General features: G+C 37.3%; 12 protein-coding genes and 1 pseudogene across 14 annotated transcripts; 9 read left to right on the top strand and 4 right to left on the bottom strand.

Annotated features, from left to right (window-relative positions):
* The first annotated feature begins 12335 nt into the window (after window positions 1-12335).
* On the top strand, window positions 12336-14300 carry LOC121794061 (DELLA protein GAIP-like). The gene is made up of 2 exons (XM_042192062.1): window positions 12336-12370; window positions 12558-14300. The coding sequence occupies exon 2, from the start codon at window positions 12563-12565 to the stop codon at window positions 14087-14089; it is 1527 nt and encodes a 508-aa protein (XP_042047996.1). The 5' UTR covers window positions 12336-12370; window positions 12558-12562; the 3' UTR covers window positions 14090-14300.
* Window positions 14301-14984: 684 nt separating this feature from the next.
* On the top strand, window positions 14985-15412 carry LOC121795700 (calvin cycle protein CP12-1, chloroplastic-like). The gene is made up of 2 exons (XM_042194278.1): window positions 14985-14995; window positions 15037-15412. The coding sequence occupies exons 1-2, from the start codon at window positions 14985-14987 to the stop codon at window positions 15410-15412; spliced, it is 387 nt and encodes a 128-aa protein (XP_042050212.1).
* Window positions 15413-15830: 418 nt separating this feature from the next.
* LOC121797382 (bZIP transcription factor 53-like) lies at window positions 15831-17227 on the bottom strand. The gene is made up of 2 exons (XM_042196136.1): window positions 17016-17227; window positions 15831-16846 (listed from the first exon to the last, which is right to left on the bottom strand). The coding sequence occupies exon 2, from the start codon at window positions 16491-16493 to the stop codon at window positions 16077-16079; it is 417 nt and encodes a 138-aa protein (XP_042052070.1). The 5' UTR covers window positions 16494-16846; window positions 17016-17227; the 3' UTR covers window positions 15831-16076.
* Window positions 17228-18955: 1728 nt separating this feature from the next.
* LOC121794470 (DNA replication licensing factor MCM7-like) lies at window positions 18956-24336 on the top strand. Its single transcript, XM_042192644.1, has 15 exons — window positions 18956-19053; window positions 19135-19202; window positions 19296-19355; window positions 19453-19676; window positions 20006-20183; window positions 20272-20394; window positions 20474-20563; window positions 21062-21204; window positions 21785-21962; window positions 22138-22329; window positions 22409-22581; window positions 22748-22951; window positions 23183-23348; window positions 23576-23797; window positions 24048-24336. Exons 1-15 carry the CDS (start codon window positions 19023-19025, stop codon window positions 24150-24152), a joined length of 2157 nt encoding a protein of 718 aa, XP_042048578.1. The 5' UTR covers window positions 18956-19022; the 3' UTR covers window positions 24153-24336.
* A 270-nt stretch (window positions 24337-24606) lies between these two features.
* On the bottom strand, window positions 24607-26509 carry LOC121794471. The gene is made up of 7 exons (XM_042192645.1): window positions 26187-26509; window positions 26046-26117; window positions 25609-25679; window positions 25297-25414; window positions 25156-25236; window positions 24975-25079; window positions 24607-24900 (listed from the first exon to the last, which is right to left on the bottom strand). The coding sequence occupies exons 1-7, from the start codon at window positions 26304-26306 to the stop codon at window positions 24820-24822; spliced, it is 648 nt and encodes a 215-aa protein (XP_042048579.1). The 5' UTR covers window positions 26307-26509; the 3' UTR covers window positions 24607-24819.
* Window positions 26510-28308: 1799 nt separating this feature from the next.
* On the top strand, window positions 28309-30334 carry LOC121797127 (GTP-binding protein SAR1A-like). The gene is made up of 3 exons (XM_042195857.1): window positions 28309-28520; window positions 28625-28756; window positions 29746-30334. The coding sequence occupies exons 1-3, from the start codon at window positions 28392-28394 to the stop codon at window positions 30064-30066; spliced, it is 582 nt and encodes a 193-aa protein (XP_042051791.1). The 5' UTR covers window positions 28309-28391; the 3' UTR covers window positions 30067-30334.
* Window positions 30335-38517: 8183 nt separating this feature from the next.
* LOC121794469 (probable beta-D-xylosidase 2) lies at window positions 38518-43208 on the top strand. Of its 2 annotated transcripts, none has more exons than XM_042192643.1 (7): window positions 38518-38985; window positions 40740-41021; window positions 41098-41255; window positions 41335-41432; window positions 41531-41881; window positions 41966-42379; window positions 42449-43208. In XM_042192643.1, the coding sequence occupies exons 1-7, from the start codon at window positions 38581-38583 to the stop codon at window positions 43030-43032; spliced, it is 2292 nt and encodes a 763-aa protein (XP_042048577.1). In that variant the 5' UTR covers window positions 38518-38580; the 3' UTR covers window positions 43033-43208. The 2 variants fall into 2 exon arrangements, with proteins under 2 accessions (XP_042048577.1, XP_042048576.1); XM_042192642.1 differs by having other exon boundaries at window positions 41086-41255.
* Window positions 43209-59279: 16071 nt separating this feature from the next.
* On the top strand, window positions 59280-61826 carry LOC121797126. The gene is made up of 3 exons (XM_042195856.1): window positions 59280-59720; window positions 59781-60184; window positions 60412-61826. Exons 1-3 carry the CDS (start codon window positions 59649-59651, stop codon window positions 61541-61543), a joined length of 1608 nt encoding a protein of 535 aa, XP_042051790.1. The 5' UTR covers window positions 59280-59648; the 3' UTR covers window positions 61544-61826.
* Window positions 61827-76458: 14632 nt separating this feature from the next.
* On the bottom strand, window positions 76459-77330 carry LOC121795691 (annotated as a pseudogene).
* Window positions 77331-78878: 1548 nt separating this feature from the next.
* LOC121794254 (pollen receptor-like kinase 4) lies at window positions 78879-81308 on the bottom strand. Its single transcript, XM_042192336.1, has 2 exons — window positions 80534-81308; window positions 78879-80184 (listed from the first exon to the last, which is right to left on the bottom strand). Exons 1-2 carry the CDS (start codon window positions 81216-81218, stop codon window positions 78959-78961), a joined length of 1911 nt encoding a protein of 636 aa, XP_042048270.1. The 5' UTR covers window positions 81219-81308; the 3' UTR covers window positions 78879-78958.
* Window positions 81309-82625: 1317 nt separating this feature from the next.
* LOC121794467 (lon protease homolog, mitochondrial-like) lies at window positions 82626-91728 on the top strand. 2 transcript variants are annotated; one of them, XM_042192639.1, is made up of 20 exons: window positions 82626-83025; window positions 83115-83180; window positions 83667-83843; window positions 83932-83997; window positions 84233-84274; window positions 84353-84475; window positions 85037-85135; window positions 85506-85571; window positions 85663-85749; window positions 85893-85932; window positions 86096-86267; window positions 86534-86658; window positions 87335-87465; window positions 87553-87657; window positions 87808-87921; window positions 89348-89515; window positions 90187-90288; window positions 90440-90616; window positions 90746-91267; window positions 91346-91728. In XM_042192639.1, the coding sequence occupies exons 1-20, from the start codon at window positions 82735-82737 to the stop codon at window positions 91517-91519; spliced, it is 2847 nt and encodes a 948-aa protein (XP_042048573.1). In that variant the 5' UTR covers window positions 82626-82734; the 3' UTR covers window positions 91520-91728. The 2 variants fall into 2 exon arrangements, with proteins under 2 accessions (XP_042048573.1, XP_042048574.1); XM_042192640.1 differs by having other exon boundaries at window positions 82953-83025; window positions 83115-83170.
* Window positions 91729-96958: 5230 nt separating this feature from the next.
* Window positions 96959-98630, top strand: LOC121795005. The gene is made up of 4 exons (XM_042193424.1): window positions 96959-96985; window positions 97215-97277; window positions 97376-97737; window positions 97841-98630. Exons 1-4 carry the CDS (start codon window positions 96979-96981, stop codon window positions 98441-98443), a joined length of 1035 nt encoding a protein of 344 aa, XP_042049358.1. The 5' UTR covers window positions 96959-96978; the 3' UTR covers window positions 98444-98630.
* A 3190-nt stretch (window positions 98631-101820) lies between these two features.
* Window positions 101821-103707, top strand: LOC121793867 (myb-related protein P-like). The gene is made up of 4 exons (XM_042191894.1): window positions 101821-102168; window positions 102260-102430; window positions 102506-102635; window positions 102998-103707. The coding sequence occupies exons 2-4, from the start codon at window positions 102298-102300 to the stop codon at window positions 103488-103490; spliced, it is 756 nt and encodes a 251-aa protein (XP_042047828.1). The 5' UTR covers window positions 101821-102168; window positions 102260-102297; the 3' UTR covers window positions 103491-103707.
* Window positions 103708-106208: the final 2501 nt, after the last annotated feature.

Raw genomic sequence — 106208 nt, 5'->3', positions numbered from 1 at the left:
GAGTTATCTCTTGTTCAAGTTTAATTCGAAAAGAACGCATTTAATATTCTTTTAATATTACCATACATGTTTGTATTTTTTCTTAAGTAATACGCGTGGAAAATTTCAAAAACACTCATGGTTGATTATTTTTTTCTAGAGGACTGATATTTGCTTGTCACCATGATTAAATTTCAGCTATGTAGTTGCTTTTGTTGTCAATTCACCCTTTCATATGATAAAATGACTATTTTTATTATGTCTTGTTGAATTTTGGGAGAGAGAAACTGTATCTACATATATTTGAGATTACTTTAACCAGATGTTCAAGGCAATGCACAAGTGAAAATCTTTAAGTCAACTTTTTCACAATCTTATAAATAATTATTTTAGTGATGTAATGTTTCCAAAATTACGAATAATTTTCGTCGCGAAAATTTCAACAATTCCCAAAACTAAGATAACTTTATAAAGAAAAAGCAAGACACTTTAAGAGACTTGAAGTAATGCAATGTATCATGCATGACTATTCTTTTATGTAATATGATGGCTGGGCGAATTTTTGATGGTAGTAAATGCAGGTAATAAATATAGATCACGACACAAGGAATTACGTGGTTCGATTTACTGAGGTAAATCTACGTCCACGGGAAGAAAGGAGGGCAAGATTGTATTGCTTGATCTGGTTTACCAGCTTACAAATACAGACTTGCTATATGATATTTTGTGTCTAGAGCCCTTCTCTATCTGATCTAAGTTCTATTTATACATTGAACTAAGATCGTGGCTTGCATCACCACTAACTAGGTCGTGGCTTACATCACCACTAACTAGGTCGTGGCTTACATCACCACTAACTAGGTCGTGGCTTACATCACCACTAAGTAGGTCGTGGCTTACATCATCAGTAATTATGTCGTGGATGTCGTGGAGGTCATGAGATCCTGCATGGGTCCACTATCTCTTTGTTTGGTCCGCTATCCTGCATGAGATCCTGCATGAGTTGACACCACTATCTCCCAGTTCGGTCGAATAATGAGACCGAACTGCTGAACTATTGCCGAGCAGCTTTTGCCAATCTGAGAGTAGAGCTTGATTGGTCGGCTTTTACCGAGCTGTAGGCTGGGGCCGAACTCTTTGGTAATGCCGAACTGATACTCTTCCTTGGGGACCGAACTGCTGAGCTATTGCCGAGCAGCTTTTGCCAATCTGAGAGTAGAGCTTGATTGGTCGGCTTTTACCGAGCTGTAGGCTGGGGCCGAACTCTTTGGTAATGCCGAACTGATACTCTTCCTTGGGCTTTGGGCTGATGGGCCGTCACTGCTATTGGGCTTGTTTAGTACGTACCCCATCACTACCCCCCCCGAAAAGCGAAGTGAATCACTTCGGCGAAGCGAGTCACTTCGGCATTCTGGATAAAGGTACGGGGAAGGCTGACGTCAGGGGACGTGCCTTGCGCGTGACTGCATTAAATGCGACAGTAAATCCGGCCGTTGAATCCTGAAAAGGTGGGATTCGAAACGGTGCGATGATTTTGAAATCTTCTCCGAATCTGATAAATACGTCCTTTCTTCATCATTTGAACACTTTTGCTATTGCTTCTTCTGCATTCTCTCTCTTTCGCGTAAAAATTTCCTTCCGCTTTCAAGAATTTCTTTAGAATTTCTTCAGACTTTCAAAGAGTAAGAACTATGTCTTCTTCTTCTTCTTCTGAGTCAGGTAGCGGTAGGAAAGGGGATAAGGGGTCTTCTAGCCGGAAAGAATCCGGGGAGAAGACCGTAGAGTATTTTCACAGCATCTTGAGTAAGGATACTGTGATATCCCTACACGAAAAATATTTTTTTCCTGGGGGGAAGGTTGCGATTCCCGACGACCTTCATAGGGCTGACTCGCCGCCGGAGGGTTACGCCACCGTTTATGAAGCCGGCTTGGAATGCGGGCTTCGTTTCCCTCTTCCCCCTGCCTTTGTAGAGCTGCTTGATTTTTTTCAACTCCCTTTAGGTCAGGTGACTCCGAACTCTTGGAGGCACTTATCGGCCTTTGCTGCCGAACTGCGTAGGTTAGATAAGGATCTGTCTCTGAGGGCAATCCTTAATTTCTTCCAGTTTAAGAGAAAAGGATCTTGGTTTTACTTGATCCCTTTACAGCCTTTTAGGGCCTTCTGCAAAACCAAGTGGCCAAAGTGGCAACATCGCTTCTTTTTTTATAATAGGACAGCGGCTCCGGGCTTTCCCTGGAGAGGGCCGAAGTCCGTGATTCCTCATCCTCGGTTAGAACCGTTGGACGAGCTCGAGGGCGAGCTCAATAAGATTCCTATGATTAGGAAGCAGTACCTGGAGTCTGAGCTCGTCAAGGGCGACTTCGTGTTCGACTCCTCGTCTTCGGACGAAGAGACCGAGGGTGAGGAATTCTTTTTTGTGCCTTACTGCTTTTGTGGCGAAAACTAACCTTGCTTTCTTGCTTTTTGGCAGTGAACATGCTAAATAAGATTAGCCGCAAATCCTCCGAGCTTAAGGAGCCGGAGAAACAGAAGGCTACCAGCTCGGCGCCTGATGCCGAGAAGAATCCGAAGAGGCAGAAGACCTCTTCTTCGGATCCAAAAGAGCCGGAGTCCACTTCGGCAAAGAGGAAGGGGAAGACCCAGAAGCCCCCAAGAGCGCCGGAGAGAGACATCGTCTTGGCGCCCCCTTCGGAGCATGTCTGTGAGCCTTTTGCATGGCCAACGGACTTTGCCGAGGTAACTTCTCTTCTTGATTCTTTGGCTTTGCTTCTTTCCTATGTTTTTTTTGGTGGCCCCCCTGTTGACTCTTTCCTTTTTCCATTTTCAGAGGAATAGCATGCTCAGCAAGCTCGTCGCGGTCGAACTCTCTAAAGCGTCCAGCGACTATGCTGAGATGCAGAGGAAGTTGGCGGCTGCTCGTCACCAGGCCGAACAGGCTAAGGCAGACTTTGAGAAGGCCAGAGCTGCAAGGATCTCGGCCCAGGATGAAGCCCAGTTTGCCAAAAACCAGCTCGTCATACAGCGAGAGCAGACGAAACGGAGGGATGCTGCCGCCGTGGTTGCCCAAGGGGAGGTTCTCCGTGCTTTCGCGGAGAAACTCTTTCTGAGCAATCAATTTTCGGCCTTTGTCGGTGATCTGCTGAAACTGATGACCGATAATGCCGAGCAGGGGCCCGAAGTCGTCCTGCCGCTGTACGGCCGAGAGATAGCAGCTCGTCTCCAGAGTCTGCCGCTCCTTGAGGAGCTTGCTTCGTCCTCGGTCTTGCTTTCTGCTGACCGAGTTCGTAGTTGCCGAGCTGACCGGGACGAGAATATGGAGGCTATCTTTGCCTCCTTAGGGCCAGTTTCACCCGCTCCAATTTTCCACGGAGAGGGTGAGACCGAGCAGCTTGATCAGCAGACCGGAGACAGGCAGGCCGAGCAAGAGGTGCTGCTGATCGGTGATGGGGGCACCGAGCAGGCTGGGGGGAGCAGGGAGGCCGAGGCTGAAGCTGAGGCAGACAAGGAGAAGGAAGCTGAACCTCACCGAGGAGCCGGAGACGAAGCTGGCGGAGTATGATTTCGTCTCCCTTCTCTTAGTTTAGTTTCTTCCTTCTTGTAAAATGGCCTTGAAGCCCTCCTTGTGTAAAAAAATTTTTTTTCTTATGAATGAAAAAATTCTTCTTTCTACACTTGTGTCTTCGTATAGCTTTTCGTACTCTCTTTTACTCCTGTTGTGGTTTACTACCTGCTCGGTAAAATGAAATGCCGAACTGACATAGCATCTTTGTATTCTTAACTCTTAAGGAGCTGGAGGTACTTCACTGGAAGCGGCTGTACTCTTCCGCTTTAGACGAAGCTGAGAAAAAAGCCATAGCTGACCAGATGAAGAATGACGAACTCTTGGCTTGTTTAGTGAAGCTGGAGGCCGACAATAAGGACTTAGAGTCCGAAAAGAAAGATCTGGAGGCCGAGCTGAATACTGCCGTCGCTGAGAGGACTGCGTATGAGGATTTCATCTGCGGACGCGGGGGAATGAGCATATCTGAAGTTCAGAATCAAGTTGACGAACTGTGGGAGGAGCTTCATGTACTCCGGAGGAACAATGCGCTGGAGAGCTCGGCTTGCCAACAAGTTGTGAAATCATTGCGGCGCTGGGCTTCTCGGTACGACATCGTTCTTTCCCGGCGTCCTTCAATCGAGAGATTCCTTAGGCATTTCCCGCCAACAGATGCTCGCACTCCAGCTCAAACCTCTGATTCACTTGCTCAAAATCCTACTCCAAATCAGCAACGAACTCAGGAGCAACCGGAAACGTCAAGACGAGAACGGACTCAGGAGCAACCGGAAACGTCAAGACGAGGACGGACTGAAGTTCGTAGAGGAGCTGTGATTATGAGTGAGCAAGATCAACAAATGCTTCGTGAAGAGACTCTTCGCCGCCGAGGTGCCAGAGCTTCCCGGGCTCAGGGAAGAGGCGGTAGGTCGATTAGAGCATCTCGTCGACCTGCTTATTCTTCAGCTGCCCGGAATGACCGAACTCGGCTTCACGAGGATTTTGTGAATAGATGGCTCAACTTTAGCAACCAGGGACAGTAGAATAGTCCTTTGTAATGGCGTAACGCCTTCTTGTAGGGCAGCAGAATTATATGCCGAACAAGATTTAATAAATGAAATTTTCATTTCGCTTCTATCACTGCGTATTTACAGCTCAGCGAAAAAATTTCATCGTGCTCGTCCTCGGTCTTATGAAGTAAACTTCTTTGACCGGACTTGGTCCTCGGTCTTATGAAATAAACTTCTTTGACCGGACTCGTCTTTGGTCTTATGAAGTAAACTTCTTTGACCGGACTCGTCTTTGGTCTTATGAAGTAAATTTCTTTGACCGGACTAAGCTTGTGTCCTAATTTGGCGAGTTTTATCGCTCGGATCGGACTTTCCCTTGTCCTAATTTGGGGATCGGACTTTCCCTTGTCCTAATTCGGCGAGTTTTATCGCGTGGATCGGACTTTCCCTTGTCCTAATTCGGCGAGTTTTATCGCGTGGATCGGACTTTCCCTTTGTTGCAGTTCGTTTCAGACGAACTGCTTATTTCTTAAGCTGAATTGTGGTCTTGTATCCTCCTTAGAAGCTTGGACTCACAATCGTTGGCTTATACATGTTCTAAAAAGGGGATCAGCCTTCGAAGAACAAGATACCTCAGTAACATTTGTAAGAGACGACACGCACATAGACAGACAAAACGCACATAGACAAATAAAAAGGACGAACAAGATTTTAAACTTTTATAAAACAAGCACAAAGAACAAGTAAAAAAAACAAAGAAAGCACATACCTCTAGGACCGAACTAGACACAAGACTGACTGACCGGACTGTCTCTTACAAATGGAACTTCTTAAGGTTGGAAACGTGCCATGTTCGGGGTACTTGTTCTCCTGACACGTGAGTCAATTTGTAAGACCCTTTGCCGAGGACTTCTGACACCCGATATGGACCTTCCCATGTGGGTTCGAGTTTGCCCAGCTTTTCTGCTCGGCTTACTTCGTTGTTTCTCAAGACGAGATCTCCCACTTGAAATTGCAGCTTTTTCACCCTTTGGTTATAATACCGGGCTACTTGCTCCTTGTACTTGGCTGCTTTTATGCAGGCCAATTCTCTTCTTTCTTCGGCCAGATCTAGTTCGGCTCTCAGTCCGTCATCATTCATTTCTGAGGAGAAATTTAGAGTTCGGGGACTGGGTACGCCGATCTCAACCGGAATCACGGCTTCAGTGCCGTACACCAGACTGTACGGAGTTTCACCGTTGGAGGTTTTGGGTGTAGTTCGGTAGGACCATAGGACTTGAGGGAGATTTTCTACCCATTGTCCTTTGGCTTGTTCTAACCGAGCTTTTAACCCTTTCACCAAGATACGGTTTGTTACCTCCGTTTGTCCGTTTGCTTGTGGGTGGGAGACCGAAGTGAACCGCTGTTGAATATTCAGCTCTTGGCACCAATTCTTGAATGTCTTGTCGGTGAACTGAGTCCCATTATCCGAAATGAGGATGTGGGGTATGCCAAATCGGCACACTATGTTCTTCCAGACGAAATCCAATGCCTTCGAGCTCGTTATCGTAGCTAATGGTTCAGCCTCCACCCACTTCGTGAAGTAATCCACGGCAACGATAAGGAATTTCATTTGCCGAGGAGCTTGTGGTAGTGGTCCTACTATGTCTATGCCCCATTGCATAAAAGGCCAAGGGCTTTGCATAGCACATAGATCGGTCTGCGGCATCCTTGGGATATTTGCATGGATTTGGCACTTCGTACATGTCTTGACGAGCTGCACTGCTTCTTGTACCAAAGTTGGCCAATAATATCCCCATCTCAGAACTTTTTTAGCTAGAGCTCTAGCTCCGATGTGGCTACCGCAAGATCCTTCATGAACTTCTCTAAGGATGTAGTCCGTCTCTTCTGGTCCTACACATCGCAATAACGGTTGAAGGTAGGACTTTCTGTATAGGACTCCTTCATGAAGTTCATACCGAAGTGCTCGGCATGTGATTTTCCGAGCTTCTCTCTTATCCTCGGGCAGTTGTCCTTGATCTAGATACTGTAAGATCGGCGTCATCCAGTTTGGCGAGCTGGTTACTGAATGTACCTCAGCTTCATCAATGCTTCGGTGTAGTAATTCCTCCACCTTTGAGCTCGGATATGAGGCCAACTTACTTAAAGTATCTGCTCGGCTGTTTTCCGCTCTGGGAATGCGGATTATCCGAAAATAAGAGAAACTTCGGCTAATGCTTTGCGCTTTGTCCAAGTATTTTTTCATCCTCTCATCTCGGGCTTCACTTGTACCCAGCATGTGATTCACTATGACTTGTGAATCACAATGGATTTTGAGAGATTTGACAAATAGACTTTGCGCTAAGTGAAGTCCGGCAAGGAGGGCTTCGTATTCGGCTTCGTTATTAGTAGTTGGGAATAAGAACCGAAGTGAATAAGTTACCTCGTGTCCGTCGGGAGCGATAAGTAGAATACCAGCTCCACTTCCCGTTTTATTCGAAGCTCCATCTACGAATCCGCTCCAGCAATCCGGCGGCTCTACTTCGGATTCCAGGGGCTGTGCTAGTTCGGTATTGGCAGAATTTTTCTGTTCGGCAATGACAGGGATTACTTGATCGAACTTTGCCTCTGTAAGAAAATCTGCCAAGGCTTGTCCCTTGATGGCTTTCCGAGGTAGGTATTCGATTGAGTGTTCTCCCAACTCTATGGCCCATTTGGCGATTCTGCCTGATGCTTCTGGCTTGGTCAAAACTTGCCGAAGTGGCAGATCGGTTAAGACGCATACCTTGTGAGCATAGAAGTATGGCCGCAGTCTCCTTGCTGCATTTACTAATGCCAGAGCAATTTTTTCCAGAGGTTGATACCTTGTTTCTGGACCTCTTAATGCTCGGCTTGTAAAGTAGATGGGAAGCTGCTTTAGGCCTTCTTCTCGTACAAGCACCGCGCTAATGGTTTGATCTGATGCCGCTAAGTATAAGAATATCACTTCGGCATCGGTTGGGGCAGAGAGAATTGGAAGCTTGGCTAAATAACTTTTGAGCTCGTCAAAAGCCTTTTTCTGCTCGGCTCCCCACTCAAACTTTGGTGCCTTTTTCAACACTTTGAAGAACGGCAGTTGCTTTTCGGCTGCTTGGGAAAGGAATCTATTCAGTGCGGCTAGACATCCAGTTAGCCTTTGCACATCATGTATGGACTTCGGCATCGCCATGTTCTGAACAACTTGAACTTTTGAGGGATTTGCCTTGAGTCCGTCCTTTGAAACCCAACAACCCAGAAACTTTCCCGAATCTACCAAAAAGGTACATTTTTGGGGATTGAGTTTGAGGTTGGCTTTTTTGAGCACGTCGAGGGTGGATTTGAGGTTGTCTTCGTACTCCGAAGTGCTTCTGCTTTTGACGACTATGTCGTCAACATACACTTCAACCTCTTTTCCTATCAAATGCCGAAAAAGCTTATCTACCATCCTTTGATATGTGGCTCCGGCATTCTTTAAACCGAATGGCATCTTTTTATAAGCAAAGATGCCGAAGTCAGTAATGAAAGCCGTTTTTGAAGCATCATTCTCATCCATTAAAACTTGGTGGTAGCCTTTGTATAAATCAAGAAAACAGAAAATTTCGAAGCCGATCAAAGCTTCTACTTTTTTATCTATGTTCGGAAGGGGATAGCAATCTTTAGGACAGTGCTTGTTTAGATCGGTAAAATCTATGCACATCCGCCATCCTCCTTCTTTTTTCTTGATCATCACAGGATTGGCCACCCAAGAAGGATATTTCACCTCGAATAATACATCCGCTTTCAATAATTGGCGGACTTCGTCATGGATGACTTGATTTCTTTCTGCCGCAAAGAGTCTTTGCTTCTGTTTTATAGGCCGGACTGAAGGATCAATATTTAACCGATGAGTGATTACCTCAGGGGGCACTCCGGTCATGTCCAACGGAGACCATGCAAAGACATCTTTGTACTCCTTGAGGAGCTGGATGGTCTTTTCCCGGAGTAGAGGCGTTCCCGCGAAACCGATCTTGACCGTTCTGGATGGATCATCTTCGTATAACTGAACGGTCATTGAGTTCGACTCTGGTGTGACTTCGGTCATTTCGCTTGCCTCAGACTCCGACTGCTGTGATTGCTATGCTTGATGATGCCGATCTGATTGCTCGGCACTTTTAAGCGCAATCTGCAGACACTCTTTTGCTCTCTTTTGATCACCTCGGATGACCGCTATCCCACCTTTAGTGGGAATCTTGATGGTGAGGTGATAAGTAGAGCAAACGGCCCGAACTGCGTTGAGCCAGTCTCTTCCCAAGATGATGTTGTACGGGGACCGAGCTTTTACCACAAAGAACTCGATCATCGTACTGGAGCTTGTAGGCGCTTTTCCCACCGTGATCGGAAGGCTGATAATACCTTCAGGGCGCGTGTCCTCCTGGGCGAAACTTTTCAGAGGAAGTGGAGCCGGACTGAGCCGAGCTGGATCCACTTCTAGTTTATCGAAACATTCTTTAAAAAGAATGCTGACTGACGCTCCGGTATCCACAAACACTCTGTGGATCAGTTTGTTTGCCACTCCGGCTTGGATGACAATAGCGTCTTGATGAGGAGAGATGGCCGGGACGGGATCTGCATCTGAAAATGTAATCACTTCGTCCTGCTTCAGCCTTTTATGCGTTGGCTCCTCTCGATTGAAGCCTCTGCGCTCTGACTTCAGGGACGATTTAGTCTTCCCGGCAGGGAGAGCATCAATAGTCAGGATTACTCCATCATATTGCAGCTCGTCATCGTCTTCGGGGTCCTGTTGCTTTTTCAGATCCTGAGGAGCGCAGTTTGCACCTCTCTGCTTTTTGTTCTTTTTCGGCTGCTTGCTTTGGTATTTTTTTAACGTCCCTGCTTTCACAAGAGCATCAATACCTGCAGCCAAATGTCGGCACTCCTCGGTATCGTGACCGTGGTCTTGATGGAAGGAGCAATATTGATCCTGAGGTCGACGCGCGGCCGATTTCGTCATCCGCTTTGGTTTTTCGAACATATCGGAATGCAGTTCGAAAATTTCCGCTCTCGACTTGTTCAATGGTACGAACTGAGCGGGCGGCTTCTCGGGATTGAGACGTGGCCCCAATCGGTCTTGCACCGGAGTCCTTTGAATCCTTTCAAAAGGAGTTCGGCGAGGATGTCCCTGATCGCCAAAAGGAGTTCGGCGAGGATGTCCCTGATCGCTATGATCGGGCTTCCTCCTGTCTCCTCGGGATGAGCTGTCTAAAGACCGTTTGCGACGGTCTGCCTCATCGGCACGGGAGAACTGGTCCGCAATGTCCCACATCTCTTGAGCTGTTTGCGGACTGCATTCCACGAGCTTTCTGTAGAGAGCTCCGGGCAGGATTCCATTTTGGAATGCCGAAATGACAAGTAGATCATTGAGATCATCTACTTGTAGGCATTCCTTGTGGAATCTCGTCATAAAGTCGCTGATCTTTTCGTCGCGACTTTGACGTATAGAAAGCAGCTGAGCCGAAGTGATTCGGGCTTCCGCTTTCTGAAAGAACCTCCTGTGGAAAGCATCCATTAGATCTCGGTAAGATCTAATGCTGCCTTGGGGGAGGCTATCGAACCACCTTCTTGCGTTCCCGATAAGCAGCTCGGGAAACAGCTTGCACATATGGACCTCATTGAGACCTTGGTTCGCCATGTTATACTGATAGCGTCCCAGGAAGTCATGAGGATTCACTAACCCGTCATAAGTCATCGACGGAGTTCGGTAGTTCTGTGGCAAGGGAGTTCGGGTGATATCGTCCGAGAACGGAGTCTTCAATGCTCCGTACATGGCGAACCCGACATCTCTTCGGTATGGAGGAGATGGAGTTCTCCTGTGATTCCGGTACCGAGGAGGAACAGGAACATGTCGGGGTTGAGGATTCTTCTTCCTGGAAGACACGGCACTACTGCGGTAGTGACTTTCATGTCTGGATGAGGAGGGAGAATCCACCGTTTTCGTCTCCGGCTTTTGGCCCTTTTGCAGGAAAATTAAGAACTCTTCCTGCTTCTCGGCCAAAAACAACTTGACAGCCTCGTTCAAATCGGGCTGCTGGGAAGACTCGGGGCGATGAGTCTTTGAGCGGCTTGTTCCTTCTCCGTGAGAACTGGAAGTAGATTTCTCCCGAGGCTGTTTTCCAGACCTGCGGGCTGGACTAGCTTCCTCAGGGTTATCACGAACGGTATTATGGGTGTTATGTGATCTGGTATGCATTTTTTTTTTTTTTTTTTGGGGTGGAAAAAGGGTCAAAAATTCGCTTTATCACAAATTTGGTTCTCTGTTTCCCACAGACGGCGCCAGTGATGGCTGGGCGAATTTTTGATGGTAGTAAATGCAGGTAATAAATATAGATCACGACACAAGGAATTACGTGGTTCGATTTACTGAGGTAAATCTACGTCCACGGGAAGAAAGGAGGGCAAGATTGTATTGCTTGATCTGGTTTACCAGCTTACAAATACAGACTTGCTATATGATATTTTGTGTCTAGAGCCCTTCTCTATCTGATCTAAGTTCTATTTATACATTGAACTAAGATCGTGGCTTGCATCACCACTAACTAGGTCGTGGCTTACATCACCACTAACTAGGTCGTGGCTTACATCACCACTAACTAGGTCGTGGCTTACATCACCACTAAGTAGGTCGTGGCTTACATCATCAGTAATTATGTCGTGGATGTCGTGGAGGTCATGAGATCCTGCATGGGTCCACTATCTCTTTGTTTGGTCCGCTATCCTGCATGAGATCCTGCATGAGTTGACACCACTATCTCCCAGTTCGGTCGAATAATGAGACCGAACTGCTGAACTATTGCCGAGCAGCTTTTGCCAATCTGAGAGTAGAGCTTGATTGGTCGGCTTTTACCGAGCTGTAGGCTGGGGCCGAACTCTTTGGTAATGCCGAACTGATACTCTTCCTTGGGGACCGAACTGCTGAGCTATTGCCGAGCAGCTTTTGCCAATCTGAGAGTAGAGCTTGATTGGTCGGCTTTTACCGAGCTGTAGGCTGGGGCCGAACTCTTTGGTAATGCCGAACTGATACTCTTCCTTGGGCTTTGGGCTGATGGGCCGTCACTGCTATTGGGCTTGTTTAGTACGTACCCCATCATAATACTTAAAATTCTCCCAAAAGAGTTGCAAACTTGCAAACAAAAACTAGAGTCCAAACATCTTCAAGTTACTTGCATATTTCATTTCATAATACATGTACATTATATACACTTTTTCAATATTTTGATCGCTGCCAACAAGACTCACCTCGGTATATATATGCAGTAAAAATCAATAAATTGTTATACAAAAGGTACAATGATGAGAGTTCAACTTAAATCCAACTAGAATAATTATGGTATTGTGAATTTGAAGTCACATACCAACTTTGAGTTCAACTATATATGGAGTAACATATTTCATTTTATTAATACATAGTATATCATACTAGTATATTCTTGGCATGTGAATGAGTACAAAGAGGAGAGTTCAAGAAGTGTGCTTTTGTCTGTCCCTTATCATCATTTCCATTACTACTGTCATTCAGCGTTATTATCAATTACACAACCTTGTCTTTTCATGGTATATGTGTTTCCATTTCTGCAATTTTAAATTTGAGGTTGATTGTGAAATATATGTAGCCATCACTGTACACCAAGCATAGAGAAATCTGCAGGCTCTAGACGGATGGATTGCACGTTACGTGCATTCAATATCATACTACGATATTGGTTGACTTTACAGATATAGACACAATATATCGTGTATAGTCACATAGTGCATAATGTTTTAGCCAAGAGACATTCTACAAGATCATTTTCACATTCTTGGCTTCATTTCCTTGTAAGCTTCTGTTTGTCCTTTTCATGTGTCAAATTCTTTAATATGATCCAATAATTAAACAGTGCTACTATATTATATGCTTATCATCCTAAGCTGGCCTAATTAGTTTCTGTATTTCTTTGTTCTTTTTATAAAGTTTTGCAACAAAATATCAAATCTTGTTATTTCCTTGATTTCTTTCCTCAAGGGCTGATGTCAAACGCCGTGTTCCAACTGAACGAGAGCGATCATGATCACGATGCAATATGGAGGATCAAACAATACATGGATGAGACCGCGTTCATGGACTTGTTTTCCTCCATTTTTGGACAAGAAAGCTCTTCTTGTGATACGGTGCAGAAGATGAACATGGTTGGTTTGGAGCCACCAAGATCAGAATTCAGCAAAGATGTGAAGGAAAAGCAGAGATTGAGGAAGCCTAGAGAAGGAGATTCAAAGATGAAAAACAGTTTTGATCAGAGATTGTCAATGGAGGAGATCTTGATGGTTGCTGGGGAGAAATTCATCCAATTTTCCACCAACAGAATTGATGGCATGTCTATGCTGTTCCACCCTTATGGCTCTTCAATCTCAGGCCTTTGTTCCGATGATGAGAGAGATGTGGAGATCATGCACACCCTTCTCTCTGCAGCAGATAATGTGGGGATGAAGCAGTTTGATGAAGCAGCTAGGCCGCTGGCTCGTTGCCAGGTGATGGCGTCTGAATCAGGCACCCCCGTGCAGCGCCTTGCCTGCTACTTCTCTGCAGCCCTGGAGCAAAAGATCAGCAGAGAATGTGGCATGGTGATCACCACGAGGAAAACAGACGGTGGTGGTCATCATGTAGGGCATGCATTAGGCACAGACAACGCGTTCTTGGCCTCGTACCAGCAGCTGCCCTTTGGCCAAGTAATGCAGTTTGTTGGAATGCAGGCCATCATAGAGCAAGTGAGAGGTGGTGGGAAGGTCCACCTGATTGATCTCCAGATCAGGAGTGGGATCCAATGGACGGCTGTGATGCAAGGGCTGTCAGACTCGCAGGTGCAACGTCTCAGAATAACTGCAGTAGGCCCAGCCGATCAAACATACATGGAGAAAACCGGCAGCAGGCTACAGAGCTTTGCTCAGTCTATGAACCTTCCCTTCTTGTTTGAGGTTGTCTACTTGCACGAGATGGATGCATTCAGCGAGGACCTCTTCAGCATCGAACCTGATGAGACCGTTGCAGTCTACTCCTTCTTGATGCTGAGGTCCATGATATCAAAGCCCAAGTCGTTAGAGACTGTGATGAAAGCGTTGGCGAGAATTAGGCCAGCTGTGATGGTGGTGAGTGAGGTCGAGGCAAACCACAACTCCCCGTCGTTCATAGACCGTTTCATGGAGGCCCTACTGTTCTACAGCGCGTATTTTGACTGCTTGGAGGAATGCATGGAGAGGGGCAATGAGTATAGGGCGATTCTTGAGGGGCGTTTCTTTGGGGAAGGGATCATGAACATAGTGGGAGCAGATGAGGAGGAGAGGGTGACGAGGAATGTGAAGCTGAGTGTTTGGAGGAAGTTTTTAACGAGGTTTGGGATGGTGGAGATCGCGTTGAGTGATTCGTCAAAGTATCAGGCAAGTCTTGTGGTGGAGCAGTTTGGGAAAGGGAGGTGTTGTGATCTTGAGTTTGATGGGAAGGGGTTGATTGTGGGGTGGAAAGGGACACCAATACAGTCTGTTACAGCTTGGAAGTTTTCATAGATTGGTGTGTGATGGAAATGTGTTTATTAAGAGTAGATTGTTTGTCTCATTCTTTAATGAAGAAAAGAGTGGTTCAAAGATCTGTGGCTGTATATATAGGTTTAATCCATTTCTTTCAACTGAAAAAACATCTCCCTTTTGTTGTTGTTGTTGATTTTGTCACAAGCTAGCTGTTCATTCAATTTGAGTAGTTGAATTAAGTGTATTAATTAAATATGCCTCTAAATAAATGTTTTTTTGGACTTGTAAAGAAAAATAATGTATGTTTCTCATTTCATATTTTGATACAATATACAATAACACGAGGGCAGATGATACATTTGAATCAAAAGGATTATATATACTTTAGTTATAGCGATATTCTTGACAAAGTTCGAATTGATGTGAATTCAACACTTAGATCCCTAAAATCAAAGTAGAAGTATGATGAAGAGAAACAAACATATGATATGAAAGCCAAAGCCCACACATGAAATTAGAACAAATCATAAATTGGAGACCGACATCGTCACATATAAGTTACAACCATTAGTAGAAAAGAAATATTAATGATGATTCTAGAACGAGTTGGAATAGAAAAATACGACCATTAAATAAAAATGATATTGTTCATGTCTTGAATCGTTTCAATACTTGTTTTAAAAATAGAGTTGTAAGCAATCGCGTTCTACCCCATTTTGCAACGATTTTCAGTTTTAGTAGTGGTGATAAAATAAAATAAAAAAGTGATTTGTTGCATTTGATGTATACTCCAAAACCAAATTCAAATTACTCCATAATTTGAATTATCACGCTGCGGTGGGCAATTGGAATGCATATTTTCATATTACAAAGCTCAAAGCAATAATTTCACCGGATATATGCTATAGATTTAATTATTAATCTAAAAGCAAAAATGATAAGGGTGTGATTTATAAACTTCAAATCACCCATTTGTCACCATCTAGAAAAATCTCTAGAGTGAGCATCACACCCACCCCAAAAAACTTCTCCAAACCAACAGATTCATCAAACTCTCACCTCATCAACCTTTCATTACCAACCACCCCATGGAGGAGGTGCACCGCCCGCCGAATAAACATCCGGCCAGCAGCAGCCGTCCCTGACGAGCTGTCGGGAAAGGTCGAGGAGAGTATCAAGCATGCACAGGAGGCTTGCTCGGAGGACCCTGTCAGTGGAGAGTGCAAGGCTGCATGGGACGAAGTGGAGGAGCTGAGTGCGGCAGCCAGTCATGCTAGGGACAGGCAGAAGGAAGCCGATCCATTGGAGAACTACTGCAAGGATAATCCTGAAACAGATGAGTGCAGAACTTATGATGACTAATACTGTGTTTCTTGATCACGGATTTTAGTTAAAGCCTTTCAATGAAACAAGGATCATGATTTGGGATTTATCAATGCTACATCGAAAGAATCAACCCCATAGATACATTATTTTATCTATCAGGTCTCAAAGTGTACATAGGCAACACACCTGCTGCTGCTGCATCTGAATAATAACATTGCTATCATCAAAACTCTAGATTTAACTTTTATACATATTCTTTTTATAACACATTCTCACGACGAGAGAATCAAGCATCATAAGCACAAACATATCTATAGCAGGTTAGCAACATTGCTGCTAGAGTACTAGCTAGCATAAAAAACACGAAAGAGAAGTGCATCTATGCAACAAAATTGCAGCTATCCGAATACTACTACTTGTGGATCTTTCAACTTCACAAAGATCAATCAATCAGTAGCATAAAGAAGAGGAACTTAATTCAATAGATTCCATGAGAATAGTGCAAATGATCATATCCAACAACAGCCTAATCTTTGCTGAGATAACAATTGTAGGACCAAAACATAAGACTTCGGCTCATTAGACCAAAACATGAGACCAAAACAATTGTAGGATCAAATCCAACAACAACCTAATAGTAAGAGGGAGAGGGAAAGTACAACATCAGCATGGATCATTGGAAACTTCCTTCACAACCATTTCAGCATTGGAACATATCAACAGAAGCAGGGGTAGACTGAATCGGGCAAGGCAGCTGCCACGGCTCGAGCAATGTATCCGGGATGTCCGGAATATCAATCACGAGGCCGCTCACCTCAGACGCAATCTGAAGTACACAATTGAGCGACCTGAGGCGGTCAGTGAGTTCAGAAATCCGAGCCCTCAGCACATTATTGTTGGACGCAACGTCTAAGTGCAGATTAGTAGTGGCGTCAATCATCTGACTCAGCTTCTTGTTCTCCTCCTTTATACGGCCCTCCTCTCCAATCAGCTCATCCAAGCGTTGCTGCTTCTTCATCCGAGATCTACGTGCTGATTCGCGATTAGACAGCTTGCGCTTCCTTTTTCTTTCATCACAATCAGAGCCCGGGATCGTTGGCAATTTTTTTGAAGCCATTCCTCGAATGTTATTTACAATCAAATAATTTTCACTAACCCCTAATCCCCTATAGCAGTTTTCACTCGGTCTGATCCGCTAATATCGGGAATTGAATGATTGAAGAAAGCAATAAAAAAATGAAATGAAAGTGATACAGTAGAACAAAATTAGGGCTTAGCGTGCAAATTCATAGAACCAATAGAGGAAAACTACCGAAAACGAGTGAAGAATTCTAATCTTATGCATCAGCATAGCCAATGTTAGATTAAAACCCTCATAACCTTATCGAAAAGAGCTCAAATTCAAGGCCAATTAAAAAAAGTCAATAAAATCTCTAAATCACAAATCAGACGCTCCGATGAGAAACCAATCTGCAGATGAAATGAGAAACAAAAATTACACACCGATCATAGAATCAAAACCAGTTTTCAATAATTCAATTAGGCACATGAATAAAGATAAAACGCCCAGAAACTCAACATTAAAGCAAACAAACAAACAAACAAGAGAAAGAAATAAGAAAGGGGAAATGAGACTAACCTTACTACGGCGAGTTGCAAAAGCTGGCGAAAGAAGTTTAGCCGGGTAGAGGAGTGTGGTATTTATAGGTAAAGGCGATCTGATTCTGGGGTTTTTAAAAATTAAATAAAAAAAATGAAAATCTAGAAGAGTTGAATTTGGATTTATTTTTGATGGAGAAAGAGTGGCGTCGGTGTGCGTGGGGCGTGGCGTCGTACATACGTACTCTGAAACAGACAGCTAATAAATGACGGAATCTTCGCTCTAAAATATGCAAATTTCGCACACCACATTTTTCACAGTAGCGTCTCACTATATCCATCCTCCTCGAAAAATAAAACATTTGAAATAGTACTGGAATTAATCTTAAAATAAACATAATTATTAAAAAAAAATTGATTAGGGCATAAGATATTTTTTTAATTTCTCAAATTCAACTACAAAAAATTACAAATTTTTATTAGGATGCCAGGAAATGGAATTAAGGTTTGACGATTTCAGATCTAAGGTTGGCGTGGATGGATTACACCAGACGACGAGAACGATGATGGCTACGTACGAGACAAAGTAAGCAATGATGATCAATTGGAGCAGCGAGGACTGATGGTTCGAGTAGTGTTGATTGCAGTGGTGATCTAGTTATAACAAATGGTGCTTGGGTTAGGTAGGCCACAAGTATTAGAAAACATATAGCAACGGTGGGTAGAATGCAGTGATGACGGATGAAAATGTAATTTTGCATCTTGATCCATAAAATAATACTCAATTTGTCTCCTAAAAATAGAAAATTTAAAAACAATGCAAATTTTAACACAAAATTGGTAAATAAAAGATAGACAAAAAGAAGCATTGATTGAATTATTATTAGCGAATAATGAAGCTCAAGTAATTATAAATAAAAAGTTAAAAAAATAAAAGTTGATTAATTTTGGCGGCCGGACGGCAAAATGAATTTTTTTAGGAATGAAGGGAGTAATTTATCTGTTCACAATTAATAGTAATGTTTTTTTCATTTTGGCATATCTACAAAAGAATTAGTCTCCTTCAATTTTGATAACATGACACACCACTTTCTTTTTCTCTTGCTCTTTCAGCTATTTATCTTTTACTTCTATTTAATTTTACATTATAAACTGTGTAGTTTATTAACAAAATATTAATATTTGACAAATGAAATGAGTAATACTCCCTCCGTCCTAGGATATTTGATTGATTTCTTTTTTTGCACTCGTTTTGAAAAAATTACAATAAATAGTTAGAGTCAATAAATAGTAATGTAAAAGTAAGAATAATGTAGATGGAGTTTTCTCTACATTATTCTCGCTTTTACATTACTATTTATCCAATCTAACTTTTTATTGCAATTTTTTCAAAACGAGTGCAAAAAAGAAGTCAATCAAATATCTTGGGATGGAGGGAGTATAATTTATCAATTCTTTTATTTAAATTTGTATTCTCATTTGCCAAATAAAAAACCAATACTAACATTATTTTATTTTATTTTGATTTTATCTTCTAGGCAACGATATCAATAGAGAGCCTTAAACATCTTAGTTTGCACTTTAATTAAAATAGTTAGAAACGCTGAAAGTGGAAGAGAAATATAATTTGATACATTTACTCATACATCTCTTACAAAACAAATATAATTTAATAGTACATTTAGTCATACTTCTCTTACTAATAAATGAATTATAAGTCATCACCAAATGTATTAAGTAGAGACTTCCAAATCTACGGGTGTAGATACGTAATGCCTATAATTTTTTTTTAATTAGATTTAATTCACACAAATTGCACCGAACTATAATTTCCAGAAATCCAAGGGCTTCGCAATGCAATTATAGAAAATGATAATATGGGGACCTAACTGCAATTTGTTTACCTCTCTCTTCCCGCCAAAACCTCCACCCTATATTACTCTACCTTCTGCCGCTCGTCATTTTGCCGCCAATATCCAACTGCTGCTCATCGCTCCACCACTCTCTCTCTCACACGCACAATCGAGCAAACGCGGACGCTGCCGTCATGAACGAACTTGACTTCAAGCAAGATAGAGGCAAGCCAACCGCCCCCCGTCTTAGCATTTTCGTGCGTCTATTTGTTTTGTTTGAAATTTACATCTTATTCTGAACTGCAGAAATTGCGAAGGATTTCCTTACTAACTTCGTTGATGCGAACGGCGAATCCAAATATATTGACATCCTTGTGAGACTTCACTGCTTCTTCACCTCATTAATAAATTGAAGTTCACCCCTCCCCCCTTCTTTAATGACAGTTTCGTTTTAATCTCTTTCCCAGCAAGATGTAGCTAATCGGAAAACTAAGGTCGTTCAGATTGAGCTCGAAGATCTAGTCAATGTAAAAACTTTATGCTCATCGTATGCTAGTCTCATTAATTTGGGTGTAGTAGCTCGCTCTGACTTAGGGTTTTGTTTTCTGTGATGAAAAAAAACAGTATAAGGATTTGGATGAGGAATTTCTGAGGCGCGTCACTGAAAACACGCGGAGATATATTGGGATATTTGCCGATGCAATTGATGAGCTGCTTCCGGAACCAACTGAGGTGCTTCCGGATGACGAAGATGATGTTTTTATGACTCAGAGGGTTGTGGAAGGAAATGACTCCGCTGGAGCTTCTGACCCCCAAAAGAAGATGCCTCCTGAAATTAAAAGATTTTAGTAAGTTTTGCTGATTACGTTTGCTTTAATTTAATTAATTTTTAATTTGTTAGCGCTGCTGATTTGTAGTTAATGTAAAAAAATACTATGACAGCAGAAAATGGTTTGTTCTATGCAGTAATTGGGAAATTTTTGAGAATGCTATGTTAGGGCAAATTTACTTTCATGCGTGTTTTTATAGTGTTTTGGTGGTGTCTAGTATCGTCACCAGTTGTTAGTCTAGTTGGTAGACTGGTAGTTATGGAGTCCAAAAAAGAAAAATGGAGACTTTTACTTGTCTGCTAATTTGCAAGGATGGTGGAAGTAACATTTTGCCTTTGTTATATCAGCGAAGTATATGTTAAGGCATCTCCAAAAGGGAGGCCTTTCACGATCAGGGAGGTTAAAGCTTCAAATATTGGCCAGCTTGTAAGGATATCCGGCATTGTAACACGATGCTCGGATGTCAAACCGCTAATGCAGGTTGCTGTCTACACGTGTGAGGAGTGTGGATTTGAAATCTATCAGGTTTTATTTTCGGTTCCCAATTTATTCTGAATTCTGGTACCCCTACGACTTCATTAAGTTGATGAGCGAATTTTTACATGTGACACAGGAAGTTACCGCTCGAGTATTTATGCCTCTATTCGATTGTGTTTCTGAACAATGCAAAACAAACCATGCGAAAGGGAAGCTCATCCCCCAACTCAGAGCATCAAAGTTTTTGAAGTTTCAGGAGGTCTGCATTTCATTGTGGTTTATGATCATTACTACTCTGAAGGGATTTCTTCCCCTAAATGTTCTAATATACTTTTCAGGCCAAAATTCAAGAGCTAGCTGAACATGTTCCAAAAGGTCACATTCCCCGATCAATGACTATACATTTTAGAGGAGAGCTTACCAGAAAGGTCAGCAAGTGAAGCTTAAACGCTATTTATATCAGACGTGCATTGTAATAGACTAATAGTAGTAAGCCTGATTTGCGCACATAGTGTACAAGGTTTATCTATGTGTGCCATATGTTTCTTGGGATTTTATATGACAGCTGTCACAGATATGAGTGCCTAGGTTATTTGAATTCCACATTTTGCATGTAAACTTGGGAAAATATCACAGCTCATGTTCGTTGATATCTTCTAAAGTGTTACAGAGTGCATATTTCATTCTGTGGCATCTTTATTTATGAAATGAAAGACATTAGACAAGAGTTTAAAAGCACAACTGTTTAGTTCAAGCCTAACCATAAACTTGACCCATTTCTCAATTTGATAGATTTGGCTGTACAACATCCTTCTTGTCTGTTTTTCTATATTATCCTTCTCTTTAGCTTTACTTTTGTTTCAGCTGTGTATTGTTTTTCACCATCTTATTAATCTTTATACTCTATAATATCTGTAATACTTCAGGTTTCTCCTGGTGATGTTGTAGAGTTATCAGGAATATTTCTTCCGATTCCATATGTTGGGTTTAGGGCAATGCGAGCTGGCTTAATTGCTGATACTTACTTGGAAGCAATGTCCGTCACCCACTTTAAGAAAAAATATGAAGAGTAAGTTTTTGTAGTTTTGCATCAATTCCATAAATTTTCATGTCCTAGTCCAATGTTTTTGTACAGAGTAATTCGCTTGCATGCATGTGCACTGAACGCATTAAAATAAAAATTACTACACTTCTTATAGCTTAAGGTTAATAGCTAATAATTTATTTTTATTTGCACGGATAGGTAGTAGGTACAGCTAATGCACTCTAATTACAGATTTTTTAAAATTCGAGTTTTTTTTAAAATAAAATTATGGTTAGTAATATCCCAAATGGACATTGAAAGGAATAGGTAGCCATTATTGAACAGAGATCCTTGTCATGCCACCTTCATTCCTTGTCCATGAAATGAGTAACTAGAGCAATTCAATATTCTTTGTATTAATTTTTTCCCTCGACTCACTCTAGATTCTGGGTTGAATAAGAAACTTGAGGTATCATCTAATCTAATTAAAAGCAACTGCCTTACCAGATACTTTCTTACCAGTTTGTTCAGAGGAATATTGTGAATTTCCATTTGTCAGTTAAATATCTAGTGAGCACAATAAATAACATGAAAATCTAACGTTGATTTTAATCTTTAAATGCAGCTATGATCTTAGAGGGGAGGAGGAGGAGCAAATTGCTCGATTAGCTGAGGATGGTGATATCTATAACAAACTGTCACGATCATTAGCCCCTGAAATTTTTGGACATGAAGATATTAAGAAGGCACTTCTTCTTCTCCTAGTTGGTGCTCCTCATCGAAAATTAAAAGATGGGATGAAGGTATTACCTGTGTAGATGCACTTTGCACCTACTAAATTCCATTATGTTTTAATTATCCAAGTGGATGTATGAATCTTCTTGTCCCGATCAAAATTTATATAATGTCTGCATATTTTAATGTTATTTTTACTTTATCATGCTTTAGTAAAATGAAATTCCCTCATTTATAATGCAGATTAGAGGAGACCTACACCTATGTTTGATGGGTGATCCTGGTGTTGCAAAGAGTCAGCTTCTGAAACACATAATCAATGTTGCACCAAGAGGTGTGTATACAACTGGCAAGGGAAGTAGTGGAGTTGGTCTGACTGCAGCTGTTCAGAAGGATCCAGTGACAAATGAAATGGTTTTGGAAGGCGGAGCTCTGGTGAGTGCTTTTTCATTGAAACCATTAGGTTATCTCTTTCTTTCATTGTACAGTTATACCTAACCACCATATCTATCAGGTACTGGCAGATATGGGTATTTGTGCCATTGATGAGTTTGACAAAATGGAGGAATCTGATCGTACAGCAATACATGAAGTAATGGAACAGCAAACAGTGAGCATTGCAAAAGCTGGAATCACTACATCCTTGAATGCACGGACTGCTGTTCTTGCTGCTGCTAATCCTGCCTGGTACCTGATTTGTAAACTCAATGCAGCTTGTACTCCGTATTGAATCTATTTATGTTAGTTCAATAAATGATATGGAACTAATCATCAAGTTTTTTCTAATAGTTATGTGCGAGGTATTCCAGATGTTAACTTTGATGTTTTACAACTCAACTTTCTTTTGTTGCAGGGGTAGATATGATCTAAGGAGATCACCTGCTGAGAATATTAATCTTCCTCCAGCTCTTCTGTCAAGGTTTGATCTTCTGTGGTTGATCTTAGATCGAGCAGATATGGATACTGATCTTGAAATGGCTCGGCATGTTCTCCATGTACACCAAGCAAAAGAATCTCCAGATCTTGGCTTCACTCCTCTTGAGCCATCTCTCCTTAGGTAAGTATGCTATAAACATTTACAGTAACTTCGCTGTTGGAGATGAATCTAATTTCCCCAGTCAACTTTATTGTATATATGAAAAATGAGTTGTGTTAGTTTCTCTCCTGGAGCTAAGGTCTGCTAACCATGTTATGTGTACATTAGGATGCAAGGTCATCAATGTGTCTGACTCATATCTGTTGGAAGTTATTGCTGTCATGTGTTAACCTAATGTGTTGTGATTATCAGGGCATATATTTCAGCTGCAAGAAAACTGTCTCCTACTGTACCAAGGGAATTAGAGGAATATATAGCTAGTGCATATTCAAGTATCAGGCAGGAAGAAGCAAAATCAAATGCTCCACACACGTATACAACCATCAGAACTCTTCTCAGCATTCTGAGGATATCAGCTGTAAGTTTCTTTATTGACAGCTGAAATATTGTAAGAAGGGGAATCTTTGGAATAGTTTTGCCCATGAGTCAACAATTTGTGCTGCTTTGTGGCTTAAAAAAATGAAGTTTTCAACCTTAGACAATCTTCGTTTCACTATATTTTCAATATAGACCACAAACTTAACACACTTAAATTGTACCTTAGAATAATCTCTAACATGACAGATGGTACTTTTCTATATTCAGGCTCTGGCTAGACTCCGATTCTCTAATGATGTAGCTCAGAGTGATGTGGACGAGGCTCTTAGATTAATGCAAATGTCGAAGTTCTCATTATATTCAGATGACCGCCAACGGTCTGGTCTGGATGCAATATCTGATATTTATTCGATCTTACGTGATGAGGCTGCAAGAGCTAACAAAACAGATGTAAGCTATGCCCATGCCCTCAACTGGATCTCAAGAAAGGTCAGTTTCTATAATGTAGTAACAAGTACTCTTAGACTTGCCAAATTAGAACAGCAGTAAAAATATCAGGTCCAAGTTGATCTGTGACACCTTTAGCCTGAATGTGACTTCTGTAGTACGTGAGTTGATTATAATGGGAACTAGAAATTATGCCTCTCTCTTCTTGGAACTCATACTACTCGGAATGTTTCAATTATCTGGTATTATATGCTGGATATGTATCTGATTGTTTAAATCTCGGTTTAACCAGGGATACAGCGAAGCCCAGCTCAAAGAATGTTTAGAGGAATATGCAGCCTTAAACGTGTGGCAGATCCATCCAAACACCTTTGACATTCGCTTCATTGATGCTTAGTTGAGGAGTGTGATATAGTTTGTTATGTATTGCTACCGATAACTGTCTGGCTATTGTTGGTCAGTAGTGTCAAGCTTAGCTAGATAGCTATTGTAGATGCCAGAAATTGCTGTTCTGTAGATGCTTAAATTATTTGCTGATATGTGAATCTCTACCTTTTTTTCTAAGAAGTCTGTTTTATTTTGTGGATGAGAGAGATAAGATTGAAAGAAGTGAATCAATTGAAAGATGGTTGAATAATAAATTCAGCTTTATTTCAATTAGATTATTCGAATACAGTTGAGCTATCCATAACAAGTTTAACAACTCTGATTAAATATTACCGAATTTGCTTACATTTATAAAAAATATGACAATTAACTTATTGATGATATGTAGGACCTATGTGAGTATTAATTTTGCATTCTCCATAAAAGTGAAATCACATGCAGTTTGTTGAGTGCCAGCCAGGTTGTTATAAAGAAAATCAAAAGTGTTTAGGGCTCTAATTAACTTGCATTTCAAGTCCCCTTTTTAAATTTCTGGTAGCCTTTCATTTTCCATATCTATTGCTAACCAACTGATAATAGCAATATAGCATTTTTCAATCTAAGAAAGGTAAACATATTCCTTTTTGTCTTTCTTTCTTTCCTTCCAATTTTCCTTGTATCAGTATAGCGTTTTTCGTCTATACATTATCATCCCCGTCTATATCTTGCTCATCTTCACTCACTTCATCGCTAGAGCTCAATGGATACGAGCCAGGATTCTGAAACACGGAAACAGAAGATGTCAAAAATATTTATTCGGAAAAACCATTCTGATTCTAAGATGCAGTTTTACCTGATAATAGCATTGATGGTTGATAATGGTGTTGTGGATTACTTCTGTTAACCAAAATAGCATGTACATTGGAACAATTATGCCTGTGGCCTTAACTAGAAATACCTGCACAAATACCACAATTCGTCGGTAACATGAAAACATAACAGAGAAATCGAGCTTTTATAGCGCAGGTGCTCACAGTAACGACTGAGAACTGGTAGCCTTGTGTTCCTCCACTTTTAGTATCAAACAAATTCTTCACCAGAAGCAGAATGGTGAACTGCACCAAACGAAACGGTTAAAAACACATCATAAATATGGCATAATAGCAAAGACTTACAACGAGAGCCAACGATCTACGAGAAGCAGCAAATGCTGCAACACATCTCCTGCAGTACTCAGGTTCAAATATTTCTTCAATGCTCTCCACTTCACCGTCGTTTATTGCAACAAACAAACTTCAACAATAAAAAATATTTAATGCTCAACAATATTATTGTTATATATGTAACACTAAATAGGACATAACTGTAAAAGGGGGGAGAGGGAATATTAAAGGCGGGCCTTTAAATTCAGGACCTGACTATAAATAAAATAAAAGGTCTATCAAACTGCATTAATGAAATAATGGATGAAATTGAATTGATTGTACCTTATGGTTTCTGCTGTGTGGATTATCTCCTGCTGCTTCTTAGCTGGAGCACTGTAACCAGGTTTAAATTTCTGGATTTTTTACCAAAAAAGCAATACTAAGGGGTTAAAAAATGGTAAATGAAAAATATAGTATGTATGCACAACAGCACAAGGCTTTAATTTCAAATTTGACAGCAAATATTGAAAAACTTATAGGAAAGCAACCTAACATGAAATGTAGATAGAAAAGCAAACTATTCATTCCACCTTTCTCTTCTTCAACTTTTGTTTAAGCTGGGAAACTCACACACACACAAAAATTCCCATTGAAAGGTGAAACATATAGAGTGAAAATAATTTTAACCCAAACTACCCAAATAAAAGAATGATCTTCGTAGGGTTGATTCCATGATGATCATGATAAATAACAAAAAAAAAACAAAGATTTTTTTTTACCTGTAAGCAAATTTCACAAGTAGTATTGCCCTTTTCATCACACCATCTCTGTATGCAATATCTGTGAGCAAACTGAAAAACACAAACTCGGTTAAATATTAAAAACACAGAGAGAAAAAAAAGACTGTTTTTAAAGAAAACCTTGAGTGTTCCAGAACAATCACAAGGCGATTCCAAGGTCTTGCAGCTTTCCACTTCTTTTTCATGGCAAATTCTACAACATTTGTAGCCATCATCTATCAATAACATAGAACCACTCATCTTTACTTTCAAAACCTTGTTTTCACACAGTGTTTGGTGTGTTGTGTACTCAGTTTAGGGGGAGAGTTGTCAACTTAAATATGCAAGCAGAGTAGTGGAGGAGTGAAAAATCCCAAAACTGCCCTTTACAAGATTCTCATTAAATCATTATTTTCAGTCAAATAATAGAAAATACAGAGTTAGTATCTTCATTTTTGAAAAAAAAACTAAATTAATGTGTAGGATTTGCATCACTGATATCATACCACCACCAATCACTGTATGAGATGCAAAAATATTTAATCATGTTTGCAATTTATATGATTGTATAATTCATTGCTTAAGAAGTTATCATATACATGTCGTGTAAAAATAAAATTTTTCCAAGTGTGTAATGTGTGCATGTGTTGTTGTTTGAATATTATGGCCCCATATGCCTCAGCAAAGGCGTGCTATTTCAAAATCTCGCCCATACTCTGCAAAAAAGCAATGATTCTCCTTAAAGATTAAGAAAAAAAAGAGATTATGCCAATAATTAATATTGGGTGAGGTATTAGTTAATTTGTAGATAAGGGCATCAATGTCACTTTTCAACCTTTCTATCTTCATTTAAACTTCGTAGTCATAGGATGGGTGGTTTTTGTGAATTTTCTTAATATCAATTTAATACGTATGAATTGGGAATTAGAGAGCGATTTCAGTAAGAACTTTTTTTAAACGAGAACTTCGAAACTGGAAATCATGCGTACATTAATTTTCTTACACTAGTATCAGTAGATATCACTAGTATATAAGTTCCAGATATTCGGTGAATAACTGATATTCATGAATCATCGAATTAATATTGAGTTAGATACCCTCTCCGTTCCACAAGAATATGCACTCTTTCTTTTTTAGTTCGTCCCACAAGAATATGCATTTTCTAATTTTGGAAAGTCTTTTCTCTCTAATGAGGTGAGACTCATTCTCCACTAACAATACTTTAATTACTTTTTCTCTCTACATCACTCTCATTTTACCAATTTTACATTAAAATCAGTGCCGAACCCAAAGTGCATATTCTTTGAGGACAAATGAAATATGTTTTTACGATGTCAACTGATATAAATATTTACGAACTGGCATAGTTATGTGTTCTGACTTTAAGAAACGTTCTGAAATCGAACTTGGATGATCTAATCACGTTACATTTGTTCCAAACTAGACTATCTAAAGAAACTAATCAAAATTTTTGTATATTCGTGAAAGAAAAATTATCAGAAAAATCACGAATTTTGGTCAAATGTTTATTCGTCTTGCAATTTTGAAATTCATACGTAAAAAATTTGAATTTTAGTAATATTTTTCTCAATTTTTCCGTTACGAAAATCTTATTTTTCTATTTGTAATATGTTGTTGATTTGACATACATACATTTGAAATTGATAATATGATTAAGTTATTTACTAAGTATATTGTGAAATGATTAAAATTAATTTTTGTAGAACTTTTTTTTGGATGCAACATTAGATACAATCACTCAAAATAGATTCATGGAGAATTTTGAGAAAAGTGCTAAAATTCATTATTTTTACAAATTATTTTTAAAATAATAAACCAGAAGTTAACAAAAATTGTTAAATAAACCAGAACTTTAACCAAAAATCACGATTTTCATGGTAATTTTTCTTTCATAAACTATCAAATTATAAAACTCACAAACCAATAAGTATAATTGTAAAACTCACATGTAATGTGAATTAAATATTTTGGTTAAAAATATAGGTGTCAATTGATTAGTAATGGAGACCGTTATAATGAAGCCATTGTAGAGGTATTAACAATGCATGTGGTTTATGTAAAAAAGAAAATTAAAATGGGAAATATTGGATTCAAAACGATTAAATACTCCATTTTGGTGAAAACAACCCGACCCGACCAAGCGATCCAACCAATGAAAGGGACACGTCACACGTGAACCACGTAATTCATAGTATTTATTTAATTAATTAGTTATTTTTATTCATTTCCCCCAAATTGTGAGTCGAGATTACTACCACTACGGCAGTACCTCCGCCACCATCAATTTCTCCGCCTCAATCAAACGAGATCTTCCGCTGATCATCCATGTTTCTGTTGGACTGGTTTTACGGCGTTTTGGCTTCGCTCGGTTTATGGCAGAAGGAAGCTAAGATCTTGTTCCTCGGCCTCGATAATGCCGGCAAAACCACGCTCCTTCACATGCTCAAGGATGAGGTCTTCTTCCTTCCTCCTTTTTTGATTCATTCTTTTTCTCTTTCTATTTTTAGGTTTTTTGGTTCGATTAATTATCTTTATGGTGGAATTGTGCTTTGATTCAGAGATTAGTGCAGCATCAGCCGACGCAATATCCGACCTCGGAGGAGCTCAGTATTGGCAAAATTAAGTTCAAAGCTTTCGATTTAGGAGGTCATCAGATCGCTCGTAGAGTCTGGAAGGACTATTATGCTAAGGTCTAGTTGATTCAGTCTGTTTTGCTTATTGTGCTTTTGATGCTAAAATAGACGGGGTTCGCCATCTTCCAATCAATGAGTTAACGAATTTTTTTTAATGGCTTTGCTAGAAATTAGAAGGGATTGTTCCTAAGGTTTCATCTGTGTTTCCTGGAATTCGTCAAGTCATATTTTGATTAAGATGTACTTATTGTTTCCATGGTGTGAAGGATCCTAATTTTGAAGCTACTAGTGTTTGCTGGATATTTGAGCTTTGTATTGCGAAATAAGTTCTCTACTTTCAGTTACCTGAAACTGTCTATCCCTTGCTTGCTAGTGGAGTTGATCAGTTGATTATCCCTGATTAAAGATATCTCTGGTATTGGAACTTCTAAGGTTAAGATATGTCTTTTTCTCATTCCCGTGTTATCACAATAATAAGCTAAAATGTTGGAAACACATAAAATGCCAGTTTAACAGTTATAAGCTGTTTGTTCTTCTTTTAGTTTATACCTTCGGGCTTTTCTATAATTTATGTAACTAAAATAAAATACACTGATGTAATTTATAGACATATACAAATTGGCTTCGTGAGATGCTTCCCGTAACACCTCAACATGTACAGTGAAAGATAGAAACCAAGACATGTACAGCGGTCGTCACACTGCTAGTGCAAAACTAGTTAATGAGATTGGACTATTCATATTTGGTACAGTGTAATCAATATTAGAAGCCTTGAGTTGTGATGGGGTTGAGGCTATATTCACTGCTTTGAAATATATTGAGTCGTTAAATGTAGCCATGGGAAACCTATGGACCTACAGTTGTAAGTGAATCTAATTTTTGTTTACTGTATAGGAAAGCACAAACCATTTGATTAGATTACCATGTAAGGAAGTGCTAAACTTCATAAAGATTGCTCTTCTCGTCAATATTTGATGATTCAAGCACTTTAAAACCCAAGGAGATCTATTAGTATATAATAACAAACATGTGTTGTGGTCCTGCAGGTTGATGCAGTAGTTTACTTAGTGGATTCCTATGACAAGGAGCGTTTTGCCGAGTCTAAGAAAGAACTAGATGCACTACTTTCTGATGAGGCCCTTGCCACTGTCCCATTTCTCATTTTAGGAAACAAGATCGACATACCGTATGCTGCGTCTGAAGATGAATTGCGTTATCACCTTGGCTTGACAGGTGTAACAACTGGTAAAGGGAAGGTTAACCTTGCAGATTCTAACGTGCGCCCTCTGGAGGTATTCATGTGCAGCATTGTGCGGAAAATGGGTTATGGTGATGGTTTCAAATGGGTTTCTCAATATATTAATTAAGTTTGCCGCCATAAATTCGTCTTTCTTGAAGAAGATGGGAAGAATTGCTCCTCTCCAAAAGGATCGAATATGAAATGGATAGAAGATTTATTTCTTTCAGGTTGGTTTGATATGATAGTTGTTAAAACTTATACAGTGTCCTTCAAATTTGTAAGGTGAAATTCCTCTGCATCTGCTCTGTACAATTCTTATCTGAAATTTGGTTGTGTATGGGGAGTTAATGCTAGATAAATGGAATATATCATATCTTTGTGTCTGTTTCTAGAAAGTAATGTTGTTTTTCTGTTTGAATCTCTTACTGATACCTCTTGGAAACAACACTCTGCTGAGCTTCCAGTGTCATTCTATTTAGCTGTTGATGGAGTAATCCATTAGTATATTAGTTGGGTGAGATGCCTCCTCCTTAGATGGTATAGCTTTTAAGAAGTGTTACTTGTCTCATTAACACTGAGTTGATGTGAATTTTGAAATTAATGGGGGTTTCAATAACTGGTTATTAAAAAAATGGGATATATTACCTCTTGCTCTTACAATTGAGTCCCTAGTGGCAGAACTGACCAATCTTCATTGAAATTGTTCTGAGGATTGTCATGTGTCTTCTTTTGGACTGATGCTTGAACGCTGAAATGGTGGTCACGAAGTTTTCATGATAATAAATGTGTGGTCATCACATATCAGAGATGAAAAGCTGAAGAAGCTTTGAAGTGCTGGCAAAGTTCACCATCTTAATTGTGTATGGTGGTGAGAAAACAGGGAAACAAGGTCGTTTCATGGTTATAACTCAGATTTTTTTGCAAGGGTAATAGACTAATAGTAGACCTGCGTAGTTGTAGAAAGGGTTTATAAGGTGATTTAGTCAGTCCTTTTTCCCCCTTAATTTTTTCAATTAAATTTGCGTTATTAGATTTTCATTTACATTTTGATAACCTATTCACATCTATATAGTATATAGTGCATGTTTTATAGTAGAAGTCTACTTTTTTTTTGGGTTTAGAAATAAAGCAGCTAGAACTAGGTATGCACACGGTTCAAAAACCGCTGGTTCCGGTTGGGTTTAGAAATAAAGCAACTAGAACTAGGAATGCACACGGTTAAAAAACCGCCGGTTCCGGTCACGGTTCAGAAATTGCTTGAACCTGAACCGGCCCGGATAGGTTTTTGGCGGTTCTGGTTAAAAAAACCACCAGTTCCGGCAGCCGGTTCGGCGGTTCGTTTTTTTTTTCTTTTGTCTTTTTAGTCTTTATTTATTTATTAAATGTGTGTAAATAAAATTCAAACGAAAATTGCACTTTTATTGATATAAATTTAGACAAGGCTACAAGTTACCACGATTACAATTTACGAAAGACTTTTTAATTGTGTATTTTTATCATTATTATACAAATTATAATTGTGTATTTTTATCATTATTATACAAATTATATTAAATGTTGTTTTTTTTGCACATTTTAATCAATACATTGAGAAAAATGAACAACATACCTACTGATCTATATTTTAATCCAATTATTTGAACACGTCAACATTCTATAAATATACAAATTATGAGCAACAAGCAAAATACAAATTTAATTAAACTATTCTAACTAAACTATTAGTTGATGCTATTATTATCTATAAATTTGTCTTAGAAAGAGAATTATTATGTAGTGTTGTTTTGTAAGTTAAAGAAGAGAGTAAAGTAAGAGAGAGGGAAAATTAGAGATAGAGTTATTTCTATTTTAAGAAACGTTTTATTTTTAATGGGATAACCAAAAAAGAAAAGTATTTCATACATAGGAAGTAGTATTTCTTCGTTGTGATAGTGACCTATACCTTCTATTAAACCCATGGTTTTTTCTTGACTCTGGTATTTCCGTTTTAAAATTGCACGTGGGGACACCTATTGTGCAACTGAAAGGTCGTAATCAAAATTCCACTCTTTTTTTATTATCAAGAAAAAAAAGAATTAATTTTCTTGTACTCTTTCCATAGTTTTAATTTGGATTTTATTAGTGGGCAATCCAAATTACTATTAACTTTAACAGTGGAGGTACAAATTACTACTCCCCCGTCCCGTCCCATCCCTGAAAGTTTATAACACTTTTTTTTGCATTCGTTTGGTAAAAATAATATTAATAAATAGTTAAAGTGAAGATAGTATAAAGTAAGAGAGAATAATTTAGTTAAGACTTTTCCTTACATTATTCTCTCTCTTACTTTACCCTCTCTTTACTTTAACTATTTATTACTATTATTTATACAAAACGAGTGCAGAAAAAAAGTGTGACAAACTTTCAGGGATGAGGGGAGTATTAACTTTAATAGTGGGGGTACAAATTACCACTCTCTCCGTTTCATCGAAGATGACTCACTTTCCTTTTTGGTTTGTTTCAACTAAGATGACCCATTACTAAAAATAAAAGCACCTTTTATCTCTATTTTCTCTTTTTTTTTCTTACTTTATTCTCCCCACTTAACAGACAAAATAAAGTTACATAAAATCTCGTGTTACTCAAAGAATGGATCATCTTTCTTGGGGCGAATGAGTATTAAAAAGTGTTTCACTTACAGTGGAACAAAGAGACTAATAAAATGAATCCTTTTTCAAAATGTTACTCCATTTGTCCCATGTTACTTGAGTCACTTCTTTTTCACACTCGTTTTAAAAAAATAAAAATATATAATTAAAAAGAAATATGAGCTTTTATAGCGCTCATATTAAAAATGTTAATTTTGAATAGAATGAGTTTTCAGACCTCACAAAATATTATGCAGAACATTTCTCTCTTTTAAAAACTAAAATAACTAATGTATAATTTTTTAATTTAAATTATTTTTAAAGTATATAGATAATTTTATGAAAATTCTAATGAAATTATAATTGCATGATATTATACCAAATGTTGAAAAAATAATATTGTGACACAAAAAATGTTAGTTGGTTTTCTATGATGATATTATCGTGTATTTAATTAAATGATATGTTGATGAAGGGAAAAGGATGTTGGTATTCAATAATAGTGGTATTATGTTTTGCGGTTGATAGAATGATTTTAGAAAATAAAATTTACTCTCATGAAATGAAAATTATGTTGGTCTTCAGAAATAAGAGCATTCCCAACGGTGAGCAGCAGCTCACCGTCCGTCCTTTCCGCTGGCAAGGACGAGCTCCGCCACTATTGCGCTCTTGCCGCTGGCAGGGCGCTGCTCTATGCATAGAGCACGTCCGTGCCAGCGGCAAGAGCACGAGGCGTGACGTGGCGGCTTCTGATTGGCCCGTTGATTTATCATTTATTATTATTATTTTTTTAAAAAAATCGAAAAAATCTGAAAAATTCAAAATTAATAAAAAAAAAATATTGTCTCACTTCCTAATAAAATATATCCATTTTTTCCACACTTTTAATTTATTTTTTCATTATTTTTACCCCAAAATTCATACTTTCATCTATAAATACTCTCATTTCAAACACAAAAAATGACACTATACTAAACAACTCTCTTAATCTCAATTTTTAGGATTTTAATTATGTAATTTTTAATTTTTAGGAGTTTAATTATGTAATTTTTAATTTTTAGGATTTTAATTATGTCGTTTTTATTTTATTTGTCATTTGTAATATTATTTAGGTTTTTTAATGAATTTTAGTATTATGGAAATGTTTTTGTTTAATTGAATTTTAAATTAATTGTGCTCGTCCTTACGGAAGAGCACAGCTGTGGGTGTTGTGCTCTTGCCAGAGAGCAGGCATGAATAGTACCGCCCGGGCCCACAACCGTGCCGCTGGCAAGAGCACGGTTGTGGATGCTCTAATGATATTGTATCGTACCAAGAAGAAGAAACTTAAGTAACTTGAGACGAATGTGGTATATTTTGAATAGTAAACAACTTATTTTTGTGGATATTGTATTGTATCTACTTAAGTATCATTTCATTATCATATTTGTCCATGACTAAAGTACATGTTTACTCTTTTTTCTTGCATGGGTTATTTTTTTTTGGAGCCCAAGACAATGTATCTTGAATCCTTTTATATAACAGTAATAAGATTTTACTATATTTCACGATTGTCTATCCCACCTCACTCAAAAATAAAATTAATCATCAACAAAATTTATTTGTTTCATAATTTATTTCATTGTAACAAACAAATAAAAGCCTACTTATCTTTCACCACAGCCCATTACAAATGACCAAAGTGGTTTAATAAGCTTTCTATATGTAACAAACAAATAAAAGTATGATTCGAACTTTGAGAATTAAGATGGGTTTGGATAATTTCGAGAGTAGGCACCAATTTGAATGGATATAAAGTAAATGTACATAAAAGCCTACTTATCTTTCACCACGGCCCACAAAATGTATATAAAGTAAATAGTTGACAAAATGATTGCATATCCCATCCCATGAGTCACCATCCATATAAGTCTTATTTAGTAGACTATTTTGCTTGAATTCTATTTTAGGGGGATTAATTGTAAATTGGAATACGAATTGCAAAGGACGTGGGTATAAAAATCGCCTTAGATAGATTGTAGTTTAAGTAATATCTACAATTACCTGTGTTATATTTTCATATACAGGGTGTAGGTCGAAGTAATTTTACAAAAAAAAATAAAAAACACTAACACCTCTAAATGAAATAAAAATTATAGAACCTCACTTGGATATATAGCTGTAAAATGCAAATGATTTGCAAACCCCATAGGTCCGTTTTGCTAATCGAATTAAAAGTTAAAACTTATTGATTTTGACATCTAATTATTGCCGTTTGGTGAAAGGGATATAATGGCATCGAATTTTTTCTATGCTAATTTCAATCGCCAATGATATTGACTTGGACAATAATTATCACCAGGTTGATATAATAGCAAAAGGTTGTTAGTTTAATAACTAACTAATCCAATTGTGAGATTTATTTACAAAGAACAAATTAAGAAAAAAAAAAGATACTATATGTGTCATACCTCAACCCTTGTGATGGATACAATTATAAAAAAATATAAGGCGTTAAATTATGTAATTCCATATCAAATACAAGACCACCCAAAAACTATATTTACAAAAGCTAAATATCTTACCCCGAAAAAATATTAGTTGTGTACACTTGTCTATAAAACTCAGCTTTTAAATCCACACCAGTATTATATCAAGCATATTCATTAACCCAACACATATGACCATATACTTTAAATATCATGTACAGTTTCATATCCATATGCATATGTCTCTCTGTTTAGTTTATTATTCTGTGATAAATCAAGTCTGGTATCTGCTCGGGATTTCCAATATACCAATATGATTGACCCGTAGGTCCCACTGTGATTTGACACGTAGGTCTCAATATGATTGACCCGTAGGTCTCAATATGATTTGACCTGAAGGTCCCAATATGTCCACTGTGATTTCAGATCCAAGGCAAGACTATCACAGATCCTCTTTAATCAAATGATTCATGCATTTTCAATATCCTATGTAAAACATATCAATTCTAGCAACTACATATCCATATTATATTCTATCAAATAATTCCGATACAATATATAAACATACCACTTACACAAATCATATATCCATATCATATTCCACTATATAATTCAAATATTCACTCCAATTTAATATATAGCAATCAGCCACGTAACACAATCAACCACGTAACACAATCAACCACATAATACTTGTAAAATTAAAAAATTAAAAGTATAATTTATACATTAAAATAGATAATATACTCAACGCCTGATTTTGCCTCGATTTTGCCTCATAATTTCAAACACTCGACCTTTCTCTTCTTCTTTATTTCCACGGCAAGTAAATGTAACCATTTTTGTTATTTTTTTTCTCCTCCCCGGATATCATCTAACCCCTTACGTATATCTCCATAATTTTGAGTCAGCTACCACAATTTTAATTTTAAAGCTTTTCTCCCCTAAAATGATTTCAAATAATATAGTAATATATATGGGTGATAACGTACCAAAAAGTTTTTGCATGAGATTAGTGGTATGCCTAAATGGTCAACACGTGTATACAACACAATTACCCTATGCATTTCATTTATTTCAATTATATTTGTATCCCTTTTCTAATTTTTCTAAATGTTATAACAACTTGTAAATAAATCCAATAAATTACAATTTACTATAAATTTCTACATCCAAAATTATACAAAAATCAAAATATACGAGAGATGCATATGTCGAGTTTCCATTAGATTCTCATTTATAAAATATCTTATAAATAGTTAAACATGTAACTCACATATATAGGGGTGTATTAGAGTCCTCACAGCTCTTTAGTGTTAAGCTTCAAACAGATCACAACCCTTGGATCATTGAATTGGATGATTGTGATCAAAATAGCCCAGCTACATTATTTGATGTAAAATCTACATTATTAGTCGGTGTATATTATTAGAATGAAAATCTACATTATTAAATGACACATGACATTAATCCGACCGTTAGATGACAAAATCGTGGGGCTGAGATTCAGTTGAATATTTGGACAATATTTACATGTTGAACTTGAATACATCCACATATATATAGGACTGTGATCAATACCAAACCACTCCTAAACCTTAAACGTCGAACAACATCATTATATGATAACCTAGAGTTCATTATAATGAACTAATAATGAACTTATAATGAACTTCAGATTTCTAAACTATGCATGATGATGTCATTGTTTTTAAATCTCAGAATTCCCTATAATGAACTACAAATAAAGTTGTAATGAACTCCGCGTTATTATAAAACAACGCGGAGTTCATTATAATTTTATTTGTAGTTCATTATAGGGAATTCAAAGATTTAAAAACAATGACATCATCATGCATAGTTTAGAAATTTGAAGTTCATTATAAGTTTGTTATTAGTTCATTATAATGAACTCCAGGTTATCATATAATGATGTTGTTCGGCGTTTAAGGTTTAGGAGTGGTTTGGTTGGTTTGGTATTGATCACAGTCCCAAATAAATTCTTGTTAAAGTTTGGCAAGATAAATAATCAAGATCTTTCCAAAACCCACAAAAGTTACAAACGATTTTAACCGGCGGAATTTATAAAATTTATTGAGTTCCAGTGGATGGCTTGAATTTTAAAATAAAATTGATAAAAATATGAATGTAGAGAAAAAAAATATTGAACTAATGATGTTTGATTCATTAAAGAAATAATTATAATGAAGAAAATAAGATTATTGACCGTGGATGAAAGTATTATTATTTGCAAAATGTTTTTGTAATAAATTAAGGAATGAAAAGTATATAATGCAATGATGAAAGATGCAAGTTGGAGAGATAATTGTATTTGTTTCCTCTCACTTGCAAGCAAAGTCATTGAAGTTATGCATTTGTGGAAAGGCATAAATATGATTTGTACTATACATGTCACTCTATCCTATTGTATCGTCTCACCAATTTACCATTTCTTGTCGAATCTCACTGTCAATTTCTAGGTTCTTAAATCAATTAAACCGATACTGATTGTCTATTTTATGAGTATATAAATGTACTGCTCACTTCGTCCGTGAAATGTTGTCCAGTTTTGCCATTTCGGTTCGTCCGTGCAATATTGTCCACTTTATTTTTTTTTTCTTCCCATTTTTGATAAATGGACTCTACTTTCAACCAACTCATTACACTCACATTCTATTATAAAACTAATATATAAATGTGGGCCTACATTCCACTAACTTTTCCACTCATTTTTTCTTCACATTTCTTAAAACCCGTGCCGAGTTAAACATGGATAGCATTTTGCGGACGGAGGGAGTATATTACTTATACTATTATTAATTCAACCTCATAACACATATAAATCCCTCTTGTGTTACAAAAGAATTGAATTCTTACATAATCTAGCAGAGTTTGAAGACTAAATTAGCAGTAATTAATATCCCATACATAATTAATTTGCATACTCCTTTAATACGATTTTGGTCGGCCCCTTAAAACGTTGTTGCATTTAAAAGGAATAACGTAGGAAATGTTCTATCAAGTTTTGATCTTTAAATTGTGGAAAAGAAATAAATAAAACAAAGCTCCTGCTTTAATCCCACATGGTAATTATAGCTTGCAAATTCAATTCTTTTTCCCTATTTAATTACCACGACTAACATTAGTTGAGAGTTATGGAAGCGAATTTAATCAAAGCATAGTTTCTTAATGCAATGGTAAATGAAATTTATTTTACTTAAAAGTCATTTAATGGGTGAACTAAATAACTCCCCATTAACTTTTAAGAAGAGGTGATAGATACTCCACTTAAATTAAAATTAGGAAACTTAACATTTAAATTACTAAGTTCTTTTAGAAAAAAAAGTTATAATTCCCATCCTTGCAAAATAATTTACCTCCCAAAAAGAAAAAAAGGTGAGACTGTCGAATTATTATATCAAAATAATCTTGCAAATCATCATTTCTCAGTAGCTATAAATTTCTATAAAAACCTATACTTCACTATCACATTCCACAACACACAAAACATTAATAATATAGTAGTAATATTGTCTCCAAAAAAATATGAGGAGATTAATATCGTCTCTTGCATTATTATTAACTTATTTTTTCATATTTAGAAATGCCGCAGCGGCAGAAACTCGAAAGGCATTCGCCTGCGATCCTTCCAATTCCGACACCAAGCACTTTCAGTTTTGCAAAACCGGTTTGTCGGCAGCGAAGAGAGCCAAGGATTTGATCGGACGGTTGACGTTGCAGGAGAAGGTGAAGCTTCTCGTGAACAATGCCGCGGCCGTGCCGAGGCTGGGGATCTCGGGGTACGAGTGGTGGTCGGAGGGGCTTCACGGTGTCTCCAATGTGGGGCCGGGGACCAAATTCGGGGGCGAATTCCCCGGCGCCACCAGCTTCCCGCAGGTCATCACCACCGTCGCCTCTTTCAATACTTCCTTGTGGGAACAGATCGGAAAGGTACACATATTTTTTATTCCTTTTCCCTCATGCAATTATTTATGTCATCTCCATTATTTATGATGTCGTTTTATCGCCTTACCAAATGAGTTGCGCTTATATCATTTTCAAAGTATAGTATTTGCATGGATTAATATAATTTGTGTACCCATTTCAAATCTAATAGTAGTGGTAGTATTTTATAGGGACTATTGTTTTAATTTTTATAGTGTACAAGTTTGTATATAATTGAACATTATTAGTCCTAATTAGATTTCTAACAGCATTCTTGGTTGACTAAGAATGAATTATAAGCGTAGATCGATATTTCTTATATGACACTTAATATTATTATTGCCAATGCCTTAACAAAAGTTGTGTAGATAAGATTGTACACACATTACAAAATTGTCATTTTATGCTTTAATCTTCTCATTGGTAAAAAGGAACACTAGCAAGTTAGTTTCGAAATAAAGAGGTTTTGGCATAAGTCAAAAGAGAGGATAAATTTAAAGGATTTTTTAATCAGTAAAGTTGATGAACTCGTGAAGCGTTTTAGATTTATGTATAGTTTGATGAGATAAAAAGAAAGATAAAATAAAGCAGCATGAGATTTCGATAAAACAGTTAAAAGTGGAAAGCACAAAACTTTATTCTGCAAGTTGCAACCAATGAGATGCGAGGAATTAATTTACTGTTTTTGAACCAAAATTATAGTCGCAACTAAATGTCTTGCATCGCCATTTTGAGAGATCAATTATTAGTCCATTTTTCATTTTTACCGTTTTTAATAAATAGATTATGCACTAATTCATTATATTTATATTTCATTATAATTTTAATATTTCCTTGTACATTATTTAAAGAGCTATTTTGCTATTTTAGTTTGTCTATGATTTATAAAATTATTTACTTTTTAATATATGGATTCCACGTTTCATTAACTTTTTTACCTTACAATCCATTATAAAATTAATATTCTCTCATCCCACCATAAGCGAGATGCTTCATGTTACCACTTGTATTGAAAAAAATGAGTATATAAAATAAATAAAATGGAGAGAATGTAAAGTACTCCCTTTGTCCGCCATTAGGAGTCCCGGTTTACCATTTTAGTATGTCTGCCATTAGGAGTTCCGGTTTACCATTTTATTAGGAGTCCTGGTTCACTTTTACTATTAAATGGTAGGTAGATCTCACATTCCACTAACTCATTCCACTCACATTTTTTTTATAAAACTAATAGTATATAAAAATGAGTCTCTCATTCCACTAACTTTTTACACTCACTTTCCTTCATATTTCTTAAAACTTGTATCGAACTCAAATGAGACACCTAATAGCAGACGGAGATATAGATAAGACTATTCTCTACAATATTCTCTCTCTTAAGTTTTATTATCTCCACTTTAACCATTTTATGTATTAATTTTTCAAAACGAGTGCAAAAATGAAGAGCCTTGCTTATGGTGGGACGGAGGGAGTACTAAAAATGGGTCTCACATCCCACTCAGTTTCTCCATTTACTTTTTTTTTGCAAAGTTAAACAATTTCTTACTCGTGCTGAGTCAAAAAGGCTCTTTAAATGGTAGACGGAGGGAATAAGTAAGACTTACATATTACTGTATTATTAATTTTTTTTATTATTTTGGTCATTATCTATTTTATAATTCGGGTTGACTCATAGTGGAATATGTATTTTATTGACTGAAGAAATAAGAATTAAATTGTGTTAACTAGGGCGAGAAATAACATAATTAAGGGCATATATGCAGGTGGTGTCGGACGAGGCCCGAGCAATGTACAACGGGGGGCAAGCGGGCCTAACGTATTGGAGCCCAAACGTAAACATATTCCGCGATCCAAGGTGGGGCCGGGGACAGGAGACTCCCGGTGAAGATCCAGTGGTTGCCGGTAAATACGCGGCCAACTATGTCAAAGGTTTACAAGGTAACAACCGCAACGACCGCTTGAAGGTTGCCGCCTCTTGCAAGCACTACACCGCCTACGATCTTGATAATTGGAACGGCGTCGATAGATTCCATTTCAACGCTTTGGTACATATCATATCTTTACAATTTAATTTACACATTTCACAAAATAAACAATGTGTGTACACAGGTGAGTGTGCAGGACATGGAAGACACATTTAACATTCCATTTAGAAGTTGTGTAAGAGAAGGCAAAGTTGCAAGTGTTATGTGTTCTTACAACCAAGTCAATGGCATTCCCGCCTGCGCTGATCCTAAGCTTCTCCGGAAAACTATTCGAGGCGCATGGGGTTTAAAGGGGTTCGCTTTTTTCAACTTATCGAACTTAATTTATCTTTCACAATCATAAAATTATATTCTTGATTTTTTTTTGGATCAGCTACATCGTTTCAGATTGTGATTCTGTTGGAGTATTCTTTAATACTCAGCATTACACAAGCACGCCAGAAGAAGCCGCCGCCGCCGCTATCAAAGCAGGTTTATTAAAAATTGAAAAAAGGAATAAAGAAAGTTGAAGATAATAATAGTAGTAGTAGTTATTCATATAAATGGGAGTATTTGTTTTGTGTGTGCAGGTTTGGATTTGGATTGTGGGCCGTTTCTTGCTACACACACGGAAAATGCGGTGGCGAAAGGACTGTTGAAAGAGGCGGATGTTGATGTTGCGCTCACCAACACCATCTCCGTTCAAATGAGGCTGGGAATGTTCGATGGCGAGTTGTCTTCGCAGCCCCACGGCAAGCTTGGCCCTAAAGATGTCTGCAGCGCGAGCCACCAAGAGCTCGCGCTGCAGGCTGCGAGACTGGGTATCGTTTTGTTGAAAAACAATGGCCCAGTCCTCCCACTCTCTCAACAACAATTGGGCTCGGTAGCTGTGATTGGACCTAACTCGAATGCGACTAGGACAATGATTGGGAATTATGCTGGTGAGATTTTCTATTTTGTTATTAAAATACCGAGGAATTGAATTTAATTATTTTGTTTGGTTTGGTTTTGTGGGTCGAACATAGGTGTTCCATGTGGATATACAAGTCCGCTGCAAGGAATACGCAAGTATACAAGGACGGTACACAATGAGGGTTGTGATGGCGTGGCATGTGACAAGGACAACTTATTTAGTGGAGCGATTGAGGCGGCCAGCAAGGCAGATGCGACTATTTTGGTGATGGGACTTGACCAATCTATAGAGGCCGAGTTTGTTGATAGAGAGGGGCTCTTGCTACCTGGGAGGCAACAAGAGCTCGTGACTAAGGTGGCCTCGGCCTCCAAGGGTCCCACCATTTTGGTGTTGCTGAGTGGCGGGCCCGTGGATGTTTCATTTGCCCAAAATGATGCGCGGATTGGGGCAATTCTATGGGCCGGCTATCCAGGGCAGGCTGGAGGTGCCGCGATTGCTGATGTTATTTTTGGGGCGCACAATCCGGGTATATGTTAGTAATTTTTTTAATTTTGGGGCAAGACATATAGTTTTATATCTAAAAGAATGCTCGTAGGTGGGAGGCTTCCGATGACATGGTACCCTCAAGAGTACCTCAACAACTTGCCTATGACAACAATGGACATGAGGGCTAACCCTTCGAAAAACTATCCGGGAAGGACTTATCGGTTCTACAAAGGACCAGTCGTCTATCCTTATGGACACGGTTTGAGCTACACGAGCTTCAAGCACACCATTGCCAAGGCACCAAAAGTGTTCTCAGTCCCAATGGGAGGCGGCCATCGAGCCAACTCCACGTTTTCGGATAAGTTAGTCCGAGTGGCTCATGCCAGTTGCAAGAGCCTAGCACTCAAGGTCCATGTGGAAGTGGAGAATGTGGGGTCTAGAGATGGGACCCACACATTGCTCATGTTTGCATCTCCACCTGGAGATGATTGGGCACCCCAGAAGCAACTCGTTGGTTTCCAAACAATGGGCATTCCAAGTGGAGGGAAGCAACGAGTTGTTATGAGTGTCGGAATTTGTAAACATCTTAGCGTGGTGGATAGTGGAGGCGTCCGTCGGATTCCCATGGGAGAGCATGGACTTTATATTGGCGATGCTACACATACCGTGTCTCTTCAGCCTCGTATAATCTAGAATTGATCAAATCGTGATTATCATTTTATTTTTATTGCTCTGTTTTAATTGCTCAATATTTTTTATTGTTTTGTGAAATCAAAGATTTGACATGTTAAAATCTGAATCAATGGTAGTATAGTTCAATGGAAAAATATTTGGAAGGCGTGAATCTTCAAGATCAATTTATTTCTACCTATCGGTCTCGCAAATTTGAGCTAGCTTGCTAGTGTTTCTTTAGGCTTGTTCTACTACCTATTGGTATTGATTCTCAGTCATTGATAAATGGCTTTACATGGTCTTGAAAGTGACTAACATATAGTATCGAATTATTATAAGAAACAATATTTCATTAATTAATGGTAACACTTAAAATGCAGTTGAATGTTTCATTTTTCTATATAAATATCTATTGTACGTAACAGGTCATTGGACTAAATATTTGGGAGTGATATTTTAAAAAGAGTTTTATGTTAGGATTTTGGGCCGTCTTATATTAAAACGAGGCAGGCCCACGTTTCCAAATATAAACATCACCCAAATGCCTAAAGGTATGTCCGTATTTAAAATACAAATCATGGAGTAATTCATTACCAACTCATCATCGTGACATTTTGTATGTCGAGACTAGGAAAGTTTTTCTTTTTAACAAATATGTACAGTTGTACACTATGTAGTATACTCTCTGTTTACAAAAAAACCACTCCATTTTCAGAAAGTTCTTCCTTTTTATAAGATCGAGACTCATTTTCCACTAACATACATTTTCTCTAGTCTATCTCTTATTTTAACAATTTTATTTAAAACATGTGCTATTTCAAAAGTTTATATTTTTAGGAAACGGATAGAGTATCATTTAATTGACAATTTTGTGATTGATTATCCCAGCTAAAAATATCTCCTAGCTAATAATTAGGCAATAATAGGAAATGTGAAATTGCGGGCAACTTTTACGAGTTGCGAGGCCATCCCAATTCCCACTGTTACTTTTCTAAAACTGGAGTAATTAACTTAAACTGCACTTCTAAATTATGAGTATACTACAATTTCCATATCAATGTGTAAAAGTCGACTTGCAAATTTAGTTTTGGGGCTCAATAAAAAAAATTCTTAATTAAACAATTACTACTTCTCCCTCAATATTTTTATTAACTTTTAAGCTTTAATTGAGCCAAACCCTACATGTTTACACTTGTGCCTTTTCAACTCTACCAAATTCACTGTGAATTTAATCTGTTTTCGCTAATCTGCAATCACTAACTATGGTGTTGATTGGTACAATGGTACTCAATGACACTTTTTTTTGTAATGTTACAAACCTATTTTTTTTTTAATTTGAGGCCTACGTATTGTCTAGATTCGTGACAGCCAAAGGGATTCAAATAATTCAATTCATCCCATAAAACAGTGTTGTTGATTTTGTGAGATAATTCCAAAAATACTATTGACTTTGCTGTCCATCTACTCATCCATTCCTTCCCACCAAAGTTTCTCCTAGTCCCTACTCATCAATTATTGATAAATCTATACACTCCCTCCAAATTTAGAAAATGCTTATACAATTCTAATTTTATGGTCCTCGAATGCTACCTTTTTCCCACTTAATTGGTCATTTACAAATGTACTTGTATCATTTGTATTGAGTGTCAAACTTTATGGTCATGAATGGTACTCCCTCCGTCCCAATAAATATGCAACATTTGATTTCCGGCACATGATTTTATGCAGTGTTGTTTTGTGAGTTAATGAAGAGAGAGTAAGTAAGAAAGAAAAAAAAGTAGAGATAGTGTTGTTTCAGCTCCACTGAGTCAATTATACATGTATTGTGTCACTAGTCAAGTAGTCATGGACTGCTCGAAATACAAATTAATATTATGTGCACAACCAGAAAAAATAACGTTACAATGTAAAAAATATAGATGTCTTGTACTAAGTTATAGTAGTATATAATTTGGCTCTAAATAATGGTTTCTGAAATGTGGCTTATTATCATGTGTATCTTGCAAATTATTGTGCATGAAGGAGTTTTACCACCAGATTAAGCTAACCTGGATTCTCCCACACATACGAAACAAAAAAAAGGAAACTAAAAAATCGTGCCAATAAAGGAAATTAATGTGCATTCTTCATTCGTACGAGTAGAATATTTTCATTTGATAATTCAAGGGAATTAATGCCATACTATTATATGAGTTTGACCCTATCTTATTTGGATCTTGTTATATATAGAGTTGAGTGTTGATAAATAATAACCCAAAATAATCATAATTAATTTGGGGAAGTACGGAGAGAAGATGGAAGTGGGGATTATTAAGCAATAGCAAGATACTCAAATAGAATATAAAACCGCATCTCCATCGACCAAGTTGGATAATATTATATTTGACGAAAAAAATGTTTATAAGAAAAAGATTAACTGAAGATCGAATTCAATGATTAAATTTTTTAAGACAAGAACAAATTGAATTACACTATGTTTCTACTATTTATATTTAAACTTGGACTCATTCACAATATAAGCTTGTACTAAAAAAATTATTGAGTGAAATATAATTTGATTTTACACAACCCAAATGAGGCTGGCATTGTTGATAATAGTGAGTTTATGGCTTGCACGATTTTGAGAACATGGACACGTGAAGTTTTAGGCAGAAGGCACGTGCGCTCCTTTCTGCAACTGAAAATGCCTCAGACTTTTTTATCAGAGAATTAGTTAGGTTGTGATGGAATTCTATGTTAGTTAGATTGCCTCATCCACACATCTCACTTATCTCATCAATTTTATCCATATCTTCTTGGTTTAATTTATTTATTTATTTTACTATTTTTTGGTTGAATATCTCAAGGCTTAGTGACGTTAATTTATCGAATAAGATTTGTCTAGTATGGTGATTGGAACTCATCCACCAATTGTGCATTGTCAATCTTCCAAAGAAAAATAGTCTATTCAATGACAAAGCTAGACATTTCACATTCACACTAACAAGTACTATATTTCATTTCTTTTTCGCTAAAGTTTCTTTGGAATAAAAAACATAAGTAAAACTCCCAACGTAATTAATTTCATTTTAAGTACTCTTAAAATCAAAACATTATCATGTTTATCCATTCTTAGTTTCTTATAGTTAACTTCACTACTGCATTGCAATATTTTAGGGATTAAAAATTGAGAAGCTTATCTTTAAGAAAATGGGAATTATCTTTAGTAGTTCACATACTCAATTGCCTCCTTGTGCACCAACATGTCTAGAGAATAGGGGCTTCCCATTACTTTATACTAATTCTGTTGTTATATTAAATTTTATTGTATTTATGTATCTTGTTATGGGAATTTTAATATAATATTGCAATTTTAAAATGGTGTGATCCCGGTTCTCCCCTAAATAAGGATCTTGTCGTAAGAGTATTAGTTGGTATTAACAATTTCAAAACTCCAATTAAATATAAATAGATATATTGCTGTTTTTTATTAGTATATAATCCCTATTTATTGAAGAGAATTTATTCCCAGCGGATGTGGAATTGATGAGTGCATGTGCAGTTTTAGCATAATTACATTAAAAAATTCTTTAATAAAAGAGAGGTTGATCTGTATACAATGCAGTTTGGGGAACTCTAAATCAGATCATTATTCAGAATTTTTAACTGTCAATACCTAATTGAACGTCTATATATTTGCTGGTGTATAATATACGCATTTACAATGTATATAGAAGGATTTACAAATGTATTTTTCAGGTTTATTTCTGAAAATAGAGTTAACAAGATCACTTAAAAGATAATAATAATAATATTATTATTATTATTATTATTATTATTATTATTATCATCATCATCATTATTATTATTATACTCAATATGAGAGGCACTACCTATCATCTCAAAATTACTATCCCTCATTGTAATTAATTAAACTTTCTAAGTAAACTACAAAGTACTTATTAAAATTCCAGAAGATATATGTCTCCTTAAATTAATGACTTCAAAATTAATGGTATGTCCAGCTGTCTGCATATTATTGGTCTTAACTAAACTTTAGCATAACAACTCTTATGCGGTATTATTAGTTAAGTATTAATATGGCCGACTTTTTGAATTAATTAACTAAAAATGCAAAAGTGTGAATATCACTTACACCTCTGGCTGAAAATAAATGCATATTCATACTTATTCATTATTCATCCAAATTTTATTTGTCATTCAATACATAACTCTTCAAGAAAATAGAGTGTAGTAACAACGGTCGTGTAGCCATCTACTATATACTACTACTAGTAGTAGTAAACCATATTCAATTACTAGGATTTAGGCCAATCCACCTAATTCATTCACTCCATCGACATGAATTGATTGTTGGATCAAATTGAAAATATAATGGAATTAATTATATTTTCTCATAAGTAACTCACAAGTAACGGCTGCATAGAAATATAACTGAAAATTAGGCAAACATTTGTGGATTCGAATACACGTTGTATTCTGAGTTAATATTTTTAGAACACCATTATAATTAAATCTTGATTATGATAAATAATTAGAATTCAAATTAATAAACCCTAAATAAAATTCTAGAAGATTACTCTTAATTATTAATTAATGAATTAATTAATTAATTTCTTTAAATATAATTGCGGACGTGCACACCAAACTTTTATTTGATCACTAGATATTATAATTTCCCAAATAAAGTGAACTTTTCCATGTTGAGTAACCCATAATTAGTTAATATACAGTAGTTTTGAGTAAAAAAGTACTCCAAATGATAACTTTTCTATAACAACCCAAATATTTGAAATGCGATCATTGGTTTGTATTCATGAATGAATCACACTTAATAAACGTGGTGAGACAAGGCATGTGTTTTTATTTCGTACCTAAACGCACTTGATGAAAAGAAATTGTCTTTTTTGATGATTCCACAATTGAATGTGTATCGATAGTTTAAATTCCTTTTATCATGTAAACTGACAGAGTATATATCTGAAAATACATTGATCAGACTAGCTGATAATTATTTTATTTTAAATTTTCTAATTTTTCAATAGAAACATACAGCTCACACTATAAGTATGCCCTTCACTATTCGTCTATCAGCTTGACCTTAGATCTTGACTCCTTTTTCATTAATATAAAAAAGGAATGTATGCATCATCATCTACTTTTTTTCTTTTATATATAAAAATCTAGATCACATATATAATTAATTAACTTATTATAAAATTAAGTTATTGAGCTTTAGAAAATTAATCTTTGTTAATCGAACTCCATACCCATTTTCGTTGGAATTTAATTAATATAGAATTTAAAAATATTATCAACGCTTGTAATACTTCACTAGCATACGCCAAACTTCCATTGGAGCTAGGCATGCACACGGTTCAAAAACCACCGATTCGGAACCGGCGGTTCACAGTTCAAGATTTCCTTGAACCTGAACCGGTCCGCCAAGGTCCCCGGCGGTTCCGGGCCGGTTCGACGGTTCGATTTTTTCCCCCCTTTTCTTCTATATTTATCTATGAAATTTGCATTAAAAAATTCAAGCAATCACGATAAAAATTACAATTTTGTTGATATAAATTTAAATGAGACTACAACTCTACAAGTTACACCTTACAATAATTACAAATTTACAATTCACTAAAGACGTAGAAGATATGAATTAGGAACACAAACAAAAAAAATGAAAAACTCAATATTATGAAATTATGAATGATTAAAATAAAATAAGAACTTACTTGCAAACGTTCAGCCTCCCATCGGGAAACCTCATCCAAAACTTCTCGACGACTAGGTCGTTGGGATCTTTGAGAACTGAGTACTTTGATCTTGGGCAATTCCTTTGCCCCGATCACCACCACGAGAAGAAGACATATTACAAAGTGAAAGTAATATAGAATATGGATTATGGAGATTATGGATGGTAACTTGGTAAGCAAGTAATAGAAAGAGAGCACAATCATAACAATAAAGTAGTAAGCAACTTGAGCAAATTAGATAATGGGGATAGAGAATAGAGAAATTGAGATTGAGAAAAGAAATGCTCGTAAACACAAGAATGAGGCAAGTAAAAATGATGGGGGAAGTGGGGTATTTATAGGAGAAAAATTGGAAGAAATAAAAAAAATCAAAATTTGAATTCGGCCGGTTTACCGCCTGAACCGGCGGTTTCGGACTGAACTGCGGTTCAGTCCACGGTTTCTGCCGAAAACCACCGGTTTCTGGCAGAATACCGGCGGTTTCTGGCAGAATACCGGCGGTTTCTGCCCGGTTTTCAGGCCTATACACTGCGACCTAGCTCCTGCCACCTGAAAAAGTACCTGAACCGTCGCAAACCGCTGAACCGTCTGCACCCTTAGCCTGAAAACCTATGACCATAGCCGGAATCTTACCGTTTGAACCGCCGGTTTGAATCGGCGAACCGGCGGTTTTGAACCGCCAGTTCTAGTTTGTGATTTTCTTGAACCTGAACCGGCCCGCTAGAACCGCCGAACCGTCTGCCAGTTCGAACCACCGCTGCCGGTTCGGTTCGGTTCGGTTCGGTGTGTGCAAGCCTAATTGGAGAAAACACTCGCCTACTTATTCGTTTGTTTTAGTTTTAAAATTCTATAAAGAATACCTGTTTAATTATTTTTCATAAAACATTAGTTGTGGTATTTTTATAATACTATGGAAAGAGGTTGGCGTAGTATTAGATCTTGCAGACTCCTTTTTCAATAAAAAAGGAATGTGTGTATATTAGAATTGGAAAATCAAAATGTATAGTTTAGGATTATTTAGTTTGTCTAGTATTTGGTTTTCCGCCTATATATAAGGAGTTTAGGATTATTTAGTTTGTCTAGTATTTGGTTTTCCGCCTATATATAAGGCATCTCATTGTATTTTGTAGTTACCAATTAATAAAAATGTAGTCATTAAAGATTTTTCTCTCTTTTCTCTTCCCTCTCACATTTAGGGTTTCAGTAAAATCTTAATCCTCCTTCAATGGAGGTTTCTCCATCTTATTCAATTCTCAATATTTTACGGTGTATTAACAAAAACTTTACGAACACAAATATAATACACGTACGGTTAAGTTGATAGACAGATTATAATAAAATTTTTTTAGAACGTCTTCATTTGTATTTTATAATTTTAACTGAGACATTAAAAATAAAATATATTTTGAAGTTTTTAATGGTATGATTAGAAATAGAATTGGCATCATTAATTGAATTAAAAATGTCTTTTTTTTTAATGTATATTATCTACCCCGATGTCACTCTGATTAAAATGGACTAATTGGTGAAGATTTGATGAGTACTAGTGCCATATTTTCCGTCTATTAAAATGGTGGAACTTTAATTCCAATTTCGAAGCGTAGGACTAAGAGCATCCACAACCGTGCTCTTGCCAGCGGCACGGTTGTGGGCCCGACCCCACTTTTTCTACCTGCTCTCTGGCAAGAGCACAACACCCACAGCTGTGCTCTTCCGCAAGGACGAGCACAATTAATTTAAAATTCAATTACACAAAAACATTTCCATAATACTAAAATTCATTAAAAAAACCACAATAAATATTACAAATTACAAATAAAATAAAAAAGACATAATTAAAATCCTAAAAATTAAAAATTACATAATTAAAATCCTAAAAATTAAAAATTACATAATTAAACTCCTAAAAATAAAAAATTACATGATTATTGGCTAATATTACCCGAGGAAGACTACGCATCCGGCGGCACCAACCCCAATTGTTTTTTGAGACCCAATATCATGTCCTCGTGCGTTTGAAGTTGCGTGGGGGTCATAGTTGACCTATCGGCCATATTGAGTTGGGCCAAAAGGGCCCTCAACGAGTTGTTCGGGGGTGGAGGTGGAACATAGGGTGCGGGTTCGGGGGCGGGGGCCGATGGAGTCGCGGAGCGCCGGCGGTCGGCCGCCGCCTTCTTCCTTCCTTGCGGTCGCCGTTGGGAACCGTTTGGTCCGGCGTCGGGGCTACCCAAGTTAACTCCGGCGAGTTGGCTAGCCACTTCTTCGGAGCCGGAGTCGGATAGGGATACCGACCTTGACCGTTTGGATGAGCCGCTAGAGGAGGATGTTACGCCTCCCATATACCTCGGGTGGAACCGCGTTTCCTGCCAAACGTTGAGGTACTTGAACGACTTACCGTTCAAGGATTGGTAGGTGCTCAGCGCGGCAGTGATGATGTCGACCTCGCTCCGGCCGCTCCCTGCATTCCGCGACTCCTGGAGGAAATAGCCATTGAACTTGCCAATTTCTTCGTTGGCTCGGCCGATGCAGTTGCGCACCATACTCTCGTTGCGCTCGATCGTTCCCGACAGCCGGTTTGCATTGTACCGGCGAGAGACGCGCCACCAAAAGTGATCGCCGGATTGGTTCGTGCCAACCGCCGCATCTTCGGAGATTTCGAAGTACGCCTTGAACAATTTATCCATCTTCGTCGGAGTGTACGGTGTGCGGACACCGGCGCGAGTAGGAGGAGTCGGAGTTTGGGAAGGGGCGGTCGACCTAGGCTCCGGTGTCCACCCGTATCGCCCTTCGGAGGCACCTTGGTCGTCGATTGGGTATGGCTGGTAGCCACCCGGAACGGCAGAATCTTGGGTGAGAGGAGGGGCCGAATATTCCGTTTCCGGACTAGGAAACGGTTGTCCCCCGAACCATTGGGGGTTCCAACCGTGAGAGGGCGGGTTGTCATCGCCTTGGCCGGACATTGTTAGGGTATGAGAGAATGAAGATGAAAATGGATATGGGAGAATGAAGATGAGAATGAATATTGGAGAATGAAGATGAGAATTGTGTAGTTTGATGTGAATTTTTGGTTGTGAAAGTGGGGGTATTTATAGATGAAAGTGTGTATTTTTGGGGGGGAAAAATAAAAATAAAACATAAAAAAGTGTAAAAAACGGTAATAAACGGTTATAATTTTTTTGGGAAGTGAATTTTTTTTTATATTTTTTATCGGTTTTTTTAATTAAAAACCGATTTTAAATAAATAAATTTTTTTTTTGAAGGCAACGGCCAATCCCGTGCCGCCACGTCAGCTGCTCGCTGGCGCGGCGCGAGCGCAGCGGCGGCGGTGCTTCGCCTTGCCAGCGGCGCGGACGGCGGTGGCGACCGTCGCCACCGCCACCGTTGCGGATGCTCTAATAATTGTACCTGGAAAGTCGGGTCACCAATGATGGAGTGCCACCTGGAAGGTTGCATTTAGGAATGTGATAATAAGAAAGCTGCAACAAAATATGAGTATATACATTTCTCAATGGAGGGTTTTACTTTCTTTTTTTTTAATTTTATTATCGGTTAAATTTCAGTATTAATTTGGAATAACAAAAGTGAAAAGAATATATGAAATAACAAATAACCTCTAGCTAGGCACAAAGATGATCTTATTTGGATGGGGCGTCAAGATTGTTTCCAAAACTATTCGATTTATCTAGGGTCTAGGCTGAAAGAAGATCTTATTAAAATAGGGAATTGTAAAATGATATTTGTAGTTGCATGTTTAAATAGAGGACAAAACTGTTTATCGGGGAAGAGGATTTCTTTTGAGAAACACTGCTTCATGAGTATATAATTCATTCTCTGAGATAGACTTGACTAAAGATATGTTGTAATAAAGGTTTGGAGTCACCAGAATTAGTGACGATCAATGTGTGTTATGTTATGTAAGGGAGAAAACCAGAATTAGTGACGATCAATGTGTGTTATGTTATGTAAGGGAGAAAACGAAAACTATTGAACATCTCTTTTTCAAGTTCAAGAGAATGATAGAATACCTCCACATGTCTTCTCAATCAACCAAACTTATGTCTTCCCGCTTGGCTCGATGCCCCCTCAGATAACTTGACAAGAGAATTTGGACCTCCATGTTTTATGTCATATCATAGGTCACAACGGACATCCATAGTAAGCATGCATTCAATAACAATAAAATCCCAATTGGGAGTTCGGAAAAAGCAACATTTTCACCGTCTCATGTCCTCGGAATTTCCTTTTTATCATGACATTGAATAAAAACTTCTACGCCATCAGGGTTTGCGTGAGCTCAATGCTTCCACAAAAGTGACAATCCAACTCACAACGTGGGTGTATTATTATTTTTTGTAGGTAACCTTTTTATTGTTCGTTGTTGGTTGTTGTTGTTGTGTTGTCCATCGCATTGTTGTTGTTTTCAATGTGGATGGCAAACTTAACTTTTGATGACAAACATAATTTCTGAGAGGTCATTTTGTCATTGTACTTTGACTTGTGGGTTGTCAGTTTGTCGTTGATTTTTTTGTCTGCATGTGAGGTATCAATTGATCGTTGGTTGTTTTTCTTTTATTGAGATTTGTTGGAGACTAAAGCATAAGGCCATCCACAACGCTGTCTCTATACCGTCTCTTAAACCGTCTCTTAACTACTATTTGAGCACTATTTGAGGGCCCCACTGTCCTTTTTTCCTCCATCTCTTAACTAAGAGACGGAGGCTGCAACGCTCCGTCTCTTAACCGTCTCTATACCGTCTCTTAATTACTATTCATTCAATTTAATTTATAATTTTTTTTAAAACCCAATTCAATTTAAACAAACACACTTTATTAAAATTAAAACAATATTACAACTTAACATTAAAAAAGCGAAGACATAATTAAAATTCTAAAAAAATAAAAATGACATAATTTAATATTCTCCGCCAAAGTTTTCCCAAATGTGCTCAATTAGATCCTCTTGGAGTTGGGTGTGGGCGCTAGAGTCGCGTGTCCTTGCCCGAATAGCCAACCGTTCTTGTATAGATGGATGCGCTCCACTTCGCGGCGGACTACTTGGATCTTCTTCGAGTGATTGTTCCATTAATTGACGCATTTGCTCAAAAGGATCCATTTGTTTGAGTTGATTGAAGATGGAAATTGGAGTGATAGAGAGGATTTGAGAGGAATAGATGTGTGTTTGTGTTTGAAATGAGTATGGAATAGAATTATTTATAGAGTAAAAAAATTAAAAATTTAAAAAATGAAAATAAATATTTAACGGTAATATTACCGTTTGAAAAAAAAAAATTTTTTTTATTAAAAATCGATTTTTTTTAAAAAAAAAATGAATTATTGCGTCATCAGTGACGACGCCCACTCGCGGGCCAGCGAGTGGGCGTCACGCACGCATGGGGACGTGCCACGTGTCTCGGGCGCGTGGCGAGACAGCTCGTCTCGTGTCTCTCCGAGACGAGCTACGCGACGAGCCGGTCGCGAGCTGGAGACGAGACGGCCGCTGCAATGCGTCTCGCGGGGGTCTCGTCTCTCCGAGACGAGACGCGAGCCCGGCGCGAGACGCGTTGTGGATGGTCTAACCTTAGAAGTTAGAACTCTTTTACTTTCTAGTACATCCCAAAAATCATGAATCTGGTAAGAAACAGTATTATCTTGCAAATTTTAATTTCACGTAAAAATATTCCATAAGAAAAAAGTTAGTTTTAGGGCAACGTTCAATTCGAATATATGCATCCAAAAGTTAACGTGCACCTGTTGATCCAATAAAAGCACAGCTGACTTAGAAGAGCATTAAAGAATGAATCTTGCAACTCACAAAAAAATAATTTAACATTAGCAAAACATAATTAATATTACAACTAATATTTATAGTATATAATTTAATTAGCGTCATCCCCATTGAGCACTCGATTTAAAAATTAATTTTGAATTTTACAGGATTGTATATTTCAATTTTCAAGTACTTGATTTTTGGGACTAAATATTTGAATAGGGTAATCGAATACCCAAAGGAATTCTGAGTTCGGGTTCATAGGTGGGACTTTTTTAGGGATCGAGTACACTATTTCTTTGAATCGATTTACCCACTAATACCCATAAATTGTCCTAAAATGCCTTTGAACTCACCAATATGCAGAATTAGTAGTGTTATATATGCATGCAGAAAATTACTAATATGTACTCTACTTTGCCAATAAAAGTTAAAAATATTCATAAATTAATAGAAGACAACGTATTCTAAACTCGACCTTGAAAAGTGAAAACCTAGTACACAACCGCTATTTATCATAATATATCTCTAACTAGATATTTATGAACATTAATTATTCATGAAAATACACTAGATATGTATGAATATTCCATTTTAACAACCGTGCCAATTAAATCCAAAATCTCTCAGAAGTCTTTTTTTGTCACTTTTAAATATAGTATAATCATCTCGTGGATGTTCTAAATATATATCAATCCATTGCTTCAAATTTGAAATAAGAAATCACTATATATGGTGGATCGTGACGATCGACTGTGGATACTATTTGTACATTTAGTGTTTATTTTTCTATTTTAGCATCTTCATGTTGTCAAAAAAATTCGATTTTAGTTTCTCTCAAAATATCATTCTAGGTCCTCCCGTGATCACAATCATAACTTGAGCAATTCAGATTCAGACTCCAATCAAATAATTTTTCTAAGTTACCCTATGATTTACTCTCCAAATTATTCCCTTATAAAGGTATACCATTAACCACATAATATGAATGCATGATATACACATAGCATTGCCAATATAATTATTATGCTACACCCAAGCATTAAAATTTGCGCACATACATAAATAATGGGCGGGTCCTAATTCTTGAAAGGTAATAATAATTGATTCAATACATTAACTTGAACCATATAATAATCAATTCTTTTACCTACGGAATCTAAATGATTCATTTTATTCGTTATTTATTACTACATTATCAAGAAGGCAAAAAAAAAGCAGAGCTACTATAAGCTAATAAATTACTGCGTGGCCGTATGATCACATAATAAATCAATGGTACAATAATTCGACATTCTTTCTTTCTATCTATCTACATTTCGATGTGGATTTTTGGATCTTTTAATGTGGTTAGAAGTTGAAGTTGAAAATTGATTAAGAATCAGGCATAATTATAGAACTAATTATTTAATTCTGAAATTTGAGGCAATGTGCTGGCAATTCAATTAATAATTGTCTGTTAATCCGCAAGATCAGGGGGTTAATTGTTGGGGATTAATCCGCAAATAACTAACTATTTATTTAATTATTTAATACAAGACGGCAGAAAATATTGCAGCAAAAAAGCGATTCCGTCGCCTTGGCGGCTCCCACATTCCGGCTCGACATCATGTGAAGGGGTTAAATCAGGGTACGCAGTAGTCCGTTAAGGGGGAGGCCTTAACCCACTTACTGCTAGAAACCCATCTCCCAAGGCCTCACACTTGTGCCTGCGAGATGGAAGCAACTACACGATAGTAGTGAAATTTGAACTCAGACTCATTGCAGCAAGATCTGCCCCTACGTTGCCAACTGCGCTACGCCCCTGCGAGAGACGGCAGAAAATATTGAGTGAATATTAAGAGGAGGGAGGGGGCTATATAAATCGAGCATGTGGGTTTCTATTTTATTTTCCTGTTTTTCTTACTATTCGTATACAAATAACCGTAATCGTGTTTACTGACTCTAATCAGTACCAAATGGATATATTTATATCATACAAAATGTCAAAATAGAGGAGAAATGTAAAACAAGAATAGAAGCCAAATCTAATACTCTCTGTTCCTTGTTTATAGAGGCATTTCTTTTCGAAACGGAGTTTAAGAATAATGTGTTAAATAGATGGTGAAAAAAGTAAAAGAGAAGAAGAGAGAATAAAGTAAAATGAGGAATTACTTTTTTTGCCAAAAACAACAATGACTCAATCAACTTAAAACTTCCTAAAATAGAAAAATTACTCTATTAACATGGAACGGACGGAGTATTAAATAGAATATATGAAGTTAATTAATACTAACATATGTTAGAATAAGAGCGTCCACTATAACACGCCCGCGGCTATAGCCGCGTTTGGGGCGGAAGCGGGGCGCCTTATAGTGGCGGAGTTGTCCGCCCCGGAGGTGGACGCGGCGAGGGGGGAGGGAGGTGGCGGACGCGGGATAGCCGCGTGCGGGGCGAGGACGCGGCGATGGAGCTATAGCCGCGCCTATAGGCGCGGCGCCTATAGTGTAACGAGGAAGAAGCCGCGGCTATTCGGCGCGATTTTTTTTTTTTTTTTTACATTTCAATTCACCTATAAATACATCCCACTCCATTCATTATTTTCACACCATTCAAACACAACATCTATACAAATTTCTCTCACTACAATTTGGGGTCGGAAATGAACAATTTGTGGAGAGACAACTGGAATGCTCTGATTCAACAGGTGCAACAGGATGTAGCGGCCCGTTTGGCGGAGGAGGCGGAGGATCCGATCCCTCGCACCATTACTCATCGGCGGACAATCCCACGAGACCACGTCGGTGCTCACCAACGTTTAATGTATGATTACTTCATGGATAACCCCCGTTATCCACCCGAGATATTCCGCCGGAGATTCAGGATGTCGCAGCGGCTGTTCAACTATATAGCGACGAATTTGGCGGAGCGTTACCGGTGCTTCACCCTCCGGCGTGATGCGTCTGGCCGGATCGGGCTGTCCACACAACAGAAGTGCACCGCTGCAATCCGACAGCTTGCCTACGCTGGACCAGCGGACATGTTCGATGAATACCTACAGATGGGTGAGACGACTAGCCTCACGGTGCTTAGGCAGTTCTGTAAGGGGATCCGAGAAATTTTCGGTGGGGAGTTTCTACGGAAGCCCAACCCGGATGAGTGTCAGCGCCTACTTGATATGCACGGGTCGGTGCACGGCTTCCCCGGAATGTTAGGAAGCATCGATTGCATGCATTGGGAGTGGAGGAACTGCCCTGTGGCATGGAAAGGCCAGTTCACTACTGGATTCAAAAGCAAACATCCAACGATGATACTGGAAGCCGTGGCAGACTACCGTCTGAAGATCTGACATGTGTATTTCGGCGTGGCAGGTTCGAACAACGACATCAATGTTCTTCAGTCGTCGCCTCTCTTCAACGAGGAGTGCCGGGGGGAGGGGCCAGAAATCAGCTTCGTAGCCAACGGTACGCAGTATAGTAGGGGCTACTATTTGGCAGATGGAATATATCCGCGGTGGCCCGTATTCGTGAAGACTGTCCGCCAACCGGTAGGACCGAAGAAACAATATTTTGCGCGCAAACAAGAGAGTGCTAGGAAGGACGTTGAGCGGGCTTTTGGTGTCCTCCAATCGCGGTGGGCTATTATACGGTGTCCGGCACGAGTTTGGCACGAAGATGATGTCGCGAATATTATGTTAGCCTGTATCATATTGCATAATATGATAATAGAAGATGAAGGATTTGCGGCAGAGCGATGGGCGCCGGAAGAGGGTGCAAGTACAAGTCACGGTGTCGCCTCCGCGCCGATCCAGATGGGCGTACCACGGAGCAATGAATATTTGATCCAACGCTTCGCTGATATGCGCAGGACCACATCACATAACACACTGCAGGCCGATTTGATTGAAGAAGTATGGGCACGTAGGGGAGGTAGTGGCGTTGTGTAAACTTGGTAGTGATTTGTACTAGATTCAATGTAGTGTGTGATTTTAATTTTAATTTAGTGTGTAATTCTAATTTTAATTTGTATTGTATTTGTATTTTTATTTTTATTTTTATTTTTATTTTTAATTCGTATAGTCGGCCTTTCTTAATCCACTAATTAGAGCCCGATAAATTTGTTAATAATTACTTGATATATTATAAAATGAAAGTTGATTATAAAATTTTGGGCTATTGGAGTTGTCCACTATAGTGGCGGAAATAGAATTTCGGGGCTATAGATAAAAAATTGAGGCTATAGACAAAAAACTGGGGCGGGGCTATTGGGCGTGTCCACCTTATAGTGGACACCCTAACACAATTGTATCCAAAAGTTGTTATTGAATAGTACTCCACTACTTATATAGCATTCTGATATATTGTGTTGAGTTGAGCTATTCTAAATTTCTACTAATTCATTATTCAATTCTAATATAAAAAGGGACAACATATCCAGAGATGATTACCACAATGATAATCTCTGTTTTATTTGAAGAAAACTACTCCTAAAATATACTCCTTCGTAGTATTTGTTTACACTAAGTCCATAAGGCATGGAGAAATATGCAGTCAGTAAATAACATAAGCTGGTAGTAATGTCAAAATTTATCTTTTCTATATATAGTATGAGGCAGAGTTTGAAATGTCTGGCAAATTTTGTGAAAATTAACAACACTGCATGGTGAGGAAATTTAATAAATCTACATTTCCACCATTCCATGCGAATTCCAAATCAGATTTACATTGTTGAGTCAAAATCATACATAGTGGCCTAACTTCAAATTAATACTACTAGATGCATATTCTCATTCTGTAATTTCCAAACATAGATCCTATTTTATAAAGGTTTAGGAATTTTCAGAGGTTATTAATATTAGTGGTCGTAGGCCGTAGAGTAGCCCCCTCTCTCTCTCTACAATTTAAAAACAGAGAGAGAGAATCTGATGCCAGCGATGAAGTAGAAGGATGAAAGCTTTCTGTGTAGCTGACATTTGTTATCCTCCTCTTCTCTCTCTTCTTCATTTCTCATCTCTCAGATTTGCAACTTCCTCCCTCTCCATATGAGGAGGGTAAATCCTCATTAAAATGCCACTACTTTTTCACCCATATATAACCCACCCACACTCACACCCAAATCCTCACCGTTAATTCACCAATGGCTGTTGCATCTCCATCTCCCGCCACCGCCGCTGCCGACAAGAAGCACTGGTGGCTCACCAATAGAAAGGTATACACATTACGTCAATTTCTCCTCTGTTACATTTTTTTTATTTCGGAAATAATGCAGATGGTGGAGAGATACGTGAGGGAAGCCAGGATGCTGGTCGCCACGCAGGACCAGAGCGAGATCGCGGCGGCGCTCCGCCTCCTCGATGCGGCGCTGGCGGTGGCGCCGCGCATGGAGATTGCGCTCGAGCTGAAGGCGCGGAGCCTGCTCTGCCTCCGCCGCTTTAAGGAGGTGGCGGACATGCTCCAGGACTACATTCCTAGCCTCAAAATGGTCATCTCCGAAGACGCATCGACCACCGGTTCGTCCGATAACTCGTCGACTCAGCTATCGAGGGAACGAGTCACGCTCCTTTCCTCCGGCGGCGCCTCCGAGCCGGCGTGTACGTGCTTCTCTGTTTCCGATTTGAAGAAGAAAGTTATTTCCGGTTTGTTTAAGAACGTGGAGGAAGCTGGCCAATGGAGGTATCAATTCATAATTGCATTTTCTATTTTTTTTATGAATAGATAATAGAAGTATAAAATAATACTACTCCGTTATCAAAGGTTTATACAGTAATACTAGCTTCTAGATCACGCGAAACCACTGGCCGCCATTAATGGAATCTCACCAAATCACAGTGATCAGATGCAATAATTTATGCAAAAACGAGTTACAGCTTGACTCAATTTTTGATGCATTTCATGAACAGGTACTCGGTGTTAGGCCAAGCATGCTGCCACCTAGGTTTAATGGAGGACGCATTGGTGCTCCTCCAGACCGGAAAACGCCTGGCCAGCGCCGCGTTCCGCAGACAGAGCATTTCCCTTTCCGACGACATCTTCTCCTCCATCAAACACCCCCTCTCCGGCGAGAATCACCAGCCGGAAAGGCCTCCGAAGACCGAATTCGAGAGCATCTCGCACCTCCTCTGCCACATCAAGCTCCTCATCCGCCGCAAGACGGCCGCGATCGCCGCCCTCGACGCAGGACTCTACTCCGAAGCCGTTAGACACTTCACAAAAATCCTCGACGGCCGCCGAGGCGCGCCGCAGGGGTTTCTGTCAGAGTGCTACGTCCACCGCGCCTCGGCCTTCCGATCGGCCGGACGAATCGCAGAGGCCATCGCCGATTGCAACAGAGCCCTAGCGCTGGACACGTCTTGCATCGAGGCGCTGGCCATTAGAGCAGCATTGTTCGAATCGATAAGGTGCTTGCCGGATAGCCTCCACGATCTGGAGCATTTGAAATTATTGTACAATTCGATTTTGCGTGACCGGAAATTGCCAGGGCCTGCTTGGAAGCGGCAGAAGGTTCAGTACAGAGAAATTCCAGGGAGATTGTGCTCGCTGGCTGCTAAAATCCAGCAGCTGAAGCAGAGGCTCGCCGGGGGAGAAAGTGGAAACGTGGATTATTACGCGTTGATGGGATTGGGGAGAGGTTGCTCGAGATCGGAATTGGAAAGAGCTCATTTGCTGCTGATGCTGAGACACAAGCCTGAGAAATCATGTAATTTCATGGAGAAATGCGAATTCGCAGATGAGAAAGATGTGGATTCAGTGAGAGATGGGGCGAAAATGTCTGCATTGCTGCTCTACAGAATGATTCAGAGGGGTTATACTAGTGTAGTGGCGGCGATTTTGGATGATGAGGCACAACGGAAGAAGGCAGCGGAACCAGTTCCGGTAGCTATAGGGGGGGAAGTTTGTGGCGGGAATAATATGGTAGCGACGACGGTGTTTCAAGGAGTGTTTTGCCGGGATTTGGCGACGGTCGGAAATCTACTTTCGCAAACCGGGTTCAGTAATTGTATCCCGGTAAAATACGAGGCACTCAGTTGTTAATTAACATGATTTGATGAATGAAGTGAGCACAGCCAAAACAGAGTTTAAAGTCTATGCCAGCACTACGTGGCAATGTGTTCGGACAACTGGATTTTTATTCGGAAGCATACGACTATGCTAGGTGATCTCATTCATGGGGGAAGTTTTGCTACTAGCTTGTACTATGTCGTTTGATCATTTATTTATTACATTTTGTGTTTGCATAACAATATACTCCTATTTTGGTGTATGTACAGATGTTATTATGTGAATGATGATAGAGGTAAGATGAGATGAATTTGTTGTTTAGGTCTAAAATTAGTTGCGTGTCATTGTCAGTGAAAATGACACGCAATTTTATAAACCTGAAAAATTGTTAGGTGGGGAATTAATGAAAGGAGTAGGGGATGGGCGAGTCATTATTACTATTGCCAAATGCCAGACTACACAATCAATCATCACTGGTTTTGCATGACAGCTTTTATTTATTACTAACAATATCTCCTCAAAAAAAATCAGATTACACCATCAACAAATTGCCAAATGCTTCAACATTGTGATATGATTTTGGTGTCTCAAATGTTTTCCAAGAATGATTTATAGTGTTAGTGTAACATAAATTATCACTTCAATCATATATTCATATGAAATCTAATATGTTTACTTAGTTCTAAAATCACAGTTAAATTCGTTACCATCAAAATTACATAATTTTGCTATTGTATTACGGAAAAGTGGACATTAATTACACAAAATTATTTTTTGGACCTTCTTGTTGTGACAAGCTAATTATATTTGTCCATATTCAAGCTAGGCAACCAACTTCATTAAAATGCTTTTCGCTTTTTTAAAAGTGAACTAGTAAAAATCTCTATAACCAAAGTCAAACTAATATGCATGTGTCCAAATTAAATTGCAACTAGATTTTTCTCTGGAATTTTATTATGAATATAACCATTTCTTAGTTTTTGGTTGTCCACTAGATTGTTAGAATAGCCAATGTGAGGTTTGGTTTCAGCAAAGCAAGTTCACCATTTGGTCATTAATTCTACTTTTTTTTTTTATCATTAATTCTACTTTTTAATGCAACATCTTCGAATATATTAATTCATCATTATTTAATTACGTAATTATTAATGTGTAAGATTCATGCACCCAACAAATATAAACAGTTGAAAGAACTCCAATATTTGTAAATTTAGGGTTTGCAAGCTTGTTATTTGGTAAGCAACTTGACATACTTGGATTTTAAATGGTTTTAGAGGGGGGTTTTGTATAAATTTGATCATATTTTTGTCTATTATTGGGCGTCTTTATATCTACTTCTCTAATATGTTAGTTTGTTAACCATTTTGTTAAGAATATGTAGAAAAAGATACAAAATATGTGGATGTGCAGTAGCCTTGGTTTGAGATAATTTTTACTGGAGATTTTCAAGTCCAATCAGCCGCTAATGCATATCAATCTCTTCGTCTTTGAAAGAGCTTCGCGTGGGTATCTCGCACGCCCCAATCGAAGTTTGGTAGAAGAAGTTATGACCGTTATAAGAATATTGTGCTGCCGGGTGAATTATTACCCTGTAAATTCACTCGGTCGGGTACGTTGATTCTGCGCTGAAAAAGGTCAGAAACTAGTCGAAAATATTCACCCGGCCGGGTGATTTTTACCCTTTATAATTCCACCCGGCCGGGTACATTGTTTTGGCTTATTCTTATGCCAAAAACGCAATTTTTTATGGGGAAAAAGGGGAAAAACGCCTAGGGTTCACATTATTCTACACCTACCGCCTCCAACACTCACACACCCCCCCAAGAACACCTTTGAGAGAAGGAATTGAAGATTGAAGACTTCCAATCGGAAGATTGAAGTTGTCATTCCATAGATTCATTCTCACAGGAGTATCTTAATCTTTTCTCCATGTATTTCATAGAATTCTTTGTTTTAAACCTAGTTTTCTCCATGAACATGAGTAGCTAAACTTTTCTTGTAGAATTCTTGGTGATGATGCACTAATTTCATGGTTTTTATCCAATTGATTTTGTTCTTACCTTGCTCTTGTAGTTATTTGATTATTCTTGGGTTTATTCCTTTCAATTGCTTGATCACCATTTGATTGTGTAGGATTAATTAGATTAATCGAGAGATTAAATAATTAATCTGGAAATAAGAATACTTCACACCTTAATACAATAGAACTCGGGAGAGTTGAGGTTTTGAGTGAGGTCTTTGACCTAATCGAGCTTTTGAGAGTTAGGGTTTAGGATTAGAAGGGGACTTCAATCCTAGCATCTAATCTACAGGTTTCTCACATCAGGAAGGGCTTAATCTATACTCGTGGTCGACTTAATAACTTTAAAGACACCAAAAGGTAAGGCTATTTGATTGGATAAGAGCTTGGAATTGTGCATCGGATCCTTGAGTTCTACATTTTTCTCCATATTATCTTCTCACTTCGTGTTTACTTGTTTTCACTTGTTTATTTGCTTTTTATATGCTTTTAGTAGTATTAGAACAAACTAAACTTTTCCCGATTGTCTAGATAGTAGTTAATATTTGTTCATGGTAGTTAAGTTGATACAAATTTGTCTCTGTGAGATACGATACTCTTACTTGCTAATTGCTACACTAGCCACATACACTTGTGGGTATCACTTGTGTTAAAATAAGTCGTGTCAGGACTCTTCAATTATTTGGTTGCATTTAATCATTTCCCATACCAAAAAATGGCCAATTACTTTTATAAAGTTCACTCCTTTTTTAATCTTGTCTTTTCTGTTTGTAACATTTTAATCTTGTCTTTTTATCTGCTCACTATCATTAATTAGATAGTAATTGAAGTAGATATCTCGACTTAAAAGACGAGAATGTGAAATCTCAATAATCTTGAGACCTTCATAAATGGAGTTATTTGGTTTTTTCTATTGAAATTTGAAAGAAGAATTAAATGCATAATGAGAGTACATGTTGAAGTGGGAAACCTGCATTAATTAAAATTGAACCAACCTGTAGCTAGATTTTTAGGTCTAAAAAAAAGCTAAGGATTTTTTTAATACAAATAAAGATACTAATTTGAATTTCTAAATATATCACCGACACCTCATTAATATTAATTCTAAGTGTCTCAACTAAAATTAGGGAACATAAATGAAAGCGTCTTAGCCGAACAAAAGATTAAGATAATTTGTTATGAACTCATGAACACTTTTTTTTCATCCTAAATAGGCAAGTAGTTGCTTCTCCATTTTATGTCCTTAAAAGATTAATTTTTTAGTGTTATCACCACTAAATTCATGAACCAATTGAAACAAAATTGTCATAACTGCTTTTGTTTTACATATACAGATATGCTTAAATTAAGTCATTACCCTTTTAGAGAGCTCGTGGATTTTTCATTATTTAGATATAGATATCTTCGTCGATTTGAATCATTATTTACCAAGTAATGAATTAGTGTAATCATTCTTTGAGTTCTATAATTAGAATTGACACTACATCATCATTTCATAATTTATTCAATACTGACAATCATATGCTATTTTTCTTCAACTTGGGCCGGGCCATCAACGAACATAATATTTATTCGAATCCACTAGAAGATCACTAAAAAATTAATCAAAATTTTATAATAAGATTAAATATAAGCTTAGAATGTTAATATTCGACCTTGATTTTAATTACACGAGTTTAGTGTCTAGAATTTGAATTTTAAAAAGTGTAAAGCGACAATTTGTGTGGTAAGTAAGCTGCTTATTCCTCTAGGTTTTGGATTTCTTTTACTATTATTGGGTTGATGATTATATTTGACTGTGGCGGAAGCACCGTAAATCAAGGTGAAAAGGAACACAAATCTTATACTATGAATTAAAAATTAAGAACCTAGTTGATTTATCCAACAACCAAGAAATTTACACGGTTCATTAACAGAGTATTAATCATTCTAAAGTAGCATAAAATCCATCTATAATCATAATTTTTGCAACAAGTTGGCACATAAATGATTTGAGATCTTAACTAATATTGCCAAGCTAAGAAATGTTTTTCGTAACTTGAGGTGAACTAAATATTCCATCATGTTTCTAGATTCATGAATATGTACTACTATACTATATTCGACTCATAGGTCGAGAATCAAGCTAAAAATAGAATCTGAATAAAGTTAGAAATTTGTGAATTTATTTTGCTGCAATTTCTCATCTTATTTATTTTATTATATAGAGACGTCTTCGTTAGTAAAATGATTTCAGATTTTAATACTAGGAGTCAGGGACGGCTTGGCCGGTGCTATCCTCCCATATTCATGCGTTTTTTTTACAGAGAACAGAGGATGAGAAAAGGGGACAGGGCAATAGAGCGATGGAGTGGAAGGTGGGTAGAGAGAAGAAAATATGATTATAGTGTTGGGATTCGAGATCAGATTATAATTCCATTTGTGATTAATAGTTTAGGCGTTTGGGTACTACTACTACTATATTAATAGCATATGTTCTTCTATTTTTAAAAGTTTTCAAGAATCCACTATTATTTATACTCTTTCCGTCTCATAAAAATAAGTGTAATGTGTACGGCATGGAAATTAAGACAAAATTGGTAAATTAAGATAGAGTGAGAAGCTGAATGATAGGGTAAAGTAAGAGTGAGAAGGATAATGGTAGATAAAATAGTGTTAGTGGATAGTAGGACCAACATTATTAAATTGATATAAATTTTTAAAAATGGAATACACATATTTTTGAGGGACGAACGAAAATAGAAAGTGCACATATTTTTATGGGACGAATGAAGTATTATTTATTGTTTTTGTTTGTATATATATTATAAATCCAGTTATGTCATTAGTGATTATTCATTTTTTATTTTCAATCTATTTACTTTATTTACCTTTCATTAATTTTGATAAATATATCTGACATATCACTAACTCATTTTATATACTATATATTTTATTATAAAATACTCACATTTCACTAACCTTTTCTGCCAATTTTTTTAAATTTTTTAAACAATTTTTTAAATTTTTTAAAATTCAAGAGAGTCAAAGTAGGACAAATAATCGCGGATGAATTGAATATTATATTTATATTTGAATTAATATTTTAACAGCTCGTGGACTTTTAGGATAGTAAGATATCAATAGTATTTTATTTGAATTCTCAAAAAAAATCATTGATACACCACTGCGGATGTATATACTAATATTTTTTTTAAAATTCTAAAATCTAAAATCTAAAATCATCGATTTACCATTGCGAACCATTAGTATCACTAGAAAATCGTTTAGTAGCATCGAGAGTCTTATAGTACTTGTCATGGATTCATCCAATTTATCACACACTATTACCACATAAATATTTAACGTCGAAATATTTGATTTTTTACAAGCTTTAAAGCAGGCTACCTCAAACTGAATCGGCTCGAAGAGTAGATTGGCCTTCCATGAAGCCAGTAACTCAGATCCCTGAAAGAAATGGAGTATAATTTTATTGATGATTTAGCAACTTAAATATATAGCAGAGAAAACATGTGTGATCATATCCTTATAGGCATAATTGTTCCACCTGTATAACAAAGAATCTTGTTGCAGTTTGATCATCATCGCAAATGAACCACTCACACAAGCATGTGAGAGTCGAGTTGAGATCATCAGCCACAGCCATAAATGAGGCCATATCATGATTCATCATATTGACACCTGCATCACATTCACTTGTATCTACCACGCAATTCTCACTCTGCTTCCATTTGGAGGATCTCAAGCTAAGAATGACCTTAGTATGAGAATGGAAATAAGAAGCAGCCGAAGCAGCAATCTGATAAGCTGCAGAAGAAACGCGGTTCCCTTCAGCCTCCGCCTCAACGCCTTCTGCTTCTCCGGTTTCATCCCTCTCGGCATCCTCTTTTGTAGGTTTTCAGCTGATTCCTTTTCTTTCTCAATCTTCAATGCCAATTCTTTCTTCTCTATGGATGAAGTCACCAGCTTTAATCCATGGTATCTCAGAAGATTCCCAGGCTGTAGCTTCATTTCGCATAGCAATTAGCCAATTAGATTAAAAAATAACATCATAATATGAGCTAAATCTACCAGGAATGCAGTTAGATTAGTGTTCTTTTTTCGTTTGTTTCTTCCTATCTCAACAAATTCCCAACAAAAGAAATGTGTAATTTTGCAAGATCGATTGCAATTCATGAAATACCCACAAATATACTATGACCTAGAATCTTAATTCGAACAACATTGCCAAATTGAAAAATGCCTAAACTGCAGTGAACCAAATTCAATCTTCTCATCGTCAACATCGCACACATCACATTCTTCATTCTCAACACAGCAAATCTCCTCCTCCTCAACATAATTTCCACTATTTTCTTCCAATTTCACCCTCGTTTCCGCCCCTTTTCTCAACGAATCGAAATGCAAAACCTTGGAAACCCAATTCTCATTGCCTCTCTCATCCACCGCTTCATCCTTTTCACCCAAAACCGCGTCGTCCACTGCAATAGCCGTCTCCCACCTGATTTTGGTCCCCGACCATAGCGATCTCAGTGGCGGCAACCGGAAAGTGAATTCCCAAGGGAAATTCTTCGACGAAACATACGGCCTATCCGCCGCCGCAATCAGCCGCAATCCGCATTCCCGGCAGCATCAATCGGCGGTGCCGTGATTCCGTGAATCCCTGCCTTCAAACACAAAGCATCCATGCCGAAAACCGAATATGATTAATGATTATATACAAATATATGTCTATATATGTTTCAGTGTGTGTGAATGTTTATATAGGTATAGACGAAGGGCGTTGTTAGATTTTAATAACGTTAAATCTCAATAAATGTTTTGAAATTTTTCAGTCTATTCTAATATATCAATTATCAATGAAGGGAGAGTGTGACTCTCCTGATTTTTTTAGCTCTTCGTCTATTTATATTATCAAAATTGTTTATTTGATGTCATTGTTGAGATATTATTTATGATACTTCTAATCATAATTGATTATTGTAAAATCTAAATATCATGTTATTACATAGCTAATAAATTTCACAAGCGGCGGTTAAGAAATTCACACAAAAATAATGTGGTTTTTTTTCAAGTTAGCAGGTGAACTACAAAAGAAAATCACACATTTTTGTTTCTTGGCTTTATTTTTGTTCAAAATATAATGCCGTAACAAAAATGAGATAATAGATATATGAAGATATGTTTGCTGTATATGTAAGGTGAGTGACTCATTGTTGTATATTGCATGAATGCCACGTCATATCTTTTTCAGATGAACTACGATTCTACAAGTGGGTATATTTGCTATATATATATATTTTTATTAATTTTGATTAAAATACTTGATATTTTTGTTTTTGAAATACAGCTTCTACCACTACTATATGTTGTAATATACTTCTAAATTCTATACAATTTTTTTTTCTTTTTTTTTCACCCTTCTAAATTCTATACATTGTTATCGAAGGTGTTTCTTTTTTTCTTTTTTCTTCAAAAATAACGAATCACTCTTTGATTTTATATTGATTATTTATACATAATCAATCATTAAAATAAAAATTATTATTAAAAATAGATTAGATGGGACAAATATTATAAAATCTGCTCACCATTCTTGAATATTGAATGCCTTCTACAGGATTCTAATGGTCAAATTTCACTACTCCCATTTTCCAACTAAAAACCGCCGATTGACTAGTAGAGTAAAATTGATAGTAATTTTTTACACGAACATATGTGCCATTTATAGAGTAGTGTCATTATTATTGTGTCAATCCCAGAAAAATAAAATGATTTCGTGTTGGATTTGGATTGAATTCATATTATTTGTTAGTGCTAATTATTTTTATTTCTTTTTTTTAGTTATTTACTACTATTTTAACAAATGAAGTCATTGTCTAATTAATCCTACAACAGCTCAACTCACACGATTTACGAGTTTATGTGGTGAAGTTCAATTACTTAATTAATTATTTACATCGAATTATTTAGCTATTTAATTAAAAAAAGAAGCTATACTATTAAATATGTAAGTCAATTTTGGCATACATGTGATGTGAGAATATATTAATCAGTTCTTGTGGACGGGGACCCCTCCCGGCTGCAAATACATAGTCGTAGGCGTAGGTAGAGTTTTTCTTTTTCGTTCGTATTCTATATGTGTTTAACAATATAAAATAGTAATAATTGATTGTGAAAATGTATAAACAAATAATATCCTACAATTGCATATCTATTTGGTTTCATCTCAGATAAAAGCTTCCAAAGTTCCAAAATGAAGGATTACGTGTTCTTTATTTTTACCATTAACACTGAAAGCATATACTCACTCCGTCCCATCATAATTGATCAACTTTTCATTTTGGGTTGTCCCACTATAATTGATCAATTTCCTATTTTAACAAAAAACAAAACGTTAACTCTCTCTTACTTTATTCTCTCCTTTTACTTTATTCTCTCTTACTTTTTCATCTCTCATACTCCCTCTATCTCATTAGAAATGAAACGTTTTCCTTTTTGGTTTGTCCCATTAAAAATGAAAAGTTTCTAAAAATGAAAACAATACTCTCTCCATTTTTCCATCTCTCTTACTTTACTCTCTCTTCATTAACTCACAAAACAACACTACATAAAATCACGTGCCGAAAAGTAAAAGTTGCATATTTAATGGGACGAAGGGAGTACTTTATTATCTTTACTTTAACTCAATACATATAATTTTCTTAAATCTCATGCCTAAAAGAAATGACGGGATCGAGGGAGTGTACAAGTGCAGTGCAGAAAGTATAATTGAATTCAAAGCAAAGTGGATTATTTATTTATTAATATGACACAGAAAAGTTATACAAAGTGCACTTGGAAATTGAGGGGAGGGGTTGGGGTTTAGATCATCCATAACAGTGATCTTGCCAGCGGCATAGTTGTGAGCTCAGCCCCACTTTTTCTGCATGCTCTCTGGCAAGAGCACAACACCCACAGCTGTGCTCTTTCGCAAGGACGAGCACAATTAATTTAAAATTCAATTAAACAATAACATTTCCATAATAATAAAATTCATTAAAAAAATCTAAATAAAATTACAAATGACAAATAAAATAAAAACGACATAATTAAAAGCCTAAAAATTAAAAATTACATAATTAAAATACTAAAAATTTAAAAAACCACTACTCGTTGCCGAATTTCGTCCACATGTGGTTGATTAGGTCTTCTTGTAACTGAATGTGGGTTCGGGTATCGCGCATTGTGTGCCTTGTCTCGATCCTCTGGCCAACCGTCGTATGTTCACCTCGGCGTGGGGGAGACCTCGCTGTTGAGCTTCCGACTTCATCCTCGTCGTAGAAGCTAGCCGCCCTCGGCCCTTCGTCGGCTATAATCATGTTGTGTAAGATAATACACGTGAACATGATGTCGGCGATATTATTCACGTATCACAGCCGAGCCGGGTCCTTCACAATGTTGAATCGGGCTTGAAGGACCCCGAAGGCTCTTTCGACGTCTTTCCGAGCGGACTCTTGACGCTGCGCAAAAAGAACCCGTCTCGGGTCGTGCAGGTTGTGGAGCGTCTTCACGAACGTCGACCACCTTGGGTAGATACAATCGGCGAGATAGTAACCCATGTGGTATGTATTTCCGTTGATGGTGAAGTCGATCGCCGGTGCTACACCATTCATCACATCATTGAAGAGTGGTGAAGAATAGAGCACGTTCAAGTCGTTGTTGGCTCCGGCAACGCCGAAATATGCATGCCAAATCCATAGGCGGTAGTCGGCGACCGCCTCAAGGATAAGCCATGGACTGATTCGTGGAGACGAAGCAACCGTTGGATATCATCGGTGCTGGGTGCCCGAAGGAATTCATCCCCGAAAGCTGAACGAACGCCCTCGCAAAAATTCTTTAGACAAAGGATTCCAGTGGACTCACCGATATGCAAATACTCATCGAAGATGTCGGCCGTTTGCCCAGTTGCGAGTTGTCGGATGGCACACGTACACTTCTGCAACGGCGTGATACTTTGCCGGCCGGCTGCATCTGGACCTGTTTGGAAGAATTCAACACGTGCGGACAATGTGTTGACAATTCGCATGAACAAGCGCTTTGACATGCGAAAACGGCGCCTGAAGTAATCTGCCGGAAACCGCGGCTGGTCGGCAAAGTAGTCGGCAACGAGCCTTTCGTGGGCTCCCTCCCGATCACGATGGATGTAGCGGCGATTTGATCTAGTTCGTTGAGGAGGAGGAGCGAGGGTATTCGCCGCGACATATGCTTCGTAAGCGGCACGATGTTGTTCGTAGTATTCTTGTTCTTCGAGCTCCGCTTCCGCCATAATATGGGTGAAATCCATTTGAGGTTTTGAGTGAGGGATGAATGTGTTGATAGTTTGTATGAGAATTATGAATGAGAGATGAATGAGAGATGATTTAATGTGATAAATGGATGATGAATGTGTGTATTTATAGATGATTTTGGGGGAAAAAAAATTTAGAAAAACGGTCAAAAAAACGGCCATATTTTTGGGATTTGGAAAATATTTTTTTTATTTTTTATCATTATTTAAAATTAATTAACGAATTTAAAAAAAAATTATTCAAAGGCAACGGCTATGCCGTTGCCCAATCGTGTGCCGCCACGTCGACTGCTCGCTGGCACGGCGCGAGCGCAGCGGCGGCGAGCCTCGTCCTCACCGCTGGCACGGACGGCGACCTTCTTCCCCACCACAGTTGCGGATGCTCTTATTTTATCAATTTATTAGATAGTCTTAATTCAAAATCGAAACTAGAAATTTATAGTAATTTTTACAAGGCTGCAGTGTAGCTATGAGGTAGAATCGCACTTTTTCTACGCGTAGTCATGTAAAAAATTCATAGCTCGTGCCATCTATAGCTAAGGATTTTGCGACCTAGATTTGTATGCATTTTCTTGTGTTAGCATCTTAAATAGACATTATACTCCTATATATGATTAGGAAATCAGAAATTTGAAAGTCCGAGTCTAGTATTAATGGTATCTCATTTACGATTATCACTAGTAGGGGTGGGTCAATACGATATATAGTATCGAAAACGTTTTATCGTGTATCGTATCGAAAATATCGGTATGAAAGAATTTCATATCGTTATCGTATCGAAAGTTTCGATATATCGAATTCGATATATCGAACTTTCGATATGGATAATATCAATATCATTACCGTATCGATATTTCGATATATCGTACCGAAATTCGATATACCGTTCAGAACGATATATCAAAGATCGATACTTCAATATTGTATCGAAATTTCAATATATTTCGATATAAACCGTATATATCGATAATTCAATATGTATTGATTTTCAATATAATTCGATATACCGAAAATATCGATAAATATCTTATATTCGATATAAAACGATATATAGCGGTATAAGGAAATTCATATCGTTATCATATCGAAAACTTATGATACGGTATTGTATCGTATCGAAAATTACGATATATTTTTCGATATTTTTCAATACGATACGAGCGATATATCATTTTTTCGGTATTTTCCCCTAGCCCTAATCACTAACCACAAATAACACTCCAACGGTTCATAATTGATCTCTCAAATTCTCCATCTTCCTCCGATTTCTCTCTACTTCTTAAATGTTATTTTTGCAAATTGCTTTAAAATTAAGAATACCTTTCAATTGCATCATAATTGTGTTTAAGGCATCCGTTGCGGTACTTATCTTCTACATTTAATTAACTTTTTTTTGCCATATCTTGCATGATAAATGTACTACCATTTTCCATAGTGAGGAAAAACTGTCACTATTTCTCCACAAATCCAGTAATTTTCTTGCTGTGTGCATGCATCAACAAACTTAATTACATAATATTTTCTTTTTATCTAAAATGCAATCGGAAGAATGTAAATCTGTAGGTTACTTTAAAAAACCTCTAAGCAGAGTATATTTGTTTATTTTTAGATCCTCATATAGTCATATTCGTTAAGAAACTTTTTTGTTAATTTTTCCAACATTCAGTTTGGTAAGATTAATCCTTGCATCTCCTAAAATCATATAAGATACAATTATTAAAATAGATTTCATGACTTGTGTTTATAAAATGTTTGTCTACTATGTGTTGATTTACCATTTGCATAAATCATGGACTTATTTACCGTCTTAGTTAAGGAGCACATTGGAGACATTAAATTATGCTCCTTCACCTGCATTTATTCATACAAATATTAGAATACAAAAATGTAAAATATCTATAAGAGCATCCACTACGACTACGCTGTCCCCCACCGTCCCTTAAACTACTATTTGAGGCCCACTGTACTTTATTCCTCCATCCCTTAACTAAGGGACGGAACCTGCAACCCTCCGTCCCTTAAATTACTATTCATTAAATTTCATTTTTATTTTTTTTCCAGCCCAATTCAATTAAAACAAACACACTTTATTAAAATTAAAACAACATTAAAATTCAAAAAAATAGAAAATGGACATAATTAAAATCCTAAAAAAATAAAAATGACATAATTTAATTTTCTCCGCCAAAGTTTTCCCAAATGTGCTCAATTAGATGAAATTGGAGTGGTTATAGAGAGGATTTGAGAGGAATAGATGTGTGTTTGTGTGTGAAATGAGTATAAAATAGTATTATTTATAGAGTAAATAAATAAAAAAATTAAAAAAAGAAAATAAAAAATTAACGGTAACATTACCGTTTAAAAAATAAATTTTTTTTATTAAAATTCGAATTAAAAAAAAAATATTGCGTCATCCGTGACGACGCCCACTCGCGGGCCAGCGAGTGGGCGTCACGCATGCATCGGGGGCGCGACACGTCGCCCGGGCGCATGACGGGACGGCGCGTCCCTTGTCTCGCTGCTACGGGCTACGGGACGGGACGAACGTTGCAACGCGTCCCGCGGCGGAACCGTCCCTCCGGGAAGGAACGCGAGCCGCGCGCGGGACGCGTAGTGGATGGGCATCCACGATAAGAATAGCTCAGCCATAGCCCAGCCACAAACTCCTCCTGCCACATCATCAGCATTAAAAATCCTCCTGTCATATTATCAAGACAAACAAATAGTCCAGCAATAGCCTAGCCACATCACTCAAAATTATATAAAACAAATAATTGACAATCACACAAAATACGGAATTAAATTTACGACACAGATACGAGAAAATTCAATAATAATATTAAAATTTTAAAAAGTACATTAATTAAAAAAACACACTTCATTAAAATTAAAATAACATTACAACATCCTTATTAATGAGTTTGTCCCACATCGAAAGTGGAACATAAAACATTCAAGGATGTCTCTATAAAAGGATGTCTCTATAAAAGAGAAACAACCAAGAACGAGTTTCATAAAAAAACATTAAATAAAAAAAATTAAAATTTTCGCTCGCCGATCAGGAGCCTGCAATAGCGGCCAGCCGATCGGCGAGCGCTCGGGAATCGGCGTGCGCTCACCGTTTTTCTCGCCGATTTGGCGCTCGCCGGCTGCAATAGTTCGGCGAGCGGACCGGCGAGCGCAAAAAATTGGCGAGCCGGTGCGCTCGCTGCTATTGGAGATGCTCTAATACAATATATGTAACTGAACAAATTAAATAATTACCTTTAGAGTGAACAACAAAAATGGTCAATGAACTATGAGTTTATCTCGCCAATAGTCACTGGACTTTAAAAATATCTAGTATATCATAGAAATAATATCAGATCTAGTATATCATTGAAATAATTTTAAAATAAGAATGAAAAAGGGAAGAAGAAGATAATTTTAAAATAATATCAGACCTAGTATATCATTGAAATAATATCAGTTTAAAAAAGTGAAAATTGTATAAAGACGAAATTACCTAGCCCCCAAAGGGCATTTTTGGGTGAAAAAAATGCAAAAAAACCGATTTTGAAATAAACCCTTAGTCCAGAGACTACTGTAGATATTTTAAAAGTCAATGGACTATTGGTGAGATAAACTCATAGTTCATGGACCATTTTTGTAGTCCACACTTACCTTTAAACATGTTGACCTTGCGGAATATGACAATTATGATTGGATTTGTTTCGTGCTTAGTTGTCTCCATTAATGTGCAGTAGATGTTCTTATGCCTAGTTGATAACAATTTAATGTTATTCTTCACTTAGTAGATGTTTGAAATATATATCAAAGCAAAAATTGTCTTACTTATCCATTATCTGCATTTCTAGGAGTTTAGAGTTTCCTTGTGTCACCACATTTCCGGCATCCACCACAACACCCATTATATTTGTGACAAAGTAAATAAATTTAAATTTGTATATATTTTTGTATAAAGCTTTAACAAAAATCACTAAATGAAAAAAAAATTCTACTACCAAATAGTGGCTCATTATAGATTTTTTTTATCACTGCCACCTTGTCGAAAGTTTTGAACTTGAAAACGTATTATGGGAATTTTAAGTCTTCCACTTCAAGAGCTTCATTTTTCGGATTCACAAACAGTCGGTTTTTGTTTTTAGTGATTATGTTTGTTAGACGATTTTTTTTCACAAAGAAATTATGAATACATAAAACTTTGAATTTTTTATTTGGTATTTGAATTTGAACACATGGAAAACTTGCGTGAATCTAAGTCCCCAGTATAAAAATAAATGAAACATGTATTACAATATTTGCATATAGATAATTAAAACTAGAGTAAGGGTCAAACGTGGTCCTAAACATAAGATGGTTTTATGATTTTGGTCATAGATATTACGTTTTGAATTATTGCATCCTACACATTTAAACTCGGGTCAGAATCAGTCCAAAATGGATGAAGCCGATAAAAACAGACGGTCAACTGATGTTTATCAAATTTGGACCAAATTAATCATTTTAATAATAATTTTTTAATTACTTCAAAAATAATATTTATTATTCTAAATAAAATAAGAAGATTAATTCCCTCTTCTCATCTCAACGCCCTCTTCTACCCCTTCCACCCAACCACCCTCTTCCTCCGCTGCCGCCCGCCCCCACCTTTGTCGCCACTCCTGGATCGCCTCCCTCTGCCCCCTGGGCTTCATTGAGCCATCCGGCACAAGACCGACGTTGAATTCCATCTCGAGAAGATACTGGCTCGGGAGAAAGAAGACTCGACGCTGCTGGGCAAGTGCGTCGAGGAGCTGAAACGGAAGGGTGTCGAGTTCGATCAGCTCACCAAGTTCGTATCAATTTAGCTGCTGCTTCTCCTGGTGTTCAATTCGCCGCCGCTCCTCCAATCCAACCATGTAATTCCTCACCTCCGCCCGAATTATCTCCTGCATCACTCAAATTCTTTCCACACTGAAAGAGCACAGAATTGAACCCCGTTTGCTGTTGCATCGGTTGAAGAGGCGGCGGCGGAAATTGGACAGAATTAGATTGAATTTTGAGGGAATGAGTTGGTGAGTCAGTGTTGTCAGTTGTGATTAACGGAGTCGATTCCGGGGAGCGAGAGGCTAAGACTGGTGGGCGGATCGGCGAGCGGATATCTGGTGTGGGTAGAATTGGAGGCGGAGGGAATGGGCAGGGAGAAATAGGTGGCGAAGGCGGATCTCGTCGTGGGAGTAGCCCGTCGTCTTCGGTGAAAGAGGAGAACTTGCGCTTGAGGGTGGAATTCTAGTGATTTTTTATGGCATTGTTGATGCGGCGGGAGAGGAGACGGGCGATGGTGGCCCATTTGTTGACGAAGCAGACGTGGGCGCGAATGATGGTGTCGTCCTCGTCGGGATGAAGGCGCAGTGATTGACCTAAGGGGAGAGCTGGTTGCACCAGCGGAGGCGGAAGTCTTGCCGGAGGGGAGGCGGAGGGAGTAACATAGTTTGTTTTGCATTTTCTGTTTTGGAGTAATTCATGTATTTTATTTTTACCATTTTGCTAATAAAAATTAAGGAGTTAATTTGGGCATGAATAATTGCACTTAATAATTTAATTGGGTCAAAATTGGCTTAAAAGACGTTGACCGTCTGTTTTTTAACAGCTCCGTCCATTTTGGACTGAGTCTGACCTGAGTTTAAATGTATGGGATGCAATAATTCAAAACGTAATGTCTAAGATCAAAATCATAAAACCGCTATATGTTTAGGACCACATTTGGCCATTACTCTTAAAACTATAAATTTGGATGACCTCCTTATCTTCAAGAACACAATCTAGTGAGCTAATATTTAACTTGTTGCTTGATCCAGAGACTTCATATATTCTAACATATCGAGCTTTGATTACCCACTTGGAAGTGTATGATTGAAGATCTTTCAATGGATTCATGTGTAATAAGCACTAGTTCTTGATATGCTCACAATTTAAAAAGTTAACTTCTGAATTAGTGATGTTCTTGGTTTTGTTGCAACTTGTTGCCTCGTTATTATTTGTCATGCAAAAGTTAGCCTTGAACTATATAAAATATGTATCAAATAGTTAAGGTATGTACATGCAACTTAAGTTAACACATTGCACTCAAATTTCTTTAGATTTATTTTAAATAAATGATACTTCCCTCGTCCCTTAAATTTTGTCACATTTTTTCATTTCCGTCGGTCCCACAAAATTTGTCACATTTCACTTTTTACCATTTTTTGTAATGAACCAATATTCCACTAATTCATTCCAACTCACATTTTATTATAAAACTAATCTATAAAAGTATGACTTACTCTCCACTAGCTTTTTTAACTCACTTTCTTAAAACTCGTGCCCGGTCAAAGTGTTACAAAATTTAAGGGACGGAGGGAGTATTAATCAATCAAAAGTAGGATTGGTTTTACTTTTTGTATCAAATTTAAATTTGTCATTGGGCACTGAGATTAAGAAGTTATTATCTTTGCACATTGTTATTATTCATTAAACAATGTGTAAAATTTAAGTTTTTATTTGTCATTGGGCACTCTGATTGTACGAGAATGTTTGCTTGGTCATTGTTGGTACTCCACTCCTTCACTTTCCTTCACTTTGTTTTCCTGTAGGGTTTGTAGTGACTTCAGTGAACGGTTAAAGGCAAAAGGTGAAGAAGATGTCCTATTTTACACGGATAAAAGAATGTGAAATATACAATGCAGATCTGTTTCATGTTATTCTAACCAAGCGAGATAATTGGTGGATATTTATTTGTTTGGTGTTAGAGAATTGGTGAATATTTATTTTTTGCTTTGAAATTATCAAATTGAAAGTTCTCATGTGATCTAACACTATCTATCTTGTCATAAAACTTCAACTTCTGGAACTAGATTTGATATAATATGTCTCATAAATTATGTAATATGATTAGCAAGAAATTTATGAAGTTTGGTGGCATAAAACTGTGGTATTATATATTGATAGATTGATGTACTAATATATTGATGGTGGCGTGTGATAGCTTATAATTTTTGTTTACATAACTTAATTGTCTCTAAATACAATTGCAAACAATTGAAGCTGATGGTTTTAGTATTGAAACACCTATTGCATATCACTCCTGCAGCTGCTCAATCCTTTTAAGTGCCTCAGCCATATCTAACCTCTTGTCCAGCTCCTCTTGGCAGCACCGTATTCCAATCTGCAAAAGCTTTTCCATCTCCGTCTCCGCCTCCGCGCTCGCCTCCATATCTTTGTCGAACACCCCCACCGCCCCTTTGGCGTTCGCTTCCTCAACGATACCTTTCACCCACCGGGCTAACTCCGCACCATACTGGCACCCCTGCCCGAGGTGCTTGTCCACGGCCTTCCCCGTGAGCGTCTCCAGTATCAAAATCCCCAAGCACCACACGTCCGATTTCTTCGACGTCTGCCCGCTCATGGCATACTCGGGGCACTTATACGCCACCAGGGCTTGACTCACCTGCGCTGGGTTCACCACTGGGCTGAGGGCGTAGTCCATGAGCAGGGCGTTGTAGTTGCTATCGAGCAGGACGTTGGAAGATTTCAAGTGGCCGTGGGGGGCGTCTAGGGCGGGCAGCTCGGCGTGGAGGTAAGCTAGCCCCCTCACCGTCCCTTTGATGGCTTTCAAGCGGCACCGCCAGTTGAGTGGCTTCGGCCACTCCTCGGGCCGTTTCCCGTCGTCGTGGAGGTGCTTCCCTAGGCTGTTGTTGGTGACGAAGTCGAAGACCAAGAGCTTCTCCTCCTTGCGGTAGAGGTAGGCTACCAAGGGTAGCAGGTTGGGGTGTTTGAGGCTGGCGAGTCTCTTCATGTGGTCGTGGAAGTCATCCTTGGTTAGATTGGTCATCTGCTTGAATCTCTTGACGACCAATGCCTCCCCATCCACTAGTACCGCCTTGTACGACGCCCCGAAGCTCCCGGACCCCAGCACCTCCGCAGAGGCTCTCATCAAATCCTGCAGGTCGAACTTCTGTCTGTCGTTACTCACGAATGATAGCTTCGTCGCTTGCTGCTGGGGCGAGGCGCCTAGCGTCATAGGGCTTCTCCTCTCGCTATAGGGTGATACCATCTCTGATCTCATCATCATCATATGCCTTGGTGACTCCACGTCATCGTCCAGGTTCCATCGGCAACATAATAGGAGAAGCAATAGGATCAGAAACAAAGCCAACAGACTGCTGAGTATAATTATGGCTATTGTCGCCGGAGATAATCCTTTACGCTTAGAGGGGAAAGCTTTGGTTGGAGTGAGAGGATGAATATTCGGCTCCATGTCTGGCGAGGGCTCACACGTTGGTCCCTCGCACAACGCTGAGTTGCCTGCAAAAACACCATTCCATCATATATCTATGGAGATGGTTCATTTTAAAAACTATTCTTAAATTTAGAACACAAAAGCATACTATCAGTTAACAACAAATGTATTAAATATCAGTTGGTATCACAAAACATTTCCCTCAATATCAATTTGTTTGATTCTTGATACTCAATATCACCAACTAATATGTTTTGTGATGCCAACTAATATTATTGTATCAACAAACTAAATAGTACTAATTTCCTGCAGTTCTCATTTTAACAAAGTTCTTAAGGGCACCACTCCCTCAGTAAATAACACACATTCTGACTTGGGGGGCTCAAACACCCCCAATAGCAAACTATATACTACCTTCGAATGAGGAGGGATCTAGCTTGCGCAGAGATGGTGGAATGGGGCCCTGCAGCTGATTTCCAGAAACATCGAAGACCATGATATTATCAGCGCTAAAAGGCGGTATACCGCCTGAGAATTGGTTGTTGTCGAGGCCGACCTCCACCATCCTAGGCGAGGCCAGGGAAGAAGGGATGGGGCCACTGAATTTGTTGTTGGACAGATAGACCTTCTTCAAAAAGTCCATGCCGTTGAAAGCATCATCAGGGATCCGACCAGAGAACTGGTTTCCAGAGAGATACAATGAGGTAAGGGTGGGGACCTTCCGCCAGTCGGGCATGGGCCCTTGGAAGTTGTTCTCAGTGAGGCTGATTGTTCGCAAGGATTGGAGGCCGGCTAGAGCGTCGACATCAATCTGGCCCTGCAAGCCCATGTTGTCGAGCTGCAAACCCCAGACGTAGCCGTTATAGCACAACACACCCTCCCAGTTGCCAGTGTTGCCCGTGCACGGCTCCGTCGATGGATTCCAGTCCGCCAGAGCTGGATCCGCATTCACTAGGGCCGTTTTGAATTTCAAGAGATCCTCCGCTGCGTTTTCTTGCCCCAACACGGGTGATGGCTCCACCACCAGCGCCACCATCGTTACCGCAACCATGCTTATTACATGTCCTCGCCTCCATAGTCCGTCTTGGGCATTATTCATGGTTTTGAGAGTAATGTCAGGTTCGTATACTTCAACCCGCAGAATAGATGGTCATTGATTGGTTTGTGTCTAGGAAAATGAGAGAGACAAGTGAAGAAGAAGCAATGAAGATAGGTGGCAGTGCCAATACAGGTGAAGTGAGATCTGATAAGTGAGACTCGAAGTTTAGGGAGATACTGTAGGTTTACCATTATTGTTCTTTACTATAATTAGTGCATCCATTTGATCAACATTTTTTATTAGTCGATTGATTGTGTTTTAGTCATTAAGTATAAGAAATTAAATGATTTAAATGGATAGACATCAACTATATTCATGGTAGGTGGTAAAAAGAAATGTGTTAGTATAACTTATAGTACGTATTTTAATTTGAATCATATAATAGTTATAGATTATTAGATTTTAGATATAATAAATTAATAAGTCACCTAGTTCCAGGAACTTTAAACAATTTTATCATATGGGATAATAAAGATAATCTAAAGTAAAAACGTCACATGGAAATGTTTTATTATAGCAGCATAAAAGCTTATCTAAACCTATTGAGTTAGCATGGTGAATGACTTTAGATGCAACTATTATTGTCTATTTTTTTAATAATTGATTCAGTATTTCAATGATAATTATAATAAAGTAAATTATTAAAAAATTTCAAATTAAATTAAATTAAATTAAATTAAATTAAACCTTTCACTTATATTAATATATAAATTTAATTTTTATTTTTAATATAATAAAGTAATAGTTAAAAGAATAAAAAAATCAAGTTTTCTATTCAAAATACTCACGCCGTCCCATAAAAATATATTCACTTTCATTTTTTGTCCGTCCCACAAAAATAAGTGCATTCCATTTTTGAAAAGTTATATCTATTTAATAATGCAGGTCTCACTATCCATTAACATTACTTTAACTACATTCTTCTCTTCTCTCTTACTTTACCATACTATTCTCCTCATCTCTCTTACATTACCAATTTTGTCTTAATTCTCGTGACATACTCATTACCCATATTTTTATGGGACGGAGATAGTATTTTAAAATTTAAAACATATGTTAAATAATTCTTACCAAGAATATCTTTTAAAATTTCAAACTAAAATTATTTAATCATGCTTATTCTAAATTCTGTCAATTAAATATTCTATAATAAATAAATATGAGTAACTTTTTCTATTATACATATTTTAGTTATTGGATTATTAAGAATAAGAAATAAACATATAGAGTTTTAGAATTTTCGATCTGATCAAATTCGCAATCCAACTAGGAATGACCTCAAATCCGATGAACCGACCCAATTGAGATCCGGCAATTGAAGGGTAGTTCGGTCAATTCAAAAAACCAGAGGGTTTATGAATGTAAGATTTCAACCCAAAAATACATGTAAAATAAGCACAAGGCAAAAGAAGAATACATCGACTTCTTCCCCAAGCTTCTCACTACTCTTTAATGGCTATTCCCACCCTTTAATTCCAATCAGCTTGAAACCCTAATTCATTACAACTAATTATCGATGTTGAAGACTCTCACCTCCAGGTGCAGCTCGCACGTGGCGTTTGTGGCTCACGCCCGCCGCTATGTGCCCGTCGGAGAGCCTGCATCTCCGTTGCTCCGCTGCATTATCGGACAGAATAAGAGAGGCCTATATATAATTCGGAAGTTTTGCTCCGATTCCACCGACGGCTCCGATCCAGACGGCGCAACAGTGCGGGTCAAGTCGGGGGGCGATGGCGATGAAGCCGCGGAATCCAAGTCTTCGTCCGCTATTGTGCCTACTCTTGTTAAACCTGAAGATTGTTTAACAGTTAGTTACTCTCCAATTTTAGCTTCCATGTTACTCCTCGCAACTTATCAATAACAATTTTCTTCTTCTGTTCTTTTTTACTTATGCAGGTTGTAGCCTTGCCCCTGTCACATAGGCCATTATTTCCGGGATTCTACATGCCAGTGTACGTAAAGGTGTGAATTTTCACTTGATTCTAGTATTGTGTTATAGCTTAAGTTAATGTGTGTGTCGTTGCTTCTATATGCCGATGCACATTCTTTTGAGTCCTGACTTGTCTTTATTTTGTATCTTAATACATAATGTTATAGTATCATTTTCTGTTTTAGTTAACATTTTGTGTTGTTTCTTTTGTGTTCACTTTTTTAAACATGTTGTAAATAGTTCCAGAAACGAAGGGCAACCAAGCAGTTATGACTTCAATTCTGAATGTTTTTAGTTGCCTTTTGTGTGTCTTGTATATACGCTGGTCTTTCTCCCATTCAGTGCTTAATTGGTACCTATACCAATTACACAACACGGTCAGAATTCCTATGTGGTAGTGTGGTACGCATCATATACACAGATTCTGTGGAAGATGTTCCTGAAAAATATATTATCTGGCATGTGGATCTTCCTCATTTTGTTGGTTGTGAGATAGTGGAATTTGATTGCCTTCACAGGATCCAAAGTTATTAGCAGCATTAACAGAGAGTAGAAAAAGGCAAGCCCCTTATGCTGGTGCCTTCCTTGTTAAAGATGAGGAAGGGACTGAGGGTTCAGATTCAGAAAAAAATATTTATGATCTTAAAGGAAAAGATCTATTCAACCGCCTTCATGAAGTTGGCACACTAGCTCAGGTAATTTCACACTTTCTGCTGAGCTATGTCATGATTTCATATCCATATAACAGATGACTTTGGATTGACCAAGTTGGTTTGATGACAGATTACAAGCATACAAGGGGATCAGGTTGTTCTCATTGGTCACAGGCGACTTCGAATCTCAGAGATGGTAGGCGCAACTCTATCGATTTTGATTTTATTATTATTCTGTTTGAAGATGGAATATTTAATGCCCTATTACTTAATTTCTCACGCATGTTAATTACATATAGGTGTAATATTATTGAGCTGAAATAATATTACTTAGACAAGTTGATTGTTGGCTTATTTGCACTCACAAAAACATGCATACTAATATCTCTTTGGGCGCGTGCTTCTTGTGACTAAGAACCTGTCTTATGCAGGTCAGTGAAGATCCTCTGACGGTCAAAGTCGATCATCTTAAGGTATTGATCATATATCATCTGAGTGCCTGACTATTCTATAGAATAGAAGTTCAGTTTATCTATTGATTCCTGTTTCAGGAAATACCATACGATAAGGATGATGACATTCTCAAGGCTACTTCTTTTGAAGTTATATCAACCCTTAGAGATGTTTTGAAAACAAGCCCGCTTTGGCGAGATCATGCGCAGACTTATATTCAGGTTTGTCCACCCACTGCCCCCCCCCCCCACAAAACCCCTCAAAAGAAGTTGCCTCATTCTTTAAAAAAAATGGAATGGCTTGTGATTTGTTGCCTCTAGTTCTTTGTATGTGCTACTGCTATTTGAGAATCTTGTGAAAAAAAGACTTGCAGGCTTTAGGGGCCCAGTGTATATTAGCTCTATTGCTGTAGTAGCTTAACTCTTTAGCTCCTGAAAAAGGGGAAGTTCTCATGCGCATTCCTCACATTGATCACATCTTAAATACTACTAATACTCTATGAACTAGTTCACTCCCTGAGGACCCTGACTTTCACCAGGAAAATTCTGATCCATAATACATTTGACTATTTTAGATGTAATTAGTTCACTTATTAAAAAAAAATAATGTTTTCTAGAGACTTAACCTCTTATACCACGGAACTGGAAGACATTAACATAGCATTTTCCATCCCTTGCAATGCAGTTCAGAAATCATCATATTACAGCATAATTTCAAATTGGAGTGATGAATATTGTGTATCTAACTATGACCAGTTCTTTTCCATTCTGAATTTCCTACAGCATGTTGGGGATTTTACGTATCCTAGAGTGGCAGATTTTGGAGCTGCAATATCTGGTGCAAATAAGCAGCAATGCCAACAAGTGCTTGAAGAACTTGATGTAAGTAGTTTACCAATACTAGCAATAGAAAATCTTCCAATCTTAGCTTAAATTGGTTTCATATGGTGTCTTGGAAGTTGAACGCTTCCCAGAGCTTCTAATTGGTTTATTGTGGGCCAACCATGCGTTCTTGTCCCTATGAATATCTTGCATAACTAATAAGATATTTGGACCAACAATTTCAACTGAAACAGTAGAAAAACTTGTTCTTGATCTTGATGTGGTTGCTCAAGGTGCTAGCAGGAAGAAACCTTGCCCCAAAAGATAACTATTTCACTCAATGCCTCTGGCCTCACATGGATGAGCTCTTTGGAGTTTACTTTTGTTATCACACAAATTTGTAACTTCAGTTCTCCGGCTCTACATTTAGGTGCATAAACGTCTAAAACTCACCTTGGAGTTGGTGAAGAAAGAAATGGAGATTAGCAAGATACAGGTATCACACTCAGCACTATTTCTTAAATTTCTGTGATTTGTATTTTCCTTTATTTGATAATTACTTTGCCATGCTTATTGGTTATACTCAGGAATCAATAGCCAAGGCCATTGAAGAGAAGATAAGTGGGGAGCAAAGACGCTATCTGCTTAATGAACAGCTTAAAGCTATAAAGAAGGTAATGCAATAAGTAAAAATATCTGTCTGCCGTGTGGTTTATTGTATACTAATTAATTTCATGTAGCACTTCTAATTCAAACTCCACTTGGATAGAAAGATGTTATCTGATTTGAAATAATTATAAAATTATATATTGTTCAGGAGCTGGGATTGGAGACCGATGACAAAACTGCTCTATCTGGTTTGATATCTTGCAACAACTTTCTTTCACTTAAGTGGTTTTTAAAAAAACCCGTTTACCTTTTGCTTGATGCAAGTGTAAATAAATATTTTACTTAGATGTTACTAGCTCGTGACAAATTATGAAAATTGTGACTATTGATACTCTACTTATTTTCAAACAGGAAAGTTCAGAGAAAGGCTCGATCCAAAGAAGGAGAAAATCCCAGCTCATGTTTTGCAAGTCATAGAAGAAGAACTGGCAAAGTTGCAATTATTAGAAGCTAGCTCTAGTGAATTTAATGTAACCAGGAATTATCTTGATTGGTTGACTGCGCTGCCTTGGGGAGAATACAGGTGTGGGCAATTATCATCTTCTGTTACTATTGTTCAATTCTGTCCAAATTACACTATCCTTAAGTAGTTTGTTGACCACTATCTAAAGTGAAAGCTCTGAACATATGCATGTGAAATTTTGCATGCTGAAAGCTATTTCTTTTTCATAAAATATGCCTCCATTACAAAATAAAATAGTAATATCAAGTTATAGTTTTTTCTCTAGGATGAATAAATTAACCTGCATTAGTTTTTTTCCTGATGCTTCTCTTTAATTTTCTGATCAGTGATGAGAACTTTGATGTGCTTCGTGCTCAAGAAATTTTAGACGAAGACCATTATGGGTTAACGGATGTTAAGGAAAGGATATTGGAGTTTATAGCGGTTGGGAAACTGAGAGGAATCTCACAAGGTCAGGCAGTTTTTTAAACTTTTGCATCATCTTGTCTGTTTTGTTAGAATAATGTTGGCATTCTTGAATTATGTTACTCCAGTTGAATAGATTATGGTGGTATGATAATCTCCTTTTTTGCAATTGTCATTTGAAAGGATAATACGATTTGCATGTGAAGTCACACAGCAGAGCAACTTGATTATTGGATTGAAGAAAACTTGAACTTCCATTGATTATTTCCTCTTTCCAGCTTGGTTTGACAAAAAGGATAATCTGAAATTGAATTGTTGCTATGGAAATGATCAGTGAAATATATACAGGATAAAAACCTGAAGATTTTAAGAGTCCAAATCTTCCTTGTTCTTCTATCAAACTCAACCCCCTCTAGATTATCTGTTAAGCAAGCAGTTATATAATTTGGTTCTCTTTATAATTATGATAAATTGATAATAGTGAAAAGTCTATGTGATGGGAAAATTGAGACTGGAGAGACAAAACAAAATGATCAGTACGCTGGCCGCACACTTAATTGATAGAGCATAATTTTTGTAGAATTTTGAACAAACTCTTGGTTAGACCTAAATGTTGTTTCCTGTGCAAACCAGCATCTGATGTGTTTTCCCAGATAAGCTTGTGATGCACTTCCTGCAATAAAGGAACCTTATCACTAGCTTGTTCGTTAAACTTTTTACAGGTAAAATTGTATGCCTCTCTGGTCCACCTGGAGTGGGAAAAACTAGTATTGGGCGTTCCATTGCTCGGGCGTTGAACCGTAAATTTTACAGGTTTTCAGTTGGAGGTCTTTCTGATGTTGCTGAAATCAAAGTGAGCATAGGATTTTATTATTTATGTGGGTAATGTTTAAGCTTTACCAATTATCGTATAAGCCTGTAACACTGAGATAAATATCAGGGGCATCGCCGAACCTATATTGGTGCCATGCCTGGGAAGATGGTTCAGTGTCTGAAAAGTGTGGGAACGGCTAACCCTCTTGTTCTGATTGATGAGATTGACAAGGTATTCGTGCTATATATGGGTGATTCTATTGGTGACCATATTTATTCTGTGGTTGTACTTTTATTTTTGTAAATATGATGAAATTTACTCTTAACTAGTTATTGTTAAGTATATTTTGCGAAACTTTCATATAAATGCATCTTCTGGCAGTTGGGAAGGGGCCATGCAGGTGATCCTGCAAGTGCAATGCTGGAACTCCTTGATCCAGAGCAGAATGCAAATTTTCTAGACCACTATCTAGACGTTCCAATTGATTTGTCCAAGGTCAGTGTCTACTGTCTAGCAAACTCATATTGATGTATAAGATTTTTATTGTGACATTTGTGTGGTCACTGTGGTGGCATTTTCTCCTAGTGAACAGTCTACTTTATTTCAATTGACAGTATAAATATATTCTGGTTATACTCTGTTGCATATTCGTGACCCCCTTTCATAGAAAGATTTATCTTGCTTCTGTATTCTTTAGTATGAAATGAAAGTTGTTAATCAACTTTCTTGAAGCGAACAGAGCAGTTTAGTTCATGTGTTTAATGTGAATGATGGAGCTGTATAGGGAGATCTATCCATGTGGGTGGGGTTTTTTTTTTTTGGGGGGGGGGGGGGCTTTGCCGAACTTGGAATTTCTGAGGAAATATGTCAACACTCAACAGTGACTTATTTCTCTCTCATTGCCTAGTGGGATGTAGTTGCAAATTCTCCGACTTCCTTTTTCCAGACTATTTTATTGAAAAACTTCAGGTAAGTTTTGACCTTTCTGGAGCTTGAAACAAGTGTATGAGTGTCTATATGTCATCTTATCTCATTTTCACTACATACTACTTTTGAGTAACAGTTAAAAAGCATAGGTTAAATACATCTAGACTATGTTTCCTCCTAAACCAACTCTAATTCTAAGAAATAAAAACTATCTCCTACAAAACTACTACCTAGACTCCTTCAAGTAATAAACAACTAAATAATGGAGTAACAGAAACTAATAAATCTACTGCAGGGAACATAGCATGGAACGTCCCCTATCAAGCACATTTTGATAAAATCGTACTACACTTTCCATGTGCTTTTAATGATTTTGAGCTCGAACAACACTTGTACGAACATTAAACGAGTCGAGCTCGAGCTTGAGCTCAAATATCAGCTTATCGAGTATCACAAGAACCAAACTCGAGCTAGGTAATTAGATTGTGAGCCAAGGTGAAACAAGAATGAAGCTCGAGTCGAGCTTCAACACCCACGTATGTTAAATGAGCTGAGCTCAAGCTGCCCGATATTTGGCTAGTTTACAGCCCTGCACTGTAGAATATGTACTTTAAATTTTTCCAAACCATGTGTAGATTCAGCAGGAATACCAACTTTTATAAGGTTCTCCTAGAAATTGCCTCAACATTTGTATCTCGAGGACATCATCATTGTGAAAGGTGGAAAAGTTGTAGGAGCTTCCTGTGTGCGTAGATGTTATTTCTATGTGAACAATTCCTGCTTCTTTATGATCCATACACAATCCATGTTATGCGTGAGGCATCAAGAATTGATCCATATTTGTTTAGCCAGGGTTTTCCAATAGCCTTTGTAAGGCTGTAAGACTTAATCCTTAAATTTTATTCATGTTTTGTGCTTCAATTCTGATTATCTCAGCAGATTCTCACTTCTCCCCTGCATAATGAATTATTTTTTGTATGCTTGATTGCTGCAGGTTTTGTTTGTCTGTACAGCAAATGTCATTGAAAATATACCAAACCCCCTTTTAGATAGAATGGAGGTGATATCCATTGCTGGGTACATTACAGACGAGAAAATGCACATAGCTAGAGATTACTTGGAGAAAGCAACTAGAGACACATGTGGAATCAAGCCTGAACAAGTAATCTCCTACCTTACTGTTCTCTGTAGGCATGCAGTTATACATATCACATACACTCATTAATATGATTAGTCTCTATAATTTCATGCACTTGTGTCCGGGTAAAGAACACACAACTGTCAATCATACTTTTTGTAATTTGAACAGGTAGCAATTTTCAGAGTCGAGATTCCTTTTAATAACATTGCACCCAATTAAGTCTCTCATTTCTCATGGAATCACATGCTATGGTTCTAATTATTTACGTTTGAAAGATGTGTTTTTTGTTCCAAAAAAGAGCATGGGAGAAGGAAATATAAAGTGCAATTTTTTTACAAGGAAGGTGGAGGAAAAAGAAACATAGTACAAAAAATAAAAGTAACAATCAAATCAAATGTTTTTTCGGTGTTAACAGAAATAAAATGGTTGATTTCTATTGAATTCGTGCATTGGTGGCCTGTTGTCAGCTGAATCTCAACTCTTGTGCACAATCTAAAGTACTAATATAATATGGTGCTCTTCAGTTCTTTTCTTTGTTTAGTTGCTTTTGGACCTCAAAATGTAGTTAAACTTCAACTGCTAAATCTTGAATTGTGAAGTAATGCATATTTTTAATATACTAATACTAATATTTAACGAACTGCTGCCTCTGTTAGGAAATTGTTACTCATTCATGATGGTTTTTGGTCCAGGTTGAGGTCACAGATTCAGCTCTTCTTGCTCTGATTGAAAATTATTGCAGAGAAGCAGGAGTTCGGAATCTTCAGAAGCAGATTGAGAAAATATACCGAAAGGTTTGACTGTGATTTGTGATTCACGATTGTGTACCAATCAGAGTTTCTGTACTAGTGATAGGTGCCTTTAATAGATGATATACTTTACAATGTCTGTTCTCTGCGTGACTATAATTTTGTTGTTTGATTATACTCTTGTGTAACTGCTCAGATTGCTCTGCAACTTGTACGGCAAGGAGGAAATCTGGAACCTGCAAATGTTGGAACTGAGGTCCAACTCGATGAGGATAAGGTAGATTCTGGTTCTTCGTCCTACGAATCCGTGGTTGGAGCTGAAGCATCTGAAAATACTCAGGAAGCTGAAATTGTTGATTCCCCAGCTAATCAGGTACAAACTTTCAGCAGTGCATGCATATATGATTGTATCGATTTGTACCATTTTATTTCTTCGTATAGTTTCAGCTTCATATTGCCTAGAATAATAACTTGATTCATAACTTGGATGTCCTCCGAGCAGGATGATACTCTAGAAGCAGAGAATAATGAGACCAGCGAAGCTGCTAAAAAAGTTGAAAAGGTTTTAGTTGACTCATCAAACCTTGTGGACTTTGTTGGCAAGCCTGTTTTCCATGCTGATCGCATATATGAGCACACTCCAGTAGGAGTCGTGATGGGTCTTGCTTGGACCGCAATGGGTGGGTCCACACTGTACATAGAGACTAGTCACGTCGAGCAAGGTGAAGGTAAAGGATCCCTTAACCTCACCGGACAACTTGGAGATGTCATGAAGGAAAGCGCTCAGATTGCTCACACCGTCGCCAGAGCTATATTGCTCGAGAAGGATCCCGAGAACCAGTTCTTTGCCAACACCAAGATCCACCTTCACGTGCCAGCAGGAGCTACCCCTAAGGACGGACCAAGTGCCGGTTGCACCATGATTACCTCCATGCTATCTCTTGCCATGAATAAACCTGTTAAGAAGGACCTTGCAATGACTGGAGAAGTCACGTTGACGAGAAAAATTCTTCCTATCGGCGGGGTATGTCCATTTCCGGGAAATATTCGGAGAGAAGGTTGTTCATCTTTGTTTGCTCACATTCGTTATGTTTGATGTCAGGTGAAGGAAAAGACGATTGCTGCAAGGCGGAGCGAAGTGAAGACCATCGTGTTTCCTTCAGCGAACAGGAGGGATTTCGACGAGCTAGCAGCTAACGTGAAGGAAGGCCTGGACGTGCATTTTGTTGATGACTACTCCCAAATATATGCTTTGGCTTTTGACGAGTCACAATAATAAGCATTTTGTTAGTCTATACTACTCCTATCATTCATTGATTGATAATCTTAGGCATGTAACAACCAATAAATTTTCCAAAACAGATCCATGCTACTGTGATATCCAATTTTCCGAGAGACTCAGTTTAGGCGATGTTGTAATCTAAGAAATTGGAATCTCGGTTTTTGAAGTCCGACTAATGAAAATGCCCATGTTTAGTGGTTTCACTCCAAATCTCAATTTTTATATAATTTCGTGTGCGTAATATGTTGAAAAAATAGTTTATTTTCAAAATGCAAAGCAAATGTATTGTACAAAATTATTTTACTATTACTTTCTAGATGTATAGGGTGTATAATTCTATAAGAATATGTAATTATTGCATATAATTATACCAATTAAGAAAGCAATTGCTTGTTACATGCTATCTCTGTCAAAACAGGGAAATGCTATGTGGCCACATTATGGCTGGCCATAATAGGATATTTTGGTCAATATACATACCAAATAATTAATAAATTAATAAAATCATAAAGATATTCATATATTATGATTTAAAAGTAGTTACAATTAAATTATAAAATATAAAACAATAAATTAAAGTTTAAAAAAACTGAGTGGATATCTAACATAAGAAACGAAAATGGGCTCATATTCAAAGTTCCAAGATGATTTGACGACTTAGTCTTTTATGTGTATTATTTCGGGACAAATGGTAAATTAGTCTTAGATAATTATTACTTTTAAGATGAACTAAATCCAAGTAAATAAGCATTAAAGGTAACAATATTTTATTTTTATGGCCAGCCACATTATGGCCATTTAGCACTACTCGTCAAAAAAATAGACAATATTATAAATGACACGAGTTTTAATACGTAACGTCAAAACCACCACAATTAGATGCCCAAATCTAGATTTGTTGTGTCATCAATATATGCTTAATTTGCCAAATTTTTAAGCAGATCTAAGATTCAATGTTAGTATAAATTTTATGTTCTTCTTTTGGAGGAGAATCGAATTGATAGGATTAGGTATTTCGCCGAATGATCTCTTATTATCTTATTACAATTATCTCTATAAAATATACCCGTGATATTAATTACAAAGATTGTAAATAAAATACTCCTATATAGTAGTACTAATAAATATCAATGATGATGCCACAAATGTAAATAGAGAAACAATTTTGTCACTAATAAATACTCCGTAGAGTAGCTGCGATATTCATAGTATACCCACTAAATCTACTGAACAACAAGAAGCGTCCAAACAATTTTGTCAAATCTAAGTTTTCAAAACTCAAACACTATCAATTATCAAAATTGGCAGAATAAAGGTAGCATAGTAGATGTAATTGATCGAATCAACCAATAAAATATTAAAATCCATGACACGTATATTAAATACATATTGACGTACTACAAGTCTGAATAAATTATCGTAACATATTTTTCGGTTTGTTGAAATTTTTAATTTAATGAATTTTAAAAATAAATTCAAAATAAATTCATTAACCTGTAATTCTATTAATTTCAACCCATTAATGAATTTTATTAGGACATTAAACCAAACAATAAATAAAATTAACGCCGACTAAGACAAATAAGCTAGACAATTAAGCCTAGTTCATTAAATACCATTACCTCCATCCAGGAAAAATAGTTCATTTTGTCATGTTAGGATACCCATAAAAAATAGTCTTATTTCTAAAAATGGAAAGTTTCTCTCTTATACTTTACCCACTTTTTTCACTAATACACTTTTCTTTCTATCTCTTTTTCTTACTTTACCAGTTTTGCATTAAAATCCATGTCGTTTAAAAAATTCCTATTATTAGGAGACAGAGAGAGTAATTTGGAATCGGATATCATTCCATGTTTTCTCCAAACACAGGAATTTAACAATTGGAATCAGGTTACTTTTCCAGAGTACAATCCCTTGTAAAACAAACGGGGCCCATGGATTTTCCGATGATTAACCCTTTAATACTACTTCCGTCCTTGAAAAATAGAAACTTTTGAAACAACACGAGTTTTAATGCACAATTGGTAAAGAAAGAGCATCTCCAACAAGAAAAGGTAAATGAAAGAGGTATATTATCTATTTACCTTCTCATAAAGTGAAATATACCATTCCAAAAAATAACACATTCCAAAGGGAAAAGGTATGTAGAAAGGTAAATAATTTAAAAAAAATAAAATTATAGTACAAAATGCAATAAAAAGCATAAAGTTTAATATACCTTCTCAAATACCTTCTCCCGTGGAGAATGATTTTTCATTAAAAAAGAGGAAAATATGGTAGTTATAAGATTTTACCTCTCCATTGATGGAGAGGTAAAGATACATCTTCAAAATGGGAAAATGATACGAGGGTAGTCGTATCGGTTCCGGCGCTCACCGGAGGAGAGTTAGGTTCGTTCGCGGGATCCTCCCGTCGAGCAGCCTAGGGTTCTCGAGCAAGTAGGGTTTTTTTTTTTTTTTTTTTTTTTTTTTTTTTTTTTTTAGGAGGATCGACGATGGTTCCCCATCTACCCTCCGATGTGACTCGGACCCCCGACCTAACAGTTGGAGGTGAAGCGTCTTACCCCGTAGGTGCGCTTCGTTGTCATTCTGGGCCCACAGGCCCAAGGAGAAATTAATCCCCAAATCTGCACTTCCTAGGATTCGAACCTGCGACCTCCTAGGAAGTGAAAGCTCCTTGATATCAACTCCCAAGCCACTAGAGCAGCTTGGTTGGATGTCTCGAGCAAGTAGGGTTTGTCGAGAGGAACTTTACGGAAAATTAAAGTGCGGAAAATAGGAAAATTCTGTGTATTAATTTCTTGATCTTTCAATAGTACAAAGCCTCCTATTTATAATGCTAAAGACCCTAGGTTTGGTTTGACCTAATTCGATTCGGGAAAGAACCAACAAGAAAATCCGAATCGGACTCAACTTAGAAGATAAAAAATAAAAGATATGCTAATAACATAAAATAAAATAAAAAGAATAAAAACTACTAAAAAGTCTAAAATAGCTCTAACTTAACGTGAAACATAATCTTTGAACCACTCGGGTTTCCCGGCGCGCCTTGTCGACCGTTGCGGTTCCTCCCTCGCGACCTCCTCCTCGTCGCTGTTGTCCCCTTCGTGATCTCCGACCGCCTCTGGGGCAGCTCTGCTTCGGGTTGAGGCAATGCGGTAAGTGTCTCTGTATCAGAAAAGGTATAATACTTTCTCAAATACATCTCCCCTTGAGAATGATTTTTCATGGAAAAAAGGTAAATATGGTAGTTATATGACTTTACCTCTCCATTTACTTCTCCCCTTGAAGATGCTCTAAGATATATGAAAAAAAAATAGATAAAGTAAGAGAGTCCATTTACTTCGCCCCTTAAAGATGCTCTAAGAGATATGAAAAAAAATAGATAAAGTAAGAGAGAGGAAGAGAAAAGTAGTGAAAGTATTATTAGTGAATTGTGGAGTCTACATTCTAAAGTAAAAATTTTAAAAAGTTTCTGTTTTTGAGTCACTGCTCAAAATGGAAATAGTTGTTATTTTTTATGAAACAAAATAGTTGCTATTTTTTATGAAACAAAGGATATAACTGTATATAAGTTGTATGAAGTCCTGACATTCTCAAAAATAAATGATCTTGAACCCTCCACGCAAAAAATGCAATAACTACTATGAAGACGACCACAATGACAATGTTTCAAACTCGAAAGTGAGAGTGAAAATAACAAACCCTAATAATATCTTCGAGAACAAACAGTACTTACACATAACGTGATTAAAATTAAAACCATTTATATTCTGAAGATTGTCCATATTTTATGAGAGAGAATTGAGCTAATTAGCTGTCTCTGAACAAACTAGAGACCACTACTATACCGCCACTTTAAATTCGATGTAAGAGAGGTAGATGAGCATTCATGGCTTATGATTTAATACAATATTATATTGCATTTATTATTTACAGAAATTGCACTGTTTTGTCTGGCGTGATGAACTAATATTTCACTCTCATATAAATCGTTTGTGTTATATAATTTTGTTGCCCTTTGTATAGATAGCTACTTGATTACAAATACTCCCACCGTCTACCATTTAAAGAGCCATTTTGACTCGACACGAGTTTTAAGAAATTGTTTGACTTTGTGAATAAAAGTAAGGGGAGAAAGTGAGTGGAATGTGGGATCCATTTAGGTGGTGTTCGGTTTCCAAGATAAAATAGTACTCCCTACATCCCTTTGTAGCTGAGTCGTATTCCTCTTTGGGTTGTCCCACTGTAGCTCAGTCATTTCCTTTTTTGGCAAAAAGTGTTTTACTATCTCTTACTTTATTCTCTCGTCTTCTCTCTACCTTTTTCCTTTCTACTTTATTCTCCTTTTACTTAACTCATTTAAAACATTTTTTTTTAAATCCTGTGCCGAAAAGAAATGTCTCTACTACAGAGGGACGGAGGGAGTACCAAGATATAATCTAGGATTGAGTTGTGAGATTATTTTAGTCATAGAGGGTTATCTATGACTAATTATCCCATGATTATCCATCTAGGATTGAGTTGTAGGATTGAATCTCTTGAACCAAACACACTACAAATATAATCCCGGATACAATCTCGCAAACCGAACACCCCCTTAAAGTATTAATTTTATATTAGATTGTGAGTGTAAAAAGTTGATGGGATGTGGGGTCAGCATACTAAAAGTGGAATAAAGTAAATGGTCATATAAATTGTAGACAAACCAAAATTGCAAAAGGATTCTTTAAATCATGGACGGAGGGAGTACTGCATTCGATTAGGGGAGGGGCGATTGCAGTGATTTTTTTTAATGGAAACTTTGATAACTTAAAATTATATCAGTTCTATGGTGTATTGATATCAGTTGGTATCACAAAATATATCAGTTAGGACCTAATATTCATGAATCATCGAACTAATATTGAAGCAGGAACTGATATATTTTGTGATCTCAATTGACATAAATATATTTGTGAAATAAAATAATTTTGTGTTTTTACTTTAACTCATTAAGAAAAGTTCTGCAATAAATCATTTTCTACGGAGTATTTGATTATTTTAGCTACAAATTACGGTATACATGTAATCAAAGTGTGATCGAGTCTAAGTTAGTATTTTCTAGAAAGCATAAAACAACTGGATTATTAGGGTTCTCAATAAATGAAACAAGGGCATAAATGTGTTTGCTGGGCCCACACAATTCACAAACTAAATGGACGTTCATTTACTCTGAATTGGGCTTCAGTTTCGAGGAATTGGATTTTGCAATTTTTTTAACCTGCCTTTTTCAAAGTGCATTGACAGGTTTGCCCCTAACAACATTCCATCAAAACTTATTTGCCGCGCACAAGGAAAATTTAGCGGCAATTGAAAATTGAACATTTTTTACTCCCATAAATAAAGCTTCCAGATTCAAAACAAAAACAGAACAACACTGAAAGAAAAATGCAATCCGGAGCGCTGCGAATGAAAGGTATTCCCTATTTAATTTGAAGACTATTATTGCATTGTTATTGTATGATTTCAGTAAGGTCTGCGTTCTCCCTCCCCCCCCCCTAATTTTGTTGGATTACAGGGGCGTATTGCATTTCTGGCACTATTGTAGTCAAATTTGTTTACTAGGGTTTATGATTCTTGAGTTGGTTTTGAGTAGGCCGATTTTATTATGCTAGATAAATTTGTGTATATTTATGATTGCGTAGGGTTCGTGCCACCTACTAAACGGCCAAGGTCAGCGGGATTAGATTGTGGTATCCTCATGGAAGGTGTGTTCAATAGGTTTGACGCAATTGCATATTTTTTGGTGTTGCTTTCATTGTATTTCAGTTAATCACTTTTGGTCCCATGGAATTGGTGTTTATAGGCTCTGTAGGAATGAATTCTTCACCAAGGCAGAAGTTTCGGAAGGGAGACCGGACGCGTAGAATGTGGACGCCGCGTGAGGAAGAGATCCTGGCAGCGACACTCCTTGAACTCGTTGCTAGGGGGTGGAAATCAGATAATGGTTTTCGTGCAGGATACCTCACTAAGATCGAGGATAGTATTCGTGCAGAATTTCCAGACTCTGATATTCGAGGGAACCCTCACGTGAATTCGAAAATATCTGTGTGGAAGAAAAGTTATGGTTCTTTGCGAAACATTCTAGGTCGAACAGGTATTGGATTCAATAGTGACGGGAAGCACAAGATTGAGTGTGATGATGAGCAATGGGAACAAATCGTTCAGGTAATACCTCATTTTTTCAAAGCACTTAACCCTCATTCACACACTCATATGTTGTTAGTTTTTTGGTGTTGTATGCGACTGATATAAAGTCCCGAAATTTAAGGCTGATAAAGAAGCAAAGTTTATGCGCCCAAAGTCATGGTCGTTGTGGGATACATGGAAGAGTATTTTTGGCAATGATCGTGCCGGAGGCGGTGGGGCGGAGCAACTAGACGGAGCGGCTGCTGGAGCGCGTTCCCAACAGTCTGGGAGTAGTCAATCCAACGACAATCACTACTATCCTTCATTCGATGATTTCTCCCCGGGTGCAAGTGTTCCTCTAAATGATATTCCTGATGTTAATGACCACGTTTCAGGACAGAGTGAGCAGGGGACATCAGCCAACAAACCTAGCAGCCTCAAAGGAAAAAACGACTCCGGTGACACTGCCATGATGGAGTTTCTTGCAAATCTACACTCACAGACCAATGCAAGGCTGGAGGTCATCTCGTCAAGGATCGGATATGAGTTTGACCTGGCCAAGGCTAGAGATGATGTGTTTGAGAAGCTATGTATTGTGGATGGCATGACTCTAGCGCAGCGATATCAGTTATGCAACATCTTGGGTGACAAGCCTCAGCGGCTCCATATATTTACTGGTATGCCGGAAGCTGCTAGACTTGGGTACGTGTTGATGCTTATCGATGAAAATCGCAGGGGGGTCTGAATGATCGTTTTATAGTTGGTATGGCTGTTATTTTTGCCTTCTTTTAGTATGTGTAAGCTAGTATCTAAATTGTCAGACCGATCTTTTATTTTTGGAAGACTAGTTATGTATGTGGGACGTGTATGATGAGCTGCAACTCTGAAGTCTTCTTTCGGTTTATTGGTGACAAATTCTGTTAATGAATGCTTTCGTGATGTTGGTTGTAATTAGCACTCTTTGGTATACTTTGATACACGAATTAGACCTTCATTTGAATGTCTTAGATTAGAGATAAAACAAAGAAGCAACCCCTTATCATAATATATCATATATTTAGGTAGGCATCAATGCAGGCCCTATGGTGATAATAATACATTCGCAAAAGTCATATAAGGAGATCAGACAACAAAGTCCCAAACTACATTGTATCACATGCAAAATTCACACAATGTGCGTCACATGAGGACTCTTGTCTCCCTGCTTCCGTCGCTCATTTGTGAAGATGTGGCAACCCCCCAATGGATGAGTAGGAACCGCAACAGCTTCCAACCCCGTTCCTCGATTCCTAAACATCTCCCGATTCGCAGGCCACCCCGCGCATGTAGTATACGACATAACCGTCCAAAGGTGTTGCGGTCCATTCGCAATTTGGCGATGCAATCCGCATCACTATCATGCACAAGTCTATCTAGGTGCTCCACTTGCGTAGGGATTTTTTTCAATATACTGTACCGCTTTGCGTGGTCTAGGACCTTTCTTTTTGCCAGCCGGGTACGGGCATTAAAGTATTTGTGCAAGAAATAGGTTGTTTCAATACGATAAATTTGCATAATGTCCTCCAATACCATGACCAGATGACCGTGTTCACTTGTGCGGCTAGACATTCCTTAGTTGTAGAAATGTTGTGGAGACCTCTACAATTGCACAAGCTACTACTTAACAGATACGTGCTCAATGATAAAGTAGCTCCAGAGCAAATTAAAAAACAATACCAATTCCTATGCATTATAAACGATTCAAAGCACAAATTTAATCACAAAATATGCCATCCAAATGTCTTAATTTACAGACATATACACTCTGTATTACAGCACACACAGCTTCACAAATCCAGAATTTTTTAGAACACAACACAGGACAGAATATGGAGTACATGGAGAAGCGGCGACTTACTTGTGGAGGTTGGAGTAGAGATTGCAGATCCTAAATTCGTCTTGGATGGGTGAACTCACGCCTGGTAGAGTCGTCGTTCCCTGCGACAAAACACATAATCAATACAACACTTGGTTCTCCATATCTTCGTCTAAGTTAAGGGCCTGTTTATTGCAGAAAAATTAACCTGAAGCACTGTTGTCGAGAATTTGGATAATCAATTTTCCTTGAGTAAGCTGACAACGGCCGTGCTATAAACTCGAATTCGACTTTGGAGCACGAATCGGGGATCTAGCTTCGCCGATTTGCGAGAACACCGACTGTTTTCCGACTCCGGCGATGGCTGAGATCTCCCCAGTTATCGCCGCCGTTGTAGAGCATGGGCTTCGGTCTTCCTCACAAATTGAAGAAGTGATTTCAAATTAGGGGTGAAAAATGAGAACCTCAGGGGCACATTCGACTTTTGCCATCCAATTCTTGATGCGGTTTACGATGACATTTCAATTAGCACCATTTGGTCAATAAATGCAATTGCCTCATTTATGGTTTGAACAGTACGGGCCTAAATAAAATGCAGGGCCATCCTCATTTGTATGAAGCCTAGTGAACACCCAAATATGACCAGAAATGAAGCCAAAACTGGCTATCTCTAATGTAGTGAACATGCACATGACATGCCCAAAATGGTATTTCAAATAAATAGCTGTGGTGATTGTGATTATATCTTTGTGTCCAGTTTCTAATCACTATTTAACTGTTACATTTAGAGTCTCATTCCGATGTGCCCAAAATGGTATTTCAAATAAATAGCTGTGGTGATTGTGATTATATCTTTGTCTCCAGTTGCTAATAACTATTTAACTGTTACATTTAGAGTCTCATTCCGCTAATTAAAGTACGTAATAATGGTGATATTCGATAAATAAAACTAATTGTATTGAAAACAGTAAAAATACGATGGTTTCAGAGTTTGCCAAATTAAATAAAAATGATGGAGATACATATCGGGTCTTATAACTAGGGCTGACAATTTTCGACACGACACGATAATCCGACACGAATCCGCACGAAATTATTGGGTTGGGGTCAAGTCTTATTGGATTCGCGTCCTTATCGGGTTGACCCATTAAGAACCCGATAATTTCGGGTTGGGTTCGGGTCGGATGCGGGTCGGATACGGGTAACCCATTAAGAAATAATATTATTATTTTTATTATTATTTTAAAAAATATATATTACTTTAATGTTTTAATTTCTTATAAATTAGGTTTACATAGTATAAAACAAATTTTAATTATGTAAATTAGGTTAAAAATTAAGGTTTAATCGTGTAATATTAGGTTTTAATCGTGTAATATCATGTTCGGGTTGTTATCGTGTCGTGTCAACCCATATTATATCGTGTCGATAACGGGTTCGTGTCGGGTGCGGGTCATGTTCGGATTTGAAGGTAGCAGGTCGAGTTCGTGTTCGGATTTACAATTTTCTTAACAGGTCGGGTTCAGGTTAGGCCTTATTGGGTTGGGTCATTATCAGGTTGACCCGATAACGACCCAATCCGCACGATTTGCCAGCCCTACTTATAACTTTGTGTGAGTGAGACGCATCATTAATAGCACGTCTGGTTTAGTAACTTTTCAATTCTAGGTGACAAGTGATCAATTGAAATTAGGAATTTAAAACAGTGCACAAACCGTTGTTAATAATTTTCACCTCTTATCATGTAACTATCTCATATAGGTATAGGTGTAAAAAAAAACAATTGAAAGCACTATAATTTTCACCTCTTGTCACCATTTGATTTTACCTATGGATTGCTATCACTTTGAGTCAACATGAGAAGTATCTTGGACAATTTCAAATGTGATTTTATGTAGAATAGATTAAGCTATACAACCCAATTTAACGTTCAATTATTGTTAACATAAATAATGGATTTTGTTGAAAGCTCACAGTTTTTGTTATAAAAAAAGTTAATGTGGTTAGAAAATGTGCATGCACTTATTGGGATGGGATGTGACGGCAAGAAAAGCGAAAGAGAGGGTGCCAACGTGGGGATCTACGCCCCGTTATGAGGCGATTGACGGTGAAGTCGCCACGACAAGATCTACTCCTCACTAGCCTACGTGGCCATTTCACCCACCACTAAATCTCTACTTTCCATTTCATTTCAACGCTTACTACTTCAGCTATTTATACTCTCTGCCTTCATTAAAAATAACAACTATTTCTATTTCTATTTTCACTACTTTTTCTCATTCTTTCTCTTACTTTACTCATTTTTCTTTTATTCTATCTTACTTTACCAATTCTTCTCACTTACTTTACCAATTATACATTAAAACTCATGTCGTTTTAAATGTTTCTAATTTTTGAATAATGAAGGAGTAAAATAAACTCGCATCTCTTTTGTTGCCGTTGCCTCTCTCATTAACGAAAAGTGGGTGTGTGTCATGTGTATGTGTATGTGTTTGCAATAAAAGTTAAACGCAAACAACTAATGAAAGCAAGAGAATAATGCACTCATATTTTTTACACACTCGGGAATGATTTACTACTCCATATTAGTACTACTACTACTACTAATATTTAAGGTGGCAAACACGTACCTGCCTCTAGTCTTGTTTGTCTCAATATAAATGATATTGCACCCAAAAAAATAACTTCTTTTAATTTGTTGTCTAGCTAGTGTGTTTCAGTGTTTGTGTGTGTGAGAGAGAAACATGGGGAGAGCGCCGTGTTGTGCGAAAGTTGGGTTGAAGAGAGGGAGATGGACTGCAGAAGAAGATGAAAAACTTACAAAACATATTGACGAAAATGGTGAAGGCTCGTGGAGATCATTGCCAAAGAATGCAGGTAAATACTCTATACTATTATTCACGGAAATACTATAACATTTTTTTTACAATCTTCCTCTTTTAATTTTTGTAGGGTTACTTAGATGTGGGAAGAGTTGCAGACTGAGATGGATCAATTATTTAAGGTCTGATGTCAAGAGAGGAAATATATCTGCTCAAGAAGAAGAAATCATCATCAATCTCCATGCATCTAAGGGCAACAGGTTTTTCTCAATATCCGGCCTTATATTATACTATGTTTCATGTTGTAATAAAGTTTTCATTTGTTCATCAAAAGAAAAACCATTTCTGTAAACTCTATCCACAAATCTCCAACTGAAAATTAAAAGTGGGCTTCAGCTAGAATAGGTAGCTATTCACTAGTCCTTTATATATTCAATAAATACAACCTACATAAATTTATTGCTCATAAAAATTATTTACTGTAATTTTATTTTCATTACGGCCACGTTGATAAAAGTGACACGTCGGGTTATATTGTGAAATAGTAACTAAATTGGAATCATGCATGTCACAATATGAGAAGCTAACAAGCAAATTTGTAATTAATGAATGTAATTTGCAGGTGGTCTCTAATCGCCGAGCATTTGCCGGGTAGAACAGACAATGAAATAAAAAACTATTGGAACTCCCATTTAAGCAGAAAATTTCACGGTTTCCGCAGCCCCAATCCCAACTTCATCCCGCCGCCGCCGTCAAAGACCAAGACCAGTAACCGAAGAGGCGGCCGAAAACAAATTGCCGCCGTTATCATGCCGAATACGCCCACTCCGGATAGAGAGAGTGGCAGATCCATTGTGGGGGCTGGAGTGTGCAAGGATTTCAGCTGCCCGGAAATAGAGGATATGGAGATATCACGGGCCGATGATTTCGGGCCTGGAACGCAGATGGATTCGGGTTTGGGTTTGGGCATGGGCCCGAGCCGACAGAGTGAATCATCAGAATTCCATGAGTCCGGGCTCGTGGGCTCGGAAATGTATGAAAGTACATTTTCGTGGATATGGGATGATTACAACGACAAAGAGTTGGAGGATGCGATGCTTTCATGGTTGATGTAGTTGTACAGTTGTACTTAACTTTATCGATATTTTTCAACAAGATGAAATGCCGTAATTTTCATTAATTTAAATTTTAAAATGATGGAATGAATGGCATGGATTTATAGTGTGTATGTTTGATGGTTGAATGAAGTGGTTGTTTTGTGTAGAAATGTAGTTCAAGAGTATTGGAAATGTTATTTCAATAGTATTTCATATTGCAATCTAGATTGAACAAGAATTTGTCTGCAAGTAATTAATTTTTGTTTTTTGCGCTATCATGCATGGTGTACAACATAAGAACAAGTTGCCATGCTATTAGAATTTATTTAACATATATAAATGCATTTAACATATTGTCAACAAAAATTAAATGTTTAATAAGGGATGCTAATCAATTCGTTTCGATAAGAGCAAAAGGAATACTAATTATAATGTTGTACTAACAATATTAATGTTATTAACTTTACCCTTAGGTCATGTTTGATTGACGGGAAAGTAAAGTTGGCAAGGAAAATGATTCCTGGAAAATGAATATCGGGAATATGATTCCTAATAACTTTACTTTCCCGTGTTTGAAAATATCAAGATTTTAAATTTTTTATTTGATTTAAACATCAAACTAAAAATATACTTATTTTTTTATTTATAAAAAAGAATAATAATATAAAAAATTTAATAAATTATTAATTACAAATAATAATTATTATATTACTATATTTATTATTACGATGTATAGTTTAAATATGGATTATCCATCATAATATATAATAATATAATTGTATTTATAGTTACATTGAATATTATAATCATAAATGATTATAATAATAATTATTATTTTTATTATTATTATTATTATTATAATATTTACGGATATTATAATTAAATAAATTTTATAATATAAAATTTCACTACTATTCTATTGATTAATTATTAATTTATAAAATAATAACAATTTATTATTATATTATTTATATTATATAATTATATTTTAATTATTAAATAAATTATTAATCAGTATTATGATAATAACAATTATATATAAATATTATAATAATATAGTTATAATTATGATAATTTTAATTATAGTTATTTATTATAATGAAATTAAGTATAATTTATAATTTTAAATTATTTTTAAAACATTGTAATTAATAATAATAATAATAATAATAATATATTGCATTAAATATGTAAGAATCCTAAAACTGAGAAAAAGAATACATAAGAAAAGTTAGGATTCAGAATCTTAGAAAATTGTACTAACTTTCCTTGTTCTCGGGATTCTGATTACTTTTCCAGTTTGATTAAAAACCACGACAAACACAGAAATTTAAAGAAATCAGATTACTTTATCAGACAGAATCCTGACAATCAAACATGGCCTTAGTGTAAGGCTGTGTTGGGCCCAAACTTTAACATTTCTTAGTTTGGCAGACTACACTATTTACAAACATACTAGTACACTGACCAAACATTAAACTGGATGATGTTTGAAAATTTAATATATACCTACACTTAGGGTTGACGCATAAATAATTTAGGACAAGGTCTTCATAATGTCATCTAGTACAAAATATATATTTATGTAACAATATATATCCCAAAGAATAATTCAGTCCATGTTATAGTTGTGTTTATTTTGCTAATACGGTCTCGTCGATTGAAAATATTGAAGGATTTGTTTGGTATAAATTATTGGAAAAAGATTATCCTCCATATACACAATTATATTTCCATTTATCCATCCATCTTCTATTCAATTTCATAAGTCAGTCTTAATATTAGTCATTGAAAAAAATCTCTCTTAGCATAAGTTGTAGCAATAGGTAAAATAAATGACAACTCAGTAATCCAATAAACCAATGGAAACTAAACGATTTTCAGTTTTGACCATTTTCATACCAATACATTCTGAATTGCTAAGTGCAGCAAATTGAGGATCACACCACATATTGGAAGGCTCATCATAATATTAGTCTCTCACTTTGGATAGAGGTAAATAACATCGATTTGGACCCATTATTGAGACATTGTGCTCCATACTTAAAAAAGAAAATAAGTCGTCTCCAATGAAGCTCTCAAATGAGCACGTTATGCAACTTCCCCCTTTAAAGTATTTGATCAAAATACATTTGCCACATTGTGTCTTTGATCTTGAAAAGCTTCAAACTGGATTCAAGCATTATTATGACGATTATTCTCAGCTCCAATATGATTAATTAAATTTTCCTAATGCATTTTTCAAATTACTAGAACCTGTGGGTGTGAAATTACATTCTCTTTTATCTGTTTGCTCGAAAAGATTAGCAAAAAAATAATACATTACATTTATAAACAAGAAAATTTATGTTTGTCTCAATGACTAAAACCATAAGAAAGTGTGTGTATTTTTTAATCCCCTGAACGAAAAGGAACACCAATATAAAACTGTGGTTTTTTTAATATAGTAGAGACTCTCATTATGTATATGTTTGTGTATATTCTGTATGAAAGAACATAATCAATATTCAATAGTATGAAAGAAAAAACAGGGCATGTCGCATTGTGATTTATTGCATACTTTAAAAGTGGGGCAAAATAGTCGGCAGAGCTATTAAAGTTTAGTTATAATAAGTTATGACAGTTGGCATTTTTTTCAAAACAGGACGGTTGAGGTACAAAATATGGGGTCCACTGACCACTGAAATGCGAAGTATGATGAAATATAGTTGTCCACATGTCACACAAAAAATTAGG

The sequence above is a fragment of the Salvia splendens genome, chromosome 3 (assembly GCF_004379255.2).
Source record: "Salvia splendens isolate huo1 chromosome 3, SspV2, whole genome shotgun sequence".
NCBI lineage: Eukaryota > Viridiplantae > Streptophyta > Magnoliopsida > Lamiales > Lamiaceae > Salvia > Salvia splendens.
The sequence above is the reverse complement of the archived record's forward strand: the minus strand, read 5'-3'. Positions and strand labels throughout refer to the sequence as shown.

Bases quoted from the DNA above. Each gene is read 5' to 3' on its own strand.
- LOC121794061 (XM_042192062.1), top strand. From the start codon at position 12,563: ATGTCAAACGCCGTGTTCCAACTGAACGAGAGCGATCATGATCACGAT.
- LOC121797382 (XM_042196136.1), bottom strand. From the start codon at position 16,493: ATGGCTTCAAAAAAATTGCCAACGATCCCGGGCTCTGATTGTGATGAA.
- LOC121794470 (XM_042192644.1), top strand. From the start codon at position 19,023: ATGAACGAACTTGACTTCAAGCAAGATAGAG. The intron at 21,963-22,137 runs GTATTACCTGTG...TTTATAATGCAG, and splicing joins AATTAAAAGATGGGATGAAG to ATTAGAGGAGACCTACACCT. The intron at 22,330-22,408 runs GTGAGTGCTTTT...CATATCTATCAG, and splicing joins TTTTGGAAGGCGGAGCTCTG to GTACTGGCAGATATGGGTAT.
- LOC121794471 (XM_042192645.1), bottom strand. From the start codon at position 26,306: ATGAGTGGTTCTATGTTATTGATAGATGATGGCTACAAATGTTGTAGA. The intron at 25,680-26,045 runs GTAAAAAAAAAT...TAAAAAATCCAG, and splicing joins CTTGTGAAATTTGCTTACAG to AAATTTAAACCTGGTTACAG. The intron at 25,415-25,608 runs GTACAATCAATT...TTATTGTTGAAG, and splicing joins CACACAGCAGAAACCATAAG to TTTGTTTGTTGCAATAAACG.
- LOC121797127 (XM_042195857.1), top strand. From the start codon at position 28,392: ATGTTTCTGTTGGACTGGTTTTACGGCGTTTTGGCTTCGCTCGGTTTA. The intron at 28,521-28,624 runs GTCTTCTTCCTT...GCTTTGATTCAG, and splicing joins TTCACATGCTCAAGGATGAG to AGATTAGTGCAGCATCAGCC. The intron at 28,757-29,745 runs GTCTAGTTGATT...GTGGTCCTGCAG, and splicing joins GGAAGGACTATTATGCTAAG to GTTGATGCAGTAGTTTACTT.
- LOC121794469 (XM_042192642.1), top strand. From the start codon at position 38,581: ATGAGGAGATTAATATCGTCTCTTGCATTATTATTAACTTATTTTTTC. The intron at 41,022-41,085 runs GTACATATCATA...GTGTGTACACAG, and splicing joins GATTCCATTTCAACGCTTTG to GTGAGTGTGCAGGACATGGA. The intron at 41,433-41,530 runs GTTTATTAAAAA...TTGTGTGTGCAG, and splicing joins CGCCGCCGCTATCAAAGCAG to GTTTGGATTTGGATTGTGGG.
- LOC121797126 (XM_042195856.1), top strand. From the start codon at position 59,649: ATGGCTGTTGCATCTCCATCTCCCGCCACCGCCGCTGCCGACAAGAAG. The intron at 59,721-59,780 runs GTATACACATTA...GAAATAATGCAG, and splicing joins GGTGGCTCACCAATAGAAAG to ATGGTGGAGAGATACGTGAG. The intron at 60,185-60,411 runs GTATCAATTCAT...TTTCATGAACAG, and splicing joins GAGGAAGCTGGCCAATGGAG to GTACTCGGTGTTAGGCCAAG.
- LOC121794254 (XM_042192336.1), bottom strand. From the start codon at position 81,218: ATGAATAATGCCCAAGACGGACTATGGAGGCGAGGACATGTAATAAGC. The intron at 80,185-80,533 runs GTAGTATATAGT...GTGTTTTTGCAG, and splicing joins AGATCCCTCCTCATTCGAAG to GCAACTCAGCGTTGTGCGAG.
- LOC121794467 (XM_042192639.1), top strand. From the start codon at position 82,735: ATGTTGAAGACTCTCACCTCCAGGTGCAGCTCGCACGTGGCGTTTGTG. The intron at 84,275-84,352 runs GTATTGATCATA...TTCCTGTTTCAG, and splicing joins TCAAAGTCGATCATCTTAAG to GAAATACCATACGATAAGGA. The intron at 90,617-90,745 runs GTACAAACTTTC...TCCTCCGAGCAG, and splicing joins TTGATTCCCCAGCTAATCAG to GATGATACTCTAGAAGCAGA.
- LOC121795005 (XM_042193424.1), top strand. The intron at 97,278-97,375 runs GTGTGTTCAATA...TGGTGTTTATAG, and splicing joins TTGTGGTATCCTCATGGAAG to GCTCTGTAGGAATGAATTCT. The intron at 97,738-97,840 runs GTAATACCTCAT...CCGAAATTTAAG, and splicing joins AATGGGAACAAATCGTTCAG to GCTGATAAAGAAGCAAAGTT.
- LOC121793867 (XM_042191894.1), top strand. From the start codon at position 102,298: ATGGGGAGAGCGCCGTGTTGTGCGAAAGTTGGGTTGAAGAGAGGGAGA. The intron at 102,431-102,505 runs GTAAATACTCTA...TAATTTTTGTAG, and splicing joins ATCATTGCCAAAGAATGCAG to GGTTACTTAGATGTGGGAAG. The intron at 102,636-102,997 runs GTTTTTCTCAAT...TGTAATTTGCAG, and splicing joins CATGCATCTAAGGGCAACAG to GTGGTCTCTAATCGCCGAGC.